Below are 115,312 nucleotides of genomic sequence, written 5' to 3' on the forward strand. Positions count from 1 at the left end.
ACTGCACACTGCCCTAACCCATCTGGACAAGAGGAATACCTATGTGAGAATGCTGTTCATCGACTACAGCTCGGCATTCAACACCATAGTACCCTCCAAGCTCGTCATCAAGCTCGAGACCCTGGGTCTCGACCCCGCCCTGTGCAACTGGGTACTGGACTTCCTGACGGGCCGCCCCCAGGTGGTGAGGGTAGGCAACAACATCTCCTCCCCGCTGATCCTCAACACTGGGGCCCCACAAGGGTGCGTTCTGAGCCCTCTCCTGTACTCCCTGTTCACCCACGACTGCGTGGCCACGCACGCCTCCAACTCAATCATCAAGTTTGCGGACGACACAACAGTGGTAGGCTTGATTACCAACAACGACGAGACGGCCTACAGGGAGGAGGTGAGGGCCCTCGGAGTGTGGTGTCAGGAAAATAACCTCACACTCAACGTCAACAAAACTAAGGAGATGATTGTGGACTTCAGGAAACAGCAGAGGGAACACCCCCCTATCCACATCGATGGAACAGTAGTGGAGAGGGTAGCAAGTTTTAAGTTCCTCGGCGTACACATCACAGACAAACTGAATTGGTCCACTCACACAGACAGCATCGTGAAGAAGGCGATGCAGCGCCTCTTCAACCTCAGGAGGCTGAAGAAATTCGGCTTGTCACCAAAAGCACTCACAAACTTCTACAGATGCACAATCGAGAGCATCCTGTCGGGCTGTATCACCGCCTGGTACGGCAACTGCTCCGCCCTCAACCGTAAGGCTCTCCAGAGGGTAGTGAGGTCTGCACAACGCATCACCGGGGGCAAACTACCTGCCCTCCAGGACACCTACACCACCCGATGTTACAGGAAGGCCATAAAGATCATCAAGGACATCAACCACCCGAGCCACTGCCTGTTCACCCCGCTATCATCCAGAAGGCGAGGTCAGTACAGGTGCATCAAAGCTGGGACCGAGAGACTGAAAAACAGCTTCTATCTCAAGGCCATCAGACTGTTAAACAGCCACCACTAACATTGAGTGGCTGCTGCCAACACACTGACAATGACACTGACTCAACTCCAGCCACTTTAATAATGGGAATTGATAGGAAATGATGTAAATATATCACTAGCCACTTTAAACAATGCTACCTTATATAATGTTACTTACCCTACATTATTCATCTCATATGCATACGTATATACTGTACTCTATATCATCGACTGCATCCTTATGTAATACATGTATCACTAGCCACTTTAACTATGCCACTTTGTTTACATACTCATCTCATGTGTATATACTGTACTCGATACCATCTACTGTATCTTGCCTATGCTGCTCTGTACCATCACTCATTCATATATCCTTATGTACATATTCTTTATCCCCTTACACTGTGTATAAGACAGTAGTTTTGGAATTGTTAGTTAGATTACTTGTTGGTTATTACTGCATTGTCGGAACTAGAAGCACAAGCATTTCGCTACACTCGCATTAACATCTGCTAACCATGTGTATGTGACAAATAACATTTGATTTGATTTGATTTGATATATTTTGGGGGTAAATGTTTATGTCTATATGCAGTTGAAGTCGGAAGTTTACATTCACTTAGGCTGGAGTCATTAAAACTAATTTTTCAACCACTCCAAAAATGTATTTTTAACAGACTATAGTTTTGGCAAGTCGGTTAGGACATCTACTTTATGCATGACACAAGTAATTTTTCCAACAATTGTTTACAGACAGATTATTTCACTTATAATTCAATGTATCACAATTCCAGTGGGTCAGAAGTTTACATACACTATGTTGACTGTGCCTTTAAACAGCTTGGAAAATGCCAGAAAATGATGTCATGGCTTTAGAAGCTTCTGATAGGCTAATTGACATAATTTCAGTCAATTGGAGGTGTACCTGTGGATGTATGTAACGGCCGTTGGCGGTGGAAGAAGGTGAGGACCAATGCGCAGCGTGGTAAGTGTCCATATTGAACAAAAACAACAAAGTGAACGAACAATACCGAAACAGTTCTGTCTGGTGCAGAATACAAACACTCAACAGAAAACAATCACCCACAAAACACAGGTGGGAAAAGGCTACCTAAGTATGATTCTCAATCAGAGACAACTAACGACACCTGCCTCTGATTGAGAACCATACCATACCAGGCCAAACACAAAACACAACATAGAAAAACAAAAATAGACAACCCACCCAACTCACGCCCTGACCATACTAAAACAAAGACATAACAAAAGAACTAAGGTCAGAACGTGACAATGTATTTCAAGGCCTACCTTCAAACTCAGTGCCACTTTGCTTGACATCGTGGGAAATCAAAAGAAAATCAGCCAAGACCTCAGAAAAAAAATTGTAGACCTCCACAAGTCTGGTTCATCCTTGGGAGCAATTTCCAAATGCCTGAAGGTTCCACATTCACCTGTACAAACAATAGTACGCACGTATAAACACCATGGCCGTCATACCGCTCAGGAAGGAGACGAGTTCTGTCTCCTAGAGATGAATGTACTTTGGTGCGAAAAGTGCAAATCAATCCCAGAACAGCAAAGGACCTTGTGAAGATGCTGGAGGAAACAGGTACAAAAGTATCTATAGTATCTAACAGTAAAACGAGTCCTATATCGACATAAGCTGAAGGCCACTCAGCAAGGAAGAAGCCACTGCTCCAAAACCTCCACAAAAAAGCCAGACTATGGTTTTCAACTACACATGGGGACAAAGATAGTACTTTTTGGAGAAATGTCCTCTGTTCTGATGAAACAAAAATAGAACTGTTTGGCCATAATGACCACCGTTATGTTTGGAGGAAAAAAACGGGAGGCTTGCAAGCCGAAGAACACCATCCCAACCGTGAAGCACGGGGGTGGCAGCATCATGTTGTGCGGGTGCTTTGCTGCAGGAGGGACTGGTGCACTTCACAAAATAGATGGCATCGTGAGGGAGGAAAATTATGTGGACATATTGAAGCAGCATCCCAGGACATCAGTCAGGAAATTAAACCTTGGTCGCAAATGGGTCTTCCAAATGGACAATGACCCCAAGCATACTTCCAAAGTTGTGGCGAAATGGCTTAAGGACAACAAAGTCAAGGTATTGGAGAGGCCATCACAAAGCCCTGACCTCAATTCCATAGAAAATTTGTGGGCAGAACTGAAAAAGCATGTGAGAGCAAGGAGGCCTAATAACCTGACTCGGTTACACCAGCTCTGTTAGGAGGAATGGGCCAAAATTCACCCAAATTATTGTGGGAAGCTTGTGGAAGGCTACCCGAAATGTTTGACCCAAGTTAAACAATTTAAAGCAATGCTACCAAATACTCATTCAGTATATGTAAACTTCTAACCAACTGGGAATGTGATGAAAGAAATAAAAGCTGAAATAAATAATTATCTCTACTATTATTCTGACATGTAACATTCTTAAAATAAAGTGCTGATCCTAACTAACCTAAGACAGGGAATTTTTACTAGTGCCTTGTTGAAAACAGGATGCATGTTTTGGAATATTTTTATTCTGTACAGGCTTACTTCTTTTCACTCTGTCAATTAGGTTAGTATTGTGGAGTAAATACAATATTGTTGATCCATCCTCAGTTTTCTCATGTCACTACCATTAAACTCTGTAACTGTTTTAAAATCACCATTGCCCTCATGGGTGAATTCCCAGAGCTGTTTCCTTCCTTTCCGGCAACTGAGTTAAGAAGGACACCTGTATCTTTGTAGTGACTGGGTGTGTTGTTACACCATCCAAAGTGTAATAAATAGCTTCACCATGCTCAGAGGGATATTCCCGGATCTTTACATATCTACCAATCGGTGCCCATCTTTGTGAGGTTGACTATGTGTGGGGTACAGAGAGGGGGTAGTCATTCAAAAATGTAAAAACAGGATGAGTCCATGCAACTAATTATGCGTTTTGTTAAGCACATTTTTACTCCTGAACTTATTTAGGCTTGCCATGAAGGGGTTAAATACTTATAAACTCAAGATATTTTAGCTTTACATTGTTTATACATTTTTTTTTAAATCTAACAAAATTCCACTTTCACGTTATGAGGTATTGTGTGTAGATCAGTGACACAAAATCTAAATTGAATACATTTTAAATACAGGCTGTAATATAACAAAATGTGGAAAAAGTAAAGGGTTGTGAATAGTTTCTGAAGGCATTGTATAGTTATATTTGAATAAATATACATATATACATAATGATTGAACTTAAATTAAAATAAATTCTTATTCAACTGCATTATGATGGTGCTGATGTGATCTGCCTCATTATTGTCCTCATCAAATAAGAATTTTGTTTTATTGTTTGTTTGCACATTTTGTTGGACCAAAGTTGTATTTTAAACACATTCAGTCACTGTAGGCTACTAGTCATGTACTGTTGAAATTAGTTTATATGCAGCGAAACAATTATGTTGGATATTCCATTACCTGTCAATAACATAAATATTACCGTAATAAACATTTGACTGATGACATCATTGATCTGGCCTTGCTTACTATGACATTTCTGAGTAAGAATGGTGTTTCTTTGTAGAAAGATCAAAGGTGTCCACATGTGAAAACACGGAATTTCAACAACAAGATCAGATGGCGCCAGATTGCTAGTCTTGCTAATACCAGCCTCTCTACATCCTGGACTTGATTGGTCTGCACATCAGCCAGGCTACCAGATTGCTAGTCTTGCTAATACCAGCCTCTCTACATCCTTGACTTGATTGGTCTGCACATCAGCCAGGCTACCAGATTGCTAGTCTTGCTAATAACAGCCTCTCTACGTCCCGGACTTGATGGGTCTGCACATCAGCCAGGCTACCAGATTGCTAGTCTTGCTAATACCAGCCTCTCTACGTCCTGGACTTGATGGGTCTGCACATCAGCCAGGCTACTAGATTGCAACCAAAACATCAACACTCTGATAACGTTCTGAAATTTCTGATTAAATCTTCCTGCTCACAGGCAAGGGGTGAATTTCTGATTAAATCTTCCTGCTCACAGGCAAGGGGTGAATTTCTGAGGTGGTAACTTGAATTCTTTAGGACGGAAATAGTTGAGTAGTTAGTCAACATTTTGTCCACAGAAATCAGAATGTTGTGGCTAAGAGCTTTGACCGATGACAAACGTGATAAACAGACAGAGCATATGTCTCAGTTTTGAAAGGCTAACCGGTCTTTAGCAGAGGAAAGAATATTCAGATTTTTTTCCTGACTACACTCCCAAGGCAAATGGAACATGGTAGGGTACGAACTGAATATTACAGACAATATCCCTGTGTCTTTGGATGATGGTATTATGGTGGCGGTGTCATCCTTAACTTTGAGACTGTGTGTGGGATTGACATTGTTCTTTAGAGATGCCTCTGATCCTAGGAATAGTATTTTAGCAAATACACACCAATAGAGTACTCCTGTTCTGAAAATAGTTCTTAACCACACCCTGTTTGGAAAGGTTACCAGGGGTTACTGTGATTGTCTGTTTGGATGGCTGTAGTTGTTGTTTCCTGATGAAGGACTAATGGATACATGTGGGTTTCAGATGTAAGTAGGAATTCAAGCCAAAAAACACAGCTCTTCCCACATCAAGGATGCCCACAGGGCCTGCCTAACTTGGCATCACTTCTTTACTTTACCACAGCCCCCCCGCCCCCCCCCACACACACACACAGACACACACACACACATACACACACACACACACACACACACACACACACACATACACATACACATACACATACACACACACATACACACACACACACACACACACACACACACACACACACACACACACACACACACACACACACACACACACACACACACACACACATTCACATTCACATTCACATATACACACAAACACAAACACACACACACACACACACACACACACACACACACACACACACACACACACACACACACACACACACACACACACACACACACACACACACACACACACATACACATACACACACACACACACACACATACACACACACACACACACAAGATATGCAGCTGTTTTCAATTGCTATTGGCACAAGTAACCTCTCTTGAGCAGAGACTCATTGTAAAATATCTGAGATGCTTCATTTGAAATGTTTCACAAAAAGAGCAGTGCCATCCAACTTCTAATGTCAATGTTTTTATATCATAAGATTACAACTGGCCCCACTGACAAGCGTGGAAATGAACTTCACTGTAACATCTGGTATCTTGCTGTTCTGCTATAAAAAGGAAGGAATGTAAACACGTCGCTTTCCCATGGGTCATTGCAGATTGGGACCAGGCTAGCTTCCCCTGATTTGACTCAATAGTTCCATAGCAGCAGATATTTAACAAATAATTGCAAAACAATTGATCAAGTGATTAAATCTTGTGATAACAAGGTGAGACACTTTCTGCCCCCCTCTCTCTCTCCCTCTATCTGTCTCTGTCTCTCTCTCATATGGAGAAGGCACTCGTCTCCTGTGAGGCGGCATGAGAGTTGTTGAAGGACATCTCCACAGCTTGCTCCTCCCTTCTCCTTGTCCTTCCTCCAAATGCCTTGGCTGCTTTCAGTACATGTTTTCTAAAGGAGGACCCTAGGAAGGCGTAGAGTAGTGGGTTGAGACAGCAGTGGGTCAGAGCCAGGCTCTCAGTGACCTGCGCCACCCGGTCCAGGGCCTTACTCACACCGCAGTGGGTCACCAGCGTGTAGGTAGAGTCCATCGCCCGGCATATCTTCACAGCGTTGTAGGGCAGCTGGGTGACCACGAACACCCCCACCACGACCAGTAACACCCGGATAGCGCTCAGCCTCCTCCCCCTACTCTCCACTGGGAGTCGCCCCAATGCACGCCCAACGTTGAAGTAACACCATGCCATCACCAGGAGCGGCACCAGGAATCCCAACAGCACCTCCACCATCTCTAGGCAGGCCTTGACCTCCTGGGCCAGACTGGGCGGGTAGACAGCCAAACAGACCCTTCTCCCGGAGGTCTTGTTCACCGTGGAGAACAGCAGGTCTGGAAGACCCAGGAGGAAAGCCACAGCCCACACCCCCAGGCAGACCTTCCCATAGTGAGCCCGGGTGAAGACCCTGCCTAGCCTTCCCTGGTTCCTTCCCTCCGCTCTAATAGATGCTAGGTAACGGTCCATGCTAACACAGGCAAGCAGCAGCATGCAGCAGGTGAAGTTGATGGTGTAGCAGGCAGAGACTAGCTTACAGAGAGGCTGGCCCAGCTCCCAGCCCTGCGCCGCGTCTGCAGCCCAAAAGGGCAGGGTTAGGAGGAGGAGGAGGTCGGCTACGGCCAGGTGGACTAGGAAGGCGTCCATCATGGTTCTCCTCAGACGTTTATGATAGGCGTAGACAGATAGCACCAGGGAGTTCCCGGCTAGCCCAACTGCCACACAGACTGAGTACACCACAGGGAGGAAGAGTCCAGCGAAGGAGCGCACATCAGCCTTCTCACACACAGTGTGGTAGTCCTCATAGCTGTAGTTCAGGGTTAGGTTGTCATAGTAATCATAGTCCTCGACCAGATCCATGGTGGAGGGATATCTGTATCTGTAGGACAGAGCAGGAGGATTAGGATGGTGTACTGAGAGTCAGTAGTCTGTGCAGCAAATTCAAATTGAATCAAACTTTATTGAAAGTGAAAGTAAAATAGAAGGAATGTAAAAACCTCAATGTCCCCCGGTCATTGTTAACCACATGTGGGGACAACAGTTGGTGTCACACCCAAGGGTTGGTGTAGAAACAAAATGTGGTTTTGAGCTACAGAGTCGAGCATGAATCTACTAGTGATTTCGTGCTAGATCCTTTCTGATTACTGAAATGCTTTTCCCACAGGTGTAGGATCTTATTTTGATCATTTTTCTTTTGCTGAAAATGTTCCTGTAAATGTCGATGAGCTTCATGATTTAAAGAAATTCCCAAAAGCCCGCACTAACACACAGTTATATTAACAGTATTGCACCTTTCATGTAGCCAGTGCTTGACTTGGACTGATCTACTTTTGACCTAATATTCTAGAAGAGGAACAGGACCTCAAGCAGTAGAACATTTGAGGTGCCGGGGTCAGCTCTGGTGAGCTCCTGCCCAAGACAATCACTGAATGTAGCCTAATTTTGACCAGCTAATAGCCTAACCACAGATCAAGCAACAATATGGACTAAGCAAGATTCTTTTGCTGCGACAGTACCTGGGCAAATAAGATCCAACGCTTTTAGTTAACTGGACTAAATAGTGCACTTTTTTCAATTGCACCTTTTATTGAATTAAATTGATTTAAATGTAAATGAACTTCACAGCAAAACAGACAGAGTAAAATAAAATTTAAGGCCTAAAATAACAAGAATTACAACAAGCAGAGAGTGAGCATATGAAGACCAGAGACAGAGTGTTGAGCCACAGGCACTTTCCTATCTCCCTGCTTTTCCCTCCGCTTTGATCAAAAACATGATCGCTATGTGGTCTCTGAGCCAGTACACACACATGCAGGCACACACGCACACACACACACATTCCACAGGTCCAGATGGAGATGCTATTTGAATTCCATTAGTGCAATCCATCCCATCTCTTTTTGCTGAGTCTTTGACCTCGTAAGGTTTGTGATAACATTGGGGGCAGTAAATCGTGTGAATGGAATCTACCTAGTTACTCATACAGGCAGAAAGGTGGGGTTCAACTCCTGTGTCTCATGGATATTCACATGCATATACAGCACACTATAGGGGGAGTTAAAATGAATAGAAACAGAAATGTCATAGGAAACCTGTAATATCGGTTTCATTCAGTAGGGTATGTGAGTGTAATGCCCATCCCCAACTTTCTCACCGGTGCTAGACCAATAATGACTGACACTAAAAAGAAAGAAAGCCTATGCAAAGACAGCCCCCTGAGAAAAAAAATAAAGCCTACACATTCACCTGAATTTAAACTTTGCATTTGGAAACAACATATTATGCCCTGGACAAGCTGTCTTTGTTTCTTTACACTGTATCGCAAAATGTACCGCTCTCACCACATTCAACAATATATTAATCTGTAGACAGATGCCTTGCTAAGGAACATATTAACCACTAACCAGCTTCACAATGTTACTGCCAGGAACACTTTTTCCACAAATCAGCCAATCCTTCAAAAATAAATAAGCCTTACCTCCTTTGCTTGTCTCCTCTCCTGCAGTAAGCTAATGGTCACCTACTGCTCCGGATCCTCCTTTTGGGATCTCAGACTCATAGCACATAACAAGGAGGGTGTTACTTTTTGAGAGAGAGAGAGAGAGAGAGAGAGAGAGAGAGAGAGAGAGAGGGAGGGGGAGGGGCTAATAGAGTAAGGGGGAGAGAGGTTGACAGAGACAGAGAGAGAGGGGGAAAGAGAGAGAGAGACGGAGGATGAGGGGGAGAGAGAGAGAGAGAGAGAGAGAGAGGATGAGGGGGGAGAGAGAGAGACAGAGGATGAGGGGGGAGAGAGAGAGAGAGACAGAGAATGAGGGGGGAGAGAGAGAGAGACAGAGAATGAGGGGGGAGAGAGAGAGAGAGAGAGACAGAGGATGAGGGGGGAGAGAGAGAGAGAGACAGAGGATGGGAGAGAGAGAGAGAGACAGAGGATGAAGGTGGAGAGAGAGACAGAGAGACAGATTTGGCCAGTAGATAGCAGATAGCAATACTGGGTGATTTGAAAAGTCATAATCAATCATTTATTAATATAATAATTTTACTAATTGACATCATTTGAGTCAATTGTACCTGGGGATGCATTTCAAGACCTACCTCCAAACTCAGTGCCTCTTTGCTTGACATCATGGGAAATCAACCAAAAGAAATCAACCAAGACCTCAAAAAAATGTGTAGACCTCTACAAGTCTGGTTCATCCTTGGGAGCAATTTCCAAACGCCTGAAGGTACCACGTTCATCTGTACAAACAACAGTACGCAAGTACAAACACCATGGGATCACGCAGCCATCATACCGTTCAGGAAGGAGACGCGTTCTGTCTCCTAGAGATGAACGTAGTTTGGTGTGAAAAGTGCAAATCAATCCCAGAACAACAGCAAAGGACCTTGTGAAGATGCTGGAGGAAACAGGTACAAAAGTATCTATATCCACAGTAAAACGAGATCTATATCAACATAACCTGAAAGGCCGCTCAGCAAAGAAGAAGTCACTGCTCCAAAAACACCATAAGAAAGCAAGACTACGGTTTGCAACTGCACATGGGGACAAAGAAAAAGGGGGAGTCTTGCAAGCCGAAGAACACCATCCCAGCCGTGAAGCACGGGGGTGGCAGCATCATGTTGTGGGGGTGCTTTGCTGCAGGAGGGACTGGTGCACTTCACAAAATAGATGGCATCATGAGGCAGGAAAATAATGTGGATATATTGTAGCAACATCTCAAGATATCAGTCAGGAAGTTAAAGCTTGGTCGCAAATGGATCTTCCAAACGGACAATGACCCCAAGCATACTTCCAAAGTTGCATACTTCCAAAGGACAACAAAATCAAGGTATTGGAGTGGCCATTACAAAGCCCTGACCTCAATCCTATAGAACATTTGTGGGCAGAACTGAAAAAGCATGTGCGAGCAAGGCGGCCTACACACCTGACTCAGTTACACCAGCTCTGTCAGGAGGAATGGGCCAAAATTCACCCAACTCATTGTGGGAAGCTTGTGGAAGGCTACCCGAAACGCTTGACCCAAGTTAAACAACTTAAAGGCAATGCTACAAAATACTAATTGAGTGTATGTAAACTTCTGACCCACTGAGGTTGTGATGAAAGAATTAAAAGCTGAAATAAATCATTCTCTCTACAATTATTCTGACATTTCACATTCTTAAGATAAAGTGGTGATCCTAACTGACCTCCGACAGGGAATCTTTACAAGGATTAAACGTCAGGAATTGTGACACAGTTGAAGTCGGAAGTTTAAATGTATTTGGCTAAGGTGTATGTAAACTCTGTTTTTCACAATTCCTGACATTTAAGGAATTCTGCAAGAAAATTTGGCAAATACATTAACTGGTTGTCATGTATACAAAGTGTTATGTTTGGGGCAAATCCCATACATCATATCTACAAGTAACAGATGGTGGCTGCATCATGTTATGGGTATGCTTGTCATCGGCAAGGGAGTTTTTCGGATAAAAATAAATGGAATAAAGATAAAAGCATGTGCAAAATCCTAGAAGAAAACAGACACTGGAAGGCAATTTCACCTTTCAGCAGGTGTCAGGCTTAGAAGAGTGATGGGTGTGGAGTCAGGTACAGAGAGCAGAGGATTCGGAAAACCATTTATTCCGGACCAACAGCAAACAAAAAGAGGGTAACGCCGAATACAGGCGTAAAACACTCCTAAATGTACAACACCGGTGCACACGCTGTAAGGGGACATAAATGAAAAGGACACTCCTGAACCAAAAACAGCAAACAAGCACACACACACACACAGGCGGGCCAACTGAACTTTAATAACCCAACCCAAACCCCCAAACAAGGAACAGGTGAAACCAAGTAGACCAAACAAAACGAAAAGGGGAAAAGGCAGCTAGTAAACCGGTGACGGTTTACGGTGACGACGATCGCCGAGCGCCACCCGAACGGGAAGGGGAGCCACCTTCGGTGATAGTCGAGAGATTGATAGGATGCTATCAATTGTGCATCTGTAAAAGTTTGTGAGGGTTTTAGGTGACAAGCCAAATTTCTTCAGCCTCCTGAGGTTGAAGAGGAGCTGTTGCGCCTTCTTCACCACACTGTCTGTGTGGGTGGACCATTTCAGTTTGTCCGTGATGTGTACGCCGAGGAACTTAAAGCGTTCCACCTTCTCCATTGCTGTCCCATTAATGTGGATAGGTGGGTGCTCCCTCTGCTGCTCCCTCTGGAGTCCACGATCATCTCCTTTGCTTTGTTGATGTTGAGTGAGAGGTTATTTTCCTGACACCACACTCCGAGTGCCCTCACCTCCTCCCTATAGGCTGTCTTGTTGTTGTTGGTGGTCAAGCCTACTACTGTTGTGTCGTCTGTAAACTTGATGATCGAGTTGGAGGCGTGCATGGCTACGTAGTCATGGGTGAACAGGGAGTACAGGAGGAGGCTGAGCACACACCCTTGTGGGGCCCCAGTGTTGAGGATCAGCAAAGTGGAGATGTTGTTTCCTACCTTTACCACCTGGGGGCGGCCTTTCAGGAAGTCCAGGACCCAATTGTACAGGTCGGGGTTGAGACCCAGGGCCTCGAGCTTAATGATGAGCTTGGAGGATAGTATGGTGTTGAATGCTGAGCTGTAGTCGATAAACAGACTTCTTACATAGGTATTGCTCTTGTCCAGTGGGATAGGGCATTATCTTTAGACTCTCAGCTCTAATGCTTACCATCATATGACATCAGCTCATCTATTAGGTCAGCCACACCTAAAGGACACAGGAAACATCTCTCTGTAAGAACACCACACAGGGAGTAACGCTGTTTGACTTCATGGACAGCCCTCAGCTCCCTCCCAAACCCAAGAGTTGGCCTCCCTCCAAGTTCCAGACGCCCATCCTCATCCTCCAACCCTCCACCGCCTCCTTCATTTGGTCTCAGGTGTCGGTTCATTTCAGCAGGCTGCCCACTTCCCCTCCCCCATTGAACCCTCTCTCTCCTCCTTCAGCTGGTCTCCTGTATTGAGCTTCAGCAGGCAGCCAACTTCCCCTTCTCCCCCTCAAACCCTAATCCCTCCTTCACATTCTCTCTCCTCCTTCAGCTGGTCTCCTGTATTTATTTTTATTTTTTTTAACCTTTATTTAACTAGGCAAGTCAGTTAAGAACAAATTCTTATTTTCAATGACGGCCTAGGAACAGTGGGTTAACTGCCTGTTCAGGGGCAGAACGACAGATTTGTACCTTGTCAGCTCGGGGATTTGAACTTGCAACCTTTCGGTTACTAGTCCAAAGCTCTAATCACTAGGCTACCCTGCCGCCCTTCAGAACTTCACCTCCCCTTTAACCTCCCTCCCTCACCCTCTCTCTCCTCCTTTATCTCCATTTCAAGCATGGACTGGAGCTCCTGGCCTGAGTGTCCTTCCAGAACCCCTTGCTAGTGCTGGACCCCCGTTGCAATGCCGACTAACAACTGCTGTGTCGCAGTGGAAGAGGGACAAAAGGAGTTAACAGTAGCCTGACAACTATGAGCATAGAGAAATGCTGCAGACTTGACATTGTTCCAATTCTGTCAACCACTCTCGTTGATTTTAGATACGATAACAACGATCATCTTAACCCTCTTTAAAAAAAGTCCCTTCATTCCTTAGATTACTACACGCTAAGATACCACCACCATTAGAATATCACAGTCATTATTACAAATGACCGTGAACTCTGAGTGAATGGCCTAGTAGTCCTTACCCATGTGTATGTCTGGTGGGGTGGAGGAGGGTGTAAGATCCTCATTGTGCCACTGTGGTGTGCCTCTGCAGTGGCGCCATCCTGTGGTCAGAGATGTGGTGTGTCAAAGGGCTGGGGGACAGGGTAGAGACCGAGGGGAGGGGGTGGAGGGAATGGGGCTCATCGAGAAGAAAACCAAGAACATCATTCAGTGGAGGTGAGTCAAGCTTTTTGTCACCAGGCTTAATGAAGTCACTGGATGGTGTTCATTTCCATGCAACACATCCGAATGCCCTATGCACACACACTCCCATTCAAACCCCTTCCATCCTGTCCCAGAGGGGAGAACTTGGGCTGCCAGACAGCGGAGGTGGTGGAGCAGGTAGAGGTGCAGAAGGCCTAGCTGTGTGAGCTGGAGGAGCAAGAGAAGAAGCTGGACAGCCAGAAGACCTGGCTGGAGCAGAGGATCAAACACATGAATGACGACTCCATCGCCAGCAGATATCCTTCAGCATAGCGCTTCCTCGCACTGTGGGGGAGGTGAAGTAATGTCAAATCAAATCAAAATCAAATCAAATGTATTTATATAGCCCTTCTTACATCAGCTGATATCTCAAAGTGCTGTACAGAAACCCAGCCTGAAACCCCAAACAGCAAGCAGTGCAGGTGTAGAAGCACGGTGGCTAGGAAAAACTCCCTAGAAAGGCCAAAACCTAGGAAGAAACCTAGAGAGGAACCAGGCTATGAGGGGTGGCCAGTCCTCTTCTAGCTGTGCTGGGTGGAGATTATAACAGAACATGGCCAAGATGTTAAAATGTTCATAAATGACCCGCATGGTCGAATAATAATAATCACTGTAGATGTCGAGGGTGCAACAAGTCAGCACCTCAGGAGTAAATGTCAGTTGGCTTTTCATAGCCGATCATTAAGAGTATCTCTACCGCTCCTGCTGTCTCTAGAGAGTTGAAAACAGCAGGTCTGGGACAGATAGCATGTCCGGTGAACAGGTCAGGACAGGTCACGACACATAACAGGTCACGACACATAAACTACTGCAGCATAAATACTGGAGGCTGAAACAGGAGGGGTCAGGAGACACTGTGGCCCCATCCGATGATAACCCCGGACAGGGCCAAACAGGCAGGATATAACCCCACCCACTTTGCCAAAGCACAGCCCCCACACCACTAGAGGGATATCTTCAACCACCAACTTACCATCCTGAGACAAGGCCGAGTATAGCCCACAAAGATCTCCGCCACGGCACAACCCAAAGGGGGGTGCCAACCCGGACAGGAAGATCACACCGTTTTTTGGGGGGCTGCCCAAAGATGTAAATTAGCTATTTATACACAGAATTGCCAGATTTTAACTGCTTTTCACACACACAGGGGAGGAATCAAAAAGATCAGTACAGGAACACTTTGTCTTTTGGTCATTATCAGCAAAATAATTCTTAGAGCAGGCCAACTTACCCGACTGCCATTAATGCAATACATTGTCTGTCTTTCACTTTAACAATGGGGAGGAACCAGAAATATCAGTTGTACTGTACTGGAATTCTTTGCAGTATGGTTGTTTTCACTTTTTTTTAAAGGTTCCAACACCCAGGACGCCTCTTCCCCAGAGGTAAACAGTCGTATCACTTTCTGCGCATGTGCTAGTTTACATACAGTGGGGCAAAAAAGTATTTAGTCAGCCACCAATTGTGCAAGTTCTCCCACTTAAAAAGATGAGAGAGGCCTGTAATTTTCATCATAGGTACACTTCAACTATGACAGACAAAATGAGGAAAAAAATCCAGAAAATCACATTGTAGGATTTTTTATGAATTTATTGGCAAATTATGGTGGAAAATAAGTATTTGGTCAATAACAAAAGTTATTGAACACATTATTTGGAATGAAATACCATATTGAATCAGTATTGAACATTTTTTCAACCAGTTTATCTTAAAAGTGTTATTTATGTCAACAAAATCCAACACTTCTAGACCGCCTTCAGCTCTTTTGTTAGAAAGGAGAGATTTATTTAGTTTGTGAGACTTAATTTTCCAGATGAAGTCAAGAAAGGTCTTATTGATCTCTTTACAAGTAGCTGGATTTACCACATAACGATAATGAGGGGTACACAAAACGAGACAGTCCCTCTGCCTTGGACAGAAGTACTCTCCCAAGTATAGAAAGATTTCTTTGTAGCCAATTATTAAATATATTTTTATTTCTCTTAATTTTAGGAGAGAAATTCAAATGTTGTCTGACTAAGTGGTTTTTTGACAGATGTATTCCTAAATATTTAACACAGTCCTTTACAGAAATATTTTCTATTTCTTTATCAGCAGAGTCAAATAAACACAAGATTCACATTTAGAAACATTCAACATTAATCCTGTTGCAATAGAAAATGCAGTTATAGTATTAAGGGCATGGGTGACCTGGTCTTGTCTCTTAAGAGTAGAATCATCAGCCAGTTGGGAGATTTTGATTTCTTTGTATACACATGTGCATTATTCAGAATATCTAGAGATAGAAGTTCCACAACCAAAATGAATAAAAATGGCGAAATTGCGCATCCCTGTCGTACACTTCTGTTGATACTAAATCTTCTTTTGGAAGTATTAAGGTTTAGTAGCACAGAACTATTTATATATTTGTAAAACATTCGAATTACTTTAATAACATTTTTACCAAATCCAAAAAGTTTAAGAGACCTAAAGAGAAATTCATGTTCAATTGTGTCAAAGGCTTTATATAGGACAACCGCATCTGAGTCAATTGCTTCTGAATAATTCATAAGGTCCAAGACTAAAATAATGTTAGAGCTTATGTGATGGCCCTTCATAAATCCGGTTTGAGTCTCATGTATAATGGTATCTATTCCTTTCTTTAATAGTTTGGCATAAACCAGAGCAATCAATTTGTAATCAACATTTAATAAAGTAATTGGTCTCCAAATTGTCAATGAGAGAAGGGTCTTTATCGGGCTTCGGAATCATTGAAAAAAGGCCCCGTTTCATAGTGGAGACCATTTCCCCATTTTTAATGCAATCTTGAAACATACTGAAAATCAGGTCTTCTAGTAACTCCCAAAACTGTCTATAGAATTCCACACAAGAAGTGTGTTGTTTAATTTCCAATATCCTCGAGAACCTTTTGATTTTTTAGTAGCTTGTAAATTCAGAGAAATCAAGTGATGATCAGAAAAGGGAGCCAACTGATGATCTACATTTATAACAAATTGTAACAAAAAAGGGGAAATGAGGAATACATCTATTCTAGATTTACGTGACGTAGTTTTGTTGGTCCAGGTATAACCCTTAGCATCCGGATTGAAATAACGCCAGGCATCCTCAACACAGAGATCCTTGCATAATGCAATGATAATGTTACTATTTTGAGGGTTTTGACTCGTTCTAGGAGCAAAACGATCAGCAGATGCATCAGGTGTTTCATTAAAATCCACTGAAATAATTACAAAGGCCTCTGAGTATTTGTTGCTTAAATCCTGTACTTTCTTGGTAAATTGGGTACAAGGGTCTTATTAGGCGCATGTGTTATGTCCGTATACATTACAGATGATGAAAATAGCATTGTCATGTTTAACAGTTACCATGACCCATCGGCCGTCTTGTGAAGATGTGGATTCTAGAATGTCACCTTTAAACTTGTGAATAAGTGTCAAAACACCAGCAGAATGATTTGATCCATGACTGAAATAGGCCATATCTCCCCATTGTGCTTTCTAAAATTTCAAATCACTTTCACCCGAATGAGTTTCCTGAAGGACAAAATCTGCGTTACTGCTTTTACAGTAAAAAAATAAAGCTTTCCTTTTTGTAGGATTTCTCAAACCCCTAGCATTCTGACTAACGATATTGAGTGAATTGAAAACGAACTCCTGCATTAAAAAAGGAAGAACACAAATTAGATAACACAAGTATTAATGTGAACAATAAAACAAAAACAGTGAACCTTGAGAGGATTACTCCGACGAAAACTACGCTCAGCAGAGGTAGCGGTGGTTAACAGAATAACACATCGATTTACTTCCTTGTTTTTGTTCATCAGTTGTAGTTCGAACGGTACATATATTCGTGGCAGTACATTAACTGTACTCATGGTAGTACTCACAGTTCCAATTTGGTTAATGTCAACAGAGTTACCCAGTAATAATTCTTCCTTCGATAAACGCGTGTGGGCCCTTGAACCCAGCCTCCTTTCCAGCTTGTCGTGCCTTCTGTATAAGCGGCCAGTTTCTCTCTGGCAGCCTGATCCTGCGGTATCAGAGCATCTCTGCCTACTTGTGTCCTGAGTGCTCTGTTGAAATAGCATAGGCCTACTGCTGAAAATCACTGAATTAATTGAGGAACATGATAAAGCTCGGAATTTATGAACGTTCTATTTCGCAATTCACAACATCACTGGCGAACAAAGTTACTGTATCATGACTAAATATAAGTTTCATTTGCTGTGAAATCTTTACATAGTAGCTGCAGCAATAATCTTATTTTAGGAGAACCCTGGCATAGCAACCGTTGGTTATAAATGCTTTTTAATAGGCACTTAAATTAGGTATTTCCCAGGACTCTGTGGATAAATATGAATTATTCCCGGTATTGAAACTTGGTAGATTTTTGGGAAAATATGAATGCCTACAGCAGACTGGGTCTAGAGGTCTGAGTCAGAGTTGGTGCTTCAGTTATCAATTGAGCTGTGTTGGGCAGTGTTCAGCTCTGTCCTCCACAGTTTGTGTTGGGTAAAGATGCAGGGCTGAATGGCATTTCCAAAAAGAGAGAATGTGGAGTTATGCAGGTTAATACTTGCCCTGAAAGATGTTCACTCATTTTGCCACGCAAAGTAAAACAAGACGCAAATAGCAGAGTTAGCAATATCATTTAATCCTTCTCCTTCAGCATAGAATCACTGTTGTACATAAGTTATTTTTTATTTTATTTCTCAATTTCACAGGTTAATTTCTCTCTTCAAACTTCCAGTTTGACCTAACTCTCATATCAAACAAAAATAATAAAGCAGATTGTATTATACAAAAATGCAAACCAATTTTCACACAGTGAATTATCTTACAAAGTCATAAAATGGCGTAATAATGTCTACATCCACATTGGAGGAAGATAATTCTAAACATTCCTTAATGGAGTATAATATACATATAAAAACGTTTTTTTCTTGCTGAAATCAAACCTGTACCTTAATTTAAGAGATATATTACAAGGAAGTAATCATATAAAAAAGCCATTGTGTTTTTCAACAAAAAAAAAAAAAAAAAGGAAATTAAAATTAAAATGTGAGCCCAAAACAGCAGTAACACTATTGTGATTCTGGGGAGAGTTGGCTGTGTGAAGAAGGGGTAGGCAGCAGTTTAACTCAGAAACAAATGAAAGCAGGCGACTGACACGAACATGATCATTGCTCTTCCCAGAAACCACATCCTTGTTACTTCTCCTCGGCTATGGAATTTAAAGGGACAGCTCACTCAAATCAAAGTTTGTTGCACATTTTAAGACCTCAAGTAGTTTAATGTTGATTTGAGTTTACATCCCACCTCATCTAGTGTTTATTCAGCTATATGCCTAAACCCAATGAGTAGAAAAAAATAGGCACTGAATTAGAATGCCCATCTTTGCCATTGGTTTTGGGATTGAGGCTTAGGGCTGGATCTACACAACAGAAGGCATGGTATGTTAGCTCATGTTTGCCTAAATGTCAAACTGTTACCATGGTTACTCGATGGATTTTCAGTTTGACCAAGCCCCCCTAAAAGAGACGCAATAGTCCATAAGCCAGAATGAAGAAAATGATATTTACACTTACTTTCCTGTTTGGTCCTTTTGGTGGTAGGTGGTGGAGATACGGTATCCACAGGAAAGTGTTGTTTACCTGCCCTTTTGCGGCGCTGGTACATTCTGACGCTTGTATTTTAAATTTCTTGACGCGTTGCACGTGATACACAATATGTAAAACAATAGCCTAAGTCGACCGAACGTGCAATCGGCTGGAAGTGTTTGTCGTTCTGTCTGTTCGGTTTGGCCATATTGTGCAAGTGTCTGTAACGTGCGAATTGCATCAGTATTGGAAAATAAAACCAGCAATACAAACCGATATACAGACCTGTGTACTGAAGGTCGGGCTGATAACACTTCCCTGTGGATATTTTGTATCAGATTGTGTCCAACATCGGGACAAAATTAGCAGACAACAAGTAAAGTAAGTTGAAATGGAGTTTGTTCAATATTCTGACTTGTAATGGGACTGTTTGGGCATGCTGAGCCTACATGTTAGAGACGAGTGTTTAAGTATTACACTCTTTGATTCAAAAAGAGGCTAGCCTCATGTCAACATTAGACCACTGTTGAGATCTGAAAACATTGGACAAGATTTGGAGTGATCTCACTCTTTAAGGGTCTTGGCTGGAGGGACCTTGATAGTATTTCCTTAAGCAGAAATAACAAATGTGGGCAAGCTAATTTTCATGACTATTCTGAAGCAAAGAAACTGTGTGTGGATGAGAGCGATGCTGCGTTTGACAGTTTCCCTGGACAACATGATGCTTTGCCTTGTGAGGCGATATGTAGATCACCGTAAGACTTGGAAGTCAGTGATTTTTCGCTCAACAACGACAGGAACAAAAACAACTACAAAGCCAACTAGTCAATGACATTTTGCCAGAAGAAACAAGTTTTGTTACAAATATGACAAAAGGTGACTGACAGGTGAAGAGAAAACACATGCATGCCAATTCAAATCTCTTTTCATTTGATTAGTGTGCTTCCGAATGATCTTACTGTTGGCGTGGATGGCCGAGGAGTATTCCTTGAGAAGCAAGCCTTTGACTAAATTAAAGGCTTAGCCGGCTCACCTCTTAAAAAACAAAAAAACATCACATTTCTAATATTTCCACACGGTCACCCAGTACAGCACACTTCACTTTGAAAAAAATCCATAGTGTACCTTTTCTACAATACAACCTAGCACACACAACTTCAATTTTCATCATTAAAATGAGTCTTCTTTTGGAAGCATATTTCAATATAGAACTTATTTGTTTGAACACAAAAAGATTAAGTGAATACACATCAATGCGCACAGAAGTCCTTCAACTGGGTAAGGATAAAGTCTGTGTTGGCAACCAGTGGACAGGGAAAAAATAACATTTAGCTGATTCTAAGTAGAGATCATTTAATATAAATGCTGAGCGAGTAGAATAAGAGGTGGCACGTTAATAGTGCTTAGTATATTAATGTACGTATACATACTCATATGTATAAGTGAGTTGTTAACCTAAACAATAAAATGTATTAAAGAGCAGCCTGAGGCTTGAAGTGTGGTTGGAGAAAAACAAAAACCCTTTCCCCAACCTTCATTTCTATTGCCCCCCCACACACACACCTTAAACCCAAACAAGATGCTGAATCCCCCCCCCCCCCCCAAACTATGAACCCTGATCGTCACCTCTATCCTTAACCGTTTTGAGTGTTCAATGGCCAATCATGAGGATTGTTTACAAAAGGCAGAGCGCTCCTTAACAGGCACCAACAATTTCCATGACAGGGAATGCAAAAATAACGTAATGATAATGATGATAATAATACTATAAAACTATATTGTGAAGAATATCACGAAAGTTTGCACTAAAAGTTTTCAAGGTTGAAGGTTAGGAAGACTTTGGGCAGAGGCTTTTTGAGGGGCAAGGCTATCTGGCTGCTTGCTTTAAACCTCGGCAGGTTGTGGCCCAAGATTCTGGTCTTGAATCCACTAATACACTGAATAATATGTGTCTCGACTTGTTCTAAAATGAAGTAATAGTATGTGGTTAAAAACAAATGGAATAGAAGGATTTTTTTAAAGTAAGCTCGTAAGATGACAAAATTATTTTTTTTAAAGACAATTTGCTTTTCTTTCATTGATGATTGAGACGCACAAACCATTGAAATTATTGTTTGGCAGACTACAGACACTTTCTACATGTATTAAGAGAAAGATGAGAATTATTTTTTGCATATTAATCCATTTCTCACTTCCCCTCCAATAACGGACCAGCGTTCAGGTAGGTTACAGCCCCTTAACTGCGATTTATGTGAGCGAGAGAAAAAAAACAAGGGAAAGTAACTTCATAGAAGTTAAAGAGAACCAATGACAAGATAATCCCAAAGGGGAGGTCTTCTGATTACCAGATGAGGAAGATAAAAACTATCACCCCATATGATTCCATTCACACATCAATTCATCTTGCACCGAGGGAAATGTTCCTACAATGTGAAAATGCATGTTATCTACAACTGTGTTAACTTAACACTTATTACACTCCCTTGAGAGTGCATTTTCCACACTGCATGTTTGATTGAATTCCAGCCCCTCAGTACAACAGACATTTCCACGGCCAGCAGCAAGTCACACCACATCCCACGAGAAGCACAAAGTAGGTTCCCTTATAGAAAACATGAGGAAAGCTCATTATCAAAAAGATTCATTTTGCAATCTTTAAAACAGAATGCTTTGGTTAATAATATACTGCTTTTCAAGTATGAAACAGATATGATGTATTCATAAAATGCACTAATAAAACCAGACTTCTCATGAGGTCTCATGTGGCTTGAAGCGGCCTAGTCTCGTTTGGTTCTGAAGGTTGGCTGAACATTTTCACTCCCTTTCCCTGGCCTCCCTCATCTGGTCGACCACGTTTTACGATTCTGGGGGTGGTGTATTCCTGAACCCTAGCGGTTACAAAACTTATATTACTGAACGTGAAGGGAACAGTTACTACACTGACTAAATGTTGGTTATAATTGCCTTCGTAAGCTGTCAAAGGTATCGGAAACTATCAACAACTGTCATATCAGGCTAAAATGGATTATAACAGATACTTATGTGATGCGTACGACCGCTGACATAACTGTCGTAAACACCAAGACTTATGATACCGTTATGTAGTACATATGTGCATAAGTTGATTTAGTATTTGGGTTCTTAAAGTCCCTGCAAGCTGCTTACCCTTAATGTGCCTCGTAATGGGAAGAAAGATACAGAGGGGGAGAATTGAGAAATACTCCACCGATCGATCTACAATGGGTCTTGATATGTGATGTCTATGTAGGGGGATAGCCCTCTGAACAATTATCATCATCATCATCATCATCATCATCATCATCATCATCTGCTTTTCCATTACTTTGAGAGGCTTGTTTTATAGTCCCAGTTAGAGAAACGAAAACAAACAAATAAACATTATCAAATGCCCTGGTTTCCAGGCAATGAAAAAAAAGCTCATTCACAGAACAAAAAAAGAAAGAAAAACTCCTATCACAGCAGATACTGCTCATCTTCTGTCTGTATGTTTTACACCACAGTGTCTGAGTAGGTGTTGTGTGTGTGGTCTAGGAGCAGGAATGGACCATACCATTCTTCTGCAGCTCTGAGACCCCGGGCCCCGGCTCAGAACACAGGCTGAGCGAAGACGCTTTATTGGTCAGTGACAACATGGCTCCGCCCACACCACCGTCCTGACCTAGACCGCTGGAGCCATTAGATACCTCACTACACACACCGAGAGAGAGCAAGCGGAGAGAGAGCGAGAGCGAGGAAAGAGAGTGAGGAAAGAGGGCGAGAGCGAGGAGAGAGAGAGCGAGGAGAGAGAGGGCGAGAGCGAGGAGAGAGAGCGAGGAGAGAGAGGGCGAGAGCGAGGAGAGAGAGGGCGAGAGCGAGGAGAGAGAGGGCGAGAGCGAGGAGAGAGGGGAGAGAAAAGACAGCGAGGAGAGAGAAAAGAGAGCGAGGAGAGAGAGAAAAGAGAGCGAGGAGAGAGTGCGACAGAGAGAGGGTTATGAGATCATAAGATCATTCCATGTACAATGACGTGCTGTCCTGCTGAGGTGTGTGCATGTTTCCACTCACCCGAGGGCCAGAGCAATCTCCTCCAGCTGGGTCTTGTGGTCCTGCTGGCCATTCTGTGCAGCCTTCAATTTGTACTGGACTTCATGAGCCACCTGACTGTCCTGTAGAGACCATATCAATACACTGTCAGCTCACAGTGGCACGCCTGTCTGTGCCTGTCCGTCTGCCTGCCCGTCCGCTCGCCCATTTCTGTCCATGCCCGCCCATACACCAGTTTGTCCGTGCCCTCCCGCCCCATACGCCTGTGTGTCCGTGCCCTCCCGCCCCAAACGCCTGTTTGTCCGTGCCCTCCCGCCCCATACGCCTGTTTGTCCGTGCCCTCCCGCCCCATACGCCTGTGTGTCCGTGCCCTCCCGCCCCATACGCCTGTGTGTCCGTGCCCTCCCGCCCGTACGCCTGTTTGTCCGTGCCCTCCCGCCCGTACGCCTGTTTGTCCGTGCCCTCCCGCCCGTACGCCTGTTTGTCCGTGCACTCCCGCCCGTACGCCTGTTTGTCCGTGCCCTCCCGCCTGTTTGTCCGTGCCCTCCCCCACGCCCTTCGCCTGTCCTCCCGCCAGTACTACACACCTGATTTAAATCAAAGCCAGATGAGTTGAGTCAGGTGAGTAGTGCTAGGGCAAAAACCAAAATGTGCACCCTTTGGGCTCCCCAGGACCAAGATTGAGAACCACTGCTATAGGGCACTGTGAGCAGAGCAGAAGAATTCCCTTTGTAACAGGCAGACAAACTACAGTTCTCCCCTCCATCTCTCCCGCACCATGTCTATCCGGCAGGTCCTCTTGCCAATCTCCCTCTCCACCTGGTGCAGCTCCATGCTGAGCTGCTCGCTAGACACCAAGGCAGCATTGCTGGAAACCCCCACTGGACCGGGCCACTTCCCCTGCTGGCCCTGGTTCTGACATGGTTGGGAGGGCTGGGCCGCCAGGGCACTGACCTCCCTCTGAGGATGGGGAAGAGGGAGTTCAGGGTTAATCAGGTCAGTCTTTTCCCAACTAATAACCCCTTCTCTACCATTAGTCACACACTTGGTTGCCCCCACACCCAACAAGTTTTTACCTTAATTGTTTTCAATTCAAAAAGTTGTGTTTGTCCCATATCTGTGTGTGTGTGTGTGAGAAAACCCACCTCCATGCCGTGGGTCTGGGTCTGTTGGGTGATCTGCTGGTTGACCTGTTGGAGCTCAATCTTCAGATGCTCTCTGTCCTGAGCTGGCATAGACAGCCTGGGAGAGAGGAGAAGAGACCCAAGCCATCAGTTACTGATACATAACGCATTAATAGATGGATGGATGCAGTGATGAGAGTGTTTGGTCGTACTTTTCACTGAAGTGTCCCTGAGAGGAGGAGCCAGTCTGATGGGAGGGGTAGGAGGCGCCGCCCCAGCCTCCGTGGTGCCCATAGGAGAACTCCACTGTGGGCGGACAACGACAAGTTAAATCGTATGTCTTAAACACGGTTTCGACTTGGTCATATTCTTTGTCCAATATGCTCATTTACTAAAGTCTTCCGTTGCGACCTCTAATGAGCTCAACCCAGATGACAGATTGATCAAAGTAAAGTTGTAAGTAAGTTGATTGGTCTCCCTACCGGCCATGTGCTTGGGTCCCTGGGCAGAGGCCATGGCCTGCACGGGGCCTGTCGTCTGGTAGCCTGTCTTGGAGGTGCGTGAGATGGCCCCGAAGCGCGACACGGTGGGCTGGGGGCCGAAGGGGATGATGGGGTCGTCGTCTTTGACCTCCGCCCCCCGCCTGGCCTGGGCCTCCATGGAGGGCTCCCCCCGTAGACCTTTACCATCCACATTCTAGAGGGGCAGAATTTAGAAGTGTAATTTAGCAGGCCTCTAATTTAGTCGGTAAGAGTAGCAGGCCCTCAATTTAACAATCATTTAACAGTCATTCTACAGATAGATGGGGGAGAAAAATAAAAAGGTATGGATGTGTGGGTGAGATTGTGGGGGGGGACATTTAGCAGACATTCATCCAGAGTGAAATACAATAATGACAAAATGGACAGAACAACTAGCCATTTAACAGATGCTCTCACGCAGAGTGAATCAGAAAAACGAATAGGGGTGAAAGGGGGGGTGGGAAGTAGGTGAAGGAGGAAAAAAGAGATGACAGGAAGAGAGAAAGAATGTGAAAGGGATAGTAGAAGGGCCGAATGAAAGCTATTATCCTCCTAATCAAGCACATTTTCAACATTGTTCCTGTGATAACTGAGCCAGTAATACTTTCAGAAACTCACTAAGACGCACCACCACTATTCCAGCTGTCACTCACCATCATCTCCATGGCGCCGGGCGTCATGATGTCTTTGGGCTTGGCGTCCTTGGTGACAATATAGGAGCCGATAGTGTCACAGGACCAGGGAGAATACTGGCCGGCGTAGTCCGGCTCCCTGCACTTCCCAAAGGCTTTGGAGCTTTCCTCCCCATACTATGGAGGCAGACACAGGTGTGTTAGTAAGTTACTCGTGCTAACAAGACTGTACAGCAACGCTCACAACACTGTACAGCATTGCTCACAACACTGTACAGCATTGCTCACAACACTGTACAGCATTGCTCACAGCACTGTACAGCAACGCTCACGACACTGTACAGCAACGCTCACGACACTGTACAGCAACCATAACAACACTGCACAGCAACCATAACAACACTGCACAGCAACGCTAACAACACTGCACAGTAACGCTAACAACACTGCACAGCAACGCTAACAACACTGCACAGCAACGCTAACAACACTGCACAGCAACGCTCACAACACTGCACAGCAACGCTCACAACACTGCACAGCAACGCTCACAGCACTGCACAGCAACGCTCACAACACTGCACAGCAACGCTCACAACACTGCACAGCAACGCTCACAGCACTGCACAGCAACGCTCACAGCACTGCACAGCAACGCTCACAGCACTGCACAGCAACGCTCACAACACTGTACAGCAACGCTAACAACACTGCACAGCAACGCTAACAACACTGCACAGCAACGCTCACAACACTGCACAGCAACGCTCACAACACTGCACAGCAACGCTAACAACACTGTACAGCAACGCTAACAACACTGTACAGCAACGCTCACAGCACTGCACAGCAACGCTCACAGCACTGCACAGCAACGCTCACAGCACTGCAACGCTCACAGCACTGCACAGCAACGCTCACAACACTGCACAGCAACGCTCACAACACTGTACAGCAACGCTCACAACACTGCACAGCAACGCTCACAGCACTGCACAGCAACGCTCACAGCACTGCACAGCAACGCTCACAACACTGTACAGCAACGCTAACAACACTGCACAGCAACGCTCACAGCACTGCACAGCAACGCTCACAGCACTGCACAGCAACGCTCACAGCACTGCACAGCAACGCTCACAACACTGCACAGCAACGCTCACAACACTGCACAGCAACGTTCACAACACTGTACAGCAACGCTCACAACACTGTACAGCAACGCTCACAACACTGCACAGCAACGCTCACAACACTGCACAGCAACGCTCACAACACTGTACAGCAACGCTCACAACACTGTACAGCAACGCTAACAACACTGTACAGCAACGCTCACAGCACTGCACAGCAACGCTCACAACACTGTACAGCAACGCTCACAACACTGTACAGCAACGCTAACTTGGAAACATAACTTGAACGTGTTAAAAGGCATTTTAGAAAAGTGTCATACAGGGCAGAATAATATAAAATAGTATAGAATTTGTCAAACAGGGTCGTCGCTAGATAAATGAGTGTCATAGCTAAAACAGCATCAAAAGCCCTGTTTTGTAAATGTTATAAAAATTATTATAGTTTCACTTCCCAATTAGATAATGTCATGACATTAATCCTCCCAGTTGGGAGTTTGGAAGGCTTACACTTGCCAACAGTAACAGTTTGTTTTTGGTCTGTACCACACAGAGCTCTGACTCCTTAATGTAGGGGTTCTCAAACTTTTTGGGCTGGGGACCCATTTTGTGATAGCCAATTTATCAGGGATCTCTCATAATCAGAACACAACTCGAGTGCAATAAAAATAGTCTACAAGGAGTTGTACTATGACGTTTGCAGTTCATGGCTGAACAAACCAAGTCTATTGACAGAGCCTGGGATAGAACATTTAAAAAGGCCTCTTGGCATCAGAGAAAATGTTGCAGTTCAAGATCATTCCCAAAAATTCTATAAATGTTTTCATTAGATATTTTTTGTTGTTGCAGCTTTAAAGCTTAAATTACAGTGTATTTATGTAAAATAGTTTTTGGTAAAATAGGTTAGAGTGGAAAAAGTGATAATTGTTGGAGTACTGTGGATACCAATATCCCTGGTAGCCTCCCAGGCCCATGTTGCCCAGGGTTAAGAACATAGATTGTTGATTCATAATATTACATTGTATTACATACTTTAAACACATTCCACGGATTTCTTGGCCAAATGTCACTTAATATGTTGTTAGTGATATAGTATATTTTATGTTATGTAACCCCGGTTCTCTGAAGGAAATGAAGACACCTCACTGTGCGACGCCCTCTTTTGTGGGTCATTGGTTGAAGCCTTAATCAAATCATTCCCAACAGGCCAATCAGAGGTTCGTGGGTGTACACCCTGCGTGTCTATATAACACTCTGCACTGCTCTGGTTTCCTCATTCTATGCCACTTCACACGTCTATTTGGTTACTAGCCCGTTAAGCAGCTTTCTCAACTTAACTGTTCCTCTCGGTGTGGGTTACCAGCCCACGATGGAGCATTGAGTGTCTTTTTTTGTATTTTCAGGAATTCTGCTAACATCAGCTATACTTTATCGAGTGAAGTTACCTCCGTTTGTTAGCAGCACCTTTTGTCGTCGGCTAGCTACACCTGTTGCCTGGCCTACACACAATAGCAGGTTCCCACAAATCTTTGCTACTTCTACCCAGGGTCTCTAGCTTTTTGTCAGTACCTACCGTGTTTTAGATAGCAACCTCTGGGCTAAACTGCCATTTGGTTTGTTTGGCTAGCATGAGCGGTGCTGTTACCCACCATTGAAGCACCATCCCTTTAACATTCCCCCATAGAAGATAACCCAGCCGTGAGTTCTACCTCGAGTTAGTTGGTTTACACACCGTCCCATAGTGAGATGTCGAACCGATTTGAATGAAAGAGAACCCACTTTGAGAACCCCTGTTTTAATGTGTTGACCCTGAGTGACCTAAGTTGTGTGTGTTGGTCTTACCTCAGGGGGGTAGTCACTAGGAAAGGCATGGGGAAGGGTGGGGGAGGCAGCGAAGGGTGGTGGGGAGATGACCTTGCGCTCTTCTAGTTGGGCCATCAGCTCCTTGCGGCGATGGTGCAGGTAGTCCAGGCTGGGCTGGGAGGAGCGTCTGTACTGCTCCTAAATAACACACCACAGGACACAGTTTATCAGATGTGTTGAGGGGTATATGGGGTGTAGTGGGTTTTGAGGGGTGTAATACTCAGTATTTCCATAATGACACTAAACTACCTGCATCTTAATGATTAGTACCACACATATAAAAATGCATACTATCATTAAAACGATTAAATATATCTGACTTCTGGTCAACTAAAGAGACAAGTGTAAATCTCAAGGAAGCTGCAGCTCACAAGACAATAACTACATAGTAGTCAGTCAGTGTATATGTTCACCAACGGTCACCAGCCTCCACCCTGGAGGGTTACAGGGTGCGCTAGCTGTTTCCCAGTGCTAACACACCCTGATTCAACTGCTCATCAAGACTTTACACAGGTTGAATAGGGTTATACTGTTGGCCTGAACCAAATGTCTATATACCTGGGTTGCTGACCACGGACGTACACAGAGAAATATGACAGATTGTGGAGAAACCAAACTCACCCTGACGTTGGACCTCATGGATTGAGGCTGGGCCCCAGTTGGGTAGTACCCCTCTGGGGGGTACCTCTCCCTGGCCGCCTGCTCCTGTTGGTAGTGGTGGTTAGGGGGCATGTCCAGGGGAGCAGGGCTCATCCGGACCATGTCGTCCCTCTGCGAGGGGTATGGCAGGGGGCCAGGGTAAGGGCCGTGGCGGCCCCGGGTGTCATAGTGGGGAAGGTAGGAGTAGGGGGTGCCGGAGTGGGGAGCTGGGTAAGGGCGCTCGGGAGGGCCATAGCCGGGATAGGGGTCCTGGTAGGGGAGTCCAGCGGGCTCGCTGGGGGTAGGGAGGTTTCGGATGTAGCGCTGGGTGGAGTACTGGGGGGGCTGCTGGTAGGGGTATCCTGGAGGACAGAGGGGGACACATGGACATGTTGATTTTCTTTACACGTTTTAGGTTCATATTGGTAATTCAGCCAAATCATAGGTTTAAAACACATTTTCTATTGACAGAGCTGAAATCAGTTGCTGGGAAATAATAAAACAGAAAATGTTTGCCATCAAATAAAATAAATGAAGTGCATTACAGAAAACAAACAAACATTTGAACAACATAAAACTTTTCATCAACGTTCAGCCTCACCTTGAGGGTACTGCGAAGGCTCGTACTGGGAGGCGGAGGGCAGTGGGCGTGAGTCGGAGTAGTACATGTCAGGCAGCTGCTGGGGGTACATCTGAGGCCCCCGGGGCATCTGTTTGGGCATGGGGTCGCCTGACCCCCTGGGGTGGCCCATGGCAAGGGGAGGCTGAAGGAACCCTTGTTTGGGACCTGAATCCAGACTGAGGGAAGAAAAACAGAGCTCTGAATAATGCTACAATAAGTTTTTGCATCAATGTAAAAAGAAAAGTGGCAGATTTTATAGCTAAAACAAACCCACTTACGAGTCAGGGGGCGATCCCGGGGAGCTGCTGCTCCCGCCGTCCATCTTGGGCTTGCACAACAGGTCGTAGGTCACGGCGTCCGTGCCACGGGTGATGAGCTGGGGCATGGAGTGTCCAGCTGAGCCGTTGGTAAGGGGCGAGGTGTTCCGGGTCACCCCCATGTCCAGAGGGAGACAGTCATCCAACAGCAGGCTGGATGAGCCAGGGAGGCGAGCCGCCAAACGCTTGTTCATCTTACGGTACCTACGAACATAAAATACAGTTATCCGTGTGACCTGGGAGGCCTGCTATAAACATAAAATACAGTAGTTATATAATGGCTATAAAAACAGAAAAGTCATCCTACTGTAGATTAAAAATAGTTGAATCTACACCAAAGGAATAGGTTTTAAAACAGTGGCCTACTAAGTAATAACTCCAGAGACAATAAACTAAGAATGAGGTTATCTGAACAAAATACGATTTGGGTACATTGATGCAAATGGGAGAGAGAGCAGAGTTTGTGCCATTTTTTATTTAACTTAACTAAGCAATTCAGTTAAGAACAAATTCTTATTTTCAATGACGGCCTACCAAAAGGCAAAAGGTCCCCTGCGGGAACGGGGCCTGGGATTATTTTTTTAAATACAATATAAATAGGACAAAAAACACACGACAACAAGAGAGACAACACTACACAAAGAGAGACCTATAAGATGGCAACATAGCAAGGCAGTAACACAACATGGAACCAGCACAAAACATTGGGCACAGACAACAGCACAAAGGGCAAGAAGGTAGAGTCAACAATACATCACACAAAGCAGCCACAAGTGTCAGTAAGAGTGTTCATGACTGAGACTTGATTTCAATTCAAAGAGTGCTGGTTGTGAGATGTGGATATTTATATAATAAAATAATTTATACTGAACAAAAATATAAATGCAACATTGAACAACTTCAAATATTTTAGAGTTACATTTCATAGAAGGAAATCAGTCATTGAAATAAATTACTTAGGCCCTAATCTATGGATTTCCCATGACTGGGAGGGCATAGGCCCACCTACTGGGGAGCTAGGCCCAGCCAATCAGAATTAGTTTTCCCCAACAAAAAGGGCTTTATTACAGACAGAAATATTCCTCAGCATCCCCCCTCCACCTCCTCAGACGACCCTGCAGGTGAAGAAGCAGGATGTGGAGGTCCTGGGTTGGTATGGTTACACCGTGGTCTGGTTGGATGTCTTGCCAAATTCTCTAAAACAACGTTGGAGGTGGCTTATGGTAGAGAAATTAACATTCAATTCTCTAGCAACAGCTCTGTAGAACATTCCTCCAGTCAGCATGCCAATTGCAGGCTCCCTCAACTTGAGACATCTGTGGCATTATGTTGTGTGACAGAACTGCACATTTTAGAGTGGCTTTTTATTGTCCCCAGCACAAGTTGCACCTGTGTAATGACCATGACATTTAATCAGCTTCTTGATATTCCACACCTGTCAGGTGGATGGATTATCTTTGCAAAGGAGAAATGCCAGGATGTAAACTAATTTTTGCAAAAAAATTCACCGGGGCCTCCCACTTCTCTTTCTATTCTGGTTAGAGCCAGTTTGCGCAGTTCTGTGAAGGGAGTAGTACACAGCGTTGTAAGAGATCTTCAGTTTCTTGGCAATTTCTCGCATGGAATAGCCTTCATTTCTCAGAACAAGAATAGACTGATGAGTTTCAGAAGAAAGTTCTTTGTTTCTGGCCATTTTGAGCCTGTAATCGAACCCACAAATGCTGATGCTCCAGATACTCAACTAGTCTAAAGAGAGCCAGTTGGATTGCTTGTTTAATGAGCACAACAGTTTTCAGCTGTACTAACATAATTGCAAAAGGGGTTTCTAATGATCAATTAGCTTTTTTATATGATAACACAACGTGGAACACAGGAGTGACGGTTGCTGATAATGGGCCTCTGTACACCTATGCAGATATTCCATAAGAATCAGCCATTTCCAGCAACAATAGTCATTTGCAACATTAACAATGTCTACACTGTAGTTCTGATACATTTGATGTTATTTTAATGGACAAACAATGTGCTTTTCTTTCAAAGACAAGGACATTTCTAAGTGACCTCAAACTTTTGAACGGTAGTGTATATATATAATATATATTTCTGAAGATGGAGGGGGGACTTACTTCTCCAGCTCCTCCTGAGAGTGGGCGAAGGTACAGCTGGCTCCTCGGGGACAGCCCCCCTTCTGCTTCATGTCCCGACACATGTACGTCTTGTATTTACTGTGCTGGGGAGGCTAGAGAGACAGAAAAACATATCCAATAGAATAATAGTGTCATTTTTAAGTTCAACATTCCAAATATCTGGAACAGTATTCATATAACGTCTCAAAGTAGGAGTGCTGATCCAGGATCAGTTTAGCCTTTTATTTAGATCATAATTAATAAGGTTACATGGACAATATGACGCAGTATGAATATGGGCCTGGATCAGTGACAATGAGCCAGAGTGAGAGACGGACCTGTTGTGGGTCGGCTCCCTTCTTGCTGTGGTTCTGGATGAAGTCCACCAGGCCGTGGACCACCGTCTTCACCGCCACCAGACCCTTCTCCAGCTGCTCCCACGTGGGAGGGGGGGCATCTAAAGCCAGAGGGTAGGGGAGATATGAGAAAATACTTGACATGAAGGAGTATAAGACACATTCTAATAGTGATGCTGATAACTTGGACATCTGGGACTGTTGTCAGCGATAACAATAACTTTACAAAATAAATTATTGAAAAGGCATTGCACGCAAAGTACCAAACCAAACAAATAGTCCCTCTCTTTCATACATAGGCTATTTCCTAAAGGGCTCTTAAAGGCCCAGTCCAGTCAAAAACTGGATTTTCTTTTATTTACAGTACTGTTATATACACTACTTGTCAAAAGTTGACACACCTACTCATTTCAAGGTTTTTCTTAATATTTTACTATTTTCTACATTGTAGAATAATAGTGATAAATTCAAAACTCAATAACACATAGAATCATGTAGTAACCAAAAAAGGATTAAACAAATCAAAATATATTTTATATTTGAGATTCTTCAAAGTAGTCACCCTTTGCCTTGATGACAGCTTTACACACTCTTGGCATTCTCTCAACCAGCTTCATGAGGTAGTCAACTTCTTTCCTTTTCAATACATTTGAGCCAATCAGTTGTGTTGTGACAAGGTAGGGGTGGTATACAGAAGATAGCCCTATTTGGTAAAAGACCAAGCCCATATTATGGAAAGAACAACTCAAATAAGCAAAGAGAAACAACAGCCCATCATTACTTTAAGACATGAAGGTCAGTCAATGCGGAAAATGTCAAGAACTTTGAAAGTGCCGTCTCAAAAACCATCAAGCGCTATGATGAAACTGGCTCTCATGAGGACCGCCACAGGAAAGGAAGACCCAGAGTTACCCCTGTTGCAGAGGATAAGTTCAGTAGAGTTATCAGCCTCAGAAATTAGAGCCCAAATAAATTCTTTACATAGTTCAAGTAACAGACAAATCTTAACATCAACTGTTCAGAGGAGACTGCGTGAATCAGGCCTTCATGGTCGAGCTGCTGCAAAGAAACAACTACTAAAGGACACCAATAAGAAGAGACATGCTTGGGCCAAGAAACATGAGCAATGGACATTAGACCGGTGGAAATCAGGAGGAGGTGCTTTGCTGGTGAAACTGTCTGTCATTTATTTAGAATTCAAGGCACACTTAACCAGCATAGCTACCACAGCAATCTTCAGCGATACACCATCCCATCTGGTTTGGGCTTAGTGGGACTATCATTTGTTTTTCAACAGGACAATGACCCAACACCTCCAGGCTTCATAGGGGCTATTTGACCAAGAAGGAGAGTGATGGAGTGCTGTATCAGATGACCTGGCCTCCACAATCACTCAACCTCAACCCAATTGAGATGGTTGGGATGAGTTGGACCGCAGAGTGACGGAAAAGCAGCCAACAAGTGCTCAGCATATGTGGGAACTCCTTCAAGACTTTTGGAAAAACATTCCAGGTGAAGCTGGTTGAGAGAATGCCAAGAGTGTGCAAAGTTGTCATCAAGGCAAAGGGTGGCTACTTTGAAGAATCTCAAATACAAAATATATTTAGATTTGTTTAACACTTTTTTGGTTACAACATGATTCCATATATTGTTATTTCATAGTTTTGATGTCTTCACTGTTATTATACAATGTAGAAAATAGTAAAAATAAAGCAAAACCCTTGAATGAGTAGGTGTACTGTGTGTGTGGTACTGTGTGTGTGTGTGTGTGTGTGTGTGTGTGTGGTACTGTGTGTGTGTGTGTGTGAGACACACACAATAATAACACTGTGAAAAATGATAATGCCCTTTTAGTGTAAGAGTGGTTTGGTGGCATGGTGTCTAGGCCTGCCGAGTGACATCACCAGGCAGTAAATTATTTAATAGACCAATAAGAAAGAGAGTTCCAAAACGTCTCTGCCAATAACATGTCATTCTCAATTCCCGTCCCCACGTAGACCACTCCCAGACAGTGCTAGCAAAATTCTTGCTAGAAAAATTTATCTTTGCTAAGAATATATATTTTTTACTATTATAATTTAAAACAACCACAGTATGGTACTTATTTGTTACCCAGAAATGATTTGATATTGAGATAGAAAATGGCCGCATTAAACCTTTAAACAAAAGTGCTTAAATGAAATGGTCCAATACTGAAAGATTGTAACGACATATAGGTCAAAATCCACGGGTGAGATGAGTCTTAAGGGCCAGTGAGTCATGCCTATTTGAATCAGTCTGATAACTTGACCACATCCACGTGAGCGCAGCTATAACAAACACACCCAACCTGTTCTACACTGATTGATTGATTCTTGACCACTTAACTAGTGGAAAGTACTGGGCAGAATTTCATTACAGAAAGTTAGAGAAAGCTCCCTCTCCCCTCTGCCTGTGTTGCCTGCCCTTCACTGATCTGATGGGGCTGAAAAGGGGAAAGCAATAGTTCCTGGTACTGCTTTCATCCATTTTAGCCCTATCAGTTCCATAATGGGGACAAGAGAAAAAGAGAGGTTGAGGGAGGTGGCAACACGAGGGAATGGAATACAACCCCAGTATGTCTGGTCTGAATTCTATTTTCAGTTGTATTCATTGTTGAAGGTAGAATAAGAATGTAGGTGTTGAGTGTGCGTCTCTCTCACCGGGGCTAGGGTCGATGTTGGCCAGTAGTTCCAGATGTGGTCGGAGCTGATTAAGGTTGGCGGGGTCACCCGTCCTCTGCAAGGCGATGGTCAGCTCCTGAACGCTCTGGGCAAACGATGCTGGAGTTTGCAACTAGAGGGACAGGATGTGAAAAGGTTAACTTAAATCCTGAGTGCCTGAACCTGGATCTTCTATCACTTTGTGATCATTCCTGTTCTCCTCGATCCTATTAGCATTGGTTGAAATAACATGTTTTCGATTGTGAAGCAAGGACTAAACCCCTGAAATCAGAGTGCTGCTCCTTTAGTGGAAGCTCAGCACAATGTCTCTTATGTGGTTTCATGTGTGTCATACAGACAAATTCAAACTGATAAGCAGATGTATACATGAGTTAACGTGGGATTTTTGTGAATGTGTGTCGAAATAAGTGATGGACACACACACACCTTGTTGATACTGAACCACACAGGAGGTTGGTGACAGCTTAATTGGGGAGAACGGGCTCGTGGTAATGACTGGAGAGGAATCAGTGGAATGGTTTCAAATACGTCAAACACAAGGTTTCCAGGTGTTTGGTGCCATTCCATTTGCACCGATCCAGCCATTATTATGAGCTGTTCTCCCCTCAGCAGCCTCCTGTGTAATTAACAATACGACGTACATCAGGGATCATCAGCTAGATTCAGGACGGGCAGATCTATTTATTGAGCGGATGGTCACAGGGCTGGAACATAATTAAAACTCATTTGTAGACTGCAAATTGACCGCAAGAAACACCAAACAGATATAACATTTGACTAAAACATAATCATTTCAAACATTGCTTACATTTGTATACGATCACATATATCTCTCTATTATACGTGGGAAAACTTAGGAAAATATTTCATATTTTGGCTCAGAAAACCTGGGGGGCAAAATGACCCGTGGGACGCCAATTGGGGAACCCTGACGTACATGACAACAACTCCTAGGACCAGTAACACACACCTTGTCGATGATGGACTGCATGTGGGACTTGTGGGACTGGTCCCCATAGAGCAGGGAGGACCACTGGTCGGGAGCGATGCGGAGGCCACCCTCCATGGCGATCTGCACAATCTGGGAGTCGTGTTCGCGCCGCAGTGCCTCATACGTCCTGAACTCCTCTTTCAGCTGCATCAGGGACGAGTCCTCGTCACGCTTGGTCACCTATGCAGCCGTGGAGAGAGGGAGGGGTACATTAAGGTACCGTTTCTCTAAATGGTGGGTCAGTATCAGGTTGTTGGTTGCAGCTGGTCCAGAAAGATTTTGAGAGGTCATGGCACAAAAATGTTTGGGAACCACAAGGCCTTTGCTGGGTCATGTTCCCTGGGGCACAACGAGGCAAACATTTAAAAACGCTGAGCAATGGAAAACAGACATTTGTATTTCTTGTTGGGAAAGTTCAGTTAGTAGCTCCTAGTTTCCGTCTGGTTTCCTGTTTGGTGCCAAGTGAACACGACCCAGACCCAGGTCTGCGTTTCTGTATGTCATGCAGGTAGTCAAACCTACCTTGAAGCAGGAGGCCCTGTAGAGGAGCTGCACCACGTGGCCTATGCTGGTCTTGGAGGCCTGGGGGAAGCGTGGCTCTAACCTCTGGACCACAAACAGCACCAGAACCTTCCTGGACAGGGCCAAGCCATCCTCCAGAGCCAGCAGCACCAGCTTCAGAGCCTCCTCCTGCATGGCTGGGAGGGAGAAGGAAGCAGGTGGATTATTAGACCACAAATACACACATAAATTCAGACAGTTATGCAAGTTAGACAACATATACAAACACTTACACTAGTAAATGTCATTGTATAAGACAGCATTTCTCGAAACTCACCTTGTGGACCCCCAAACATCTCACAATTTTGTTGTAGATCTGAACTAGCAGTGATTCAACTAGTCAAGGGCTTGAGGATTAGATCACTAGTTGAATCAGGTCTGATAGCTATGGAATAGATCAAATGGAACAGTTGGGGTTCTCCAAGGAGAGGTTTGAGAAACGCTGGTAGTCAGGGCGGGTGCGTGTGTGTAACTTCCTCTCATCTTACCTGGGCCCAAGAACTGGCATCCCCGGGCCCGGACGGCGGCCCACAAATTGGATGACAATTGCTGGGGGTTCTGGTGTTGTAGGATGAGCTCTGTGACCGTGCGCTCCCCCAGAGACCTGGCTGCCCTCATGGCCCGTACACGGCCTTCCTCCTCCACCAGCTGACAGTGGACCAGGGTCACCAGCTTCCTCTGCATGGGCCGACTCAGCATGCTCTGGGCTGTGCTGCTTAGACCCACCCCTGGGGGGAGACAGACACACACCATTGAGAGTGGCATTGTCAAAAGTCAGAGTTAGTTCATTTTTGTGTGGTGTGTATGTTACCTCTGTTGTTGCTGAGGGGTTTGAGGTAGAGGGCCAGCTCCTCTACACACTGCCTAGCCTCCTCATAGTGCTGCGAGTCCTCTGGGCTGGTGATCAGGGCCACCGGCTGAACCTTGGGAACCTAGAGGTAGGACACAGAGGCATAATGGTATATTAATATAGGAAATTAAAACACCCATCACCTGTAATTGCATGATGAGCTGGTAAACGTGTCACTGGGTTAATTTACAGTCAAATGATTGAACAAATAACTTTATTATTAGTTTATAATATAATTAGGTTACTTAATAATCAATAGTTATGTGTTGGAGCGTTGAGCGTGCAGTCCCTAAATTCACTATCTGCAGTGACATGGAATTAAAATGGCCATAGCACTAACATCCACAGGAGTGTCACAGGCCACCCACACAGTATGGTTGCTCAATAAAAGTGTTGCATCATATGTATAACTTAGAAAAAGGTGGAGAATTCTGAGGTGTGGTGTGATAACCATCAATTATACAAACATTCCAAACAGCACACCCAATATAGCCACTAGTCCACCCACCCATAGATTGCTCTGAATGGGAATAAGCTGGTCTGGGGTAGGCAAGTCCAGGTAGTCCCTCCTGTTTCAGTTCATTTTATTTTGTTGGGTGCATAAGGAACACAACCCAATTTGAATAATTGTAATTCAATGGGCACAGACATTTTGCCTGGCTAACCAGACCCCATGCTCCGGCCAACTGCTACGCAACGCCCGCAAACGTTTTTCTCCAAAATGAGTCTGGATCCGAGTACCTCCCTGACCCTTCACCAAATGTGAACACATCCGGGGCTATCTGATTGGTCCAGGAAGCCGATGGGTTGGGCCAGAGCCAGAACACTTGGGTAAAGCAGTGGTTTGAAAATGTGTCATTGGCTTTGATACTCAGACTGCTTAGAGACAATACAAATCGCTGATTGCTTTGTACAATAGCCCTCGTCACAACAAACGACTTCAATGATGGCAGTCTCAGACTAAATGATGTAGCAAACAGAGGAGCAGAATAATAATAACTTAGTGTGAGTCATCAGGCAGAGAACATTTGACCTTACCCACCTCACAGCTATAATACCGTTATGACACTAGGGTTGAGTAGTACCCAGATTTTCATACTGTTCCTGTACCATACCGGGGTATACAGGATTACCAGCAGCTTGGAGCGCTATTTCATTCCAAACATTTTTTTTTTTAAAGTTGTTTTACACACAAAAACAATTTAGGGAGCAGGGATCTTGATCCAGGAGGGGATTGCATGTCTCTGATGTAACCAAGAAGCTTGATCTTGCAAGCTGGCGCCCTAGCTAGCAAGTTAGCAAACCAAACGCATAGCTGGAGCCCTGAGCTGACAATTTATTTGGCACATTTTAGATAGTTAACTTAGTTATAAGCAGTGGCGTAGCACAGAATTCCCCCCGCAGGCACAAGGTATATGCGATACACCGCCCAAGTGTACTTGGCTGGCTACGTGTTGAAACTTGTCAAGTCTAATCAAATTTCATCATCACAGCTTCTCACTTTTTAAAGAGGGAAAAAGTCAGTAGACTGTCTTAGCAGAGCACCTGCCAGCTTCACAAATGAACGTTACATCAAATTCCACGCCAAATCTTTCTGGGCAATGTCCTCTCACAACAAAGTTATCGATCCCATTACTGTTTGACTACCGTGTCATTATGACCCCCAAAAAAACCATCCAATAAAGAAGACATAGCATGTTTACAATCTTTAGTTTTGGCAAGTCGGTTAGGACATCTACTTTGTGCTTGACACAATAATTTTTTCCAACTATTGTTTACTGACAGATTATTTCACTGTATCACAATTCCAGAGAGTCAGAAGTTTACATACACTAAGTTGACTGTGCCTTTAAACAGCTTGGAAAATTCCAGAAAATTATGTAACGGCTTTAGACGCATCTCATTGGCTAATTGACATCATTTGAGTCAATTGGAGGTGTACCAGTGGATGTATTTCAAGGCCTACCTTCCAACTCAGTGCCTCTTTGCTTGACATCATGGAAAAATCAAAAGAAAATCAACCAAATGCCTGAAGGTACCACGTTAATCTGTACAAACAATAGTACGCAAGTATAAACACCATGGGACCAAGCAGCCATCATACCACTCAGGAAGGAGACGGGTTGTCTCCTAGAGATGAACGTACTGTGGTGCAAAAAGTGCAAATCAATCCCAGAACAGCAAAGGACTTTGTGAAGATGCTGGAGGAAACAGATACAAAAGTATCTATATCCACAGTAAAACGAGTCCTATATCAACATAACCTGAAAGGCCTCTCAGCAAGGAAGAAGCCACTGCTCCAAAACCGCCATAAAAAAGCCCGACTACGGATTGCAACTGAACATGGGGACAAAGACCGTACTTTTTGGAGAAATGTCCTCTGGTCTGATGAAACAAAAATAGAACTGTTTGGCCATAATGACCATCCTTATGTTTGGAGGAAAAAGAGGGAGGCTTACAAGCCGAAGAACACCATCCCAACCGTGAAGAACAGGGGTGGCAGCATCATGTTGTGGGGGTGCTTTGCTGCAGGAGGGATTGGTGCACTTCATAATATAGATGGCATCATGAGGTAGGAAAATTATGTGGATATATTGAAGCAACATCTCAAGACATCAGTCAGGAAGTTAAAGCTTAGTCGCAAATGGACAATGACCCCAAGCATACTTCCAAAGTTGTGGCAAAATGGCTCAAGGACAACAAAGTGAAGGTATTGGAGTGGCCTAAAGAAAATCTGTGGGCAGAACTGAACAAGTGTGTGCGAGTAAGGAGTTCTACAAACCTGACTCAGTTACACCAGCTCTGTCAGGAGGAATGGACCAAAATTCACCCAACTTATTGTGGGAAGCTTGTGGAAGGCTTCCCAAAACATTTGACCCAAGTTAAACCATTTAAAAGGCAATGCTACCAAATACTAATTGAGTGTATGTAAACCTCTGACCCACTGGGAGTGTGATGAAAGAAATAAAAGCGGATATAAAATCACTCTCTACTATTATTGACATTTCACATTCTTAAAATAAAGTGGTGATCCGAACTGGAATTGTGAAAAACTGAGTTTAAATGTATTTGGCTAAGGTGTATGTAAACTTCCGACTTCAACTGTATGTATGTATACACACACAGTATAAAGTTTGTACACACCTCCATTGTAATATAATAGTGAAGACATCAAAACTATGAAATAACACATACGGAATCATGAAGTAACCAAAAAAGTGTGAAATCAAAATATATTTTATATTTGAGATTCTCCAAAGTAGCCACCCTTTGCCTTGATGACAGCTTTGCACACTTGGCATTCTCTCAACCAGCTCCATGAGGTAGTCACCTGGAATCCATTTCAATTAACAGGTGTGCCTTGTTATAAGATAATTTGTGGATCTTCTTTCCTTCTCAATGCATTTGAGCCAATCAGTTGTGTTGTGACATGGTAGGGGTGAGATACAGAAGATAGCCCTATTTGGTAAAAGACCAAGTCCATATTGTGGCAAGAACAGCTCAAAAAAGCAAAGACAAACGGCATGAAGGTCAGTCAATCCGGAAATTTCAAGAACTTTGAAAGTGCAGTTGCAAGACCAATCAAGCGCTATGATGAAACTGGCTTTCATGAAGAATGCCACAGGAAAGGAAGACCCAGAGTTACCTCTGCTGCAGAGGATAAGTTCATTCGAGTTAAAAGCCTCCGAAATTACAACCCAAATAAATGCTTCAGAGTTCAAGTAACAGACACATCTCAACATCAATGTGTGAATCAGGCATTCATAGTTTAATTGCTGCAAAGGAACTACTACTAAAGGACACCAATAATAAGAAGAGACTTGCTTGGGCCAAAAAACACAAGCAATGGACAGACTGGTCTGACGAGTCCAATTTTGAGATTTTTGGTTCCAACCGCCGTGTCTTTGTGAGACATAGAGTAGGTGAACGGATTATCTCTGCATGTGTGGTTCCCACCGTGAAGCTTGGAGGAGGTGGTGTGGGTGTGCTTTTCTGGTGACACCGTCAGTGATTTATTTAGAATTCAAGGCACACTTCACCAGCACGGCTACCACAGCATTCTGCAGCGATATGCCACCCCATCTGGTTTGCGCTGAGTTGGACTTTCATTTGTTTTTCAACAGGACAATAACCCAACACACCTACAGGCTGTGTAAGGGCTATTTGACCAAGAAGGAGAGTGGTGAAGTGCTGCATCAGATGACCTGGCCTTCTCAATCATCTGACCTCACCCCAATTGAGATGGTTGGGGATGAGTTAGACCACAGTGTGAAGGAAAAGCAGCCAACAAGTGATCAGCATATGTGGGAACTCCTTCAAGACTGTTGGAAAAGTATTCCTCATGAAGCTGGTTGAGAGAATGCCCAGAATGTGCAAAGCTGTCGAGGCAAAGGGTGGCTAGTGTTTAACACTTTTTTGGTTACATGCGTTATTTCATAGTTTTGAAGCCTTCACTATTTTGAGACACTGTAGAAAATAGTAAAAAATAAAGAAAAACCCTGAAATGAGTAATATATATATATATATATATATATATATATATATACACACACACACACACAATATCATTCAAAAGTTTGGTGTCACTTAGAAATGTCCTTGTTTTTTAAAGAAAAGCCCAGTGTTTGTCCATTAAAATAACATAAAATTGATCAGAAATACAGTGTAGACATTGTTAATGTTGCAAATGACTTGTTGCTGGAAACGGCAGATTTTTATGGAATATGTACATAGGTGTACAGAGGCCAATTATCAGCAACCATCACTCCTGTGTTCCGATGGCACATTGTGTTAGCTAATCAAAGTTTATAATTTTAAAAGGCTAATTGCTCATTAGAAAACCCTTTTGCAATTATGTTAGCACAGCTAAAAACGGTTGTGCTCTTTAAAGAAGCAATAAAACTGGCCTTCTTTATACTAGTTGAGTATCTGGAGCATCAGCATTTGTGGGTTCGATTATAGCCTCAAAATGGCCAGAAACAAAGAACTTTCTTTTGAAACTCATCAGTCTGTTCTTGTTCTGAGAAATTAAGGCTATTCCATGCGAGAAATTGCCAAGAAACTGAAGATCTCGTATAACGCTGTGTACTACTCCCTTCACAGAACTGCACAAACTGGCTCTAACCAGAATAGAAAGAGGAGTTGGAGGCCCCGGTGCACAACTGAGCAAGAGGACAAGTACATTAGATTGCCTCACAAGTCCTCAACTGGCAACTGACATTAAATAGTACCCGCAAAACACCAGTCTCAACGTCAACAGTGAAGGGGCGACTCCAGGATGCTGGCCTTTTATGCACAGTTCCTCTGTCCACTGTCTGTTCTTTTGCCTATCTTAAGCTTTTCTTTTTATTGACCAGTCTGAGATATGGCTTTTTCTCTGCAACTCTGCCTAGAAGGGTAGCATCCCATTTGTGCTCTGTTGTTATCCACCATCCTGTATCCCTAACCCTAGAGACCCTGACACCCTATCTAAAACCAAAACACTGGTGGGTAAAGAACAGATTCTAAATGGATTGAGCCACTCCCCTCCACCGGGTCTCAAGACTCACCTGTCCCCCCACAAGCTGCAGTAGGGCTGTGTTTACCGGCAGCTGCTCGATGTCGGTGGCGATGGCTGTCTGGTCGAAGGGGCAGGCCTTGCGGTGGAGCTTATTCAGGCACATCTTGCAGACGGTGTGGCCACAGCCCAGCGAGATGGGCCGCCGCACCGTCTCCTCGAACGTCTGCGTGCAGATGGGACACAGCAGGAACTCCGTCCATTGTGGGGCTTGCACAGGCATCACTGGACAGGTTTTTTTACAAAGAAAAAAATATGGAAGATTCCACTGGAATCAAGATTTTTCTTCCGAACTTAATTGTTCTTCAAATGTTGTCACACATCGTGGATGCGCATCATGTCACGTGACAAATCCTGAAAGAGAGAAGGAATACAATCATAGTGGGTTAATAGCCTGTGGATAATACTGACACACTGACTCATGCACAATGACATTAGCTGAGCCAATTACCTTGATACATCATGGGTGTATTCACTAGGAAGCAAACGGGGAGGGACCCACCTGAATTTGTCCAATAGAAACTGTAACTGTTTGAACTTTGGACTAATGATTACACCCCAGATGACCCAAACCAACATTGTTTACATTTATGGCTGGCAACAAATGACATACCTACAGGCCACATAATAACATCCCAAGCTACAGGAGGTGATAGTGGATCTAATTTATCTTCTTGGCACAGGTCAAGCAAGCAATGTTACATTTAGCTACAACAATAAAATAACGTTAGATAAAACCCTTGGCCAGTCAGTGTTATGTTCGTTACATAGCCAATTAGTTAACTGACAGTAACGTTGACCTATTATAAACCCAGGGTCTTTACTAATATATATGTTAGCTAACTTATGATAGCTAACTTAAAAATGTACGTCTATAGTAAATAAGATATGCTGGTTAGCTGCACCAGGCGGATGAGTTCAACGCCCTTACAAATTCAAAACGGTTAGCTAAAAAGACAATCCACCGGCAAGCTGAATAACGTTAGTTAGCATGATCACCATCCAGTGTCGGCTTTAACCAACTATCTGATTACATCTGTTCTAGAATGGTTCAATAATTTTCAAAGAGCCAGGAAATTCTGTCTTCAGATAAATAATAAATGGCTGGCAACCCATGGCCAAATAACCGAACAAAACAACAACTGGCGTTGTTAGCCTATGGCCTGGCAAGTAGTAGACAAAGAGGAGGCGTAGCTAGTTACTACTGTTTGTGCTTGAGGTAACTAACGTTAGCTAGATCATTCTGCGCAGCATAGCTAGCTAACAGTTTTAGCTAACAAGTTGATCATGCAGAATATAACTACATCAATATATATTGTTTTTAAAAATTTAAAATAACAATTAGCTAGTTGAACACGCAACGTTTACATTATCATCACATAATGGCTAGTTACCTGGCAAGTAGCTACACATTTGGCGTTAAATTCGAGCGTCAATTAATGTTACTTTAGCTGGCTAACGTTAGACTACTGGCTAAGTTACTAGGTAAACAACGTTAGCGATTGGGATGTTATGTTAGCAGTTAGCTAGTTAAGGTTAGATGGTTTCATGACTGACATGGTAACAACAAATGCATCAAACTTACGAATGTACTTAAAGCTAGTTAATTATATAACTAGCTAGTTAGCTACATTAGTTACAAGCACAACAAATGACTAGCTGCAAGGGAATCGTTCAAGCTAACCAACCAGAATTGCATGTGGCAACATCTAATATTATGTATCTAACTAGCTATTTAGTTTTGGTATTTAGCTCGTTTTTTAGACGTCTACTTAACATCAATTATTTAACTAGTTAACGTTAGCTACTAATGGTGTGGCAATCAAATCGCTAAACCAGGTTGCAGAATGTAGGCAAATCAATTGCAGCTAACGTACTGCTACGTACTTAGCGAACCGTCTGGGATGCTAATGCTAGCTGGCATTAGTAAGCTAGGCTGGCTCAGAAACTAGGCGTCCAAAATAAATAGCTAGTTAATTAAATATGCCTTTGTTAACTGTTCATAACATTTTTCGATTACATGCACAAGTTACTCACTCATTCCAAAACACTTGGAAGATTTATCTGTCTTTAGGAAAATATTGCGTTATTAAATCGGTAGCCATGTCGACTGTGCAGCTTGGCTGCTGGCGAAGTTTGAGACCAGTTCTAGGGTGTTAAACTGGGGTGCATTACTCTGATTCTGTTGCAAAACGTTTTGTCTGTTGCAAACGGAAACCATTTTCTCCTAAACGTTTTGAAACTATATCGAGAGTTTCAATTGGACACATTCAGGTAGGTCCCTCGCCGTTTGCTCTGTTTGCTTCTGTTTGGTTCCTAGAGGACACTGTAAAAGGTTTCCGTTGCACAACGTTTTTGCAACGGTTAGCTAACTTTGGAGTTGAGCAAGGAGCGAGTGCACCCTCTGTTGGTGAGAGAATGCCAGTGCACAGTAAAAAGGTAGAGCAGCATTGTCACATCCAGTTGTGACATCTGCTGGATATGGCACGTTGCCCCATATCTCCATCACCAAAGCATTTTTAAACAATCTCAGGGACCTGTCAGTTCTTTCATCCAAAGCTCCGTTCATTTTAGGGTGGTAGCTGATAGGCTACATCTACCCAGCTTCTCCCCTCAGCCAAACAGTGACAGGCTCAAGCTTGAAATTAGGCATTTTGCCTTTAATTACAACATTACATTTTGTTCGCAAGCTTTGGGTAGCTCACAACAACAAACAATTGATGATAATATCATGTTGGGCGAGGTTCCACCAAAGATGCTCCTGCGCAGATTTTGAATGTGACTGAGCGCACAGACTCCGCAGTGGGTAGCCTGCTATTGCATCCACTTACGCAACGGACAGCTTCAGTCAGCCAGGGTGAAATGAAAACACGCATTTTGTATTTCCATGTTTGTCTAATCCGTCTGATTTCTGAAGGGATTAACGGACCAATCATGAATATTGAGAGACCGCCTGTTCGCTCACTGGGAGCAGATCACCGTCCGCTCGTGGACTCACTCCGTCTGAAGCTGGGCTGGCTGCCGTCAAACCATAACAGTACAGAATAAAACAGAGAACAACAACACAGGAGAAAGTTACTTTACTTTTTATGACAAATGTTTCCGACAGCTAGTCAGTCGGGTCAGAGGATGCGCTCAAGCTAGCTGATAAAATCTCCACTCTATGGTGAAGGAAGTTTCTGATACAGGATTTTAGTCCACTAAACTCAAGCTTGTGCCACAGAGCGCAGGTTTAGCTGTGGGTCGTTGTGCCTGGTCAATTTAAGTCGGCACGGAAGGTGAGTTTCTTCAACTGTGGTGAATTGCGTCTAAATAAGATATCACCAAGATCTTTCCAGGTAAATGATTGACCTTGTCATTATGTTTTTTTGTCCTGTCATTGATACCCTGTATTTTCTGTCACTTTTAAATTAATTTGTGATAGTGTGTTATTATCCTGTTTGGTTCAATTGAAATGTCAGGGGAATTCATTCAAAGTCAAATAGGTAATTCATCCATGTGTGATGATAGCCTATTACTAAGTTGGGTGCTTAGTAATAGATAATTATTGTCCTTTTACTTAGTTTTATTAACACGTAAAAGAACTGGACAAATCCAGTGCCTAATCATTCTGCAACTGATTATAAAGAAAACGATTTCGTGTAGGCCTATTAGAAAACATTTACATGTAGCCAAATCCCTATTTTATTTTCTATAACCTCTTCATCAAATGTCTTTGAGGACAACAACAGTTTTATATTGTCAGTACATGCCAGCCACACACAGGCTTCTCATGTACTGATGGCCTATTTCCATTCCAAAGGATTATCCTACGCAGTAATCATTGGATAAAGAGTACAAAGTGAATTGAATCCACTACTTTAGGTATCCTAGGCCTAGTGAGACTATTTTACCAGAGGCAACAAACAATGATCCCTTTTCCTCATTAGGTTCCAATCAGACTTTTCCTCTTTGCCTTGCCAGCCAATGGAGGAGGAAGAGGTCCATATCACACAAACATTGGCTCCTGCCAGCTCTCCGCCTCGGTCAAGAGCCTCTGATGACTGGGGCCTCATCCTGAGTCTTGTCCCCAAGCCCAGCACACTCTCTCCCTCCTCTCCCTCGCTTTCCCCTCCTCCCCTCCCTCCTCCAGGCTCTGCCGTCTATTCCCTGCAGTCCAAGGTGAATAATCTCTCACAGAGAACCGGAGGGAAAGACAGAAAGAGGGAGAGGGTGAGGGAGGACAATATGGCCTCAGAGCTCCAGGTAGAGGGACCTGTCTCATTCCAGGCCCTGCCAAAGCAGAAGGGCCGCAGCAGGGGGGAGGTGCCACCGCCTGTGCCCTTCCGGCACTTTGACCAGAGGAGGAGGTCCAGCAGTAGTGAAGACGAGGTAGAGGAAGAGGTGGTGGCCAGGGTACAGCTCCACACCGACCCGTCTGAACCACAGAGGGAGAAGGAGAGCTGGGGTGCCATGGGGAAGGGGGCAGAGAAGGGGGAGAGGGGAGGCCCGGCTGGGAGTGTGCCGGGGCAGCCTCGCGGTTTGGGGGAGGGGGCCAGCTTGGAGAGCTTGGAGAACATCCAGTCAGACAGCACCAGCGTAACCAAGGAGGACCCCCCTCCTTCTTCAAAGCCTGCTCCTGCATCCTCCTCCACCTCTTCTAACTCCTCTCACAGACACTGGGCACCTCCTAAAGGATTTTGGAGGGTAGCACGCCCAGAGACTCTGGTTCTGAATAGGGTGAGCACTCAGTCTACTGTGGGCACTCAGACTACAATGCCCATACTCTCGTCTTTTGTACGTCTGAAGGATGAACCCCCTGCGAATGCCACCTTCTCAGGGCCCCAGAGTAAGTCAAGACTGGCTTCTGTGGATTCTGTAGACGAGGACAGGGACGAGAGTGAAGGGTGTTGGAACATGCTGCGTTCGGACAGCCTGGACTGCTACCTGGAGAGGTGTGATAAGAAAGAAGCGAAGGAGCCTATGGATCCCGTGGGGGGGCTGAGGAGGGCGGAGAGCTGGGAAAGTGTGTGCTCGCAGGAAGGGACGCTTTCGCTGGGGGATACAGTGGAGGCCAACCAGAGAGCAAGAGGGCGGTCAGTGAACAGACGAAGGAACACCAAGAGAGGAGAGGAGAAAGGCGGCGTGGACATCCCATACCTCTGTGTTGACCTGATAGACAAGAGAGATGGTATGAAGTTCCAGTTTAGAAAATGCATCTTGGTACACCTTGTTGTAAAACAGTCCGGGTACTTCAAGAGGTAAATTCAATAAAAAATATATCATATTTACCATGGCTGCATTTACATAGGCAGACCAATATTTTTTTTCTCCAGTAATTGGTCTTTTGACAAATCAGATCAGATCTTTTCACATCAGAATGTTTTTCAGATCTGATCTTGTTGGTCAAAAGACCAATTAGTGAGAAAAAAAATCAGAATTGGGCTGCCTGTGTAAATGCAGCCAAAGTATCCCATTCTGGGCCTCTCATGGTTTAAGAACATGGTAGAACATGTGCTGTGGGACAAAGTGTCCATCAAGAGGATGGGAGGTAAACAAATCACTCTTTGGAACACAAATCATTTGCTCAGTCATGATAGGGTTGGGAAGGAGGGCTTAGTTGCAAGTTTTACATGCACCTCCTTTTCAATTAAATAACAATTGTTTTGTAAGCAAACCAGGCGTAATTGATTAGTTAAATCCAGGAATTATAAAGCATATCAATGTGTGCTTACAACTGTGATCATGTGTCAGATGAATTACTGTAAATTGACCTTGAGATACAGATGCAGAGCTATGCATTCTATTTCTGTCAGCACCTCCCACCATCAGGAGCACTTAGAGGAACAGATGTGCTGGTGTTGTGTAGCTATTTTTTAGCGCCGTGTGTGTGTGTGTGTGTGTGTTTGTGTGTGTGTGTGTTATGCTTTGGCTAGTTCAACCTATTCTATTCAATTTGACTGAAATTAAATTACAAATTTGACAGCTCAGTGTGCTTTTTTGAATTGAATAAAAGCTTCTAAATTGCTTTCGACACCTCATTCGCTTTCACATTGAATAGTGGTGGGGAGCAATGTAGCAGCAGCAGCCTATCAGAATAGTTGGAGGCATGGCATATTGGGGGCGAGGCTTTCAGTTTGTTCTTTTTGCCCACCCATGAGAGTGAATGTCATTCCAGTTAATGTGGTCTATAGTATTTGTTATTCAAACTAAAATGTATATTTGTCTACATTTGTAGTGATACATGCATAAGTACATCTGATACTAAAGAGCCAGATAAGGTTACTATGTTAAGATAGACAATGCTTGATTGAGGCTACTAAATATGGGTGCCTTGTGAAAATAATATGTTTGGAAACATTATTTAAAGTTATTGAACCAACTTCATTTCTTGATTTACAAGAAATTGATTTTGATTGCTTCTAATCAAGTTTTTATTGTCACATGCTTCGTACACAACAGGTGTAGACTAACAGTGAAATACTTACAGGCCCTTCCCAACAATGTAGAATACTATAAAAAATATAATAAAAATGTAATTAAAAGTAGCACGAAGAATAAATACACAATGAGCAATGATAGCTTGGCTATATACATGGGTACCAGGACTGAGTTGATGTGCAGGGGTAGGAGGAAATGGAGGTAGATATGTATATATAGATAGGGGTAAAGTGACTAGGCAGCAGGATAGATAATGGACAGTAGCAGCAGTGTGTATGTGTTGGAGTGTTGTTGTGAGTATGTGTGTGTGTGTGTGAGTCCGGTGTGTGTGCGTCGAGTCAAAAAGAGTTAGTGCAAAAAGGGAACCTTTGCTGTGCGGTAGCAGAGAGAACAGTCTATGACTTGGGTGGCTGGAGTCTTTGACACTTTTTTGACAATTCATCCTCTGACACTGCCTGGTATATAGGTCCTGGATGGCAGGGAGTTCGATCCCAGTGATGTACTGGGCCGTTCGCACTACCCTCTGTAGAGCCTTACGGTCAGATGCCGAGCAGTTGCCATACCAGGTGGGGATGATATTGTTCAGGATGCTCTCGATAGTGCCACTGTAGAACCTTTTGAGGATCTGGGGACCAATGTCAAATCTTTTCATTCTCCTGAGGGGGAAAAGGTTTTGTCGTGCCCTCTTCACGACGGTCTTGGTATGTTTGGACCATGATAGTTCGTTGGTGATGTGGACACAGAGGAACTTGAAACTCTCGACCCGTCCATGTTAATGGGGACCTGTTCGGCCCGCCTTTTTGTGTAGTCCATGATCAGCTCCTTTGTCTTGCTCACATCGAGGTTTAATGTTGCTTGTCTTGCTCACATGCATGGTTCAGTGTTGCTTGCCCTTGAAGCGAGCTTAGAAGGCATTTAGCTTGTCTGGTAGGCTCGTTTCAATGGGCAGATCTCGGCTGGGTTTCCCTTTGTAATACGTGATAGTTTTAAAAGCCCTGTCACATCTGAAGAGCGTCAGACCTGATAGGATTCGATCATAGTCCTGTATTAACTCTTTGTCTGTTTGATGGTTGTAACCCAATTGAATACCTTTTGGTAATTCCACATTAAAAAGTGAACTTGGAACAAGGTGAAAACATGGGTTGAATTTACATTAAATATTAGTTTCTATTTGTTATTTATTAGGTTTAACCAAAGGGGAAAAGTAAGTTAAGTGTTGAAATAAATAGGTTGCAACTTGAAATATATGTTAGGTAATAATCAAATAAAACAGTTGGCATTGAATCATATATTTCGTTTCAACAAATGTAGTATTTTTCAATTGAGAAAGTCTAACACATTTACTTGTAACCAGTTGAAGTAAAAAAGGTTGATCCACAGTATTTTTTGTTTTACAGTGCAGTGCACTGAGTGCAAGGCATGATCAGATGATAATGTTTTAATACCTCTCTGTTCCTGCCGTTATGGCGTTTATGTAAGGCCCATGAATCTGACAGGCATTAGGAGGATCAGAGATGAACTTGGGGACAGTCCATGGGTTTGATGTGGGGCTTATGGAAACCTTTATGGTTGAGTAAAGCCCTTGGCAGTTTGTACCTGCATACACACTTTAACAATATTTATTTGCATTACAGATGCGTGAGGGTCCATTTGCATTGCATGGAACTAGGTTTGGAAATATTTATTTTAATGGGTAAAGGTCTGTTTTCAGTGTCTCCAGATGCATCTGCCTCCTGGAACAATGAGTGGGATTTAACCATTCCACAACAGGAGCTGCTTGAACTTCCCGGGTAAGGAATATCACACTAGTGTCTGTCTACATAGAAAAGTGTTAAGTGTCTGAGGTGAGGAACCATCTTTTTTAGGGATAGTTTTTGCCCCCTAAATATTCTTTGAATGTAAAGCAGTCAACTATCCTGTCCAATTTGTTTTGCAGATTGAAACATAAGCTATGTAAAGATGCTAATATAGCATATAACATCAGATCACACCTCTCCCATGAAACTGGAAGTAGAGGTTAGGTAGCCTAGTGGTTGGAGAGGCGGGCCAATAACCAGAGGGTTGCCATTTCAAATCCGGCATCCGGCTCCTTACTGGGAAAATCTGTCAGGAAGTGAGCTGGCAACAAATCAAATCCTAGATGCTATTGCCTGCCATTGTGCCCTTGAACAAGGCACTTAACCCCCTACAACAACAGCTCCCCGGGCGTCCAGTGTGAAAGCCCCCCTCACCTATCCAAAACCTGTATATGTACAGTTGAAGTCGGAAGTTTACATTCACCTTAGCGTAATACATTTAAATTCAGTTTTTCACAATTCCTGACATTTAATCCTAGTAAAAATTCCCTGTCGCTTTTTCAGTTCTGCCCACAAATCTTCGATGGGATTGAGGTCAGTCCTTTGTGATGGTCACTCCAATACCTTGACTTTGTTGTCCTTAAGCCATTTTGCCACAACTTTGGAAGTATGCTTGGGGTCATTGTACATTGGGAAGACCAATTTGTGACCAAGCTTTAACTGACTGACTGATGTCTTGAGATGTTTCTTCAATATATCCACATAATCTTCCTCCCTCATGATACCATCTATTTTATGAAGTGCACCAGTCCCTCCTGCAGCAAAGCACCCCCACAACATGATGCTGCCACCCCCGTGCTTCATGGTTGGTATGGTGTGCTTCATGGTTGGGATGGTGTTCTTCGGCTTGCAAGCCTCCCCCTTTTTCCTCCAAACATAATGATGGTCATTATGGCCAAACAGTTATTTTTTGTTTCATCAGACCAGAGGACATTTCTCCAAAAACTACCATCTTTGTCCCCATGTGCGGTTGCAAACTGTAGTCTGGCTTTTTATGGCGGATTTGGAGAAGTGGCTTCTTCCTTGCTGAGCGGCCTTTCAGGTTATGTCAATATAGGACTCGTTTTACTGTGGATAGAGATATTTTTGTACCTGTTTCCTCCAGCATCTTCACAGGGTCCTTTGCTGTTGTTCTGGGATTGATTTGCACTTTTTGCACCAAAGTACGTTCATCTCTAGGAGACAGAATGTTTCTTCTTCCTGAGCCGTGTGACGGCTGTGTGGTCCCATGGTGTTTATACTGGCCAGGCACGACTCCAAAACCATCATTAAGTTTGCAGACGACACAACAGTGGTAGGCCTGATCACCGACAACGATGAGACAGGGAGGAGGTCAGAGACCTGGCCGGGTGGTGCCAGAATAACAACCTATCCCTCAACGTAACCAAGACTAAGGATATTATTGTGGACTACAGGAAAAGGAGTACCGAGCACGCCCCCATTCTCATCGACGGGGCTGTAGTAGAGCAGGTTGAGAGCTTCAAGTTCCTTGGTGTCCACATCAACAACAAACTAACATGGTCCAAACACACCAATACAGTCGTGAAGAGGGCACGACAAAGCCTTTTCCCCCTCAAGAAACTAAAAAGATTTGGCATGGGTCCTCAGATCCTCAAAAGGTTCTACAGCTGCAACATCGAGTGCACTACAAAGGGTAGTGTGTACGGCCCAGTACATCACTGGGGCTAAGCTGCCTGACATCCAGGACCTCTACAAAAGACGGTGTCAGAGGAAGGCCCTAAAAATGGTCTAAGACCCCAGCCACCCCAGTCATAGACTGTCCTCTCTACTACCGCATGGCAAGCGGTACCGGAGTGCCAAGTCTAGGACAAAAAGGCTTCTCAACAGTTTTTACCCCGAAGCCATAAGACTCCTGAACAGGTAATCAAATTGCTACCCTGACTATTTGCATTGTGAGCCCCCCCCCCAACCCCCCTTTTTTATGCTGCTGCTACTCTCTGTTTATCATATATGCATAGTCACTATAACTATACACTCATGTACATACTACCTCAATTGGGCTGACCAACCACTGCTCCCGCACATTGGCTAACTGGGCTATCTGCATTGTGTCGCACCCACCATCCGCCAAACCCTCTTTTACGCTACTGCTACTCTCTGTTCATCATATATGCATAGTCACTTTAACCATATCTACATGTACATACTACCTCAATCAGCCTGACTAACCGGTGTCTGTATGTAGCCTCGCTACTGTATATAGACCTGTCTTTTTACTGTTGTTTTTATTTCTTTACCTACCTACCTACCTATTGTTCACCTAATACCTTTTTTGCACTATTGGTTAGTGCCTGTATGTAAGCATTTCACTGTAAGTTCTACACCTGTTGTATTCGGTGCACGTGACAAATAAACTTTGATTTGATTTGAGACTTGTGGAGGTCACCAATTTTTTTCTGAGGTCTTGGCTGATTTCTTTTGATTTTCCCAAGATGTCAGGCAAAGATGCACTGCGTTAGAAGGTAGGCCTTGAAACACATCCACAGGTACACCTCCAATTGACTCAAATCATGTCCATTAGCCTATCAGAAGCTTCTAATGCCATGACATCATTTTCTGGAATTTTCCAAGTTGTTTAAAGACACAGTCAATTTAGTGTAGGTAAACTTCTGACCCACTGGAATTCTGATACAGTGAATTATGTTAAATAATCTGTCTGTAAACAATTGTTGGAAAAATGTGTTCTGTCAGGCACAAAGTAGATGTCCTAACCAACTTACCAAAACTATAGTTTGTTCACAAAAAAATTGTAGAGTGGTTGAAAACAAGTTTTAATGATTCCAACCTAAGTGTATGTAAACTTCTGACTTCAACTGTAAATATGTTTGTCTTTTGGAGGAGTTGGGTTAAAAGTGGAAGTCAAATTTCAATTGACCAATAAAGTGAAGTTCTTTATAAATAATAAATACGAGCGTTACAAAACTAAGCTGGATGCGTACACAAAATCTTCCTCCATTCTCCGTACATACAGGAATGGATGAGTGTGTTGCCGACAGGGATCATCCACAGGCATATCATACTCTTTTGGCTACTAAAGCACATAGAACATAGGATCAACTGGAAGACAGGGGATGAAGTACAGTACGGAGGCTAAACTCGCCACCACGCCCCAGTCCAATCGGCTATTACATAAGAAGGCTTAGCGTAGAAGACTGACATTCAGAGCTCCATTCTCTTTAACTCTATCCGTAGGGCATATAATGTTCTCTGGATATGTAACTGTGCAGGATCAGCTCAGTACAAATGAAGGCACCAGATGTGTGGTAGCTTCGCAAACCACCTGATCTCGCAAGTTTATATATTATATATATTATATATAAGTTTATAGATATTCGCTACAAGGGAAATAGCGCAGAGGCAATTGGTCTGGTAATTATGAGGCTAGATGTGTGGTGCAGGGAAATGATTCAAGACAAAATAGATTTCAAACGATTTCAGGGCTACACAAAATGTGGACTTTGAAAAAATCTGTAGACCTGAAAAATTATTAGGAACCTCGTTAATCACATCAGCAATATGCTAAGAGACGTTTAATTCAGCAAGCCATGGATAGTACAGCAATATTGGACTACTGTCTGGTTGCCCTCAACCTCAACCCCCCCCATCTTTTTCCCCCCTCCAGTCATTTCAATCGTTTGGGTTCGGATCCCACTGCTACCACCAATTGCGTACGGCAAGGATTTAGTAAAGGGTAGGACAACTTCTTTCTTCAATGGTGAAGGATCAATATCATAGAGGTAGATAGAGGGCACACTTGGACCAAAGCCTGCTTTAGCATGGGCAGCACCCAGCAAGGGCAGCACCATTGAGGGCTTTCACCATTTTGAAGTAGTCAACTGGGTGGGACTTGCTATGGGTTAACAAAGAATCACAGAATTCCATCTAGGTCAGCAACTTTATACCTGTTCAGACAATACACACTCCACCACAGTAGGTGGTGGTATGAACCTTTTTAGTTTATTTATGAACTGCTAATACACCCATAGAAGTATAAGAATAACACATTGAGTATTTTAAAATGGAGATGGACAGCACCATTGGGGTCTGTCACAGAAGACCCAACCTTACAAAGTTAAAAGTTGTGCTATTTTTCCATATCTACAATAAATAAACAAACATGTAACCACTTCAATCGCTAGCTCAAACACCACCCTGATCCCAAATCCTCCCAACAAACGATCCCGCAGGGTGATTACATCCTCTCCTGTTGAGAATTGGTACGACATTTCTATCACCTTCCCAAATTCTAAGTCTCCCTCTCCAATTCACCCTCCGTCTCTGTGTGATTGACAGCTCACACTTCAACCCTGAGGAACTTCCTCTGAGCCCCAGACATGAGCAGGCCATGCTCCTGCTGGAGAGGGCTCGGTTAAAAGCCCGCTTCAATCACGCCAAAGGGGAACGCCCTCAAACCCGCCGCTCCCATTCTGCCCAGAGATACAACCCGTAAGTCAGCTGTATCTGCAACTCTGTTGATCTCTATCCCCCCTATTAGTCTGACTACCTGATCGTCTGTCTGTCTGTCTGTCTGTCTGTCTGTCTGACTACCTGATCATCTATCTGTCTGTACATTAGTCTGACTACCTGATTGTCTGTCTGTCTGTCTGTCTGTTAGTCTAACTACCCGATGCTCTGTCTGTCTGTCTGTCTGTCTGTCTGTCTGTCTGTCTGTCTGTCTGTCTGTCTGTCTGTCTGTCTGTCTGTCTGTCTGTCTGTCTGTCTGTCTGTCTGTCTGTCTGTCTGTCTGTCTGTCTGTCTGTCTGTCTGACTACCTGATCATCTATCTGTCTGTACATTAGTCTGACTACCTGATTGTCTGTCTGTCTGTCTGTCTGTTAGTCTAACTACCCGATGCTCTGTCTGTCTGTCTGTCTGTCTGTCTGTCTGTCTGTCTGTCTGTCTGTCTGTCTGTCTGTCTGTCTGTCTGTCTGTCTGTCTGTCTGTCTGTCTGTCTGCATGTATGTTAGTCTGTCTGTCTGTCTGCATGTATGTTAGTCTGTCTGTCTGTCTGTCTGCCTGTCTGTTATTCTGACTACCTGATGGTCTCTCTGTCTGTCTGACTGTACTTTAGTCTGACTACCTGATGCTCTGTGTGTCTGTCTGTCTGTTAGTCTGACTACCCGATGCTCTGTCTGTCTGTCTGTCTGTCTGTCTGTCTGTCTGTCTGTCTGTCTGTCTGTCTGTCTGTCTGTCTGTCTGTCTGTCTGTCTGTCTGTCTGTCTGTCTTTCTTTCTTTCTTTCTTTATATTCCGTTCTGTATAAGTGTGTCTTCCTACATCTCTCTCTCCTTTCAGTTCTTAATTTCTCTCTCTGTCTTTTTCTTTCTGTGTGATTGAAAAAGATGACATTATGTAACTTCCAATGACTGATCGTTTCAGAATCAGAACTCTAGTTTCTGATTGGATGTTCCACAAAGATGCAGGGAGTGTTATATAGTATGACTTATGTAACCATGTTGATGACACACACCATGATGTTTCAGTTTCTGTAATGGGTATTTTGTTCCTGAAATCCCCTCTTATATCAGTGGGATGCATTCAAAGCAAATGGTATTAGGAATACTGGCACTCATGAGAGAACACACACACTCAAACACACACACTCAAACACACACATACACGGATTACTCATGTGCTTTCATGCATTTGTGTCAGCAGAAGTATTTGTATTTGTGACTATGAAAATATGTACAGGCTGTGAGTAAGAATATGAAGTTATTATTATTATTTTATACAGTGTTTAGTGTGTTTCCCTGTTCTATCCAGCAAGAGGCAGCAGTCTGGGATTGAGTCAGCACTGGTCCAAAAAGCTGTGGCTGTTAAACCCAAGGAAGAGCTGACAGCCCCTCCCTCATCAGGTCCACTCCTGGTCCCACAAAGCAGAGAACTCTCCCCTGGGGGGCATAATCGTCGGTATGGTAACTCACCCACAAGGGTGCGGTTTGAGGATGAATCAGAGAAGGAGGCAGAGTCTCGCTACCTGGATCGGGTGAGGGAGCGTGGGCGGGCCACGGGACAGAAATCCAAGGGCACTCTGGAAAAGAAGGCGGAGTCTAGCATAAGCATTACAGGCCTTAATCCAAGACTGGAGGATGTTGGTTTCACGAACGCTGCATCTACCCAGGTAACAGAGGTAGTGGTGGTGTTGAGGAAATGTGAGGCTTGTGGATCCATTCTTAGGGATCCTCCAGTGCCCGAACCAGAGACTCAGTCCGGCAATGCGGAGGAGAATCAAGGCAGGAAGGTCTCTCGCTATGGCCCCCCAGCCCAATCAGACGGGATCCCCCAACCAGATCAGCCCAGCAGCATCCACCCCAAAGCGGCTGGGGTCACCTTCGGTGAGGTCCTGATTCTGGGAGAGGATAAAGAGGGCGGGGCCGGGGGTGGAGTGGGGGAGAGGTCCTCCGGTTTTGGGAAGTTGAGGAGGCGCAGCAGGAAGGGAGAGAGCCGGCTGAAACGGGTCGGCTCGGGACATGGCCCCTATGGTGCCTCGTGGGCCCACCGTCGAAACTCCAACCCCAGAAACAGGGTCAACGTGTGCAGGCGAGCCGTCACCTTTGCTCTAGGCAGTCCTGTAGCTCTGGACCGCCCTCTGGTGGGAGCCTCCGGAAACAGCAGCCCCAAGGATAGTGACGCCCCCACCCCGCCACTGCCCATTAAGTCAGCTCTGAAGTCAGGCTGCAAGAGCAGGGCGAGTGGGCAGCGTGTGGTAAAGCTCCTGCCCTCGGTTCAGTATCACCACATCAACCTGGATGAGGGAGCAGGGGGAAGCCCACAGCATGACCTCATCACCACAGAGCATCATGGGGAGGGTCCTATCTCTGCCCCCTCAGGGTCTCCCCCTAACGCCGCCTTAGTCCCCTGCATCCGACCATCGTCCCTCAGGTACTCCCCTGCAAGGATCACCCCTGACCTCCCCCCTGCGGAACTCTGGGAAACTGCTGCAGATGGAGCTGGTGAGTAGATAGAATGTATTGTGTTGGAAGGAACTGTAGACTTGATGTGATGTGCTCACTGAATGCTTCTTTCAGTTACACACATAAAATGTCTTCCAGGTCTGGCGCTGAGCGGAGACGTGTGTCGAGATCTGCTGGTGGCTCTTCCAGAGTGCCGCCCTGCGCTGCGCTGCTTGGGCGTGTCCCGAGCAGAGGACCTGAGGGCAGAGTTATTGAGAGCGGAGCACCTGAAGGCAGAGGCTCAGTGGGAGGATGGCCAAGAGGGGGCTCGGTCAGTATGGATCCCACCACTAACACCAAATTCAAGTCAGACCCATATACAGTGGGGAGAACAAGTATTTGATACACTGCAGATTTTGCAGGTTTTCCTACTTACAAAGCATATAGAGGTCTGTAATTTTTATCATAGGTACACTTCAACTGTGAGAGACGGAATCTAAAAAAAAATCACATTGTATGATTTTTAAGTAATTCATTTGCATTTTATTGCATGACATAAGTATTTGATCACCTACCAACCAGTAAGAATTCCGGCTCTCACAAACCTGTTAGTTTTTCTTTAAGAAGCCCTCCTGTTCTCCACTCATTACCTGTATTAACTGCACCTGTTTGAACTCGTTACCTGTATAAAAGACACCTGTCCACACACTCAATCAAACAGACTCCAACCTCTCCACAATGGCCAAGACCAGAGAGCTGTGTAAGGACATCAGGGCTAGAATTGTAGACCTGTACAAGGCTGGGATGGGCTACAGGACAATAGGCAAGCAGCTTGGTGAGAAGGCAACAACTGTTGGCGCAATTATTAGAAAATGGAAGAAGTTCAAGATGGCGGTCAATCACCCTCGGTCTGGGGCTCCATGCAAGATCTCACCTCGTGGGGCATCAATGATCATGAAGAAGGTGAGGGATCAGCCCAGAACTACACGGCAGGACCTGGTCAATGACCTGAAGAGAGCTGGGACCACAGTCTCAAAGAAAACCATTAGTAACACACTACGCCATCATGGATTAAAATCCTGCAGTGCACGCAAGGTCCCCCTGCTCAAGCCAGCGCATGTCCAGGCCCGTCTGAAGTATGCCAATGACCATCTGGATGATCCAGAGGAGGAATGGGAGAAGGTCATGTGGTCTGATGAGACAAAAATAGAGCTTTTTGGTCTAAACTCCACTCGCCGTGTTTGGAGGAAGAAGAAGGATGAGTACAACCCCAAGAACACCATCCCAACCGTGAAGCATGAAGGTGGAAACAATTCTTTGGGGATGCTTTTCTGCAAAGGGGACAGAACGACTGCACCGTATTGAGGGGAGGATGGATGGGGCCATGTATCGCGAGATCTTGGCCAACAACCTCCTTCCCTCAGTAAGAGAATTGAAGATGGGTCATGGCTGGGTCTTCCAGCATGACAACGACCCGAAACACACAGCCAGGGCAAGTAAGGAGTGGCTCCGTAAGAAGCATCAAGGTCCTGGAGTGGCCTAGCCAGTCTCCAGACCTGAACCCAATAGAAAATCTTTGGAGGGAGCTGAAAGTCCGTATTGCCCAGCGACAGCCCCAAAACCTGAAGGATCTGGAGAAGGTCTGTATGGAGGAGTGGGCCAAAATCCCTGCTGCAGTGTGTGCAAACCTGGTCAAGAACTACAGGAAATGTATGATCTCTGTAATTGCAAACAAAGGTTTCTGTACCAAATATCAAGTTCTGCTTTTCTAATGTATCAAATACTTATGTCATGCAATAAAATGCAAATTAATTACAAAAAAATCATACAATGTGATTTTCTGGATTTTTGTTTTAGATTCCGTCTCTCACAGTTGAAGTGTACCTATGATAAAATGTACAGACCTCTACATGCTTTGTAAGTAGGAAAACCTGCAAAATCGGCAGTGTATCAAATACTTATTCTCCCCACTGTATGTGTTTAATGTGGCTCTGGTTCCTTTAAATGGTGTCTTATTCTTAATCTGACAGGGAGGCAAGACTGCCTCCTCCTGGTACTGAAGCATAACTTCAAGCTCCACAGTTTGTTCTGTCAGAGGGAGCTTCAAGAACTCTCTGATGGGTGGATAAGTGCAACACTGTTAGCTACTCTGTGATAGATTGCATTAGTACATTTGGCACCATACAGTTTCTCTGTAATATATCTTGCAAGAATTGAACTGTGCATTGTAATCCCTAGGTGACAGATTCAATCGAACATAAACCACTGTTCACGCTTACAGCCTGCTTTTTTTACATACAACTGACATGTTTTGTTCTGTCTGTATGTGTTGGTGACTTGTGTAGGAGGTCTATGGCAGAGCGGGACGGCAGACCCAAGCTATCTCTGCGACGGTTCTTCTCCTCCATCGGGCTGCACAGTGTGGGCAGGCTGGTGAAGGGAGGGCGCTCCAGCAGCATGGAACAGCTCAGCATCTCAGCGCCGCGGGCCAGCTCCGCCTCACCCAGCCCCACCCACAGCCCTCACACCAACACCCGCCTGCAGAGGACCCCCTCACTACAGGCCCTGCACACAGTAAGCACCAGCTATTCAGTTCAGCTCAGTTGAGTTATTCAATCTAGTTCATTTCAGTTCAGTTACATTTATTTATATTCAGTTCAATTCAGTTCTGTTAAATGTTTCCACTAGCTTATTTGTCAAGGAACAGAAATGCATATGCCACTTTACTTTTACATCTTTAACATTTTCATATTGAGATGCAATTTTCTTGGCTAACATTCAAAATACAAGAGACTCTGGCCGTGCCTGAAATCTGTCTTGCCTACTACTACTGCATAATGTCTACTAATCTAACTACATACAAATTAGAACACGTACTGTTTAGTAAAAACGAATGCAGTAAGCAATGAATATAAGCGTACTAGGCTCATCTTACTGCATCCTTTATTGCACAATTGCATTGATTCCCGCCAGTGGTTCATTTTGGTACAGAGCCTCACCTTCTCTGATCATCAGCTGTTGTCAGACACACGTGGGTCTCCAAAGACGATTCTCTTCCTCAACCATGTGCAGCAAATTCTACTAGATGAAAATCCAAAATGAGTATGACATCCTGGCATTTAAAGCATATTGAATTTTCTATTTTTGAAACCCACAAAATGCTTACTGTTTAGAAAGGAAAGTTAGGTATTCAGACACCACCTCTGTCTGTGAATGTCAGGATTCAGGAGACAACATCACCTGCATGGATGATGACCCCTGTTGCAATGTCCCTAATAAATACAAATGTCCTTCTCTGTCACCAGGTGTCCCCACTGGCCCAGCTTCGGAAAGCCTCCTCTGTGCAGAGTCTGGAGAGGAGAGTGGAGCGTTCTACCATTCTGGGAGAGGTGTCTGTGCCTAACAGCCTGGCACCCAGGTACTTCGTTTGTGTGTGCGTGTGCGTGCTCGCAGAGAGAGAAGGGAAAAATAGATTTCTCATTGTGTCTAGGCTCTAAATCAACCAGCACTGCCAGTAGTACTCTGTACTTTCCCGATTGTTCAAGCAGTATTTTTTGTTGTTGTCATGGAACAGAAATGTCATTCCAATCAACAAATTTCAGGATACCATAAGGAACATATATACTAGGACCGTGAATAATGTAATCCTTATTGACACAACACTACAAATCCAGGCATCTTTCCAAAAGCTCTTGAAGTGATGTCATCTAGACCGTATTTACACTAAGCAATGTTTGACTTGGCAAAATGCCTTACCTTATAAAAATAATATAGCTAGATTATTGTAAGATCCCATTTCCAATAGGAAACTGACAAACTGACACTAATTTCTCATGAAGGTAAATTACCCCCACTACATTTCACTGAAAAGTCTATATATACTATCTCTACAGGATGATCCAGAGAGCCCTGAGCGTGGAAGATGTGTTAGCCCCTCGAGTGGTGCGTCCCATGGGTCCAATGGGTAGGGTCGTCCAGGCCTTCCCTGATGGGACCCTCTGGTTGGAGCTCACCAGACCCCCTAACGGCCCTTTTGGGTTCGTCATCTCACGGGGCAAAGGTCGACCGGTCACAGGTATATTAAAGCACTATTACTGTATAACTGGGTTCCATTAGCTGTAGCCTACATTTTAGTGTTGTGGATGTGAGGGTGTACAATGCATTTGGAAGTATTCAGATCCCTTGCCTTTTTCCACATTTTGTTACATTACAGCCTTATTCTAAAAATGAATTACATACATACTACAATGTTCCTTATCAATCTACACACAATACCCCATTTTTGTAAATGTATTAAAAAATAAATAACAGAAATACCTCATTTACATAAGTATTCAGACCCTTTGCTATGAGACTTAAAATTGAGCTCAGGTGCATCCTGTTTCCATTGATCATCCTTGAGATGTTTCTACAACTTGATTGGAGTTCACCTGTGGTTAATTCAATTGATTGGACATGATTTGGAAGGGCACACACCTTTCTATTGTACGGTCCCACAGTTGCCCGTGCATGTCAGAGCAAAAACAAAGGAAATCAAATCAAATGTATTTATATAGCCCTTCGTACATCAGCTGATATCTCAAAGTGCTGTACAGAAACCCAACCTAAAACCCCAAACAGCAAGCAATGCAGGTGTAGAAGCACGGTGGCTAGGAAAAACTCCCTAGAAAGGCCAAAACCTAGGAAGAAACCTAGAGAGGAACCAGGCTATGTGGGGTGGCCAGTCCTCTTCTGGCTGTGCCGGGTGGAGATTATAACAGAACATGGCCAAGATGTTCAAATGTTCATAAATGACCAGCATGGTCCAATAATAATAAGGCAGAACAGTTGAAACTGGAGCAGCAGCATGGCCAGGTGGACTGGGGACAGCAAGGAGTCATCATGTCAGGTAGTCCTGAGGCATGGTCCAAGGGCTCAGGTCCTCCGAGAGAGAGAAAGAAAGAGAGAATTAGAGAGAGCACACTTAAATTCACACAGGACACCGAATAGGACAGGAGAAGTACTCCAGATATAACAAACTGACCCTAGCCCCCTGACACATAAACTACTGCAGCATAAATACTGGAGGCTGAGACAGGAGGGGTCAGGAGACACTGTGGCCCCATCCGAGGACACCCCCGGACAAGGCCAAGTCATGATTCTAGTCATGATTCTAGCAGCCGTATTTAGCACTAACTGAAGTTTATTTAGTGCTTTATCCAGGTAGCCGGAAAGTAGAGCATTGCAGTAGTCTAACCTAGAAGTGACAAAAGCATGGATTAATTTTTCTGCATCATTTTTGGACAGAAAGTTTCTGATTTTTGCAATGTTACGTAGATGAAAAAAGCTGTCCTTGAAATGGTCTTGATATGTTCTTCAAAAGAGAGATCAGGGTCCAGAGTAACGCCGAGGTCCTTCACAGTTTTCTTTGAGACGACTGTACAACCATTAAGATTAATTGTCAGATTCAACAGAAGATCTCTTTGTTTCTTGGGACCTAGAACAAGCATCTCTGTTTTGTCCGAGTTTAAAAGTAGAAAGTTTTGCAGCCATCCACTTCCTTATGTCTGAAACACATGCTTCTAGCGAGGGCAATTTTGGGGCTTCACCATGTTTCATTGAAATGTACAGCTGTGTGTCATCCGCATAGCAGTGAAAGTTAACATTATGTTTTCGAATGACATCCCCAAGAGGTAAAATATATAGTGAAAACAATAGTGGTCCTAAAACGGAACCTTGAGGAACACCGAAATGTACAGTTGATTTGTCAGAGGACAAACCATTCACAGAGACAAACTGATATCTATCTGACAGATAAGATCTAAACCAGGCCAGAACTTGTCCGTGTAGACCAATTTGGGTTTCCAATCTCTCCAAAAGAATGTGGCGATCGATGGTATCAAAAGCAGCACTAAGGTCTAGGAGCACGAGGACAGATGCAGAGCCTCGGTCTGATGCCATTAAAAGGTCATCTTTACGTAGAATTGTACATAGAGCTCCAAGACAGGATTCTGTGGAGGTACAGATCTGGGGAAGGGTACCAAAAAACGTCTGCAGCATTGAAGGTCCCCAAGAACACTGTGGCCTCCATCATTTTTAAATGGAAGAAGTTTGGAACCAACAAGACTCTTCCTAGAGCTGGCCGCCCGGCCAAACTGAGCAATCGGGGGAGAAGGGCCTTTGTCAGGGAAGTGACCAAGAACCCGATGGTCACTCTGACAGAGCTCCAGAGTTACTCTGTGGAGATGGGAGAAACTTCCAGAAGGACAACCATCTTTGCAGAACTCTACTCTCAGGCCTTTATGGTAGAGTGGCCAGATGGAAGCCACTCCTCAGTAAAAGGCACATGACAGCCCACTTGCAGTTTGCCAAAAGGCACATAAAGGACTCTCAGGCCATGAGAAACAAGATTCTCTGGTCTGATGAAACCAAGATTGAACTCTTTGGCCTTAAATGCCAAGCATCACATCTGAAGGAAACCTGGCACCATCCCTACGGTGAACCATGCTGGGGGCAGCATCATGCTGTGGGAATGTTTTTCAGTGGCAGGGACTGAGACACTAGTCAGGATTGAGGGAAAGATGACCGGCGCAAAGTACTGGACTTTACTGGACTTTAATCCGATCTAACATCTCTGGAGAGACCTGAAAATAGCTGTGTCGCGATGCTCCCTATCCAACCTGAGGTTGGCGTATTGCTGCAGAATGCTGTGGTAGCCATGCTGGTTAAGTGTGCCTTGAATTCTAAATAAATCACAGACAGTGTCACCAGCAAAGCACCCCCACACCATCACACCTCCTCCTCCATGTTTCATGGTGGGAACCACACATACGGAGATCATCCATTCACCTACTCTGCGTCTCACAAAGACACGGCGGTTGGAACCAAAAATCTCAAATTTGGACTCATCAGACCAAAGGACAGATTTCTAATGTCCATTGTTCATGTTTCTTGGCCCAAGAAAGTATCTTCCTCATATTGGTGTCCTTTAGTAGTGGTTTCTTTGCAGCATTTCGACCTTGAATGCCTGATTCACACAGTCTCCTCTGAACAGTTGATGTTGAGATGTGTCTGTTACTTGAACTCTGTGAAGCATTTATTTGAGCTGCAATTTCTGAGGCTGGTAACTCTAATGAACTTATCCTCTGCAGCAGAGGTAACTCTGGGTCTTCTTTTCCTGTGGCGGTCCTCATGAGAGACAGTTCCAGGTGACTACCTCATGAAGCTGGTTGAGACTGCCAAGCGTGTGCAAAGCAGTCATCATGGCAAAGGTTGGCTACTTTGAAGAATCTCAAATATAAAATATATTTTGATTTGTTTAACACTTTTTAGGTTACTACATGATTGAGTCCATATGTGTTATTTCATAGTTTTAATGTCTTCACTATTAATTCTACAATTGAGAAAATAAAGAAAAACTTTTGACTGGTACTGTATATTAATTAGCAAAAATTTCTAAAAACCTGTTTTTGCTTTGTCATTATCGGGCAATGTGTGTAGATTGATGAGGGGGAAAAACGATTTGATCCATTTTACTATAAGGCTGTAACATAACAATGTGTGGAAAAAGTAAATGGGTCTGAATACTTTCCGAATGCACTGTATATTCATTAAACACCTAATGGCAGGGATTTTAGGTGGGTGTTTTAGAGGGCATTTTACCCGAGTGTGTAATGACATACTATTTAATGATTTTAAATTGACATATTCTTAGTTTTGCACCATTACCTATTGTGCCCTCCCTCCCCATCTCTCTCTCTTTCTATCTCCCTCTCGGCCCTTCCCCCACCCCTCTCTCTTGTCTCAGGTGTGTACGTGGAGCAGGTAGGGGACGGTACTGAGGAGGGCCTGTACTCTGGGCTCCTGGGTGTTGGGGATGAGATTCTGGAGGTGAACGGGGAGACAGTGGCTGGACTGACCCTGGATCTGGTGACACGCCTCATGACCCGTGACAGCACTGCCTCTATCCGTGTCCTGCCACACCGTCGGAACCATCGCTAAGCAATGGAATATTCCATTATTAATTTCAATGAAAAAACACACTGGATACTGCGCCATGATGATGTCATGACGAAAATGTGAGAATGGAAATAGGCATAAAGAGATATTTTAACTCAGGGAGAACAAAAGGAAGGACATAACACATCTCCTTTTCTATTATTAGGCCTAATCTTTGAAGATTCAGGCAAATGTTTGTGAATCAAAACAGATAAAACAAAGCATAAAGAAAATGTTGCCCTGAAGATGCAAGTGAGATGATCGACAGTGCCTTCAGAAAGTATTCATACCTCTTGACTTATTCCACATGTTGTTGCTGCAGCCTAAATTCCAAATGGATTATATTGATTTTATTTTCTCACCCATCTACACACAATACCCCATAATGACAAAGTGAAATCATGTTTTTAGAAAATGTTCCTAATTTATTGAAATTGAAATACAGAAATATCTTATTTACGTAAGTATTCACAACCCTGAGTCAAGATATGTTAGAATCACCTTTGGCAATGATTACAGCTGTGAATCTTTCTGAGTAAGTCTCTAAGAGCTCTGCACACCTGCATTGTACAATATTTGCACATTATTCTTTAAAAAATTATTCAAGCTCTGTCAAGTTGGTTGCTAGACATTTTCAAGTTTTGTCATAGATTTTCAAGTAGATTTAAGTCAAAACTGTAACTAGGCCACCCAGGAACATTCACTGTTGCCTTGGTAAGCAACTTGGTAAGTGTATTGTTGGCCTTGTGGTTTAGGTTATTGTCCTGCTGAAAGGGGAATTTGTCTCCCAGTGTCTGTTGGAAAGCAGACTGAACCAGGGTTTCCTCTAGGATTTTGCCTGTGCTTAGCTCTATTCCATTTATTTTTATTTATAGAAAACTCCCTAGTCCTTGCCTATGACAAGCATACCCTTAACATGATGCAGCCACCACTATCCTAGAAAATATAAAGTGATGTGTCGTATTGGATTTGCACCAAACATAACACTTTGTTTTCCGGACATAAAGTTAATTGCTTTGCAACATTTTGGGGTAGTTTTACATTAGTGCCTTAATGCAAAAATGATGCATGTTTTGGAATATGTTTATTCTGTACAGGCATCCTTCTTTTCACTCTCAATTAGGTTGGTATTGTAGAGTAACTACAATGTTGTTTATCCATCCTCAGTGTTCTCCTATCACAGCCATTAAACTCTGTAACTGTTTTAAAGCCACCCTTGGCCTCATGGTGAAATCCCTGAGAGGTTTCATTCCTCTCCGGCATCTGAGTAAGAAAGGACGCCTGTATATTTGTAGTGGCTGGGTGTAGTGACTGGGTGTATTGACTGGGTGTATTGACACACCATCCAAAGTGTAATTAATAACTTCAACATGCTCAAAGGGATGTTCAACGTCTGATGTTTTTTTTACCCATCTATCATTTGGTTCCCTTCTTTGCAAGGCATTTGAAAACCTACTTGGAATTTGTGGTTGAATTTGTGTTTGAAATGCATTGCTCGACTGAGGGACCTAACAGATAATTGTACGTGTGTGGCACAGAGATGAGGTAGTCATTCAACAATAATGTTAAATGCTATTGCACACAGGGTGAGTCCATGCTACTTATTATGTGACTTGTGCTGTTAATTAAGAACATTTTTACCCCTGAGCTTATGTAGGCTTGCCATAACAAAGGGGTTGAATACTTATTGACTCAAGACATTTCAGCTTTACATTTTTTGTGAATTTGTAAAAATGTCTACAAACATAATTCCACTTTCACATTATGGGGTATTGTGTGTAGGCCAGTGACACCAAATCTCAATTTAACCCATTTTAAATTAAGGCTGTAACACAACAAAATGTGAAAAAGGGGTGTAATTTCTTTCTGGGGTGTGAATTCTTTCTGAAGGCACTGTAAATAAAGACTGTATAATGATTATTGTGCGTTTCACAATAAATAGCCTATTGTGTCAAAGGTGAAAATGACATCTGGTTATTATGAATTGCCAGTTGCCTTAACTTGCACTTACTATATGCACATTAGGGCCTTATAATTGGTCATTTACACCATGTTGTGCAACACACTAGTCTACCTTTTCCCACCACAAAGCCTACCTTGTCATAACATGAAGGAATCAAATTGCAAACTTTGTCGAAAAAGCTCATTCATAGTAGGTCTACTACCAACGATTCTCAAAAGTTATTCAACATTTAGGTATTTTATGTTATTCTTATTTGTTTCGTGTGGCAGTGTCTCATTCTGCGATCACGTTATTGACTTGAATGAAATTCGTTGGGAAATAGGCTGTTTGTTTTTCTCTTTTTGCAGCAACAGCGTTCTCAGTCTGCTTCACCAGTATGATGCTTGTGACCAGTGATCTAAAAGCACGTGATATTATTTCGGTCGTGACAGTCAACTTCACAAGTCGCTAAAACAGAGGAAGGAATTATCAGTGCAGGTGGCTCAGGTGTCTCCAGGTGTTCTGTTTAACTTTACCTGATTAGGTTTTCTCCGCAGTTTGAAACTTATAAAGGTTTCTGAATATTAAATGTCTCTCAACACGTCTTTGTAGAATACACATATATTATTGGCCAAGTGTTTTAACCTAGGTCTAGTTAAGCAATAAGCCTATATCCACCTCTATTCTACGGAAGCCCTTAAGCCAGCGTTTTACAAACTCGGTCCTCGGGACCTCAAGGGGTGCATATTTAGTTTTTTGCCCGAACACTATACAGTATCGAAACTCTTCCACGGTAGTATATGCTTCTGCTTCCTTGCCAAAAAGAGGCTATCGAAGAGGGGAGGGCTGTCTTTCGTTTGCCTACTAATGAATTGACACACTCCTCGACCACTTATCGGTTCCTGGTATTGGAGGAGAGAGGACATAGGCCGAACTTTTGTCTCAACGAGAAACCCCTTATATGTCATCCAGTGATGGTGATGGCGCTTTACTGCTGATTTCTCCGTTCACTAATCCGAGGAATGGAGCTGATATGGGTTTATCTCTCTCACCCGTGTCTCCCCCGGGGGAGACCCGCTAAATTTGCCATGAATCCCAGGTCTGGCCACTCCATACATAGGCTACATAAAAACAATGACACTATGCCTATCAGAAGTCCTTTGATATTGGATCCATTTGTACATTAAAAAATGTAGCAAAGTATTGTTGTATATTAACGAGTATAATAGAGATTAGACCTAAATTCAACTGAAATGTATATTACTATAATGATTATCATTATGATTATTAGGCTATAATTATTATATGGCTATTATTATCAGGCTTACTCTATAAATTATAGGGTTATTTAGCCTAATGTTGATATGCCCTTAAGCCGTATGCACGACAAAGATAAACATATTATACCTTAAATACATATTTGTTTGTTTTCCAGGGAAAAAAATGGATCAGAAACATGTAATCACCTCGATTAACCTTTAGCCTATTCCTCGCATCGTTGTAGTTACTGGAGTTGCATCCATATCTTTTTATGCTTTGCCCTCCACAAGCCTATATAGCCTACGACAGCCAAATAATAATGAATCATTTCATAAATAATGGGTTTAGGGTCTTATCGGGAACGAAGAGGCCGCTGCCGTGCGCTTATCTCGCCTGGCCACATTGCGGTCGTGTTCCGCTGCACAAACTGAGCGGGCGTCCTGGACGCAATGAGGAATAACTCAAACCTCACTTCCAGTTCCACACTGCACTTCACCAGCACAAAAAAACTCAGACATGGATGACCCACTCACAAAATGGCTCCACTTTCACACTGACATCAACAACACGTCGGGAACGGTAAGCGCATACAATTCATCTATGTTTCATTTTCCATGCCTGCTTTGCACGCGAATTATTTTGAATTCCAATTAGGAGTGTGTTTGAAGAGCTTTTTCGTTATTGTTCGTTCCTTGGACACTTTGGAAAGCATTAGAAACGCTATAGGGCCTATTATTTTTCTCAGATTTAACCCCCCCTCCCCACAATTATAGGCTCATTAGCCTAGGCCTAAATAATTATGTGGCTATTGGTTAAAACGGATTGTTTTGGCCGATTTTAATCTGTATGGATATAAATATTTATTGTCATTGTCTCATTGACAGTGGTAGGTTGTATTATTAGCCTACAGTTAAAAAAGATTGCCTTGTGGTTTCTTCGTTGTTCTGAGTTATGGTAGGCTACACACTTCAATACTACAGCATCTAGGCCTATACCGTAAAACAAGAAAGGGAACGAAAAATAAATCCAAAATTCTTACAAAAGCTCAGTTATGCCAACCTTTGTCCCAAATGTCTGTATTGGATCTTAGGCTATTGCTTAAACTGTGGGAGAGAGGAAAAAAACATTATAGGGTCGTTATAAAGGCCTTTGGATTAGGGATTTTTAAGAATCCTATTCACTTACTCTCTTGTTAATAATACATTAATTAATACATTAAATTAGATAGGCCTATAATAATAGATCATTTCAAGAGCAAATTGGCTTTCAAGTGGCCTTTCATGCAACAACAAAATAAAAACGTTAGAGGATTTGAATAAAAAAAGTAATGTTCGAAAACATCAACACTAATTTCCATTTCAAATGCCACAATGAATGCTTGCCCCATAGGCCTTGGTCAGGTTGTTGGTGAAATTTGAATAATGTACGAGTAAAAGCACAGTTGTTTGAGGGGGAACGGACTTCAAAGAACAACACGAACGAAAGACCATCAAAAGCAGTTAATTCAATACTATTTTTGACTGACCTCTCATAATGTAGGCACCTTGTGCTGTTCATATTCTTTGTAGGCCTATTCGTTATTCGCGTTGAATGTATTTCTTCTTCTTTCAAACATATTCAATGTGGTGCACTCGAAGATGTCCATAGGTATTCGGAGAATTTCAAGAAGTAGAACTAGCCTATTTTTTCATAATAGAAAACCCTTCGGTGAGCCTTCTAGGATTTATTTAGGGGCTAATCCAAAATGTGGAAAATAAGTAGCTCGACCATATCCTACAAAATGACATGGAAACGTGTTGGTGATGATTATTTGGGACATTGATGACGACATGCACCACCCGTTTTGAATCAAAAACACGTAACAATTTGATGTGCAGATGCCTGCATTTTAGGGGTTCTTTTCTTGCTAATTTCTAGACTAAACGAAATCAACACATTCTCTCTTTAAAATGTGGGGCTTTATACACACGACCCTTCACGGCACAATAACAGCGTTATAATGATGGAATCATGGAGTGATGAAATGACGGGGGAAAGTCTAGAATCTGAATCTGACTTGAAGAATCAAACACGTTTTTTTATAGATCAGTCTTATTTTAGACTATGGCATGCATCTATTTACGAAACATTTTTCTGCCCCATAGTGTGGTGTTTTCGACAGCTGATTTATGGAAAGGCAGGACATAACTACAACGTGATGAAATTATGGAAAAAATTAAGCCGGAGCTTTGTCCTGGAAGTCCCGGTGCCAAATCGTGCAGCCCACTGAAGCAGGATTCCATCATCAGGGGGAATGGATGCAAAGACCCGGAGGACTCGAAGGAGGAGAACCTCCCAGGGGAGGGGGTTAAAACAGATGACGCGCCTCTGCGGGACCCGCGCAACCGGACCATCATCCTCAACGGCGTTGCCAAGGAAACCGCTTACGACGCTCTTGACCTGAAAGGGGAAGTACCAGTAATCGAGCTTTCGAGGAGAGACGATATAAAGGCGGGACAGCAGAGAACGGACAGTCTCACGGTACCGATCACGGAGCTTCGCAGACCACCCGTGCCGTTGCCGCTGCCGCACCGAGACGCGCTGAACGACGCCCGAATGGTTCAGCTGAGCCCAAACGCGTTCCCTCTCCCAGCGCGAGCAATGCTCTACAACCTGGCGCAACCTCTCTCCGCAATCAACAGGTAAAATATAATAAAACATTAAATAGCCTAGCCTTTATGCATTTGAAACAAATGTTATGTTTTCCTGATAGGTTTATTTCACTCTAAAGAATATAGTCTATAAGCCTATGTTATTCATCGTCATTTATTTTTAAGGTAGAATAACTATATGTAGCCTACAGTATTAGGCCTACCGATAGGCATACATCAACACATGTATTTGTAGTCTACCTAAAAATTTAAATAAATGAGAAACGGGCAAAAGTTCATGTAGTTGCTTGTTATCTAGGCTATTGGCTTAATCTACCTTCACAAGGGTATCTGTCAGTGCCTTTACCTCTAGGTTACCTGTGTTCATTAATTGCAGTCTTTTCCTTGACTCATTTGAATGTGGAGGATTTCAGGTACTCACACATAGATGATGTGTTTTTTTGTGAGTAGGGACACTGAGACCATCTGTGGTCCTCTGTAGCTCAGTTGGTAGAGCATGGTGCTTGCTATGGCAGAATAGTGGGTTTGATTTCCGGGACCACCCTTCCTGAAAATGTATGCATGCATGACTTAAAGTCATTTTTCTAAAATCCTCTGCTCAATGACATATATTTTAGAGGCTATAATTAGGCTATCAATTTCATGAAATATTTAGGTATTGCTTCATACCTCATATTGGTAAGCTGTTATAGCCTATATGTGCCTGTGTGTAAATAGTGTGTGTCTATGGTCACCTGTGCCTCATATATTTTCTCTGTCACTAGCCTTGGAGGAGAGTCGGAACAATACTGCATGTACCCCAGCAACAGGGCAAAGCACCGCCCAGCGCCTTACGAGGTTGAGTTTGACGAGGGTAGGCACATTTTTAGATCTTTCTAAGTATGGTAAGACGCACCTCTGCTGTGTCTTCCTGCTGCTTGCAGTCTTCTCCTCATCCCAACGTCATCCCATTCCATTTATCCCCTGGCATGGCTGTAACATGGGCAGGTATTTAATAAAATAGTCTACTGACCACCAACTTCTAGAGAACTCCTAACTAAACCTAATCTTCTGAAATGGTCAAATATACATCTGATGTCTATGGTTTTAGCTTCTTAGAAACATAATATACTGCATCTCATTTTCTCTATCCCCCACTCACAGTCAAATGCAGTTGTAGAATAAAGGGAGGGTGGAGGGAGTTAGGTGCTGCCATGCCAAGGCTTTGCTGCATAGTAAACTGGAGGATTAAGGGAGGCTGGGTGTGTTCCAAGAGAATGGCATGCACCAATGGGATATTCTATTTCTCAAATGCATCCCACAGTTTCTGGCGGGAGCCGCCGATATTGTTAATCGGCTTCATGAACCAATATCTAAAAAACAACTTTGGAAAATACACTACATGACCAAAAGAATGTGGACACCTGTTCGTCGAACATCTCATTCCAAAATCATGGGCATTAATATGGAGATGGTCCCCCCTTTGCTGCTATAACAGCCTGCACTATTCTGGGAAGGCTTTCTACTAGATCAGTGCTGCCCAACCCTTTTCCTGGAGATCTACCGTCCTGTGCGTTTTCAGTCCAAACCTAAATGAACACATCTGAATCTACTAATTAGCTGCTCAACAAGACCTTAACTAGCTGAATCAGATATGCTTAATTAGGGTTGGACTGAAAACCTACAGGACAGTAGATCTCCAGGAAGAGGGTTGGACTGAAAACCTACAGGACAGGAGATCTCCAAGAAGAGGGTTGGGCAGCCCTGCGCTAGATGTTGGAACATTGCTGCCGGGACTTGCTTTCAGCCACAAGAGCATTAGTGAGGTCGGGCACTGATGTTGGGTGATTAGACCTGGCTCGCAGTCGGCATTCTAATTCATTCCAAAGGTGGGGTTGAGGTCAGGGTCTGTGCAGGCCAGTCAAGTTCTTTCACACCGATCTCAACAAACCATTTTGTGTATGGACAAACCCAGATTTGTCCTTCGGACTGCCAGATGGTGAAGCGTCATACATCACTCCAGAGAACGCGTTTCCACTGCTCCGGTGATCTTAGGCTTGTGTGTGGCTGTTCGGCCATGGAAACCCTTTTCATGAAGTTCCTGATGAACAGTTCTTGTGCTGACATTGCTTCCGGAGGCAGTTTGGAACTCGGGAGTAAGTGTTGCAACCGACGACAGACGATTTTTACCCGCAACGTGCTTCAGCACTCGGCAGTCCCGTTTTGTGAGCTTGTGTGGTCTACCACTTTGCAGCTGAGCCATTGTTTGTCCTAGATGTTTCCACTTCGCAATAACAGCACTTACAGTTGGTCAGGGAAGCTCTAGCAGGGCAGAAATTTGACGAACTGTCTTGTTGGAAAGGGGGCATCCTATGACGGTGCCACCTTGAAAGTCACTGAGCTCTTCATTAAGGCCATTCTGCTATGAATGTTTGTGTATGGAGATTGCATGGCTGTGTGCTCAATTTTACACACCTATCAGCAACGGATGTGGCTGAAATAGCCGAATCCACTAATTTGAAGGGGTGTCTACATACTTTTGTATATGTAGTGTATATGATAATGGGTAACATACAGTCACAGTCAAAAGTTTGGACACACCTACACATTCAAGGGTTTTTCTTTATTTTTTAAAACTATTTTCTAAATTTTAGAATAATACTGAAGACATCAAAACTATGAAATAACACATGTAATCATGTAGTAACCAGAAAAGTGTTAAACAAATCAAAATATATGTTATATTTGAGATTATTCAAAGTAGCTCCCTTTGCCTTGATGACAACTTTGCACACTTTTGGCATTCTCTCAACCAGCTTCATCTGGAATGCTTTTCCAACAGTCTTGAAGGAGTTCCCACATTTGCTGAGCTTGTTGGCTGCTTTTCCTTCATTCTGCAGTCCAACTCATCCCAAACCATCTCAAAGTGTGTTGGGTCATTGTCCTGTTGAAAAACAAATGATAGTCCCACTAAGCGCAAACCAGATGGGATGAAGTATCACTGCAGAATGCTGTGGTAGCCAAGCTGGTTAAGTGTGCCTTGAATTCTAAATAAATCACTGATAGTGTCACCAGAAAAGCTCTACTACACCATCACACCTCCTCCTCCATGCTTCACGGTAGGAGCCACACATGAGGGGATCATCCATTCACCTACTCTGTGTCTCACAAAAACACAGCGGTTGGAACCAAAAATCTCAAATATGGACTCATCAGACCAAAGGACAGATTTTCACCGGTCTAATGTCCATTGCTCGTGTTTCTTGGCCCAAGCAAGTCCCTTCTTCTTATTAGTGTCCTTTAGTAGCAGTTTCTTTGCAGCAATCGACCATGAAGGCCTGATTCGCGCAGTCTCTCCTAACAAGTTGATGTTGAGACGTGTCTGTTGAATTCTGTGAAGCATTTATTTTTGGCTGCAATTTGGGCTGTGAGGCTGGTAACTCTAATGAACCTATCCTCTGCAGATGAGGTAACTCTGGCTCTTCTTTTCCTGTGAAGTTCCTCATGAGAGCCAGTTTCATCATAGTGCTTGATGGGTTTTGCGACTGCACTTGAAGGAACTTTCAAAGTTCTTGACATTTTCCAGATTGACTGACCTTCATTAAAGTAATGATGGACTGTCATTTCTCTTTGCTTATTTGAGCTGTACTTGCCATAATATGGACTTGGTCTTTTACCAAATAGGGCTATCTTCTGTATACCACCCCTACCTTGTCACAACACAACTAATTGTCTCGAATGCATTAAGAAGAATAGAAATTCCACAAATGACCTTTTAACAAGGCACACCTGTTAATTGAAATGCATTCCAGGTGACTACCTCATGAAGCCGGTTGAGAGAAAGACAAGAATGTGCAAATATGTCATCAAGGCAAAGGTTGGCTACTTTGAAGAATCTCAAATATAAAATATATTTAGATTTGTTCAACACTTTTGGTTACTACATGATTCCATTTGGCTGAGATCCCGCTAACGGGATCGATATGACAACAGCCAGTGAAAGTGCAGGGCGCCAAATTCAAACAACAGAAATCTCATGAATGAAATTCCTCAAACATACAAGTATTTCACACCATTTTAAAGATAGACTTGTTGTTAATCCCACCACAGTGTCCGATTTCAAATAGGCTTTACGGCAAAAGCACCACAAACGATTATGTTAGGTGAGTGCCTATTGACAGAAAAACACAGCCATTTTTCCATCCAAAGAGAGGAGTCACAAAAAGCAGAAATAGAGATAAATGAATCACTAACCTTTGATGATCTTCATCATATGGCACTCATAGGACTTCATGTTACACAATACATGTATGTTTTGTTCGATAAAATTCCTATATATATATTAAAAAAAATCTCTGTATACATTGGCGCGTTATGTTCAGTAGTTCCAAAAACATCCGCTGATTTTACAGAGAGCCACATCAATTTACAGAACTACTCATCATAAATGTTGATGAAAATACAAGTGTTATACATGGAACTTTAGATAAACTTCTCCTTAATGCAACCGCTGTGTCAGATTTGAAAAAAGCTTTACCGAAAAAGCTAACCATGCAACAATCTGAGTACAGAGCTCAGAGACCAAAACAAACCAAACAGATATCCGCCATGTTGTGTAGTCAATAGAAGTCAGAAATAGCATTATAAATATTCACTTACCTTTGATGATCTTCATCAGAATGCACTCCCAGGAATCCCAGTTACACAATAAATGTTTGATTTATTCGATAAAGTTCATCATTCATGTCCAAATACCTCCTTTTGTTAGCGCATTTGGTTTGAAGTCCCATGAGTGTTATCTGATGAAGATCATCAAAGGTTAGTGATTAATTTATCTCTATTTGTGATTTTTGTGACTCCTCTCTTTGGCTGGAAAAATGGCTGTGTTTTTCTGTGAGTTGGTGGTGACCTAACATCATCGTTTGTGGTGCTTTCACTGTTATAAATGTTATAAATCAGACACTGTGGCTGGATTAACGAGAATTTTATCTTTAAAATGGTGTAAAATACTTGTATGCTTGAGGAATTTTAATTATGAGATTTTTGTTGTTTTGAATTTGGCGCCCTGCACTTTCACTGGCTGTTGGCGATCCCAGAGAGGTTTTAACACATTCTCATCACTTATCGTTTTTAATTTACCTCGTGAGGAGGAAAACTTACATCTGAAGTGTCCACTTCTGTAGAGGAGTTAAGAGAATAAGCAAGCCTGACTTTAACAATGAAATTGACATGATAAATCATTTGGACTGACTGAGTCTTACTTTTCATTTGTGCATCTCCCTTCCTACATCCCGTATATCTTTCGTTACTCCTGATCACCTTCTCCTCCCCTTCTCCTTTCTCATCCTCCTCCTCCTCCTCCTCCTTCAACTCTCCTCCTCCTCTTCCTCCACTCCCCTTCTCCTCCTATTCCCCCTCCCCTTCTCCTCTCCTCCTCCCCCATCCCCCTCTCCTCCTCCTCTCCTCTGCCAGCTGGCCAGCCAAAGATCGTACGGCGGATCTTCACCAACAGCCGGGAGCGCTGGCGGCAGCAGAACGTTAACGGAGCGTTCTCCGAGCTCCGGAAGCTCATCCCCACCCACCCACCGGACAAGAAGCTGAGCAAGAATGAGATACTGCGTCTGGCCATGAAGTATATCAGCTTCCTGTCCAACCTGCTGGATGACCAGGACGGAGGTGGCACAGTGGCCGTGGGCAACGAGACAGGGCTTCTGGTGGGGGGCCGTGAGGGTCGACCCCAAGGGCCCCGTCAGGACGTGGTGGGACTGGCCACGGAGGACGACCTGCTCCTCCAGGGCACGTTGTCGCCTGGGTCCAGCTGCGGGAGTCTGCCAGATGGGGACGGCAGCCCCGAGAGCTTCACCGAGGACCGGGACTCACCCACAGGCCAGAGGACTGTGCCCGCCCCGCGCGGTAGGGAACTGCGACGCAACGTGCGTCCACAAGACAGCGGCAGTCAGCGATGATGGTGATGATAATATTGGTGGTGACAGTTATAACGATGATGGTGACGGAGTTGTCGATGATGGAGTTGATGATGACGGAGTTGATGGTGGACCACAGTAAAACACATGGATTGACTTTTTTCCCTGAAAGAGGGATGACTTAAATATGGATGACAAGGGTCCTAGCATCTCTGAGATTCATCAAAAGAGCAGTGCTTTAGGTTCTGGAAGCATGCTGATGACAGAATTTCACTTCGTCAGGATTCTAATCAGCTCTGAATCCAATGGCAGCTTGCTTGGTATGGTCCTTATTCGGTCAATTGGTTGACAAAACGAAAGACTTGTAAATTCTGCATGCTTTTAATGCTGTCTATGACCTGGGTTGAGGAACAACTCATATTTCCTGAGTTGTGAATGTTCAAATACAGTGTGCTTCTGTTACATTATCATGTCATGAGAAGTATACATCCTATGTCATCATCATAGAAGTCACTCATGCCATGGTACCATGAGGCGACGCAATGGAGGTTTACACCAGGAAATGGCAATGGGATGTTCTCACCTTGGGTTAGGATCCAACTTCGCCAGTTGTCAATGAGGGCATTCTAACTCTTCTGAGTAGTCAAGTTTACGACAACAACATGACAACAGCATAGCTGTTTCACTGATAGCAATGGCTTGATGTCAAATCCTCACAATAAAATACACACTTAAACAAGCATTAAAGACAATTATTTGCTTGAAAATGTGTTATCTTAAGGTTTTAGCACTCACAACACATTATCAAACATGCACATATATCATTACCTACCAAGATATTTTTACAGTGGTTCATGTCAAGTGATGTGATTAGGCAGTTTGATATATTTTACACTGGGTTTTCAGGCATTTAATACATTTTTTTTAGATTCTGCTCAGTGCTCCTGATTACATTCATTTAACAGTGGACAAACAACATGTTCTCTAGAAAATGTATGACAAACACATATAATGATATAAATGTGGTACCTTATTTGTATATTTTTTGTCAAACATTACTGATTAGCATTAAGTAAAACACCCCGTGAACCGTTTGCACACACACACACACACACACACACACACACACACACACACACACACACGCACACACACACACACACACACGCACACACACACACACACACACACACGCACACACACACGCACACACGCACACACACACACACACACACACACACACACACATGCACACACACACGCACACACACACACACACATATCAAGTACAATCTGATTTCTGAGACACTATTTCTGCCATAGCATGTAGATGATGGACTTATGTGCAGCAAGGTAACTAGCAACTACAGATACCAGTGGATAATAAATGACCATTTCTCCTGTCAAGAGGTACAAATAGTATTTCCGTAACTGAGGTCCAATGAAATCGTATGATGACTCACCCAATCATTTTGTATATTATACATTTCTATTTCAATGTTTCTTTCATTGTAATCCAGTTGTGATTTGGTATGGTACACTTAGTATATCACCTTCTTAATATGCCCTCCTTTTCTCTGTTGGGATTAGCAACGACATCAGCAGTTTTATGTCAGTAAACAGTGAGGCGTACATCCCTGTTGTTTGGTTATTTGATTGCTGCTTTTTCAGCAGACATTTAGTAGCCTATCTTGGTACCTTTGGTTACTATTTTATGAACTACAGTAAAGCAAAGGGACATTGTTGTTTTTAGTAAAAAAGCATGTTTGTTGTATGATAAATATATCTATGACTATATGCAATGACTTTTATATCAAATGCTGAATAAAATGAACACACAAAACGCAAAATACTGCCATACAAAATGCTCCTTATGTGTTTTGTAAACCATGACAATTGTGGGTTATAAACTAGACAATTTTTTCAATCATATTTATAACACAGATTTGTACATTTTTGTTATGCATTTTTCTTATTTACTTATTTCGCAGGAATCATTACCCATATAGAATTAAGACTATGGAACTAATATGTTAGGAATATTTGACAACAACTTGTTCTTACATTTTAAAGCTGAATTAATCTCAAATGGACCAATCTCTCCCTGTAACATATCCTACTGCCTAGCAATGTGAAGTAAATCCATAACCCCCCACAAGGCATGTAAAACACTCCCACTTCAGTCTGGAATCTTCACTTCCTCTAAGCAAGTGACAACTTCCTGCAAAGGTCAGCATGGCTCAGTGACCTTCAGGATATCCTGCCATTGTGAAAGTGGTTCACAGTATTTAGATTCTCCACACTCGCAGACTGTCTGAGGCATTACCAAACAATCACAACCAACATGGAGAGTTATTCATTGATGATGCGACACAAAACCAAAAAGTAAACCACAGACAAAGTAATAATGCATAAACGCTACATATAATGCATAATCGCTGTATCAATCATTTTACTTAACAATAATATTGCAGTAAAAATATGTTTCTGTTTTTGTATGAATTATTGTGATATTTGCTCCACTTGCACACATCACAAAAACAAAGTGCAGTGTTTCTAGGAAAGGGGAGACAACCAGGTGTTTTAGGACCTCTCCAGTATTCCACAGTCGGCTATGACTGGACTGTGACCTTCATAACTATCTCTGTGACTGGACTGTGACCTCCATAACTATCTCTGTGACTGGACTGTGACCTCCATAACTATCTATGTGACTGGACTGTGATCTCCATAACTATCTCTGTGACTGGACTGTGACCTCCATAACTATCTCTGTGACTGGACTGTGACCTCCATAACTATCTCTGTGACTGGACTGTGACCTCCATAACTATCTCTGTGACTGGACTGTGACCTCCATAACTAGCTCTGTGACTGGACTGTGACCTCCATAACTAGCTCTGTGACTGGACTGTGACCTCCATAACTAGCTCTGTGACTGGACTGTGACCTCCATAACTAGCTCTGTGACTGGACTGCCTAACATACATTTACCTGCAAACTGGAGACTATAGTCATACTGTCCATCTAAAAAGAGTGTATGAGAGAGAGCGAGAGAGAGAGAAAGAGTGACAAAAAGACAGGGTAAGTGTGTGTGTGTGCATGTGTGTGCACACATGTGTGTGTATTTATCATCTCAGTGCAGATGGATGGTAGAGTGTCTCTTGCAGCCAAATTATTCTGTATGTTAATGAGTTGTTATCTGACGCGCTGCAGGAACAATACACTGACTCTCACACAGTGGGGATCCAGCCTGCTGGGTACAGATTACACTGCCTACACCACCATGGCAGTTATTTATATTTCCACACACAGTATACAGTATAGCAACACAAACACACACACACACACACACACACACACACACACACACACACACACACACACACACACACACACACACACACACACACACACACACACACGCACGCACACGCACAAAAATACATGGTTTATCTCTTTTAATTTACCTGGAAAAATAGGATGGTTCAAAACTCATGGTGGAAAGACGCTTTTCTCATTCTCTACCCACAGGTGGCGATGTCTCTCCTTCTATGGCTTGTATTGGATGTGCAGGTAACTGCCAACATAAAGGAAACAGTTGAGTTAATGAGGGATACAAAGTGTATTGAAAGCAGGTGCTACCACACAGGTGCGGTTCCTGAATTAATTAAGCAAGAAACATCCCATCATGCTTAGGGTCATGTACTGCCTGGAAACTCAATGTTGAATTACATTGAATTCTACGTCCGGCAGAAATTGGCTTTTGAATCAGGAAAGTTTCCTCACAACTACTACAAGCCAGAATGTTGAATAAAATTATATTTTAACTTACCTTACTGGTTGTCTGTGCGGTTGATCCTTTTGGCGGTAGAGATGTGAGACAATATATCCACAGTAAAGTATAATTACATCAACTTTTCAAAGCACTTGTAATGCATTCAAATTTCTATCACCTGAAGCATGCATACAATATAAAAAATACATGCACGAGATGCGTGCATACTTGCCTAGCTCGTGCACTTGTTTACATTGCTCTGTGCATGCTTCAGGTGATAGAAATCTGAATGTATTACCAGTGCTTTGAACATTTGATTTAATTTAACTTTCCTGTGGATATATTGTCTAACCTATATCCACAAGAAAATCATGTGACTTCTTGTAAATTCCAATGTCATTAGGTGACATTAGGGGACAGTACTGTATGCAGGAGACAAGACCGTGTCAGAGAGTAACACTGTTTTCTTTTTTATATTTCATTCTAGGAAATTCATAGTCACCAACTTCTGTATTTGTGTTGAGTGCTGAATATGCAATGCAACTTGTAAATCCCCCGAACAAAGTATAATTTTAGGAATAACATACAACAGCGGTGAGGGTGAAATGAATGAAGCATCAACTGAAGAGTTTATTCCCAAAATGCTTTCAAATCCAATTTTTCATCAGAAATGAATGCTTATGGTACCTTTTTCAAAATTGTACCTTGATTTAATTAGGCAAGTCAGTTAAGAACAACTTCTTATTTACAATGACAGCCTACCCCTGCCAAACCCTGCCAATGCTGGGCCAATTGTGCACCGCCCTATGGGACTCCCAATCACGGCTGGTTGTGATACAGCCTGGAATCTAACCAGGGTCTGTAGTGATGCCTCTAGCACTGAGATGCAGTGCCTTAGACTGCTGTGCCACTCAGGAGACCTTTTTATTTTCCAGCAGCATACCACTCTGCATCCCACTGCTGGCTTGCTTTTGAAGCTAAGCAGGATTGGTTCTGGTTGGTTCCTAGATGGGAGACCAGATCCTGCTGAAAGTGGTGTTGGAGGGCCAGTAGGGGGCACTCTTTCCTTTGGTCTGATTGGGGACATTGCCCTGTGTAGGGTGCTGTCTTTTGGCTGGGACGTTAAACGGGCATTCTAAATTCCCAATCTGGCTCTCATACCATCACGGTCACCAAATCATCCCCAGCTTCCAATTGGCTCATTCATTCCTCCTCTCCCTTGTAACTATTCCCCAGGTAGTTGCTGTAAATGAGAATGTGTTCTCAGTCAACTTACCTGGTAAAATAAATGTGTGTGTAAAATATTACTGTCCTCAGATGATTAATTCATAGATTTGAGATGTTACAATTGGTTTGGTGCGAAAATGCTATATCCATTGTTTAGCTAAAATGGAAAGTTTGCATCAAGTTTAAAATATAAATTCATCACGTCATCAATCTAGCGTCATGCTATAGTGTTAGGTTAGAGTTAGGCATCATCCCAAATGGCACCATATTCCCTATACAGTGCGCTACATTTGACCAGAGCCCAGATCTAATTTTCCCGAAATGCAAAAAAAAGTATTATACAAGTATATCTTTTTTTAAATATTGATGTCATAAATGTAGAACTTGTACAGTTATTTTGTTAAAATTTGACTGTGAAAAACTTGCATTGCTACTTTTTTCTCTGAGATTGAGGCGGAGGTATCTCGTCTTGCAACTAAATGTAATTGTTTGTCTCTTTGAAATGAAACCATTTCGTTTTTTATTTTATTTCTTTCAACTTTGTTTAACCAGGTAGGCCAGTTGAGAACAAGTTCTCATTTACAACTGCGACCTGGCCAAGATAAAGCAAAGCAGTGCGACACAAACTAGTGATAGGTTTCAAACAAATAAGCATATAATCTATCATGTGTGTGTGCTTATGTCATTCTGTGTGATTATTTAGTTAGTTCGTAAATAAATAATTTAGCCAATTTGTGTATCGCTGTCATCATGTAGACTGGGGTTCGTGCAGATTTATAGAATATTACGACATTCAGAATGAGACTGATATGAGGTAAAATACTGTACATCTTATAAGAGTTTAATTCGGGAGTTAGTTACTTGTTCAATAAGTTTTCCTGTGGTGCCCCAAGTTACCGAGTTAATTGTTACACGATTAATTTAATCACATAATCAATTCAACATAGTTAACTGATTTGATAAGATAACAGTCATTACATTAATGATATTCATGTCACAACACATCCCAACACAACACTTATTTATCCAGTATTACAGTATATCCTGCTGAATGCTAAATGAGACAAGACACCATTCAGTGACCGTTACAGAAGAGGAATATGTGTATGTGTATACACTGAGTCTATAAAACATTATGCTCTTTCCATGACACAGACTGACCAAGTGAATCCAGGTGAAAGCTATGTTCCCTTATTGATGTCACTTATTAAATCCACTTCAATCAGTGTAGATGAGGAGGAGACAGGTTAAAGAAGGATTTGTAAGCCTTGAGAAAAGGATTGTGAGTGTGTGCCATTCAGAAAGTTAATGGGCAACACAAAATATTTAAGTGCATTTTAGCAGATGCTCTTATCCAGAGCAATTAGGGTTAAGTGCCTTGCTCAAGGGAATATCAACATGTTTTTTTTACCTAGGCAGCTCAGGGATTCAAACCAGCAACCTTTCACAGTTACTGACCCAATGCTCTTAACTGCTAGACTACCTGCCTTTGAACAGGGTATGATAGTAGGTGCTAGGCCAGGGGCACCAGTTTGTGTCAAAAACTGCAAGGCTGCTGGGTTTTTCATGCTAAACAGTTTCCTGTGTGTATCAAAAAAGGCCCACCACCCCAAAGGACATACTGCCAACTTGACAAAACTGTGTGAAGCATTGGAGTCAACATGTGCCAGCATCCCTGTGGAACACTTTCGACACCTTGTAGAGTCCATGCCCCGACGAATTGAGGCTGTTCTGAGGACAAAAGGGAAGGTGTATTTTTTTTTTAAACGAATCAAATCTGTAAGTGGTTGGATTTATAGCAACCGTAGGTGAGATAGTTGTTCCAGTTTACATGGTGTAGGTAGTCTTCATGTACTGTATTTTCTTCCCTACTCTAACAAGTATGCTTAATTCAAGGTGTGAGTGATGTAAAAGTGCTGTATATCTTCCTGCAAATAGGCTTCCAAGAGGGAATTGATTTCACATTGTAAACCACGTTAATGTGACACATTAAGAAATATTCAAATAAGGCTTTACACCCTTATAACTCAAAGGAGGTCAACTGGAAGAGAAATGTACTCTCCTGTAGTTGATTGTTTATTTAAAACAACACAGAAAAGTGTAAAATGACAAGGGAGTTGATTAAAAAACGATACTGACGAGAGTAAAATGGTAATTGGAGTTCAAGTTAATTTGACAAGTCATCTGACAAGCTAGCTAACTAGCTGTTTAGCTGGCTAGCACAAGCACAAACACCAGATAGCTAGCACATTATCTTGTCAACTGTTAATGAGTAGCAAGCCAGCTACAAGTGATGCCAAATAACAAGTCTTATACACTGTCTTATACAGTGAGACATGCAGAATGCAATTGGCGCCATGCTAAAAACCAACAACCAACTTCTGGGGTGATTTTCTCTGAACAGCTCATAAGGGTGACAGACCTCCATTGAAACTAGCTATAAATTGTTTTGAAGCTAAGAATCTCCTCTTTCCAGCAGTGTATACAAATCTAAATGTGTTTTGGGGGTCAATGTGACAGATTATGAGAGAGCAAGTCACATATGTTCAGATATATGCACCATGTCATTGCTCTCTCTCACTCTGCATTGTTTTAGTCTTGCTAGTTGGTGGGGAGCTGGATGTCATTGGCTGGAACTTAAATTGCTAGGGGGCTGGCCCACGTGGGGGGAAATTTAGGGAAAATGCCACAGCAGAGCTAGCAGAAAACAGTGGCTTTCAAACTAGGGATTATGTGGCTAATTGAGGTAAAACAGTAACTTTGCTCATAGATCAAATAAAATAAAAATGTATTTGTCACATACACATGGTTAGCAGATGTTAATGAGAGTGTAGCGAAATGCTTGTGCTTCTAGTTCTGACAATGCCGTAATAACCAACGAGTAATCTAGCTAACAATTCCACAACAACTACCTTATACACATAGATTATGCATGTATGAACTCCACATTGACACATCCAGCCCAATGTACCACCAGCTCACCTGCCTTCACACTGTGATTTGACTATTAGATTATTGTTATTTATTTTTTTGAAAGGAATATTTTCACCATATTAAAACGAGAGTTCAGTTCACGTAACAGGGTTGACCTTAAAATGAGGGACAGACATAAATGAATCACTAATCTCATGACATAAATAATAATCTTCTGAAATTATTTTGACAAACAAACAGTATAACTAGGGCTTCACAATGATGGGAAATCTTGGAGACATTTTGTGGTTAAGTCGATTCAAATCTTCCTAGAAGTCACAGAGGGTGCACCAAGGAAAATTCTCCATATGGTCTATATTAAAGGTCACTTTATTGAATATAACAGGCTGTTAAAGTTCAATATTGAATTCGTTTGGTGGAATTATGCTTTACTTTTTTCATGCCTTTTTCAGTAGTACATCTCATAAAAAAATGGTCTTCTCTCACTCCATCCAACTCTAAGCAGGTAACATAATGGAGTAATGGGAAGTTCATGGGGAAAATCTCAGTTGAATTTGCTCGACTCCTATCGCCTCTCTCCTACGTCCGCTCCTCGCCTGCTTTTGAAAAAGGTCAAAGATAATCCAGAAGTGGAGATGAGGAGAGGAAATGAGGGAAATTAACTCATATGAAATGAGACTCCTTTTCCACTCAGGCGTATTACATTTAAGGGGTTTAGATACCAAAATAAATGTGTAAAGTGATAAAGAAAAAATGAAAATACTTGTGCAAGACATTTTATAGATGAAAAGATAAGTAGTGTAATGTTTTTTAAATGTGTGCATGATTTCTCCTTTGAGAAAACAACAGCTGATTCAAAGCGGGTGTGGCAGATATTAAAACACTTACACACTTACCTCTGCCAGGATACTCTTGTGCATCCTCTGTTAAAGTAGGTCATTGATGATGGGCGCAAACTCCTTTGTTCGCCTACTAATAAATTGACACTCTCCTCGATCACTTATTGCTTTCCGTGTCACACAGGAGAGAGGAGACTTTTCCCCGTTTGACCTCCAGTGCCTCTATTCATTCTGTTAGTCATTCTCACTCAGATATCATATGAACAAGGCATAAGTAATTACAACATGTGTAGAATTGCAGGAAATTAGCTTTAAAACTGTAAACATTTCTCTCCACCCCAAGGCAAAATAGGTCATTGCCGTAAATTAGCTGTAAAACATTTTATAATTTTTTTTGCCCCATGGCATAATTAGTAGAATTGCAGAAAACTTGCTCTAGAGGTCCAATGCAGCTCTTTTTATCTAAATATCATTTCTGGGTAACAATTACAGTTGAAGTCGGAAGTTTACATACACTTAGGTTGGAGTTTGTCAACCACTCCACTAATTTCTTGTTAGAAACCTATAGTTTGGGTAAGTCGGAAGAACATCTACTTTGTGCATGACACAAGTCATTTTTCCAACAATTGTTTACAGACAGATTATTTCACTTATAATTCACACAATTCCGGTTGGTCAGAAGTTTACATACACTAAGTTGACTGTGACAGCTTGGAAAATTCTAGAAAATGATGTCATGGCTTTAGAAGCTTCTGATAGGTTACTTAACATCATTTGAGTCAATTGGAGGTGTATCTGTGGATGTATTTCAAGGCCTACCTTCAAACACAGTGTCTCTTTGCTTGACATCATGGGTAAATCAAAAGAAATCAGCCAAGACCTCAGAAAACAAATTGTAGACCTCCACAAGTCTGGTTCATCCTTGGGAGCAAGTTTCAAACGCCTGAAGGTACCACGTTCATCTGTACAAACAATAGTACGCAAGTATAAACACCGTGGGACCACGCAGCCGTCATACCGCTCAGGAAGGAGATGCGTTCTGTCTCCTAGAGATGAATGCACTTTGGTGCGAAAAGTTAAAATCAATCCCAGAACAACAGCAAAGGACCTTGTGAAGATGTTTGAGGAAACAGGTACAAAAGGATCTGTAGCCACAGTAAAACGAGTCCTATATCGACATAACATGAAAGGCCGCTCAGCAAGGAAGATGCCATTGCTCCAAAACTGCCATTAAAAAAACAGACTACGGTTTGCAACTGCACATGGGGACAAAGATGGTACTTTTTGGAGAAATATCCTTTGGTCTGATGAAACAACAATATAACTGTTTGGCCATAATGACCATCATTATGTTTGGAGGAAAAATGGGGAGGCTTGCATGCCGAAGAACACCATCCCAACAGTGAAGCACGGGGGTGGCAGCATCATGTTGCTTTGCTGCAGGAAGGACTGGTGCAGTTCACAATATAGATGACATCATGAGGAAAGAAAATGATGTGGATATATTGAAGCAACATCTCAAGACATCAGTCAGGAAGTTAAAGATTGGTCGCAAATGGGTCTTCCAAATGGACAATGACCCCAAGCATACTTCCAAAGTTGTGGCAAAATGGCTTAAGGACAACAAAGTCAAGGTATTGGAGTGGCTATCACAAAGCCCTGACCTCAATCCCATAGAAAATTTGTGGCCAGAACTGAAAAAGCGTGTGCGAGCAAGGAGGGCTACAAACCTGACTCAGTTACACCAGCTCTGTCAGGAGGAATGGGCCAAAATTCACCCAACTTTTTGTGGGAAGCTTGTGGAAGGCTACCTGAAACGTTAGACCCAAGTTAAACAATTTAAAGGTAATCCTACCAAATACTTATTGAGTGTATGTAAACTTCTGACCCACTGGGAATGTGATGAAAGAAATAAAAGCTGAAATAAATCATTCTCTCTACTATAATTCTGACATTTCACATTCTTAAAATAAAATGGTGATCCTAACTGACCTAAAACAGGGATTTTTTACAATGATTAAATGTCAGGAATTGTTTAAATGTATTTGGCTGAGGTGTATGTAAACTTCCTACTTCTACTGTAAGTACCTTACTGAGATTGTTTTCAATAAAAATTGACATAAAGAAATAAAAAATAATAATAAAGAAATAGCTTTTTCTTAGCAAAGAATTTAGATAAGACTGTCTGAGAGTGGTCTGAGTAGGGAAGGGAAAACTTCACAATTTTACAGTAATATTCCACCTAAAACACAGAAAAATCCAATTTTTGCATGCACTGGGCCTTTAAAACAGTAACATTTTCACTACACCCCATGATAAAAATGAGTAGAACTGCAGCAAACTTTCTGTAAAACTGCACATTTTTTCTCTCCGCTCCATGGCAAAATGTATTGAATTGCAGGAAAGTTGCTTTAAAACTGCAACATTTTCTCTACGCCCTATGACAAAATCTGTAACATTGCAGGAAATTAACTTTACTGCGAGGTGGGGGGCCCCCCAACCAAATCGGGCACATGGACACATAGACACACACGAACACATGCACATACACAACTTAAGCATTTATGCACTCAGAAACACCACACACACACAAATAGAAATGGTGGACAGACGCTTTTTCTCATTCTCTACCCACAGGTGGCGATGTCACTACTTTTATGGTTTGTATTGGATGTATGAGTTCAAGACTGTCAACAGGAAGCCAGTCTTGTACTTTACTTTATATCTAAGTTATAGTAATAATTTAGCAGATCAGGTTTATTATGACCAACTCTCTCTCTCTCTCTCTCTCTCTCTCTCTCTCTCACACACACACACACACACACACACACACAGTTTTGATAAAACTTGCTTCTCTTGAGAATGGACATAATATCTCATGAACAGTGAAAGTGTACAAATATGAGGCAAGATATTCAGGTGGTCAGCAGACAGAAACAGTTGAATCCAAACATTTTTCAAAGCCAGTTAAGGATGCTATAGGCCTATTTATTCATTTATCCTATTTTATTGGATTTATTAACTACAAAAGGGTAAGACATGTTTTTAATTCTGGTGCCCTCTGCTCACACAAGCTTGTTATCTTAAAGGACATTCAAAGTTCCTCAATAGAAGCTGCTCCTTCAAGGTATAATTCTCTGGACCTAATTCAGTTCATGCATTTCATAACAAGATGCCCAGCGCTTCAAGTCTGCTCCTCAACCCTCTCTCTCTCTCTCTCTCCCTACCAGCAACATTTCTGTCATAAGCTACACTTGTCTGTCCATCATGCATATAAAGCAACTATCTTGCCTGCTCTATCCACACTGATTGGTGAAGTAATGTAATGAGCTAAATGTAAAAAACTGTTTATCACAGGTTTAAAAAGGAACAATGAAAAACGGTACTTTCTTGGGGTTCGAACTGGTTCAGAAGTGTATTTTGCTGATTGGAACAGTGGAACCGAAATAAAGAATTGTGGTTCTGTTGAGAAAGAAACGATTGGAAAGTAATTTTGGTTCCAACCACTGGAAGGAAGTCTATGACCTAGAGAGTCGAGAAAGCGAGATTGTGGTTTGTTTACATCCATTTGGGTGTTTGTGGGCTTTCATTCTGCACATGGCTGAAACTACATATGAGTACACCGAGGTCCGGGCCTCCGACATTTTTTTCTAATTAGAAATAAAATAATAATAATAAAATGTAAAAAATTGTACACAAGAAAGAAAATCAATTACGTGTCAACATCTAAAATTTGCTTCCAGCGTTGATCATAGTTCATAAAGCTTATAGTTTAGATATGACTGTTCTATTCGCACCTGCCTATTCGCGAACAAGTGGAATCATGAACAGTGGGTTGTTCATCATGTTCGCCTGCTCCACATGATTTGCCTTTTTAGTAGCACATTCACCACTCTCTCAAAAGGCTAACCCTGCTCTCTCGTGGCACAGCCCGAGGGCCTGAGTCATAAAATGAAATACCACAGCTCGGCTCTGCTTACACTGTGTTTGCGAGATGTCAGACAAAAGGTCATTTTAAAACCGCCCTGTGACACCTGCCGTGTCTACAGGTATCTTCCAAACAAACAAAAAACGACTCTTGGAGAATGAGTGCAACTGGTAAATAGTTGCTTATATATTGAACAAAAATATATATGCAACATGCAACAATTTAAGAGTTACAGTTCATATAACGAAAACGTAATAAATTCATTAGGCCCTAATCTATGGATTTCACATGACTGGGAATACATACATTCATCTGTTGGTCACAGATACCTTAAAAAAAAGGTAGAGGCATGGATCAGAAAACCAGTCAGTATCTGGTGTGACCACCACTTGCCTCATGGATTAGCATAGAATTGATCAGGCTGTTGATTGTGGCCTGTGGAATGTTGTCCCACTCCTCTTCAATGGCTATGCAAAGTTGCTGGATGTTGGCGGGAACTGTAAACCCGCTGTCATGCACGTCGATGAATGGCACAACAATGGGCCTCAGGATCTTGTCATGGTAACTCTGTGCATTCAAATTGCTGTTGATAAAATGCAATTATGATTGTTGTCCGTAGCTTATGCATGCCCAACCATAACCCTACTGCCACCATGGGGCACTTTGTTCACAACGTTGACATAAGCAAACGGTTGTACATACTGCCAAATTCTCTAAAAACGACGATGCAGGCGGCTTATGGTAGAGAAATTAACATTCAGTTCTTTGGCAACAACTCTGGTGGACATTCCTACAGTCAGCATGTCAATTCCAAGCTCCCTCAAAATTTGTTGTGTGACGAAACTGCACATTTTAGAGTGGCCTTTCATTGTCCCCCAGCACAAGGTGCACCTGTGTAATGACCATGCTGTTTAATCAGCTTCTTCATATGCCACACCTGTCAGGTGGATGGATTATCTTGGCAAAGGAGAAATGCTCACTAAGATGGATGTAAACAAGTTTGTGCACAAAATTTGAGAGAAATACACTTTTTGTGCAAATGGAAAATTTCTGGGTTATTTTATTTCAGCTCATGAAACAGCTCATGGGACCAATGTTGCGTTTTGTTCAGTGTAGATATGTCAGTCAGTGAGTGGATAGCTGCCGGCAGAAACTTCTATTGCAGTAACTTTGAAGGGCTCTGCCTCTGGCTAGTATTAGGCTGCTTTGCCAGCTAGAAGGATGTAAGAATCTAACGTTAAACGTTGCATACCTCAGCAGGAGCAAAAAATAAGCTGCTAAGTTCTCATTATAACTTTGCTTCAGAGAGTAGGCTACTGAGACAGACAGTGATGTGGCGCTCAGTGGTGAGGCTGGCAAGCTGCAATGCATGCAGGAGGAAGCAGAGGAAACATAGAGAGAGGAAGCAAGCGAGAGCTTAGTACAGTGGTTCCCAAACTTGGGGCCGGGGCACATGTGGTCCCCTGAGAAAATCTGTACTAATCTTATCAAACAAGTTAGGAACTTAAAAAAATAAGATATGTTTTAAAATGAACATCTCCACATGGCCTATCTTCCTTATAGGCCTCGGCATACATTACAATGCAAACAATACAGTTCTAAAAATGTCATCCGTTTTGGTTTAGTCACTGACGTGTCAGTACAAATATTTTCTCAGAGTGAATCATTTCTGATATTTCACCCCTTTCTGGGGTATAACATTACAATTGTATAGCTTATAGGTTATGTGTTTGCAGATCGACTGCGGTTAATGAATCTAAAGCAACCAAGTGGATAACTGCTGGGGTAATTTTTGCATGTCTTTGCTCTTCTTCAAATAGAATTTTAACATGTTTTAATTGTATAGAAATGCAGTAAATGAGTTTCAACTTTGAAACGGGAGCCACACACACACTAACATCCACACACCTCCTTGGAAAAGTGTACTGTGGACGGGAGCCACACACACACTAACATCCACACACCTCCTTGGAAAAGTGTACTGTGGACGGGAGCCACACACACACTAACATCCACACACCTCCTTGGAAAAGTGTTCTGTGGACGGGAGCCACACACACACTAACATCCACACACCTCCTTGGAAAAGTGTACTGTGGACGGGAGCCACACACACACTAACATCCACACACCTCCTTGGAAAAGTGTTCTGTGGACGGGAGCCACACACACACTAACATCCACACACCTCCTTGGAAAAGTGTACTGTGGACGGGAGCCACACACACACTAACATCCACACACCTCCTTGGAAAAGTGTTCTGTGGACGGGAGCCACACACACACTAACATCCACACACCTCCTTGGAAAAGTGTTCTGTGGACGGGAGCCACACACACACTAACATCCACACACCTCCTTGGAAAAGTGTTCTGTGGACGGGAGCCACACACACACTAACATCCACACACCTCCTTGGAAAAATGTTCTGTGGACGGGAGCCACACACACACTAACATCCACACACCTCCTTGGAAAAGTGTTCTGTGGACGGGAGCCACACACACACTAACAAGTATTTCCTGTATGTGTTTTTTCCACAGTGAAAGTGGAAAAGGTCAACAGCACAGGCAGTGATGGTGCACAAATATAAATCAACATAATCAGTTGGTCAGTAGCCAGAAACAGTTGAGTCTAAACCTGACATGGGATGGATGAGTAGATGTGATGACTAATATAACCGGTTTGTTACTTAAGTCACAAAGTCCCATCTGTCTTTTCTTGCACACTCTCTGTCTTTATGCTGATGTTGTATTTTTACACAAATTAAGTTTAGATACTCCTCAAAAACCGGGCAACACTGGCAAGAGAAGAAACCTTGAGAGGAAACAGAGTGCAGTGTAGTTAATTAAAGACAACACCTTGAAGAGATCATTTACTCAAAATACAAATGGTAAGGAAAGTGAGCTTGGGGTTTGTTTACTCCCATTTGGGTCTTTGTGTGCTCTCATTCTAAATGCAACATGAACCAATAACACAATGAGAGGAATCTAACTGGGTCAAATAATACCTAAGTGGAAAAGTAGGTACCATGTGAAAGTCTTTGTCTCAACAAGCACAGTGAAGTAAAAACTGTCCCAGTTACCATTTATTTGGCATCTTATCAGTTTCTCTTTTCTGCCTACAATTTCCTGAAAATCACGTGACTTCTTGTAAATCCCCATGTCTAACTTCTGTATTTGTGTTGAGTGTCGAACTTTACCATATAAATATGCAGGGACATGTGATGACTTTGAATCAACGTGGAAAACTGACTGGATTTGTAAAAGTCATCAACATAAGTGCATTTCGTCTTTTTTTCACCCAACTTTTACGCTAAATCCAATGACATGGTGACATTTGTTGTTGATTTCACGTTGAATTCACTGTTAGTTGACAACTCAACCAAATGTAAATCAAAACTAGACATTGAAAGGACATCTGTGTCCAGTTGGTAATAATGCATCATTGCCATTGTACAATTGCTGAATCTTTTGAACAATTGCCAGAGAAAAGCACCGCAACTGATTTTCTCAGATACTTACAGCTGTTTAACAAATAGAATTGACACTGATAAATATCAAGTGTTCATTGACTGCATTAATAAGGACTATTTTCTGTTTTGTTTGTAATGAGATGCTCTCTTGTCCTCTGATTAGCACGCTTGTATCATGGAACTGTTTACATGTTCTGGAATGTTTTTAAACAGGCAGATTGTTAACACTGGTCTAATTTACACTATTCATCTCTCATTCTCATCCTCCAGTGACAGTTGTTTTTCCAGTCAGTCACCCATTAAGGTTTAGGTGTTAATCCCATTGAACTTTGTTCCTTAGTGTCAACCTTACTTTAAGACATGACCATTCCAGTACATTTACTGAGTGCATTTTCAAGAGGATGAAAAAAAACAGCATTAACAATGCTGGGCTGATGATGCAGGACATTTTGTTCCAAAGCTCTGACTTGGTAAGAGGGAACAATTTGACCATAGTTTAAATACATAGTTTAAAATGAGGATTGCATTAGGACAAATAAAGAATCACTGAATAGTTTGTCACAGTTTTTATTGCATTAAAAAGCTAAGCCAGAATATAAGATAATGAAATGCTAAATATATTTATAGGAGCAATGTGAGTATGACCCTATTAAAACCTTCTAAATGTACATTACTTAACTGAATATTGTTAGTTGTTTAGCCTCATTATCTGCTTCATCACATTTCATAGGCGCTGCACAAATCATTGATCAGCTAGGTTGATAAGCTACAGAGCAGCACCCCTGGATGGAGAGCAGTTTTGGGGTTTAAGTCCCATGCTCAAGGGCACAACGGCAGGAGGGAGTACCTGGAATCATAGACCAACAGTTCCCACAGTTCTGTTTTTATACCCTGTCCGTGGATTGAATCAGCAACCTTCCGGCTACTGATCAAGCAACCTTCCACCTCTCTAAAGCCTAATTTTGCAGCTTCTGCGCCATCCGTTAGGTTAGTTTAAACAGAATTATGCATTGAAAGTTCGCTTCTGTCGGCACATCTCTGCTTCCGCATCTGCACACCTCCTTTTTCCAGCATGACATTTGCTTACAAATGATATGTGAAGCTTCTATGTATGTAGTGTAGGACATTATGAAGGCATTATGATGGCGTCATGAAGGCTTTAATAGATATATCTGGTTTAAAGTGTGACTATGTAGCTTCAAAGTATGCATAAAACATAAAACTTCAAAGTATACATACTGAATATTTTCCAGTGTGCATGTTACAAAATCTGGTGGAATATCTAAGCTATTCCTACGTTTGCGTCTGTCTAAAATATCAGAATCTGATATGATGGAACGCTGAGAAGAGTCTATGATGTTGTTTTTCACACTCAATGTCTGATCTGCACCCTCTGTACTTATGAAGATCTCAGTTTCAGAGCTAAAATGTAAAGGCTCCGTTATGCTTCTCCGACGTTTGCGTTTGTACAGAATCTTTGTCGCCTGCCCAGAGTCAGAAAAATCTTCTGCCTCAAGTTCCACTCCAAAGGACATATTTAAGTCACGCGCAAAATCAATATTACAAATCTTTTTGAATTTAACCATATATATCTCAAATATTCTGACACAGGTAGTACCGGGTTTCAGTGTCACCAGTAGCAATCTTTTTTATCTGACCTGACAGGTTATTAACATAGTCACACTTTAATTCCAGGATGATGAAAGAAAGAGAGAGAGAAACAGAGAGATAGGGACAGAGGGAGGGAGAAAGCGGAGTGGTTGGCGTTATCCATCCGGGAGCCTCCAGCAGCGGTAACAGGAGGGCAGCGATGGCACATAAGTCCTCAGGGGGTCCGTGTGTTCTCCATCCACTATCTTGGCCCCTGCTTTAGCCCTGGCCCCAGCCCTGCAATGTGAAGAAAGGTTCTCAGTTCAAAAATATGTTTACTCTCTTAAGCAATCAATAATTAGATTTGCATGGTATTTGGTATTTATAGATGATGAATTTGCTGATGATAACGATAATGAATATAAAGGTAATGATAAGGATTGACATAACAATCTTGACAATTGTCACACCCTGACCATAGTTTACTTTGTATGTTTCTATGTTTTGGTTTTCCACGTTTGTTGTTTTTGTAGTGTTCGTGTTCATCCTTTTTGTTATTAAACATGAATCAGTATAATCACGCCGCATTTTGGTCCGCTTCTCCTTCAACTAAAGAGAACCGTTACAACAATAGTGTCTTCAGAAAGCATTCATACCCCTTGACTTATTCCACATTTTGTTGTGTTACAGCCTGAATTCAAAGTTGATGAAATAGATTTTTTTCTACACACACAACATCCCATAATGACAAAGTGAAAACATGTTTTTAGATTTTTTTGCAAATGTATTGAAAAGTAAATACAGAAATATCTCATTTACATAAGTATTCAACACCCCTGAGTCAATACTTTGTAGAAGCACCCATGGCAGCGAATACCGCTGTGAGTCTTTCTGGGTAACTCAAATGATTTGTGAAGCTTTGCACAACTGGATTGTACAAGCTGTCAAGTTGGTTGTTGATCATTGCTCGACAGGCATTTTCTAGTCTTGCCATAGATTTTTAAGACTACTTAAGTCAAAACTAACTATGCCACTGAAGAACATTCAATGTCGTCTTAGTAAGCAACTCCTTTTCGTTTTGTATTAATTTGAAAACAATTTTAATTCCACTTTGACATAAAATCAAATCTATTTTAAATTCAGCCTGTAACACAACAAAATGTGGGAAAAAGTAATGGGGTATGAAAAGAAAGTTTTCACAGCCCTTGACTTTTCCACATTTTTTTGTGTTACAGCCTGAATGCACTGTTTGCAACAGAATGAAGCCTTGAAAAAGGAATAACATTATTGATAGTCTTCCTGACAAAAGAGACCAGACAGCGTTCATTGACAGTTAAAGTAGAGAAACATGTATATATTTACCCATTGGGAGGCCGAGGACCACACGTCCAGAAATGTATTGTTTTCATGGTGTTTTAATACATGTTGCCGATAGGAGTAGGTCTGATGATATTCTGTTGAAAGGGAAATAATAATGATTGAACCAGCTATGTAAGACTGCATGACAGTATGAAGGCATCATGAAGACTTTATTAGATTTGTTGTATCTCCAAAGTATACTTAAAGCATATACATTTTCTAGTATACATGTCACAGCTTCACTCAAAAACGTGGTGGAATTTTTTATCTATTCGAACGTTTGAGCCTCCAAAATATCAGAATCTGATTGTAACGTCTGCTTCTGACTCACACACTCAAACACATAGATCCCCTGAACGCAGCTCACTCTCCAGATCCCAATCACATGAATTCTAATCACCTGTTCACACAACTGTATATCATTATCACACCCTATTTAGTTCAGTTCTTTGCCCCCCATCACTGTGAGGTATTGTTTGTTTTGTGACATACGTCTTTCAGAGCTCTGTCTTTCCTCCCATGTATGATCATTTTTGCCTGCCTCACTAACGACGCCTTTTTGTCTATTCCCTACCTGTACTTTAGCCTATCTACCTATTTGCCTGATCTCCAGGATTACGTTACTAGCCTTTTCCCTGCCTTTGGACCCATGTGTATGACCTTCTGCCTGTCCCTGGACCCAGCTATCTGCCTCCTCCTGTGTATGACCTTCTGCCTGTCCCTGGACCCAGCTATCTCCCTCCTCCTGTGTATGACCTTTTGCCTGTCCCTGGACCCAGCTATCTGCCTCCTCCTGTGTATGACCTTCTGCCTGTCCCTGGACCCAGCTATCTGCCTCCTCCTGTGGTCCTTTTCAATAAACACCTGCTGTGCCCTGCGTTTGAAACCAGCTCTCTGTCTCCCCTCGTGTTCATTACACTGATAGGACAGTGCTGAGAAGTCATTGTTTTTTACTCTTAATGGAGCATTACTAGAGCATTTTGTATACATTATTTGTATTCAGGAAAGCAGTGAGTTGCTGCACAACAGTTTTTTCCCTCTTAATGCTTTATAATCTGCATCATGTATACCTGGTATATACTTGGTATGTACTCTGTGTTCTCACTTGCAGAGCAACATTTGCGTTTGTAATTAATCTTTGTCACCTGCTCAGAGTCAGAAAAGGGTTCTGCTTCGAGTTTCACCCCATTAGCCATATTTAGGCCTATGTCACACATACGTTGTTAGTGTGATATAAACAATGCAGTAACAAAATATATATTATGCAGTGTAATAAAATGCAGTCTTGATATAATGAAATTAATAATTTACCTGGTCAAATCACAGGATTAGCTTTGGGCTAGTGCTCTTTGAATGTAAAATAGTTTGAATGTTGGACTCAAACAAGAAGCTTTTATAGAAACCTGTTTCCTGGCTGTAGGCCTGTGTTCATGATTGGTCTCTGAAAGAACCTGACTGTACGTGTGTGTTCATGATTGGCCTGACTGGGACTTCCCTGATTTTGGTCCAAAAAAAAAACTTTGCCACAATTTCCTATGTCAAGAAAAAGAAAGATTTACTGTGTTCTATGAAATGAAACCAAAAGAAAGTGACTTTTTCTCTGTGGTTGTTCAATGCTGCAAGCACTATTGAATGATTTCTGATTGCGTAGGGACGCAAATCTCCAGGAAATATCCCAGTTGCAATATTAGCTGTTGGAATGTCTATTACTCTAGTGGCTAATATATCGTCTCAGAGTTTCACCAATGTTTGCATTCTCATATGAATCAAGGCCTTTTTTCCCCATAGTTGGTAATCAAGTTAGCAGTACTGAAGACATAATTAACTGAAGCTGCAAATGCATGGGAGTCGACCAATGTAACAAAACATTATATGAAATAAGTACTATGCATTTACAGTGCATTCGAAAAGTACTCAGACCCCTTGACCTTTTCCACATTTTCTTATGTTACAGCCCTGTTCTAAAACAGATTTATTTTTATTTTTTTACCTTATTAATCTACACACAATACCCCATCAAATTCGGACCCTTCGCTATGAGACTGGAAATTGAGCTCAGATGCATTCTGTTTCATCCTTGAGATGTTTCTTCAACTTGATTGTAGTCCACCTGTGGTAAATTCAATTGACTAGACATGATTTGGAAAGGCACATACCTGTATATATAAGGTCCCACAGTTGACAGTGCATGTCAGAGCAAAAACCAAGCTATGAAGTCGAAGGAATTGTCAGTAGAGCTCCGAGACAGGATTGTGTCGAGGCACAGAGGAACTCTGGAGCTCTGTCAGAGTGACCATTTGGTTTTTGGTAAAATCCATGACCAAGGCCCTTCCCTTCTGTCCATTTAGGAATGATTGAGGCCACTGTGTTCTTGAGGACTTTCAATGCTGCAGGAATTTTTTTTGGTACCCTTCCCCAGATCTGTGCCTCGACACGGTCCTATCTCTGAGCTCTACCAACAATTCCTTTGACCTTATGTCTTGGTTTTTGCTCTGACATGCACTGTCAACTGTGGGATCTTATATAGACAGCTGTGTGTATTTCCAAGTCATGTCCAAACAATTTAATTTACCCCATGTGGACTCCAATATAAAACGAGTTTTGTCATTATGGGGTATTGTGTGTAGATTGATGAGGATTTTTTCTTCTTCATTTAATCCATTTTAGAAAAAGGCTGTAAAGTATCAAAATGTGGAAAAAGGGAAGGGATCTGAATAGTTTCAGAATTCACTGTATATCCTGCGTGTTGTTCACTGTGCGTTGTTAAATGAGAAAAGACTGCATTCAGGGACTGTTACAGTCAAGGTATACGTGTAATATTACCCATGGGGTGACCGAGGATCAGTTCTCCAGAGGAGTATTGTTGTCATTGTGTTTTAGTAGACTAAATGTCACTGACAGGAGGTTATCCACTGGGCACAGACTTCAGTTCAATGTCTAGTTTTGATTTACATTTGGTTGAGTTGTCAACTAACCATGAATTTAACATGAAATCAACAACAATTATCAATCAAGTTCAAATTTGTGTCCATAGGTTGATGACTTTTTGCAAATCCAAATAAGTTTTCCACGTTTATTTAACGTCATCACATTGATTGTTTGGGGTTAAAAGTATGTGGAAACATCATAGATTCAACCTGTTTTTTCCAAGTGGGAAATGTGATAATTTTCTCATGTCACGACTCCTACCGAAGGTGGCTCCCCTTCCTGTTCGGGTGGCGCTCGGCGGTCATCGTCACCGGCCTACTAGCTGCCACTGATCCTTTTTCCCCCCTTGTCTGTTTATTAGTTGCACCTGTGTTTAGTTAGGTTAATTGGTTGGGCTTTATTTACCAGCCAGCCCGCCTGCTGGTTGTGCGGGATTGTTTTCAGTGTACATTTGTACACGCCTGTAAGTCAAGGTTGTCCGTGTGTGTGGTTTTTGCTGTACTGTTTAGTTCCCCGTGTTTGGGGCATTTGTTTGGGTTGGCGTTGTTTTCACCGGTGTGGTGTATTAAAAGTATTGCTACCCTTAACTCTCTGCTTGCTGCGCCTGACTTCTTCCTCCACTACACCCCGGGCGTTACATATGTATGTTTATAACTTTTCTATATTAGCTACCATTACTCTGCTCTGCTGGTTCTATTGCTACAGCTACTTATGATAATTATTACAACAACCACAACAACAAAACTATGCTTTAAAATAATTATTTTTCAACAAATTAATAACTATGAAACATTAGTAAGCACTTACGATATTTGATATATTCCCATTTTCACAGATATACATCAAACACTGAAGTTGCTGCTCAATCATCAACATGTGCGTGTGCATCGACAACAATATAGTATACATTCTTGCTTTGAATTTATATGCATTTTAATTCCATGTTGTGGTGTGTAATGTAAAATGTACAGTACCAGTCAAACGTTTGGACACACCTACTGATTCAAGGGTTTTTCTTTATTTTGACTATTTTCGCCATTGTAGAATAATAGTGAAGACATCACAACTATGAAATAACACATGTTGTAATCATATTGTAACCAACAAAGTGTTAAACAAATACAAATACATTTTATATTTTAAATTCTTCAAAGTAGCCACCCTTTGCCTTGATGACAGCTTTGCACACTCTTGGCATTCTCTCAACCAGCTTCACCTGGAATGCTTTTCCAACAGTCTTGAAGGAGTTCCCACATATACTGAGCACTGGTTGGCTGCTTTTCCTTCACTCTGTGGTCCAACCCATCCAAAACCATCTCAATTGGGTTGAGGTCAGGTGATTGTGGAGGCCAGGTCAATTGATGCAGCACTCCATCACTCTCCATCTTGGTCAAATAGCCCTTACATAGCCTGGAGGTGTGTTGGGTCATTGTCCTGTTGAAAAACAAATGATAGTCCCACTAAGCACAAATCAGATGGGATGGCGTATCACTGCAGAATGCAGTGGTAGCCAAGTTGGTTAAGTGTGCCTTGAATTCTAAATAAATCACTGACAGTGTCACCAGAAAAGCACCCCCACTCCATCAGACCTCCTCCATGCTTCACGGTGGGAATCACACATGCGGAGATCATCCAGTCTCACAATGACAATGCGGTTGGGAGCAAAAATCTCAAATTTGGACTCATCAGACCAAAGGACAGATTTTCACGGTCTGCTGTCCATTGCTCGTGTTTCTTGGCCCAAGCAAGTCTCTTCTTATTATTGGTGTCCTTTAGTAGTTGTTTCTTTGCAGCAATTCGACCATGAAGGCCTGATTCACGTAGTCTCCTCTGAACAGTTAACATTGAGATGTGTCTGTTACTTCAATTCTGTGAAGCATTTATTTGGGCTGCAACTCTAATGAACTTATCCTCTGCAGGTTTCATCATAGCGCTTGATGGTTTTTGCGACTGCACTTGAAGAAACTTCCAAAATTCGTGAAATTTTCCGGATTGACTGACCTTCATGTCTTAAAGCAATGATGGACTGTCGTTTCTCTTTGCTTATTTGAGCAGTTCTCTCCATAATATTGACTTGGTCTTTTACCAAATAGGGCTATCTTCTGTATACCACCCCTACCTTGTCACAACACAACTAATTGGCTCAAATGAATTAAGAAGGAAAGAAATTCCACAAATGAACTTTTAACAAGGCACACCTGTATTGAAATGCATTCCAGGTGACTACCTCATTAGCTGGTTGAGAGAATGCCAAGAGGGTGCAAAGCTGTCATCAAGGCAAAGGTTGGCTACTTTGAAGAATCTAAAATCTAAAATCTAGTTTGATTTGATTAACACTTTTTTGGTTACTACCTGATTCCATGTGTGTTATTTCATAGTTTTGATGTATTCACTATTATTCTACAGTGTAAAAAAGAGTAAAAACTTCTGACTGGGACTGTATATGTCATGCTGTGTTGTACAGTGTACTAACATGAATTCAGTCTTTATATGATAAAATAAATAACAAATGACCTGGATATTGGAAGTGCCTAATGATTTTGCTGAATACAGTGGTGAAGTGACTGAAACATGAAGTTGTTTTTATAGAAACCTCTCTGTTTACCTGTTGCCATGACTGTATATGTGTGTGTTTGTGATTGCTCCCTGACAGGGCCTGACTGTCACGAATCCCGTTTCCTGAGTCTGTTTTTTGCCAGTGTTCTGTCCTGGAGTGTTTTTTTCCGGCGTCCTGGAACGCACCCTGTCTGGTTGCCGGGCAATGTAGCCAGTTGGGAGTTCTGATTACCCGCACCTGTATCCCATCAGCTATCTGCACACCTGGTCCTGATCATCATCTCTCCTCTTCATAAACTCGGACCTGACAACCATTCTCTGCCGGATCGTTAGCCATGAACAGTATGTTGTGCCATAGTATCAGCCTCAAGTTGGATAGAATTTGTTTTGTTGTTTTGTACGTCTTGCTTGCCTTAAACTTACCTCCGTTTGTTCTGTCTTCAGTTACTCACCCGGATCATTTACCCCATTCCCGCCTGGTCTTCGGAGGATTCCGCTTCCCCATTGGATCCACCTATTTACTCCCATCAACTCACCACCGCTGCCCGCTACGCCACCTGGATATATCTACCCACTCACATTCACTTGTAAATAAATACTCACCTTTGTTAGCAATTGGATATGTAGACGGACGAGTCGGTCAAGGATCGATTCAGACAAGGTGGTAAATTGTATGACAAGCTACAGTTTATTCAGAGTGAAGATATCTAGAACAGCGTAATTACGGCTCTCCCGCTGGTTCGTACGGAAGCGCAGACGAAGAAGAGGCCGTTACAATCAGTACACCACTATTATATAGAAAAGAAAGTAGGTTGATTCTGGAAGATCGGATCTTTGGATTGGTTCAGCTGGGGTGTAGTCTGTAGTCTTCCGCCATTGGCTCAGTAGTCTGTCCGTCATCGTAGAATCCTCTTCGGGCATTCAACGTTCAGAGACAAAGGAGATTGTGTGTGTGCGCTGGTTTTGGCCATTAGTGTAATGCGGGAGCTATCCTGTAGGGGACCCCACAGGCTCAACTCTGAGTGGTAGCCCCCCCTTAACAATAGTTTGGTCACCTACATAAGAATTAGCATTTCTCTACACCTTCTTCCTACTCTCCTTGTCCTGGTCTGCTTCTGGGTTCGATTTTGAAGAAACGTGACACTGACTTTATATTTGTTTCATGATTGGCCACTGTTCTCAAATATAATTTCCTATGAAGGAAAAAAAGAAGGGCCCTTTGATCCGATCCAGAATGGTTGACTGGAATATAGTGGTCCATAGTCCAGGGCGGTGGTTGGTATGTGCCAGGGTGAGTGTCAGCTGGGCTGGCACATCATCCCCCTTTTTATTTATTATAATTTCACCTTTATTTTACCAGGTAGGCCAGTTGAGAACAAGTTCTCATTTACAACTGCGACCTGGTCAAGATAAAGCAAAGCAGTGCGACACAAAAAACAACAAAGAGTTACACATGGAAAAACAAACATACGGTCAATAACACAACAGAAACGTCTATATACAGTGTGTGGAAATGTGGTAAGATTAGGGAGATAAGATAATAAATAGGCCATAGTGGCGAAATAATTACAATTTAGCAATTTAACACTGGAGTGATAGATGTGCAGAAGATGAATGTGCAAGTAGAGATACTGGGGTGCAAAGGAGAAGAAAAAATAATAATATGGGGATGAGGTAGTTGGATGTGCTATGTACAGGTGCAATGATCTGTAAGCTGCTCTGACAGCTGATGCTTAAAGTTAGTGAGGGACATATGAGTCTCCAGCTTCAGTGATTTTTGCAATTCGTTCCAGTCATTGGAAGCAGAGAACTGGAAGGAAAGGCGGCCAAAGAGGAATTGGCTATAGGGGTGACCAGTGAAATATACCTCCTGGAGCACGTTCTATGGGTGGGTGCTGCTATGGTGACCAGTGAGCTGAGATAAGGCGGGGCATTACCTAGCAAAGACTTAGATGACCTGAAGCCAGTGGGTTTGGCGATGAATATGAAGCAAGGGCCAGCCAACGAGAGCATACAGGTCGCAGTGGTGGGTGGTATATGGGGCTTTGGTGACAGAACTGATGGCACTGTGATAGACTGCATCCAATTTGCTGAGTAGTGTTGGAGACTATTTTGTAAATGACATCGCCGAAGTCAAGGATCGGTAGGATACTCAGTTTTACGAGAGTATGTTTGGCAGCATGAGTGAAGGATGCTTTGTTGCGAAACAGGAAGCCGATTCTAGATTTCATTTTGGATTGGAGATGCTTAATGTGAGTCTGGAAGGAGAGTTTACAGTCTAACCAGACACCTAGGTACTTGTAGTTGTCCACATATTCTAAGTCAGAACCGTCCAGAGTAGTGATGCTGGACGGGCGGGCAGGTGCGGGTAGCGATCGGTTGAAGAGCATACATTTAGTTTTACTTGCATTTAAGAGCAGTTGGAGGCCATGGAAGGAGAGTTGTACGGCTTTGAAGCTCGTCTGGAGGTTAGATAACACAGTGTCCAAAGAAGGGCCAGAAGTATACAGAATGGTGTCGTCTGCGTAGAGGTGGATCAGAGAATCATCAGCAGCAAGAGCGACATCATTGATATATACAGAGAAAAGAGTCGGCCCAAGAATTGAACCCTGTAGCACCCCTATAGAGACTGCCAGAGGTCCGGACAACAGGCCCTCCGATTTGACACACGGAAATCTGTCTGAGAAGTAGTTGGTGAACCAGGTGAGGCAGTCATTTGAGAAACTAAGGCTGTTGTCATAATGGTGGGTGTAGCTGGTGTATGCAGTCAAGCGCAGGAGAGCAGAGAATTGGGAGCAACGTAACTTTACTCAGAATAATGAATGGTGCATGGTAAAACATTACACTTGCCCAAACACAAATACACGAACATCAACTTTTACGCACAGGCAAAAAAAAGCACCCGTCGAAATAAACAACACCAACATTACCGAACATGACGTAAAACAATCCCGCACAACATCATGGGGGAAACAGAGGGTTATATACATGAACAGTATTTAGGGGAATGAAAAACAGGTGTGTAGAAACAGAGACAAAACAAATGGAAAATGATAAGTGGATCGGCGATGGCTAGTAGACCGGCAACGCCGACCTACGAGTGCCGCCCAAACATGGAGAGGAACCGACTTCGGCTGAAGTCGTGACAGCTGTTGAGACTGCCGATAAGAATGCGGTGATTGACAGAGTCGAAAGCCTTGGCCAGGTCAACAGATACGGCTGCACAGTATTGTCATTTATCGATGGCGGTTATGATATCGTTTAGGACCTTGAGCGTGGCTGAGGTGCACCCATGACCAGCTCGGAAACCAGATTGCATAGCTTTCAAAGACCTTAGAAAGGCAGGGTAGATTAGATATAGGTCTGTAACAGTTTGGGTGTCCACCCCTTTGAAGAGGGGGATGACCGCGGCAGCTTTCCAATCTTTGGGGATCTCAGACGATACGAAAGAGAGGTTGAACAGGCTAGTAATAGGGGTTGCAACAATTTTGGTGGATAATTTTAGAAAGAGAGGGTCCAGATTGTCTAGCCCAGCTGATTTGTATGGGTCCAGATTTTGCAGCTCTTTCAGAACCTCAGCTAACTGGATTTGGGTGAAGGAGAAATGGGGGAGGATATGGGCAAGTTGCTGTGGGAGGTGCAGAGCTGTTGACCAGGGTAGAGGTAGCCAGGTGGAAAGCATGGCCAGCCGTAGAAAAATGATTATTGAAATTATCGGTGGTGACAGTGTTTCCTAGCCTCAGTGCAGAAGGCAGCTGGGAGGATGTGCTTTTATTCTCCATGGACTTTACAGTGTTCCAAAACGTTTTGGAGTTTGTGCTACTGGGTGCAAATGTCTGTTTGATAAAGCTAGCCTTTGCTTTCCTTACTGCCTGTTTATATTGGTTCCTAACATCCCTGAAAAGTTGCATATCGCGGGGGCTATTCGATGCTAATGCAGTAAGCCACAGGATATTTTTGTGCTGGTCAAGGGGAGTCAGGTCTGGAGTGAACCAATGTATCTGCAGTAGATTGCAACTCCACCCCCTTTGGCAGTTCTATCTTGGCGGAAAATGTTGTAGTTGGGGATGGACATTTCAGAATTTTTGGTGGCCTTCCTAAGCTAGGATTCAGACACAGTTACGACATCAGGGTTGGCGGAGTGTGCTAAAGCAGTGGGGAAAAAAACTTAGGGAGGAGGCTTCTTATGTTAACATGCATGAAACCAAGGCTTTTACGGTTACAGAAGTCAACAAATGCTAGCGCCTGGGGAATAGGAGTGGAACTGGGGGCTACAGGGCCTGGTTTGACCTCTACATCACCAGAGGAACAGAGGAGGAGTAGGATAAGGGTATGGTTAAAGGCTATAAGAACTGGTCGTCTAGTGCGTTGGGGACAGAGAATAAAAATAGCAGATTTCTGGGCGTGGAAGAAAAGATTCAAGGCATAATGTACAGACAAGGGTATGGTAGGATGTGAGTACAGTGGAGGAGATTTTGTCTCTGGATGCATCAATTAACGTAGGTGAGGTCTCCGCATGTGTGTGGGGTTGGACGAAAGAGCTATCTTAGTCATTTTGAGCAGGACTGAGGGCTCTACAGTGAAATAAAACAATACAAACTAGCCAGGACAGCAGTAGACAAGGCATACTGACATTAGAGAGAGGCATAAAGCAATCACAGGTGTTGATCAGGAGAGCCAAGACAACAATGGGTAAATGGCGATGAATGGGCAGAGCGGGTCAGTTAGGTGCATACAGGACCTGAGTTCGATGCTGGGGCCGACAGGTAAACAAAATGGGGTACTGTGTTATTGAAACAGTCCAGGGGGCATCAGCTGTGTAGCCGAAAGAGCAGCAATAGGTGAGTCAGGGTGCCGTTCGGTAGTCACTACTACGCTGGGCGAGCAGGGGACACAGAGTTCAGAAAAGCTAGTGGGCCGGGGTTGGTAGATGGTTCTTCGGCGATATCGTAACAGAATATCCTGTTGAGACCACATCGGGCGATCACGTCGGCAGTCCAGTCGTGATGGATCGGCGGGGCTCCGTGTCGACAATAAAGGGTCCAGACCAATTGGCAAAGGAGGTGTTGTAGCCCTAGAATTAGCTGGTATATGTGCTAGCTCGAGGCTAGCTCAAAGCTAGCTGTTGCTTGCTTTGGGACAGAGGCGTTAGCTAACAGTAGCCAGCTAGCTAGCTGCTATGATCCTGACTAATGATTCGGTGTAATGATGCAGAGCGGCAGGAATCTGGTGATATGGTAGAGAGAATATATTTAGTTCGTAGATAGAAAGTGAGATTAAGATATATACGAAAAAGACCGGCTATTTACAAGAGATAAGATGTCCCCAGTCTGTCCCCAGTCTACCTGGCCATGCTGCTGCTCCAGTTTCAACTTCCACCTGACTGTGCTGCTGCTCTAGTTTCAACTGTTCTGCCTTATTATTATTCGACCATGCTGGTCATTTATGAACATTGAACATCTTGACCATGTTCTGTTATAATCTCCACCCGGCACAGCCAGAAGAGGACTGGCCACCCCACATAGCCTGGTTCCTCTCTAGGTTTCTTCCTAGGTATTGGCCTTTCTAGGGAGTTTTTCCTAGCCACTGTGCTTCTCCACCTGCATTGCTTGCTGTTTGGGGTTTTAGGCTGGGTTTCTGTACAGCACTTTGAGATATCAGCTGATGTACGAAGGGCTATATAAATAAATTTGATTTGATTTGATTTGATAAGACAAAGACAGATATACTGTACATGTCCTACTGTGCTGCCATCTTGGATTTGACCTGAGTAAAATTTGTAAAGCGTCATATAGTAGAAGTGCTGATAGGATCAGGTCCCCGCTGTCCATGAAATCTTATTCATTATGATCTTAAAGGCACACTGATCCCAGATCAGCACTCCTACTCTGAGACACTTCATGAATATGGACATAGACCTCCAGTAGACACACTTAAGGTTCTTCCTCACTGAAGACATTCTAACGAGCTAATAACGTCATGATTTTGACTAGCTAATAACTGACTCCAAGTCATAGTTAGACTTTTCTGTCATGTCCAAATCTGACGGTCTAGGCAAGTTGATGCAGTGAGTTGATAAGTTAATGATGAGCATTATAGTCACTGATAACTCTTACCCAGTCAGAACACACACCTTCAGCCGACAAATCAAAATGTGTAGGGAATATGTAGTTTGCACATTGGTAAAATGTCACAGAAACATCAGAATAGAATGTTGATGTCTGGCCGACGTATAAACGATGTAGAACTGTAGAATTTAGAATGCCGACATTCTATATACATCTGCAAGACATCTTGCCAATGTGTTAACACTCTCCATACTACATCTTCCCAATGTACCATTTATATACATGCATGTGAGTCCACCATTGTAAAATAATGTATAAAAAATTATATTATACATCATCTTAAATATTCAGAACAAAAATACGTGAAATTGAAATTACATTAATCCGAATGAGAACACAACACTATTATCATGGTGCTGAGATTATATTCCACACATCGATGTTTGGCTTTTTTCCATACCTTTTTAAATAGTTAATCTAATAATATCCTGCTCTCCCTCAATCCAACTCCAAGGAGATAACATCATGGAGGTCTTGGAAGGTCATAGGCCACACCTGATAACTGTCTCCTTTTCTTTTTTCCATCTGATGACATCTTCCTCGTCTTGTTTTGGGGAAGAGTGTCTCCTCAGAGCTCTGCCCGTTCCCCTGCTCGGAGCTCGGCTCAGAGTTCTCAGAGGGTCTCTTCTGGCCTTGTCTCTTGCTGGATGTCGGCCTTCCTCTTGAAGCAATTCAAGGAGCTTTGGCAGCATCTGATGGTGTGTTTACCTGCCCTTACACCACACCGGGGGCTACTACTGCTTCCTGCTTGCCCAGGTAGAGCAGTCCCATCCTGGGGTGAGTCAGCAGCAGTGTTTGGGGCCACTGGTGGGGCATCATCCACAGACAGACTGGGATCCAGATTGAGGGTCTCGGTGTTCCCACAGAGGCGATAGACACCGCCACTGTCCTCCACAGCCTCACAGCCAGGCTGGGACTCCTCCAGGCTGGGGCTAGGGTCTCCAGAAGAGAGGGTGAACAACACCACTTCCAGGAGGGGTCTTGGTCCCTGGCCATCAGAAGCCAGTGGAAAAGCATCTCTGCTGACTGTTTGGGTGGCAGCTTCGATCATGTCCGCCTCACTCTCCGATGTCGAGAAGTCCAAATTGCTGAGATCTCTTTTGCTCTTAGGCATTATGAAAGCAGAATTGGTTGTGGAGTCTTCACTAATACCACCCTAGCTCTTTTGTAGAAGTGGGGCCAAATCAATTGTACCATCCTCATTCTTTGGCATCAGTGGGGCCGAATAGCTTATATGCTCCTCTCTTTCTGATGTGGAAGAGTCTGAGTCGCAAATTCCCCCTGACTCGCTGACCAAGATGAGTTGTTGACAATGGATGAAACACTTAGTTCTAGTGATCCCTGAAGATGGGAACCAGAGTAGGAGGTGAGGAATCACTTGAGTCTTCTAGTTCATCCCGTGATGATGGTGTCTGTAAGGGAAGTGAAGGATATCAACAGACTTCTAAGCCCATGCTGTGAGAAAGCCATCATTATTGGAAGGGAAGGGCTTAAATCTTGCTGTTGGTGTTGTTGCATGTCTTGCTGGTAATTTGGCATTGCATCTTGCTGGACATCCTGGTGCATGTCTTGATGATCATTCTGCATTTCAACTTGCTTTGGATCATTCATAACGTGCATGTCTTGCTGGTGATTAGACCTGCCACCTTTTTGGAGGTCTAGATGCAGGCTGACTGACTGGGTGTCATATTGGTTGTCCAGCTGATCATCTTGGCAAGATGTTATTGGAGGAGATGGTGATTCGCTGACATCTTCATGGTGGTCTCTTATAGGATGTTTGTCATGATCCTGCTCCCCTCTTGGGACTCTTCAGGGGCAGGATTCTCCCCATCCACCTGTCCTTACCATCTCTATGGAGTGAAGATTAGACAATATTTATATAAACATTATGTTACTTCTCAAAGGTCTCACAGTAGAGAAAACTGATATAAATCAAATGTTTCTGTCTGCCACTGTGATTGCTACTGAATTATAGAATGTTGTATGACTTGTAGTTTCCATGGAGATTTACTCTTCTAAAAGAGGGCCAGTGACATCACAGTGCTGCTTTGTGACTTCACATTTTCTAACTGTAGAAGGGCTCCTCTTAGTTTTTTATCAATATCACATACTTTGTAGTAGTTTTGATACATTTACATGTAGGCCGTGGTAGATGGCAGCTAAAACCTGAATTACGTATACAACACATACAAGTCATTAAACAATGAAACAAAAACAGTAAATCAGGAAGTCAGGGATGGAGCTGAAGCTATTTGTCTTGGTAGCATCAAACAATGGCTTGAGTGCTGGGAGGCAACATCACAGGTCACAGGGATGAAGCATGACAGTCACCGCCAGGGGGGAATTGTTCTAGTACAAACCTGCTTTCTTTTGATTTAAATGTATGTGTCTATCTGTGATTGGGTGGTGTAACATAAATAATTATAGCATGTGTGTGTTTTCCCCCTTTACATTTGCTTGAATATCAACATTATTTTAGTGTATTTAAAAATTAATTTTACATGATACTGTAGAATTAATACAATCCTCATTCAGCCCTCCTCTTCAAACTGTGATGTCCCAGTGCCCTCTAGTGGGGGAAATAACATGCCTGTTTCAGTCAGATATATTTTGGTGGTGACTAGTACATCAGTAGGCTGTAAAACATAATGCATTCATACATCACCCACAGACCTTGGAGCTATATTTCTATGGCACAACAATGATGACGGCTTTTTACTCTTAGGAGCACATTCAAGTAGTAATGGGTGAGATTGTCCCTAAGCAGAGCTGGGATTGGGCAGTTGACAAAACTAAAATCAGTCGTAGTAAAGTCTAGATAGGTTCAGACCTAAACTCACAAAATTCAAGCAATTTTGACTTCAAGCATTAGCCGTGTTTTATTGCATTGATAGAAACTGTAAGCGTTGTATAAAGCAGGGGTTCCCAAACTGACCCACCGATTGAGGTGTCTTTTGAGTCGTGACCCAACATAAGGGTTGAGCTGTTAAAAAATAAAAAACATACACAGACCAAAGAATAAGTAACAAATATTATCTTGGCATCTAGATAAGAAAATGAAGCAGTTTCAAAGCTAATCTCCTGAAATTCCTCACATCCTGCCATGGAGCTGAAAGAACATTTTGCAATTTTAAAGTCAATTCCCTGCAATTCTATGCGTTTTGCCACGGAGCTGAGATATTTTGTTTTCTGTTTTTAAGCTAATATCCACATTTTGACATGGCTGGTGTTCTTATGCTCAAGCATTTTAACTAAATCAATGGGGGCCTGATTGTCTAGCGCTATTTTCTTGATTGTAAATTCTCAAAAATTATAGGCTATTATTGAAAAATATATAGGTCCATTATCTTTTATACATACATTCTATTTGGTTTTAGTCATTTAAGTTTACACTGAAAAGTTTTTCCACTGTTTGGGAACCACTGGATACAGTGTTACAGCCTTACCATCAAAATACAGCAAGCATTTGGTCAGATTATTTTGATAGCAATAAGCAGGAACAAAGTTAGCAGCAGTAGCTATATTGAAATAGATTATTTATCAGAGTAGTGAAAAGAGTTTGGAGGCGATCCAGTCAGCATAAGTTGTCAGATAAAGCTGAAACATGTCAACATATGAGGATAGATATCAGTCTCAAGCATGAATATTCTATTTTAGATCAAAATTTGCGATTTGATTAAAAACAGCACCAGATAACGACGTATTCAGAAAATGAGATAACAGATAGCATAGCAGCTCACACTTTGGACTGTAAATGTATAAACCCAGATTACATCCTTTAAAAGTTGTACATGAGAATTGACAAGCTTACCTTTATCTCCTTCCAGTCCAGTAGCTCCAGCCATTCCATCCAGTCCAGGAGGTCTCATGAGTCCAACATCCCCTGTCACTCCAGGTACACCTGAAAGAAAACAGGGGGAAGGAGGGGAAGAGCAAAGGTATGAGTGATGGGGATATGAGGAGATATTTAGGAGTACACACCATGAAGACAATATAACTGCAAGCACACCACACACAACCTACAGTCATGGTCACAAGCCACTACAGTACTATGTATACTTTTAGTCAACCTATACTGAAATAAACACAATGTATATTCTTTAGTCTACCTGGATGTCCCCTCTCTCCTCTCGGCCCTGGGGGTCCCCTCTCCCCTGTGGCCCTTCCCGGGGGACAACATGGCATCTGGTTGGAACTCTGTGGTGGTGGTCTGCCTGAAGCCCAGACGGGCCGGCAGTGAACCACCTCCTCCCACTCCACCACCTCCTCCTCCAGTGCCACCTAAGCGACGGCACTTCTTGGTATACTGAGGCTTGGGCCAGCAGGTGTGTCTGGCTGGACCTGAGATGGAGGCAGGACCTGTACGCTCAGGCGTCACAATGACCACACCACGCTGGCACCACCTCAAAGTGGAAGGGTCCAAAACACAACCCCAGAGGGAGGGATGAATGTCTCAAACGAGCCTCCATGACCAGTGACCACCTTGATGCAACATCCTACCAACCTTTAGGAAACCAAAGATTATGGATATACTGCCAAGATACATGTCTCTCCGCCCTAGCAGTGGGAGTCGTTGTCCACAAAGTGGCACGACGGGCTGTCTAGCTCCAGTACTGCTGACTAGCTCCAGTACTGCTGTCTAGCTCCAGTACTCCCTCCTCTCAGAGGGCATTATGGGTAGGATGTCCACCTTCTATCTTGGCACTGGTTGGGTGTGGCTTGAAGTTGGACAATTGAGCCCCCTAGTGTGCTGCGTTGTGGCCTGGTCAGTGAAACCAACACCACCTCCTCAATAGGTACACAACACACCCCTCTGAGGCTGTATAGGTGCCTCATGACAGGGTCCTACACATAGAGATATACCATATATATGAAGTATTCAGACCCCTTGACTTTTTCCACATTTTGTTACATTACAGCCTTATTCTAAAATGTATTTAAATTGTTTTTATTCCTTGTCAATCTACACACAATACCCCATAATGACAAAGCAAAATCTGTTTTTTAGAATTATTTGCAAATGTATAAAATAATATATGTTTTTTAAATATCACATTTCCATTAGCTTTTCTGACCCCTTACTTTGTTGAAGCACCTTTGACAGTGACCACATTACAGCCTCAAGTCTTCTTGGGTATGACACTACAAGTTTGGCACACCTGTATTTGGGGAGTTTCTCCCATTCTTCTCTGCAGATCCGGGCTCTGGCTGAGCCACTCAAGGACATTGAGAGACTTGTCCTGAAACCACTCCTGCATTGTCTTGGCTGTGTGCTTAGGGTCGTTTTCCTGTTGGAAGGTGAACCTTCATCCCAGTCTGAGGTCCTGATCGCTCTTGAGCAGGTTTTCATCAAGGATCTCTCTGTACTTTGCTCTGATCATTTTTTCCTTGATCCTGACTAGTCTCCCAGTCCCTGCTGCTGAAAAACATCCCCACAGCATGATGCTACCACCACCATGCATCACCATAGGGATGGTGACAGGTGTCCTCCTGGCGTGACGCTTGGCATTTAGGCCAAAGTTTTTCAATCTTGGTTTCATCAGACCAGAGAATCTTGTTTCTTATGGTCTGAGAGTCTTTTAGGTGCCTTTTGGCAAACTCCAAGCAAGCTGTCATGTACCTTTTACTGAGGAGTGGCTTCCATCTGGCCACTCTACCATAAAGGCCTGATTGGTGGAGTGCTGCAGAGATGGTTGCCCTTCTGGAAGGTTCTCCCATCTCCACAGAGGAACTCTGGAGCTCTGTCAGAGTGAGCATCAGGTTCTTGGTCACCTCTTTGACCAAGGCCCTTCTCCCCAAATTACTCTAGGAAGAGTCTTGGTGGTTCCAAACTTCTTCCATTTAAGAATGATTGAGGACACTGTGTCCTTGGGGACCGTCAATGCTGCAGAAATGTTTTTGTACCCTTCCCCAGATCTGTGCCTTGACACAATCCTGTCTTGGAGCTCTACGAACAATTCATTGGACCTCATAGCTTGGTTTTTGTTGTGACATGCATTGTCAACTGTGGGACCTTACATAGACAGGTGTGTGCCTTTCTAAATCATGTCCAATCAATTGGCTTTACCACAGGTGGACTCCAATGAAGTTGTAGAAACATCTCAAGGATGATCAATGGAAACAGGATGCACATGAACTCAATTTCGAGTCTCATAGCAAAGGGTCTGAATACTTATGTAAATAAGGTATTTCTGGGGAGTTTATATAAATTGGATAACATTTTTAAAAGCCTGTTTTCACTTTGTCATTATAGGTCATTGTGTGTAGATTGATGAGCTTTTTATTTATTTTTAATCCATTTTAGAAAAAGGCTGCAACGTAACAAAATGTGTAAAAAGTCATGGGGTCTGATTACTTTCCGAATGCACTGTTTATGTTACTGTGTTCTATATC

At 42.8% G+C, this 115,312-nt stretch overlaps 4 protein-coding genes and 1 long non-coding RNA gene across 5 annotated transcripts; 2 read left to right on the forward strand and 3 right to left on the reverse strand.

Annotated features, from left to right (window-relative positions):
- Positions 1 to 5,987: 5,987 nt before the first annotated feature.
- LOC109872279 (atypical chemokine receptor 4-like) lies at positions 5,988 to 9,278 on the reverse strand. The gene is made up of 2 exons (XM_020463463.2): positions 9,172 to 9,278; positions 5,988 to 7,572 (listed from the first exon to the last, which is right to left on the reverse strand). Exon 2 carries the CDS (start codon positions 7,551 to 7,553, stop codon positions 6,468 to 6,470), a length of 1,086 nt encoding a protein of 361 aa, XP_020319052.1. The 5' UTR covers positions 7,554 to 7,572; positions 9,172 to 9,278; the 3' UTR covers positions 5,988 to 6,467.
- Positions 9,279 to 18,246: 8,968 nt separating this feature from the next.
- Positions 18,247 to 45,405, reverse strand: LOC109872234 (roquin-1). The gene is made up of 20 exons (XM_020463399.2): positions 45,289 to 45,405; positions 43,244 to 43,605; positions 37,656 to 37,776; positions 37,333 to 37,572; positions 36,806 to 36,981; positions 36,263 to 36,463; positions 35,272 to 35,404; positions 32,573 to 32,691; positions 32,235 to 32,347; positions 30,070 to 30,312; positions 29,771 to 29,967; positions 29,152 to 29,531; positions 28,510 to 28,668; positions 25,556 to 25,711; positions 24,864 to 25,077; positions 24,594 to 24,687; positions 24,403 to 24,499; positions 24,035 to 24,217; positions 23,279 to 23,379; positions 18,247 to 22,924 (listed from the first exon to the last, which is right to left on the reverse strand). Exons 2-20 carry the CDS (start codon positions 43,472 to 43,474, stop codon positions 22,765 to 22,767), a joined length of 3,318 nt encoding a protein of 1,105 aa, XP_020318988.1. The 5' UTR covers positions 43,475 to 43,605; positions 45,289 to 45,405; the 3' UTR covers positions 18,247 to 22,764.
- Positions 45,406 to 47,478: 2,073 nt separating this feature from the next.
- Positions 47,479 to 68,378, forward strand: LOC116357775 (uncharacterized). The gene is made up of 8 exons (XM_031806404.1): positions 47,479 to 48,491; positions 55,842 to 55,994; positions 57,263 to 58,503; positions 58,603 to 58,774; positions 60,789 to 61,017; positions 61,749 to 61,861; positions 62,337 to 62,518; positions 66,230 to 68,378. Exons 1-8 carry the CDS (start codon positions 47,479 to 47,481, stop codon positions 66,421 to 66,423), a joined length of 3,297 nt encoding a protein of 1,098 aa, XP_031662264.1. The 3' UTR covers positions 66,424 to 68,378.
- Positions 68,379 to 70,074: 1,696 nt separating this feature from the next.
- Positions 70,075 to 80,026, forward strand: LOC109872096 (T-cell acute lymphocytic leukemia protein 1-like). The gene is made up of 4 exons (XM_020463203.2): positions 70,075 to 70,201; positions 71,767 to 72,303; positions 73,038 to 73,126; positions 77,725 to 80,026. Exons 2-4 carry the CDS (start codon positions 71,828 to 71,830, stop codon positions 78,216 to 78,218), a joined length of 1,059 nt encoding a protein of 352 aa, XP_020318792.1. The 5' UTR covers positions 70,075 to 70,201; positions 71,767 to 71,827; the 3' UTR covers positions 78,219 to 80,026.
- Positions 80,027 to 94,909: 14,883 nt separating this feature from the next.
- LOC109871639 (uncharacterized) lies at positions 94,910 to 98,779 on the reverse strand. The gene is made up of 3 exons (XR_002252324.2): positions 98,619 to 98,779; positions 97,311 to 97,402; positions 94,910 to 96,245 (listed from the first exon to the last, which is right to left on the reverse strand). It is a non-coding gene; the product is annotated as an uncharacterized LOC109871639 (long non-coding RNA).
- Between the last annotated feature and the right edge of the window lie 16,533 nt (positions 98,780 to 115,312).

This window comes from Oncorhynchus kisutch, linkage group LG27 (assembly GCF_002021735.2).
Source record: "Oncorhynchus kisutch isolate 150728-3 linkage group LG27, Okis_V2, whole genome shotgun sequence".
Taxonomy (NCBI): domain Eukaryota; kingdom Metazoa; phylum Chordata; class Actinopteri; order Salmoniformes; family Salmonidae; genus Oncorhynchus; species Oncorhynchus kisutch.

What these genes read in the sequence shown, in the direction of transcription:
- LOC109872279 (XM_020463463.2), bottom strand. Translation starts at nt 7,553, where the DNA reads ATGGATCTGGTCGAGGACTATGATTACTATGACAACCTAACCCTGAAC.
- LOC109872234 (XM_020463399.2), bottom strand. Translation starts at nt 43,474, where the DNA reads ATGCCTGTGCAAGCCCCACAATGGACGGAGTTCCTGCTGTGTCCCATC. An exon ending in ATGCCAGTTCTTGGGCCCAG is followed by an intron (nt 36,982 to 37,332) that starts GTAAGATGAGAG and finishes TCTCCCTCCCAG; the next exon opens with CCATGCAGGAGGAGGCTCTG. An exon ending in CAACATCGACCCTAGCCCCG is followed by an intron (nt 32,692 to 35,271) that starts GTGAGAGAGACG and finishes CTCTGGCTTTAG; the next exon opens with ATGCCCCCCCTCCCACGTGG.
- LOC116357775 (XM_031806404.1), top strand. Translation starts at nt 47,479, where the DNA reads ATGGCCTCAGAGCTCCAGGTAGAGGGACCTGTCTCATTCCAGGCCCTG. An exon ending in GATGGCCAAGAGGGGGCTCG is followed by an intron (nt 58,775 to 60,788) that starts GTCAGTATGGAT and finishes TGACTTGTGTAG; the next exon opens with GAGGTCTATGGCAGAGCGGG. An exon ending in CAAAGGTCGACCGGTCACAG is followed by an intron (nt 62,519 to 66,229) that starts GTATATTAAAGC and finishes CTCTTGTCTCAG; the next exon opens with GTGTGTACGTGGAGCAGGTA.
- LOC109872096 (XM_020463203.2), top strand. Translation starts at nt 71,828, where the DNA reads ATGGAAAAAATTAAGCCGGAGCTTTGTCCTGGAAGTCCCGGTGCCAAA. An exon ending in CCTCTCTCCGCAATCAACAG is followed by an intron (nt 72,304 to 73,037) that starts GTAAAATATAAT and finishes CTCTGTCACTAG; the next exon opens with CCTTGGAGGAGAGTCGGAAC. An exon ending in CGAGGTTGAGTTTGACGAGG is followed by an intron (nt 73,127 to 77,724) that starts GTAGGCACATTT and finishes CTCCTCTGCCAG; the next exon opens with CTGGCCAGCCAAAGATCGTA.